This window comes from Papio anubis, chromosome 10, assembly GCF_008728515.1.
Source record: "Papio anubis isolate 15944 chromosome 10, Panubis1.0, whole genome shotgun sequence".
Taxonomy (NCBI): Eukaryota; Metazoa; Chordata; class Mammalia; order Primates; family Cercopithecidae; genus Papio; species Papio anubis.
This window is the reverse complement of record NC_044985.1, coordinates 7,482,898-7,627,076: the sequence shown is the minus strand read 5'-3', so window position 1 is coordinate 7,627,076 and position 144,179 is coordinate 7,482,898. Positions and strand designations below refer to the sequence as shown.

At 37.7% G+C, this 144,179-nt stretch overlaps 1 protein-coding gene across 1 annotated transcript; it reads right to left on the bottom strand.

Annotated features, from left to right (window-relative positions):
• Window positions 1-42,443: 42,443 nt before the first annotated feature.
• On the bottom strand, window positions 42,444-45,005 carry LOC100997747 (non-POU domain-containing octamer-binding protein). The gene has a single exon (XM_031651164.1). It carries the CDS (start codon window positions 43,890-43,892, stop codon window positions 42,477-42,479), a length of 1,416 nt encoding a protein of 471 aa, XP_031507024.1. The 5' UTR covers window positions 43,893-45,005; the 3' UTR covers window positions 42,444-42,476.
• Between the last annotated feature and the right edge of the window lie 99,174 nt (window positions 45,006-144,179).

Genomic DNA, 144,179 nt, shown 5'->3' with positions numbered 1-144,179 from the left:
GAGCATAACCTGGGTTCCCTCAGAGGCTCCTTTACTGGGCTAGGTGGCCCTGGGTTCTCACATAGCCCAGCTTCCTGGGCCTTGCACTGTGATGGCTGCTCATGACCACGCTGTTGGTTAGCCATGGTGCTCCCAAGGCAGGGCACGGTACTACTGGTTTAACTAGCCACAAACAGAAGACAGGGGATTTGCCATTTCAGAGATTATAATCCTATCATAATCATGTAAGTGCTTTGACTTCATTTCAGCGAATGTGGGCATTGCCGTGTTATGCAGATCTTCTGCCTCTTTGTTACCATTTCTTGATGTCCATTTATATTCTGAGCGTGTGTTCTCCAGCACTGCAAGCTTGTACTTGACTTCATAGGTAAGAATTCCATGGTTTTTTTTTTTTCACCCATTTTCTTCACCCAAGTTATGCTTTATAAATGTTAACTGATTATAAAACTTGAAAGTTAATTTCCTCTCTCTACTAATTTCCCCCACCCCAGCACTCCGGAATCACGTGTGGCGTCGGAACGGAGCTGGCATGGTTTCTATGGCACAGAAAACACGGTGGGAAAAGGGTCCATGCAGGACCCTGGGATGGACACTGCAGAAGTTAGGGAACCAAAAGACCAGATTTTAAAACTTGCTCATAAAATATCATCCCCTGGCAGTCAGAGAGAAGGACCAATGCCCGTTTGAGGCACCGACTTGAGGTATAGCTTTATGTTAGCACAAAGTTAATGTTTATTAATTTCATATTATAATTCTTCGGTACCTTATCTACTCTAATCTTCTCAACCAGTGTGTAAGAAAATTTTGTTTATTTTCCCCATTTTACATTTCAGGGAAATAAGTATTGGAAAACCATGTACTTGCCCAAAGGATACTCTCAAGTTTGGGCAAAAAAGACGTCTTTCGTCTTTGCCCCATATTCCTATCTCCATCCTTAGGGAAAGAAACATGAAGAAGCGCTCTCTGGTCTTTTAACTGTTCTGGCAGTCACAGCTCCCAAAAAGAGTAAGGAGTCCTAATCTGTGTGGACAGAGCCTAAGATTCTGGGTGATGTTTCACTAGGCTGCAGACAAAGCAGGTGCCCGACCTCCATGTTCACTTCCTGTGTGTGTCTCTCCCCAGGCTTCCTGCGCTGCTGGGTTTCACGAGAAAAGCCAGAATGGGGGCCGCATCCGTGTAGAGTGCAGCCAAATGGGCACTCTCTGCTCCAGATTCCAGACCTGCTGGGACAAGGTCCCTGACCAACATGTCCACTGGCCGTTTGTCTAGGAAACAGTTTGTATAGCTACCAGGTCGGTGCAAAAGTAATTGCGGTTTTTGACATTTAAATTAATGGCAAAACCATGATGTAGTAATGGCATTACTTTACATGGCAAAAACCGCAATGACTTTCACACAAACTTATCGCTCTTCTAGCTTCAAGGGAGTGACAAGTAGAAAGTTTTACATTGATTCCTGAACCTCAGCCTTGAGCACTGTTGGGAAGACATCTACTCCAGATGGCCAGGGTGTTGTAATCAAGGTCTGGCCCAAGTACTAAGAGAAAGTAGGGTTTCATTTTTGTTTTTGTTTTTGTTTCTATTTTCCAGTTTCTCTTTAGCTGTTATGCTCGTGTCCAGGCATAGGTAACGTCTGTGCGAGTACAATCTCCTCTCTATAAAACTGGACAGGAGTGAGTAGTAGGTTTCTTGTCCAAAGCCACTGCCTTATATTCTTTTTTTTTTTTTTTTTTTGAGGCAGAGTCTCACTCTCTTGCCCAGGCTGGAGTGCAGTGGCCAGATCTCAGCTCACTGCAAGCTCCGCCTCCCGGGTTTACGCCATTCTCTTGCCTCAGCCTCCCGAGTAGCTGGGACTACAGGCGCCCGCCACCTCGCCCGGCTGGTTTTTTTGTATTTTTTTTTTAGTAGAGACGGGGTTTCACCGTGTTAGCCAGGATGGTCTCGATCTCCTGACCTCGTGATCCGCCCGTCTCGGCCTCCCAAAGTGCTGGGATTACAGGCTTGAGCCACCACGCCCGGCTCATATTCTTAACATTAACCTTTTATTCCAGGTGCCAACTGTCCCAGGTATAGAGGCATGGGGCTTGGTTGATTTATGTAGGAAGAAATCCTAGGTAGTTTCTCGGAAACCTTCTTAGCTTTAATTAATCCAGGGAAAATCTCCGTGGCTATTAAGGACCTTCCTTATCCTCTGTCTTAGGACACACATGTGTGACTTAAGTTCTGTCTAGTTTCCCCTACTGTGGAGTTTTTTTCAAGCATCATAGGCGTTAAGTCGGAAAGGACCTCTGTTACACATACTGATTAGTAAGAAAATAACAGACATTCATTAGCATATTATTTCATATATTATTCATTAGCATATTATTTCATATATTCCCATTCTCTGGGAAGACACCCAGAGAATGAAAAGTTCTCAAACAGGTGGCTTTGAATGTCAGCTTATAGAGCATCTTCAACAAGGTGTTCTTTGTTGATGAGGAGTAGATTTATAGAGAAGTGACAAGAAAAAGGAAAAGGACTTTGAGTTTCTAGCCAGGGCAACTTGTGGGAAGGGAAATAACTGGCAGATAAAGTCTGGTTAGCAAAGGTTGTTAACAAAGATTCCTCTCCAGATGGTAAGAATCTAAAGCTGTCTTCAGTAGTTAACCTTTGTTCTTCTCAACGGAAGTCAAGACACCCTTTACCTTTATAAATCTATGTCTTGTTTCCAGGCAAATACAGGGAGGACAGAGAGCTTTCCTGTATCTGCTTCAACTTGCCTTCAGCTCAACAACCCTTCATATTTCGGGGAGGTTTATTCTGCAGCCCCTCTGCCATACTCCAGCATTCCTCCGCTTTCCTCTCCAATGTACTGCGCCTTTCTTTTCCATCCTATCCCCACATTTTGCTGTAGTGTGTGTTGCCCCAGGCCAGGTAGCAGAAACATCCCCTGTGCAATCTCTCCTTACTCTCCTCAAGCTACACAAGCTTCCCTCTGTGAAGTGACCCTCTGCTCCCGCATTTTGTTTCACGTTGTACTCTCTGTTGCAGCAGAAACCAATATTGAGCCTGCTCCTGAGAGCTGGGGTTGAGCAGCTTGCCTGGGTGAGATGAGAGTGAAGACACGGAGAGTGAAGCCCTCCCTAACACTGTGGGTGCATCCCAGTGCCATGGGTGCCCATGAGCTCGTGATACTGTATTCTGTTTATTGGTTTGCCTCTGTCTCTACAGCATTTACACTAGGAGTTTCTTAATTATTCTACCCTTTATTCATTCAAGATATATATTGTTGAGCATGCCCCATGTGCTAAGAGTCATGGCAAGGTCCCAGAGTAAAAAAGATCAAAACAAACAAAAGAATAAAACATGGTCACTGCCCTCAAGTGACTCTCAATGTAATGGAAAACCCAGGTGAGTGAACACTCACACTGCTGCAATGGTTCAAGAGTCAGCTAATGCCTGTGAATCCCTGGAAGAGATTCTGTTTATCTGCATGAGAAGTGAGGAGACTCAGACTCTAGCAGATCACTTTACCTGGTGCCCTGAAAGGTTTGCAGTTACTCTGTAGAGGGAGCAGGCCAGGGATAGAAAGGGGTGGGGGTCAGAAGCAATAACCACGTACGCACTGAGGAATGAGGCTGCAACAGCAGTGCAACGTCTTTGTGGCTGGTGAAAGCACAGGAAATTGGAAGCATTCGTTGTGGTGGGAGAAGAGAGTATGGGGGGAGGGGGTGGGAGTTGAGGGGGTGTGGATTGGAGAGAGAGGCTCAATTCTGTTATTCATCTTTGCATCTACTCTATCACTTCACAAGGCATACACAAGGCATAGGCTCTAGGCTCTCTTTTCTCAGTCTCTCTCTCTCCCCCCTTATTTTCTAATGAGCAAATGAATGAAGAATGAAGTAGACATTCCAAGGCTGCCTCCAAATGCCTCTTAGTAACATCAATATGTATGGTTGATGGCTGTTGAAATCACCAGGAAAAAATATGAACATTACTGTTTAAGTCTCGTTATTCCTTAAGTGTCTGTGTGTGTTGGCTTAATTACTTCGAATGGAAGCATATTTTAACATTGCTATGACATCTCCTACAGAATAAATGAGCTAAGAAAGAGACTTAAGCTGTAGACCACAAATGGCCCTTATATCATGTGAAGTTATTAATACCTGCCCTTGTTCATTGATTATTTAGGTAATTTATTTCCATTTGGGACATTTTACTGCAGGTATTCTAGTCTGTGCTAAAAGCTGCAGGAAGGTGTACCTGTCCGGCCTGCTTGGTGTGATGCCCTGTTCTTGCACATATCTGTCCCAAGCTCTGGGGTCACTGGCACCCATTAGGTTCTAGAAAAACTACAGGAAGGAGCACAGTGAACCTGGGAATAGGCCAGTGGGGAAGTACGAAGAATGAGAAGCACAGTGGAGAATTAGGGAAGCACTGGAGAGTTTTTGCCACTGAATCGGACAAAATATTTGAGTTGTATCGGAAAATCAAAATTGAACAAAAAATTTTGAGAGGCACTTACTCTGTTTTTAACCCTGGGCTAAACGAAGACATGTTTAGATGTAAGAATTTATTATAGGTAGATAGACAGTCCTTGGCATTGTGGAACTTAGAGTTTACTTAAAAGATAATTACTTCATAGTGGTCAATGAAAATAGTAGATATTTACTATGTGTTTTAACAAACTGCTCTTATTCATTCATTTCATGACATCATAATAACTCTCAGGGAAAAAAAAATAGTGGAAATGAAATTGTTAGATAGTTAGACAGACATGAGCAGGGCAGGAGAGCTGCCTTCCAGCCCAGGAATGTCAAGTGACCATCAGGTGATGTTCAGGCAGTTGTCAAACTGTCTCTCTAAAATAAAAATTGGTCACAGTCAGTGCTAAAGAAAGTCCGTCTCCCAATAGATAGAAAGCACTTGAAACGGGTGATCAGCTGCTTCCTGATAAGATCGCAGGAGTTGGGCAAGTGTGCTCAGGCACGTGCACTAAGAGGCAAAATGGCGGAGTTTAACTGGTATAGGACCTTCCTCTGGGAACACTTGGCTGGTAAAGGAAGAATGCCTCAAGTGAGCATGCACACAAAGTCAGTAAACCACTGCGCCACTGAACATGCCGACAGCCCCTCCCAGGGAAAAATCAAGGGAGGAGAAATGCAAACGCTGGAACCTAGCCAATGTATAAAACCCCAAGTCAAGGGCCAAACAGCACACTTGGATCTCCTCATCGCCCACCTGGCCCCCTTCCAAGTATACTTCCTTTAGTTCCTGTCTAAAACTTGCCTCAGTCTTTCCCTCTGCCCTATGCCCTTCAGCTGAATTCTTCCCGATGAAGCAAGAATCAAGTTGCTGCAGATCCGCCAGATTCGCTGCTACTAACAAAATGAACTTTGTGAAGATGAAGGAGGAAAGAGAATTAAGGACTACGCTCTGATTTTTTTTAATCTTGCCCAAATTCCTATTTAAGGGGTCTGGGGAGTCATGCCCTACAAATCGTAAGTTCTCATCCTATGGGTTTTATTTAACTCTATATATTGTGACTTACTTTTCAACCTGGCATAAATTACAAGACAAGGAAGAAAAATCAAAATATTTTACCACAAAACTTATTTCTTTGCCATATTTTGAAATGGCCCTGCAAACCTGTTCTTTGTGGAGGAAAATTTTTCATCTGTAAAGAATCTCTATTAATATAGCTAGATCTTTTTCTTCTAGATGCTTCCAATCCTAAAGAAACCTCTTTAGGATTAACTAGGATTTGAATAGGAAGCAATTTGTCATCTATTGTCTCTAAAGGCAGCTACTATAAGACTTCAAAAAAACTTTTGCCTCTGCAGTCTTTTATCTTAACCTGAACATTCCCTTCCTATGGATCCCAAGTCTTTAGACAAACTCAACCAATTGTCAACCAGAAAATGTTTGAATTCACTTATAGCTGGGAAGCCTCCCCCGACTCTCCTACCCTGCTTTGAGTTGTCCTGCCTTTCTAGAAAAAACAAATGTATTTTTAAAATGTATTTGATTTATATCTCATGCCTCTCTAAAATGTATGAAACCAAGCTGTACCCTGACCACCTTGGACGTGTTCTCAGAACCTCCTGAGGGCTGCTGTGTCATGGCCCATGGTCACTCATATTTGACTCAGAGTAAATCTCTTCAAATATTTTACAGTTCGACTCTTTTTGCTGACAGAATAACCTGAAGAATTGGACTACACTTAATGGGCAGCCGAATGTTTGGAAAGATTATGGATTTGTAGTTAGCATTTGTTTAATTCTAGGGCAGTATTCCTCATAAAATAGAGAGAAGGAGAATTTTCGTGGTTATCATTAAGATTAATAAGATAACACATGCAAAGTGATAGGAAAATTGTTGTTGTTATTTCAATCAATGTAGCTATTGTAATTATGTCACTGAATAGAGAGAAACTGCATACTTATGAAAGATCATATAGTAGCTCATGAGAAGAACTTGAATTCATTCAAGTGACTGAGCCCTTAGGAATCCTTCTCGCCTTCGGGAACACTCCGACATTTGGATAGGCTCACATTAAAGTAAGTAAATAAACCAGACACCATTTCACACTAGGTCCCAGTGAGAAAAAGAAAGATTCCTATCAAAGGGACAAAATGGAAATGACCTCTCCCAACTTTTCACATGTGTAGATTCAGCCGGGGTAATCAAAACAATGGTTTTATCATCATATTCCTTCCTTCCAGTTCAGGCCTGATCGGAATATCTAAAGACCTCTGTGGAATCATAGTAAAATGGGCAGATGTTGGAGCATGGTAGTAAGGATTGATTGAGAAAATATCAATGGCAAATATTACTTGAATAACTAGGTTAGTGAGTCAATCTTAGGGTTGAGACCATAAACCCAAATTCATCTTTGTTTAAATTATAGTACAGCATATTTGTATCACGTCAGAAAAGTCATTTACTGTGGTATAAGACACAGATATATTTGGTCTTTGTTCTGAATTCCTGGCACACAGTTCCTAGAACCTTTGGAATTTCCTAAGTGATAGAAATATCTTTTGTTATTCATAATGAAGCTGTTTCCATCACACCTGAGTTTATGCTGACACGTGACTTCAGGTGGAGCCTTTAGATAACCTCTGGATGGGAGTGGGTATCAGAAAGACTAAGTATTTAGGAGATTGGAACTTCCAGCCCTGTGTGACCACTGACCTCCAGAAAATAGGGTGAGACAGCTGGAGATTATGCTCTATAAAAAGTCTTGAGCAATGAGATTTGGAGACATTTTGGGGTTCGTGAGCAGGTCAATTTGTTCAGAGGTGGCACATTTAGAGATGTCCTACCTAGAGAGGGCATGGGAGCTCTGTGTCACCCACTGTGCTATGGCTTGCCTTATGAATCTATTCCATTTGGCTGTTTGTGAGTTGTATGCTTTACAATAAGCCAGTACATGGAACTAAATAAACAGGAGAGAATCATAGGAACCCCAGATTTATAGTCAGTATTATATTTATAAAATATATAAAGATATAAATATATTTATAGAAGTATTAGGTGGCCCAGGACTGCAACTGGTGTTGGAAGTGGGGAGAGTCCTATGGGACAGTGCCCTTTAATTTGTGGCATCCGATGCTCAGTCCAGGTAGACAGCATCAGAATTAAATTGAATTTTTGGGTACTCAGTTGGTGTCAGAGCCCTGGGGAATTTGTTGTTGGTGTGAGAAAACGCCTGACACTTACTTCTCAGGGTTTCTCAGTTTATCTGTAAAACAGAAATACTAAAGTCCATCTGTTAGGTTGCTATGTGGATTTATTTAGATATCATAAATGAAGTGCCTTCTATTTTGTCTTTCATAGAGTAGTTTTTTTTTTTTTTTTAGAAAAAGCTAACTATTCTTAAAAGATTTTATATAAAACAGTTTTAGTTCCACATCTTATGAGAAATTTTGTGTTGCCTAATTAGAGAAGCTTATAGCTGTGCCCCCATAGTTAGGATGTCTCAACCCTTGTCACTGACCTAAGATTCTCCAAGAATTCCAAAGATCCAGCTGTGCCAGGGAATACAGACCAACAGCAATCTTGTGTTTGCACAACTTTTTTTGTAATTGAAATTGTTTAAAAATGACTGTATAGTAATGAGATTCACATCAAAAGCTTTGATGATGTGCGTCTTCTGAAAAACCAAAAGGTGCGGCCGAGTAGGCTTCACAGTCACAGTCACGATGCGCTGTGTTGAGGCTGCTGCTTAGAAAGGTGGGGCTTCTTCTCCCTGCTCACTCACTTGTCTGGCTGATCTCTCAGCTCAGCTGCAGGAGCTTGTTGGTCCTGAAGAGTGGTCTGTCTTTATTTGCTGATGCTTAAACTTTCCTTCTTGAAAACTGAATCATTGCTATTTGGTGCACATTTTCACCCAGTCTGAGTGCCACCTTACATCTTTCATTCTGCATCTTGAGAATTATGTTTTTACATTCAGAGGTGACGACTAGATCAGAGCATTGACTGCTCCCAATTTCACTTTTCACAAAAGAGAGCAAAGGAGGTGGTGATGTGAGGTTTGGGGGTGATGATAAAGTCAGAGAGGGGAACTTCCACTGAAGCCCACATTATGAGAAGAGCTGAACGAACTTGTACTCTTGATCTCCCCTTAGAAGCTGGTTTTGTACCTGAACAGAGAGAAGTGCAGATATTAGAGACCTGGCTGATGTCTGGTGCTTTATTGCCCTGAATAGACAGAAAAATGCAGACCCTTGGGATGCAAAGTGCTTGCCATAGCTGAAAGTGAACAACAGAGGCTGGGAAGAAGCAGGGCCAAGCAAATCCAGCAATTCTCCAGGGCCGTAGCCCTAGGCCCAGCTGGTGGTGGTCAGGACAAATTAGGGGCATGTACAGTGTTGAGATCAGAGTCCTGGGAAAGCACCTGTATTACAGGTCAGAGTGAAGGATGATCCCAGAAACAAGTCAGACAAGAGGCAGGTAAGTGAACAAAGTGATCACAAGTCAAGGGAAATGGTGAGTCCATAGTCTGTCAGTAGAAATTTACTTTAACTGCTTCATCTTAGGCCATATTGTGTACATACATATATTGCACATCAAGGAGATCTGCTCCATTTTTCTTTTTCTTTTTTTTTGTATATGTGTTGCTGAAGTGAGCACAGATCTGCTAGCTTTTAATCAGAAAATCCACACTCCAGGGCTGGCTACTACAAGTTGTTTCACTTCCTTTCTTACTAAATACTATCAGAAGTTATACTAATTAAGCGTAAAGGTTGACAGATATTAGAAAGGTTGTTGATTAACAATAATGAACATTAGAAATGTGCTTACATTTTTGTGCATTTTTGATATGCAATGTGTGTGGATTAGGTAAAATATTTTGAAAACACTTTCTGCTTTTAAAGGAACAGACATTAAAATGTAGTGTCTATTTCACCATATACCCTTAGATTCGATACATAAATAATCTTGTGCTGTGATGTTGCTTTAGAAGATTATTGGTCCCAGTATTCCAAGAGATGATTTGCTGAAATACATAAGGAGAATATTGTAACAATTGTTTTCAAAGAACTTTCCATGCAACGCGTTTTCAGAACCTCAAAACAGAATAGTGCGATTTTATTAAGGCTGCATGCTTACTCGTAAATTGTGTACATGTGTAGCATAATTCAGTCTTGGGCTTAATTGTATAATTTCCTGGAAGCTAAATAATGAAAGAGTGTTAATTCTCACCTGTCTTCAATTACTGGGCAGCACTGGTGAGATTCTCAAAAGAAATCTAGTAGCTGCGTGTGACTACAGTACTCAGGAACTGTATGGATAGAGAAGAACAAGAATGACCTACGGACGAAAAAGACAGAGCAGTGGTCCAAAGGGAGTGAGTGAGACGCCAGCAACAGGGAAGCCTTCTGGCTCAGTAAAAGCACTTGATCTGTGGTGGGGAATGCTTCAGGCTGCACTAGCTATGCCTTCTCTGGGGAATAGGCAACCTTGGGCACGGAAAATCACTGAGACAAGATTCCAGAGGCCCAGTTCAGTGCCAGCCCTAATTGGTCATGTGAACTTGGGTAAGGCCCTTATCCCCTCTAGGTCTTGGCTTCCTGATGGGTTAGATGAAGAGTTAAACATAATATTCTTGGCTGGTGTAGCACAGTGTGGTGAAGGCAGTAAGATTTCGGGGTCTTTGGTCTCTATTATAATCTTAGGCTCACTCTGCGTATCTAGGGCTTCTTGTGCAAGTTATTTGATTATTTAAGTTTTAATATTTTTAATCTATTAAATTCGGGCAATAATACCTATATCAAAAAGGCTATTTTTATTATTAAGTAAAAGGCGGCATGAAAAGTGTTTAAAAGACTGCTTAATAGTGTTAGCCCATTCCTCTCACCTTTCCCTTTACACTCACACAATCTACTATTCTATGAGTTAAGGGGAAATTATTGATGGAAATTTGTGGCACAGGCACAGATTCAATTGTGATGTTATTGCCTCAGTATTGGACTTGAGTGATACTAAACAATGAAGATAAAATTTACTTTTGAAGTGGAATGGTTACAGTACCATTGAGGGAATACATGTTTAACCTAATAAACTGGAGACCCATTTTGTAGTTGTATCCTACCCCATGGGAAGTACAAGAGACACAGCACACCAAACACTAGGAAAGCTTTACGATTACCAGTCAGGACTCTGGATCCAACTGGAAGCATCACTGTGGGATGGATCAGAATTTGAAGCATGAGGAGAATCTGGGCTAAATGAGCACAGAAACCATGACTTCAGCACCACTGGGAAGAGGAACCTCTCTCTGTATCTATAAATGTTTGTGTGTGTGTGTATATGCATATACACACACACACATATATGTATATATAACACATATTTAGTATATTTAAAATTATGAAATTATGATAAAATTGTGGCTTCAGTCATCAACAATTTTTTGTTAAGTCATTAATGAATGACTTTTTTTTTTTTTTTTTTTTTTTTTTTCTCTGTTTTTTTGAGACAGCCCAGGCTAGAGGGCAATGGCATGATCTCAGCTCATTGGAATCTCGGTCTCCTGGTTCAAGCGATTTTCCTGTCTCAGCCTCCCGAGTAGCTTTGACTATGGGAGTCTGCTACCATGCTCAGCTAATTTTTGTGTTTTTAGTAGAGATGGGGTTTCACCATGTTAGCCAGGCTGGCCTCGAACTCCTGACCTCAGGTGATGCACCCGCCTCAGCCTCCCAAAATGTTGGGATTACAGGCAAGAGCCATTGCAGCTGGCCTACACGAATTTTCTTTTATAAAAACTTGGTTTGCTTCATTCCTTATTTGACATTTTATTTTATAAAGTGATTTATTTGTACTTATAAATTTAAGCAATATAGAGGATGCAAGGAAAGAAAAACTTAGAAAGCAAAAATGAATCCCAGTCTAATGAAGGGGAATTAGTCACGGTTAGTATTTGATACACATGTAGATGGACCTGTGGATGCAGAGATAGACCTGGAGGCAGATTGGCAGAAAGATAGACAACTAACTAGAGGTGTCTGAAGACTGGGGTTGGAAGGGGTATCACGTACGCCTGGAACAAGTCTTTTTAGATGGCCACCCAGGGGATCCGTGTGTTTCACAATAATGTTCTTTAAGTCACTAGTTCTCTCTGTTAGGATCTTAGGACATCTACTTTCTCATTTTTCCTCTTCCCAACTTCATTTCCAACAGTTTCTCAGCCAGAAGGTTGGCTGGTAATAAGACAAGGACAAGTGAGAGTGCTTCCTCCTTCATCTCCATCTGTTTTGAAAAGGAGTCTTGTATGTGGACATTCCCCACTTTTCCTTGGTACCCCTCACCCCTCCTTGCAGCGTTACATGGCTATTTGAGCACCATGAGCTTCACTTTCAGGGAGATCTAAATCCTACCTAAGGTCTGAGTTAAGACTACCTATCTTTCAGCCTCCTACCTCATTTGTCCTCAATATAACTGTATTTGGCAAATATTCTTCCAAGTGTGAAATTTGGAGTTGGGGCATATTCTTGTTAGTGATGAAGGTGGAGCTTTCTTCTTGATATTTTCTTGTTGCTTTTATAGATTTTAGCAAGTTTTATGGAATGAGAAGTCAAAAAAAATGGCTTTATTCAATGTGCTTGAGCCAGAAGTCTTCTACCTGTGAAGATTCTGGTACACAGATTTGATACAATCAAGTGTCTCTTGAAATTTTCTGTCTTGTTTTAATTTTTGGGTGTGCTATACCTTGCTTCAGCACTACTAATATAAAAAAAAAAACTATATAGACAAGAATAATCAAGAAAAATACCTCAAGGGACGATGTGAAAAGATTTTTAGTATTTTATAATCTACCATTAAGTAGTAAAATATATTTAAAATCTGTGTATTTTTAAGAGGAAGCTCCAAATGAAAGAAATATGAAACAAAGTTAGACATGGGAAGGAAAATGATCACCCCATTGCTATGTTCATCATGTCTTATTCTCACTATTTTAGGAATGTCAAGGTGGCGTTTAGCCACCGTGTGACTCCTTTACTGTGAATCACCCTCCACAACCCCCAGGTGCAGGCTGCTGATTATTCTCTTCAGATTTTCTCCAGGAGTTCCCTGTTTCTCTGTCTTGGATATATATTTGGCTCCGCATGGTAGACCAGGAGCACCAGAACTGAGACATTAAAATCTTTTGAGTTAAATAGTGTTAGGAGATTATTTTCACAGGCGCCTTTAAAAATAGATGTATCCAATTACTGTAATTCTAATTTTTCAAATGCTAGTACTTTTGACAAGTTGCAGCTCTGTTTACCAGCTCTTATAGGAGTCTTATGATTTCCCCCAAAAGAGCAGCATGAAGCTGAAATTGTAAGTTTATCAAAGCAAATTGCATGCATTTTCCAAAGGCAAATTGCAGACCAAAGCCATTTGTAGATGAATAGAAAACTATATGAAAGAGAACACTCTGCTGTGTTTGCCTACTCATAACTTCAACCCAAATTACCTTTTAAAACACTATTTGGAAATCTCTAGAACTTCAAAAGGGCCCATTAATGGATGTGTTGAAAATAGAACCCAACTTCTTAAACTCCAAACACAGAGTTTCACTATTCAACAAAGAAGTTTCCCAGAGTAAGGTTTAAACTTAAGTTCCTGAAGTTCATAGGCCAAAAATATACAAAGTTTACATTGTAGTTTCTTATTACTGTAAGACTCACCACATATTCAAAAGACCATTAGGAAGTCCTGAATGCACACTGTGTCCTACCCTGAAGAAGGCACAGTTTATTGAAACTATTATCATGTATATCTAAACAAACTGTTTTACATAGAAAAAGGTAAGTAAAAATATTATTGTGGATTAAGGGATAGAGGATTGAAAGGACTATTTCAACGGCTTTTAACAAACTCAGCAGATTCAAAACTTGAATTCAGGTCTCAACTTATCTTTCAGGAGGAAAATGCTGAAAGTGTACAGCGAATGTAACTTCGGTTTTCTGTACAATATTTAATGAGATAAACGCCTCCCTTCCTGTGGTGTTGGTAACTCAGCGTTTGCCTTGTATTTTTATTCTCCAGCTTATTCTCTTCTCTGTCCAGAAGGCTGATTTCCATGGGCGGCATCAACTGCATTCCCTCCCCGCTTTCAATTTTGCTGGTATAAAGCATCAGAGGGAGATCAGAGGATGAGAAATAGAAAGATCAGGGCATTTATTCCTCCCACCCTACCCCGGCTTGAGTTCAGGTCTGACAGTGTCTACAGCACTGGCACTACAGCCCTGAGGGCCACCTTATTCCATGCCCAGCTCTTAACTAAGCTCCGGTAACACCATTGCGTCCATTTGTTCCATCAGGCCTAGGAGTGGAAAAGGCTCTTCACGCTTGCTGGTCGCTAGGTGTCTACATATCCCTTGTAGGTTGCTACCTCTTCCCACACCTTGGTAAACACTCCCCTCATTAAGAGGCTTCTTTGAAAAATCCCTTGCCCATATCCTGGCTAACATGATGGAGCCCTGTCTCTACTAAAAATACAAAAAAAAAAAATTGTCCAGGCATAGTGACACATGCCTGAAGTCCCAGCTACTCAGGAGGCTGAGACAGGAGAATCACTTGAACCCGGAAGGCGGAGGTTGCAGTGAGCCGAGATTGCGTCACTCCACTCCAGCCTGGGTGACAGAGTGAGACTCTGTCTCAAAGAAAATAAAATAAGTGTCAAGGTCATGAAAGTTAAAGGGAGATTGAGGGACTTACAAATAGGAAGAGACTGAGGAGACATGACTACTGAATGCAGTGTGGGATCCTGATTTGGATCCTGAAACAGAAATAGATTCATGGTGAAAATTTGGTTTAAAACCTGGTAAGATTTGAATAAAGTCTGTAATTTAGTTAATGGTATTCTAAGAATGCTTATTTCCTGGTATCAACAAATGTACATTGTCAGGTGTTAACATAAGGGGAAGGTGAGTGAAGTATGGACACTACATAACATTTTTGCAACTTTTCTGTAGGTCTAAATTTAATTCACAATAAAATTTTAAATTAAAAAAAAAAAAAAAAAGAAAAATCCCAACTAACTGAGCATGCCATGTGTTTTAGACTGGGGTCCTGACCGATACACATTTGTGTATCTAATTTTAAAAGCCTATTTCACCTCGTGTTCTTGCATACAATTATAGTGCATAAGCTTGTGGTTAGAGATAAGCAAACACGCTGAAACTAAAATGCAAATGTGCACTGGAATACTGTAACTTAAAAGCTGCCACCAAAATAATTTCTGCAGCACACAAGTCCTTCCTGTGCTTAAGAGATGAGTCTACGTATGCACACAGGTGCTTTTCTTAGCAAGAGCTGCTTCTTATGTGGGTAACTCTAGGCCCTCTCTCTGGTGTGGAGTCTCTGTCTTGTTTGGGAGTCCTGATCTTCTCACTTATCCTCTGCTGAGCCTTTCCAGGCAAGCCAGTGATTCAGGAAAGACCACTGACAGTGTAGAAAGTACACAGTTTTGTTTCTACAGTCCAGCTAGCAGGGAGTCCTGGTATTCAGAAGGGGAATTAATTCTTTATTTTGGATTGAAGGATATATTTGGCATTTATTAATTAACAAGTGTGTGAGAGATCCTGAGAATTTCAAACATTTAATTTTTAAAGGAGTCTAAGTTTAAACTTAATTTCATTATATAAAACTTCCTTCTGCTTCCTCAACTTCACTTGTTGGAATTATTTTATTTTAGAAATGGCAAGCTTTCTCAAAGATTAATGCAAAGCTCATGTCAAAGTAGAGCTCTCCTCTCTCTCAATTTTATTTCTACTATTTTAACTATTTCATCTTATTTATTTATTTATTTATATTTAGTTTTTCTGGCCCATTAGTTCCGTGATTTAATTTATTATTTTACTTTAAAAGATTTTCCCTTGCCAGTCAAGTAGCATTCCATAGAATACATGAGAGAATACATTTTTGAAGAAAACTAGTAAACAACCAATTAAAACTCTTTATGGGTTTTCTTCCACATATAAATTACTATTCTGAACATGAAATAATAAAAATAAACTTTGGAATGAAAGTATATAAAAATGCCAATAGAAATTCTAAGCGTGGGATAATCAGCCTTGAGGTAATTGATAGCTGCCTATACTTACATACTTTGTCATCTGTCAATCATTTATTCAACAAATATTTTCCACAGCTCCTATAGACAAAGCATTTTAAGGGTACTATTAAAAACAAAATATTTTCCCTGCCCTAAAAGTCTTTATAATTTATTTCAGAAGAAGAGAAAGGTACTCTTTTTGGTGGATGGGGACAGAGTCTCTCTCTTTCACCCAGGCTGGAGTGCAGTGGTGCAACCTCAGCTCACTGCAACCTCTGCCTGCCAGGTTCAAGCAATTCTCCTGCCTCAGCCTCTTGAAGTAGCTTGGACTATGGGTGCCCACCACCATGCCTGTCTAATTTTTGTATTTTTAGTAGAGACAGGGTTTCACCATATTTTCCAGGTTGGTCTCGAACTCCTGACCTCAGATGATCTGCCTGACTTGGCTTCCCAAAATGCTGGGATTACAGGCGTGAGCCACTGCGCCCGGCCTCCAAGAAAGGTACTTTTTAAGGAAGTGCAATGATAGTGGCAAATAAGAGTTCCAAGCAGAATGAAGCCTCTTCCTGGTAGTGGGAACTGGGGTTTCTGGTCTCAGCTACAGATCGGTTATCTCTGACAGGAACCATGAGACCTGTGCAAATGAATGACTGTGTACAGTTCTAGTCATTGATCTGATCCTCAAAAAAAGATGTGATAAATGTGGATTAATTGAATAAGGGATTGTGTGTGTGTATGAGTATGTGTGTGTGGAAGGGAGTGTAAAGTATGCTACTACTTTGTTCTTTGAAGATAGATTAAAAACGCCTCCATCTCTTCCTTCAGCATGCAAAGACGAAACGTGGGAGAAGTGTGAATGCAAGTCTATTCCCCAATTTCTAGGATTTGCTCTCCGGGTTTGGTGGGTTGGGATGGGGTTCAAAGTTTCAAAGAAATATTGCACAGCCAAGAAAATAAAATTCTAGTATACCTATTCAGTTGCTAGGCAGTTACTAATAGGTTGTTGATAATTCAACTACTGGTATGCTTAGGTTGGCTGAAATACAATTAATTTGAAGAACTATCTAGGAAAAATCCTGGATAAGAGACCTAGAAGGGATTAAGGAAGTAAGAGTGGCTCAGGCACTTCTCTAACCATTCAACTGTATAATGGAGCGCAAGCAATGCTTTTCCTCAATCTTTAACAGAGTGTACTGGTGGGAAGATGCATCATGACACAGATCCAGGAAAACATCATCTCTGAGTCTTTCTGCCTCTTTGTGTTGGTTGGGAGAGGCTAAAAGAGACTTCTGAAGAGGAACGACAAGTGTTAGAAGAAGCGTAGCATATGTGCTACCATTTCAGGGCATTACAGCAGAGAACTCAGAAAGGCCAGAATCCTGTACCAAACGGTAACCACCTCTTTTCCGGGTGAGACAGCTACCAAAGAAAGACACGTGAAGCAAATGGAGCCAAACGAGATGATCATACTGATCTCTGCTACATTGAGCTACAGCACACGGGAGTCCCAAAACTTGCTGGGCCGCCTTTCACCTTCATGTTCACTCTTATTAACTTATGATGAGTCCTCTGCCAAACTGTCATATTTGAAAGAGCTTTTACCAGAGAGGAGGAGGGGGAGGAAGAGAGAAAGAAAAAAAGATAAGCAAAAGGGCTGGACTTGCCGTGTGATCACCAGATGAAAATACTAAAACCTCAGTTAGATAATGCTGGAGGGTGACCTCTTACATGACCCAATCAGAGATTTGACATTTATCTCCTGAGTGTGACATCCCATCTCATCAAGGATTTGGGACAGTGGGGATGAGGAGACACATTCTCTCTCCCTTTCCTTGCTCAGCCTTATTCTCTCTGTTCACTCTTTGGGCCTCAATGCACTTTGGTGGCCAGTCCAGTTTGTGGCCTGCCCCTTGCATGGCCATCTCTGCAGTATCAGTGAAAACTCACCAGACCCTCTGTGTGGCCACTCTTTTTTTCTTTTCTGAAAACAGTTAGATAGTTATATCCACCCCATGCAAATTCCTTCGGGATATTGCTCTTGAGTTACCCTTGAGAAATTTCCATCTTGAAACATGTCTATCTCCATATGGGGAAATTTAATTAGTACTCCTATTGTAGGGATTAGGGAAAGCACAACTACACTTTTCAGCAGCTTCAATGACTTCACCAAAGGGCATTTATTTACTTAGTTATACCAACTGTTTGTTCACCGGATACCATCTCCTTTGACCCTTTCTATGTGCACACAAACACATACGCACAGTGGGTGTTGACTGTGAGAACTGATAATATCACACCCATTTTAGATACATCATTGGGGCAAAAGGGAACATTTCTGGGAGATATTTTTCTTTTTGTTGTGGAAATTCTAACAATCTCATTTTATTTTCTCATTATTCAAATTATTAAATTATTGTCTTTCTCTCTGTGCTTACATAGGGATCATCTTTTGTTATTTTAATCCATTTCAAGAGCATGTCTCCTCTTGCCCTATTCAGGGATGATTGCCCCTACCTGAACTCCATCTTGCTCCAACAAACAAGCCATATAATTAGAGATCACACTCTTAGTCAAAAGTCTGAGCAGTTAAAGAATTAATTCCCTGTGGCTGGGAGTATGGGAAGCAAAAAAGAAACTCTGTTATGATTTCTATAGATGAAAGGAGAAATGCGCTATTTGAATGATAGCGTTTAGTTGTCATTATCTAGAAGAGATACTTCATTTAAACTTCTCTTTTACTTAAACACCTCAGTGCTCACATTCCTGCCTGGAACATTTTTAGCAATAACTGCTGGTTGTCAATGACAACAATCATATTTAATTGTTCATCTTGACATGCTCCAGCACTCTATTAAGCAAAGATTACAATAGATTGAATAAATGAAAAGCAAAGATGCTGGCTAAGAGTTCTGAACATATCAGTGGAAATAATGAATTACATCATCCTTCCATGAAAATGCAGGAAGGGCCAACACAGGTCAAGAGCTTGTTAGAGTTTCGGGTTGTCCATTTTTGACTGAATTAAAAAGAAAGCAAGTTTATTATGGATTATACATGTTAGCAGGCAGAGGATGAAGGTCAAATTTCTTGATTAGGTGTTATTTAGCTATTTTACCATATCTCAAAGTTATAATTCAGAAAGGGAATGAAATATATCTTGTTTCTTATATGAATTTTTAAAAGGTACACAATAGATAGTCTTACTGAATTTTAGTTTAATTGCACTTTCATCTCAATATTATTATTTTATCAAGCCAGATAAGTAAATAATATCCTTTCATCAGTTATCAGAGCACAGTTGTAATATAAATGGGATTAGTACAATGAATGCCTTTGGAGAAAATTATAAAATGTCCTTTCATGCAAATACAGTTTTATAAACACGACTTTCCTTTGTTTTAATTCAATCTCTGATGAAAATGTAAAAATTTTAAAATTCTGGGAAGAAGAAACGTATCTGATCATTTTTAAGTAATTGATAGATCACAGTAGAATTATGTTTTTCTTTTAAATGATGAGGATAGAAAATTTGGATCGTTTAATTAGACATGTCACTGAACCCAGATGTAAGGGGATCACTTTGATGCCCTAGAAAGAACTTTATACTGAATGAAGAAGTCCAGATATCATATTCTGATGTTGGCTAAATACTAATTATAAAACCATCATACAAAATTATTATTATTATTTTGCAGCAAGTGACTGTTAACATTGAATGTGTGTTATCAACTTAAAAAGTCTATTCTTTCTTGAAAATATGTGTCATAAATATTTTCTCCTCAAATAATAAACACACCTTTTATAAATGAGTTAATTTATTACAGAATTGTCTATGTATGACAGCATCCTGCTGCCATTTATCCAATAATTATTTTGTTAACTATTACATTTCATAGGCTTAATGTCTTGTAATTGTTTTGGTAAACCTCCTTAATATCTCTGTGTGTACAGAAAGCAGGGAATGGGCATTTTAAGGGGCTGAGATTTGCAAATTGTCTTTTAGAAAGTTTGTAACAATGTACCCAGCCCAATAATAAACAAGAACGTCTTTCTATTGATTATACTAAATTTCTACTTTCCTTTAAAGTTTGGCAAAATTATAAGAAATATTTAATTATTATTATTTATTTATGATTTGTTATATTCATAAATAATCCATCCATCCAATAACAAATAATTTATCTATCCAAATTATAAGAAATATTATTAATTATCATTTACTAATAAATAATTTATCCAATAATAAATAACTCTTCCATGTTGTCTATCATGTGTTATTTTAATATTTAATATTTATTATTTGATTTAATTTTTAAATAAATGAGGTTGCATTTTTTAATGTATTTATTGACCATTTGTCAAGTCTCTTGTTAATTTCCTTGACTTCTTATTCCTAATTAGACTTGCATGCTATTCATGTTGCAAATATTTCTCAGTTGGTCAATTTTTCTTTCTTTTTATTATAGGCAATGTAAACTTACTACAGAAAGTCGTAATTTTAAGGCGTCTCTGGCACCAGAATAAATGCATGCTAACAAATAATACATGGTACAGTAATAATAAATGGTACAGGAATAATAAATGGTACAGTACAAGTTTAAAGTCCACAGGTTGGGTGGGAGCCAAATGGAACACTGTCTTCACAATATGGGGCATGGTCTTTGTGAGGACAACTCCTCTAAGCCCAGCTTTAATTATGTAGATTTTTGAGAGTGTCAGAGTTTGAAGTAGGATCAGTGAATAGGATTCTATGGTCCTAAATATTATTTTAATTATCTGGTATTCCAAAAAGTGTTTCCTGAAAGTTAAACAATGAGAGTTGGTTTCCTTTCACTTTGCTAAGTGGTGTTTTATTTTTTCCTTCTTAGACTATATGCATGGTCTGTAATTATGCATGAGGTCAAATTGATGAGGGTTAGCCAAATATGCTGAAATGTCAGTCTGAGAATTTTAAGTGTAACTCTTGCAGAAAATAAGAGCAAACTTGTCCTACTAATACTGACTACCCTGGAGGATGCCTGTACTTTAGTAAGTCTAATGAGTTGTTTTTCATTGAGTCAATTTTTTTACATCAATGTTCATTGAATATTTATTCTGCATCAAACCCTGTATTCAGCAGTATTTGGTTAAAGATTGTCCATTTACTTATCTTCTATTTGTCTATCTATTATCTATCTATGTATCTATCATCTATCTATCCATTTATCTATCTATAACCATCTATCCAACTATTTATCTCTATCTATCTATCTATCTATCTATCTATCTATCTATCTATCATCCATCATCTCTATTCATTATTCATCTGTCTATGTTGTCTATCTATTAGCTACCTATTTAGCTAGCTGGCATCTATCTATCTGTCTCTATCATCTATCTTGATAGAGATATACAGATAGAGATACAGTTTTTTCCTCAGGAAAGTCAATGTTAAATAAGGCTATCAACTGAGCATAAGGATGAGGACAGGTGAACGATAGAGGAATCTAATTCAAATGGGTAGTTCAGGAAAGGCTTCTTTGGGAAGGGGATCATTAACACTAACACTTGAAGGGCACGTGCATTTATGCATTATGTGGATAAATAACCAGAGGAAGTACTGGAGAGAACTAGAGAGAAAGAAGCAAGATTCAACATGGTTTTTAAAAAAAGTGTGCTTAAAAAAAGTTACAGGAAATTACCCTGTCAGTCAGTGTTTCTTAAGGCTGAGCATCAAGAGAAATAATTCCCAGGGATGTTAAAAGCTCAGATGTGTGGGAACTATCCTAGGCCTGTTGAAAAGAAGCTTAATGAGTCCACAATAGGTCTAAAGCAGTGGCAATCTTGAAGAAAACACAGAAAAAGACAGAGACTGAAGACCAATGCAAGCAATTCTAATTCCAGACCCAAGGAAATGAGATAATAATTATAATTTCTAAGTATTAAAGTCAACCTTCTACAAATGTACAGAAACAGAAACCCAGGGCAATATTTAAAAATGAAGAAATGAAAAAAAAGATAATGTATTTATAAAACTGTGCATCTACAGCTTAATTTTTTAAGAATAAATACTGCTTTTATTAGTAACTTAAAGAAAAAGGTTATGATTTAGGCAAATAATAAGGAAGAAGTAAATTGAATTCAGTTAATGACTGATTCAAGTCATTGATTGAAGAAACAAATAACAAGTTTCTTGACTTAAACACCCTATTTATTTTTCTAAGTTAGAGTAAGGCTCAGGAAACAGCAAGTTTTGTCTGAAAAAATTATTAGCAAAACTCAGAAGTTCTCCCTCAAATCAAGGAATTCCTCTCTCTCTCTTTCTTACTCACATGCATGCACACACACCAGCAGATTCTAATCACAGTGAAAAATACCAAGATCAATAAATATGCTATTCAGATATAAGAAACTTTAATATTTTATAATACGTGCTCTATATTTTTAAAGGAATAATAGGGCTATAGTTAAAGTCTGTTTTGCGTTACCATCTCAGTCTTACTTCTTTCACTTCTTCCCTTTGCAAAAAAATGTCATTTTACTGAACATTAAATATTTAGATCTAGGTCATTTCCTTTAAATGCTGTCTGAACATTTATGTATGAATGTATTACAATTTCCATACCCATTCCTCTAATAATGGAAATTTAATATTATTCCCAGTTTTCTATATTACAAAATGTTGCAATAAACATCAATATTTTTATCTCTTTGTGGAGGCTATGGAAGTTCCCATTTAGAGTTCTTATTTAGAAATGGGAATTCTCAGTTGCAACAGACATCAATATTACTAAATCTCATCCTTTTCCTCTATTTTTTAGTTCACATTTTTGCCCCCATTTGTACCTAATCACACTCACCAAAAGGGCGGTAGGTGTGGTTGCGTTTCTTGCCTGTCACTGTGTGATGGTTTGAAGCAGCTAATCCTTTCAAAAGCTAAATGGAATGTAAAGACTTAGCCCTATTTTAGAGATAAAGAAGGCTAAGTTAGAGCACGCTAAGTATGTTTTTTAGATATCATCGAGAAAATGGAATATCCATTATTGTAACTGAAAAGTCTGGGCTGTTTCAATTGAGTTCAAAAGCCACAGTAAAACATGAATTTAGAAGCAAGCTGTTAGAGAAAATATGCATGTGAATGTGTATGTCTCTGTGTGTTTATGTATAAATATATACCATGTAAACTATAACACAGATAAGTCAGCCTCCTACCCACTATACATGTGTGCACGTGTACACACAGACACACAGAAAAACATGCATTGTATCAGGGTTATTTCCAGACCACCTATAATATTGGATTATAAATTACTGCCTTTAATAACATAGTTTTGCCGGCAGCTTGGTAGGAAGTCCCCAGTAAGAATTAATTTGAAGGATATAGTTGCAAGTTGCAATGTCTTTCTACTTTCCAAATATTTCCCTTGTATACTTCAACAGTGCCTGGTGTTTCAACGTTGGTGATTTATTCACTTGTTTTCAGGCATTGCAATCTCCAAAGGTCCTACTTTCAAAATAAAATTTTAGAATTTATAGAAAACGTGTATTATGCCACTAAGATTAGAATGATTGAATAGATCTAAAGCATTTATAACCATTTCCCTTTTGGGGTGTCCAAGGGAGAGAATAGAGTCATAGATTCTGAGTTCTGTTTCTGGTTGGGCTAGTGAAATACCTTCCTCATCGCTTGTCTGCTTTTCTCTAGAGACAGAAACTAAAATCCAAGGCTCAGGCTGCCAAAAGCTTAAAACAAAACAACAATAACAAAATAATAAGGCAGGTTGGACAAGTCTGTGGGATGGTGAGGGTGTAACAAGTCCTGGAGAGGGGATGTTCCAATAGATAGAAGACAAGAGTAGATGGGAGAGGGCTTCCCACAGCGGCTCACCTATAACACATCTCTAAATGTCTTCTTTAAACACCATTTCCCTTCCCCAACATAGCCGATACACTCTCTTTATATTCTCACCCATCCAGGCCTCTTATTATCACACTTCTCTTCCTTCCTTATCTAACTCTCCCTGCCCTCAGGTTCTGAGCTACTCCCTGCCATGGACAGCCCCTCCACACCCTCAACCTCAACAAGGCTCATGTGATTCTCTCTTCATTCCAGCGTAATATTTCTCAATCTTGGCATGATTACCAGTTTGAGCTGAATAATTCTTTGTTGTAGGGGAAATCTTGTGCATTGTAGGATGTGTACCAGCATCTTTGGCCTCTAGCAGTTAGATGTCAGTAGGATCTCCCCAACTGTGACAACCAAAAATGTCCCTAGACTTTGTCAAATGTGCCCTGGGGGACAAATAGTTAAGAACCACTTTTCTGGATATAATCTCTATCTCATTACACTGGTAATTGCAATACAGAGTAGTCTCAAACATAAATAATGAGATTCAGAAACTATGTGAAGTATAGTGTTTATCTGAGTGCAAAGCTGGAGGATGACCACCTGGAAAACACATACTCTAAAAGAATGAGTCGTCGTTCCTAGGTGGATAAGTTGAGGTTGCATTTATATAGGGGGAGTTGCAACATTTTCCATACAAGATCAGTGCATAGGTTATAGCAATTTGATAAGCTACAGATTGCCACAATAAAAGGAAGATTGCCTTGACATTCCATGAGGAGGGGTGATGATCCGAGGCGGGTCTTACCTCTGTTGCCACAAGGCCTTTCCTAATCATTTATAGGAAAGAACAGAAGTTCTAGCTGCATACCGTGTGACTCAGGCCACATAGCCAGAATCCTCTCTGAGCTCAAAATGCCTTAAAGTTCCAACAGTTTCAAGTTTGAATTATTTAATTTTACAGTAGAAAAAGATATCAGGAAGAGTACTGAGAAAGTATCCAACCCAGAATAAAGAGTTCAGAGAGGGCCCCCTAAAGGATGTCAGAAATGTCAACGCATATGGTTGAGAAAGAGTTTTCTAGGTTGAGATACATCACATATGGAAGCCTGCTGATAAATGATAATGAAACATCTGGGGAAATATTAAGTAATTCAGAGTACCAGCAGGGAAGTGGTGAGATACTGCTGGAAGAGGTGGGTGAAAGGAACGGGATGAAGAACGTTGTGTACTATGATGAAGAGTTTGACCTGCTCCTGAGGTCAAGAGAGGACCACTGAAGCATTTTAAACACAGAAATAGTTTCATTTTAGAAAAGTTCTTCTGGTAGCCTGTGGAAATTAAAGTCAGCAAAGATAGAGAATATTAGGAGACTATTATACATCTTAGAAAACATTCGTGTAATGTTTAGGGCCATGTAGTCATTGACTAGGTCAACTAGGTAAATCCTAGTGTCATCCTCTTTCTACATCATAATTTCAACAAAGTCATGGTTGTCGGAAATTCAAAAAGGGACTTTTTTCTTTTTGAATGATATTTCTATCATTGTTACATAGTGAGACCAGAAAGAAGGTAAAACACGCTTATGAGCTCTTACTCTTATTTCTCATTGTATTTTTTTAGAATTTAATTTTTACTTATTATTTTCTCAATCTATAGAATTTGAAACTCTCACAAGCCTTAGCATGTAAGCTCTGTTACTGTCTTCACACCTTTGGGAGTTCTCATCCAGTCTCGGGGCCATAAATATATCCTATATTTTATTAACTTTAATTTACATCTCTAGCTTGAATTCTCCCACTTAATTCTCAAAAACTACTCAACATATCAACTTAGATGCCTAATAGGGACCCCCACACAATCTATCAGTAAATTCTGAAAGCACTATCATTAATAGACATATACCTATACCTAACTCTCTCTCTCACACACACACACACACACACACGGTTTGGTTTCGACATTATTTCTTCTTACTTTTTCTCTGAAATTGGTTACAGTGTGAGTTTCCTTTTTATAATCAATCTTTACTCAGCTAACACTAGCTATTGTGCTTTACAGTTAAAGATCAGACCGGCCGTTATGGCTTACTATTATGAGAATCAATGTTTTATTTGACACTTTGTGCCTCAAAGCTGCCTATTATTAAATTGTGGCAGCACTATTACTTCCCAAATGTGTTGGCCTTAACCTAATCCCCAAATCCTTGTAGGCACATGTACATGGGCATGTTATTAACTGAAAGTACTTACTCACACAGCCTTACCAACTTAAAAAAAAAAAAAAGCAAATGTGGTGGAAAAAAAAGTCATGTAACATTAATAGCACATATTCTATTATAAATTATTCTGCAACAAATAAGCAAATGTAAAAATGATGCTGTATTCACCCCCCAAGTTAATCTTGTGTAGTGGCATACTGTGACATAGTGTATCTCATTTCCCAGTCTAATGAATTATTGTAAACACTATTTGGTCAAAATTACATGTGTATAAAAACTTTAGGTCCCATGTTTCTTCATATTTCTGTGTTTGAAGTGAAAACCACACCACACAGTCTCTATAATTTGTGCATGACTATTTAATTCCAAATAATGCAATACAACCTGAACTGGCAAAGATAAAAAAAAGAGACAGAGAGAGAGAGAGAACTTACAATGGGATACAGAATCAGAACCATCTCGGATAGCCACAGGAAGGCATATAGCCTAGCCTCAAAAATGAACCTGAAGCAAGAACTATGTACCAAGTAATTTTCTTTGAATTGACTCATCTTTGCTTTATCCCACAAATCTGCTTCATTCTTCTCTTATGTCTCCTTCTGTCTTTCTGTGATTCACTGGTTTGTGAGGTAGAGCCTGACCTATAATGATTCTTTCTTTTTTTCTCTTTCTTTTTTTTTTTTTTTTTTTGAGGTGGAGTCTCACTTTGTTGACCAGACTGCAGTACAGTGGTGCTATCTCAGCTCACTGCAACCTCTGGCTCCTGGGTTCAAGTGATTTTCATGACTCAACCTCCCGAGTAGCTGGGACTACAGGTGTGCACCACCAGACTTGGCAAATTTTCGTATTTTTAGTGGAGGCTGGGTTTCCTCATGTTGGCCAGGCTGTTCTTGAACTCCTGACTTCAAGTTGTCCACCCACCTTGCCATTCCTGCATGCTAGGATTACAGGCATGAGCTACCACACCTGGCCCTATAATAATTCTTGAACTTATATGTTACTATTCCCATCATCAGGCAAGATAACCTTCTCTCATTCACAATGTCTGATTTCTGGGAAAGACACTTGCTATTGACTGAATGTTTGCATCACCATCCCCCCAACCCCGGCATCAAATTTGTATGTTGAAACTATAATCACCAACGTGATGCTATTTGGAAATCAGACTTTTGGGAGGTAATTAAATCATGATGGTAGACTGTTTATGGTAGAATTAGTGCTCTTGTAAGCAAAGAAACAAGAGAGGATGCTTCTTCTTTCTCTGTACTCTCTGCCATGTGAGTAGACAGCATAAACATAGCCATCTGCAAACCAGGAAGGGCGCCCTCACTGGGAACCTGGCCATATTGGCAACCAAATCTTGGACTTTCAGCATCTAGAACTGTGACAGATACATTTCTGTTGTTTAAGCTACCCAGTCTATGGTAACTTGTCACAGCAGCCTGAACTGACTAAGAGAGTACCCATTCTTATGCTGTCAAATGTTATCAAATAATTGAGATCCTGCTCCACTGAAGACTTCTTTGTCCTCAATTGTAGATTGAGAGAGTGGGCAGTTAATAGAAATGATTGTAAGCAAGTCCAAAGTGGTTTGATATGGTACATTTAATAATTTAAATCTGATTATGTTATTTTTTCCTTTTGGTTTAACATGTATCAAACAAACAAAAAGTCATATCCTAGTCATATGGTGCCTTAGATTTAGGGAAAAAAATAAAAATAGAAAATAAAAGAAAGGAAAAGAGATACCTCAATCCTTTCATCCTGCTGTGCTTAACTGAAAGAACTGTATTTGATAAACTTTATTTTGCTATCATTTAGGAGACTCTCCTTAATTTGATTCTGTTCAACTTATCCAGATCCTATTTCACAGGTCTTCTGTAGAAGCTGTCTTACTTCCCACACTCCCTCCCACTTTTATACATTCGTCAAACCATTACCTAATCCCTGAAATGACCTCTCTCCCTGATTGCCTAAGTTTACCTACTCCTCAAGATCTCCTCCTATTTTATTTATATTATGCTTTTACTTTTTAATACATCATATTCAGAGTGCAAAAGTTGTAAGATTAAAAACATTAATTTCCATTTTAAGGAATTTATAGTATTCTAATGGGTAAAACACTTTCAATACAAACTAATATATTATACAAACAATAATATAGCCTTATACATGTATGCAATTAGTATTCTAATTGGCTAAGCACACTTTCAATATAACTAATGTATTAACATAGCCTATACCTGTAATATACATATAAAATGTATAAGCCTATGTCATAATTATTAATACTATATTAAATGTATTAAGCAAACATAAAATAGCCTTATATGTGTAAAAAGTAGAAGTGTCTGGAGAGAATAGGTGAAATTCAGAGAGGAAGAATTAACAATTTTGTAGAATGGGAAATCAGGAGATTGGGAGGAGAAGTTCAGGAAGAATTCACATAACTGCAAAGATCTTCCCTTCTGATAATCTTATCTGCCCTAGCATTAGTGACGTCTTATACATTGGACCCACCATTTTCTCTGTGTACTTTATCTTTGTAATGAGATTGTGAATTCATGTGAAGAGCAAACATGAGTGACCTATTTTCTCTATTTGACAGAATGTGCTGCAGAGTTCCTAACATTTTTCTTTTTTTTTTTTTTTTTTTTTTTTGAGATGAAGTCTTGCTCTATCACCCAGGCTGTAGTGCAGTTCTGCGATCTCGGCTCACTGCAACTTCCACCTCCCGGGCTCAAGTGATTCTCCTGCCTCAGCCTCCCAAGTCGCTGGGATTACAGACATGTAGCACCACACCAGGATAATTTTCATACTTGGAGTAGGATGGGGTTTCACCATATTGGCCAGGCTGGTCTCGAATTCCTGACCTCAAGTGATCTTGACCTTTCAAAGTGCCCAATTATAGGCGTGCGCCACCACGCCTGGTCCCATTTTTTTTTTTTTTTTTTTTTTTTTTTTAAGTTTTGACATTTTTTGAAATCTGGGAACTTGACAGTAATCCGTTTTCAGCAATTGAAAGAAAAAAATTACTTGATGACTGGGAAGGAAATAAATATTCTTAACCAAAGTGTTCTTCTAATGCACTAGAAAATGACGGGAAGGGCAGAGAATAGTCTCAAAAACTTTTATAAACTGGAACTGTGTGGTTCAAATGATCAGCTTGTATTTGCCTCAAATGAAGCTGAGCCCTTCTCTGCTTTCCCATGTAGGGAACTGGACTCAGACTGCCTATAGCCTTTGGTTGACTGATGGCTGCTTAATCACAAACAAAGAGATTCTAGGACAAGTAACGATAGCTTTTGTTTAAAAAGGACTCCATATGTTACAAAATCCATTATCATCAGTGCATTGGTCAGTTCAGGCTTCCGTAACAAAACACTTCAGACTGTGTGGATTAAACAACAGAATTTATTTTCTCACAGTTCTGGAGGCTGTATGTCCAAGATTAGCGTGCCAGAGTGGTAAGGGTCTGGTAAAGGCCCTCTTCTTGGCTTGCAGATGGTCACCTTCTCACTGTGTCCTCTGATGTCCTTTTCTCTGTGCGCACACAGAAAAGAGAGAGAGAGAGGGTGAGAGAGACAGAGAGTTAGTTCTCTGGTTTCTATTCTGATTAGAACACTTAATTACTCTCTTGTGGTCTCCATTTCCAAATACAGCCACACTGGTGGTTAGGGCTTCCACATATGACTTTTGGGGAGACGCAGACATTCAATCTATAACAACATGTTACTACCTGGAATCCTCAGATTAGTAAAGAAGGAAGGACAAGAATTAATATAACCATTTGCCAATGAAGCACTAAATATCAGGGAGCTTACAGATTGTTCCAAATCATAGAAGTAGCAAATCTTAGAATTGAAATCAGAACTTGCGTCCAAGTGTTTCTTCTCCATGTTTCTGTCCATTACTGATGCTGGTGCCAACTTGGAGTTCAATGGGGAAGTCTTGTGGAATATAAGGGTAGGAAAGCTGGGTTATGTATATTTTCAAATGAAAATGTGAACCATCTACCGCTTTATCTTGGCTTTTTTTTAAAAAAAGAATTTTCCAGATTCACTCAATGCTGTAGGAGGTAGGCAGAGGGTTAGAAAAGAAGAATAAGACAAAGTTGCATGATAATGAGGTTTCAGGGCATCAGAATAAGACCTCTGGATCTGAATATTTGTTATTCAGGATATCCAAAAAGGATACTTTTTAGAAAAAAAAGTGTTATTTTAAACCATATTGTTATCATAGTGGTAGAAGTATTTATATTCATTTGTTGTTAATATTGGTCCTTTAACATTCTTGTAGCTTCCTGTAAGCATTCATGAACAACAAAAATGTTTTCTTTTAAGAGAGTAAGAAACCAAAAGGACATGTCTATAATTCTTATTTTGAAATAAGATAAAATTACTTAGCTACAAGGAGATATTTTGGGAGAAGATGTCTTTTACTACTTAATAAAAGTTACTTTTTTCCTCAAAGATAAGAAAACAACAATAATAGCAACCAGAACAAATCAACCTTCTTTATTTCTAAGAAATTAATTTTCCCTTCAATAATAATCTTTTTCACCCCCTTCTTTTTTCTTTCCTTTTAACAAGACCTATCACCAGCTTTGGTAGAGCAACTGACTGAGGAGGTACACACCTTTCTTTGAAGTTAGGAGCCTTTGGCTTTCCCCACATCACGAAGACATCTCCTTTTGCCCAGCACCTACTTCACCTGGCTCAGAAGGAAGCCAGTGCACACACTCGGAGTGCTTATCTCACTCTCCCTCCATTCTGCACATTCAGGCACTGTTCTTAGCAACACAGGCTTTTCCGTAAGGAGAGTTGCAACACATTTTGCTCAGGAGGAGGGAAAGGGAAGTTGACTTTCCTACTACTTGCTTAAAATACTCAATTGCTCCCCAGTGCTCATGGGATCAGATATGCACTTTGTAAACTTCTCCAGAAGGTTCTGTGGGGGCCTGCCTTCCCTCCCTCCCCAACCTCCATTTCATCGCTTCCCTAGGCAAAAGCCAGGCTGTTTCTTGAGTTTTTGCTGCTTGTTTTGTGTTTTTGTTTTGGTTTTGGTAAAAATACATAATGTCAAATTTACCATCTTAGCCATTTGTAAGTGCACAGTACAGTATTATTAACTATATGCACATTGTTGTACAACAAATCTATAAAGCATTCCATCTTGCAACACTGATATGATCTGGCTGGGTCCCCACCCAAATCTTATCTTGAATTCCCATGTGTTGTGGGGGGAAACTGGTGCGAGATAATTGAATCATGGGGGCAGGTCTTCCCCATGCTGTTCTCATGAGAGTGAATACGTCTCATGAGACCTGATGGTTTTAAAAATAGGAGTCTCTCTGCACAAGCCCTCTTTTCTTGCCTGCTGCCAATGTGAGACGTGCCTTTCACTTTCCACCATCATTATGAGGCCTCCCCAGCCATGTGGAACTGTAAGTCCAATAAACCTCTTTCTTTTGTAAATTGCCCAGTCTTGGGTAGGTCTTTATCAGCAGCATGAAAACAGACTAATACAAACACTAAAATTCTATGCCCACTGAGCATCAAATTTCCTTTTCACCCTTTGCTATCCTCTGGAAACCATCATTCTATTTTCTGCTTCTTAGAGCTTGACTACTTTAGATATTTAGATATCTCATATAAGTAGGATTCTGCAGTATTTGTCTTTTAGTGAATGGCTTATTTCACTTAGCCTGATGTCTTCAATATTCATCCACATTATAGCATATGACAGGATTTCCTTCTTTTTCAAATGTAAAAAAATATTTAATTACTTGTTTATAACATATACCACAGTTTGCTTACCTATTCATCCATCTATGAACATTTAGGTTGCATCCACCTCTTGGCTAGTGTGAATAATGTTTCCATGAGGATGGTATGTAAATATCTCTTTGAGACTTTGTTTTCAACTATCTTGGATAAAGATCCACAGAAATGGGATTGCTGGATCATTTGGTAGTTCTATTTTCAAATTTTGGAAAACCACCGTACGATTTTTTTATAGCAGCTGTACCATTTTGCATTCCTACAACAGCATACAAATGTTCCAGTTTCTCCACATCCTTGCTAACACATCCTTGCTAACATACTCTTTGTCTTTTATTTCTGAAAATAGTCATCCAGACAAGTGTGAAGTGGTATCTCATAGTTTTAGTAGCATTTCCCTCGTGATTAATAACATTGACCACCTTTTTACATATTTCTTCACCATTTGCATGTCTTTATGGAGAAACGTCTATTCAAATATTTTGCCCATTTTAAAATGTTTTTGAGAAACTATTCAGTTAGAAGATTTGTGTATATTTTGAAGATTAACCCTGTATCAGATACATGGTTTGTAAATGTTGTATCACATTCCATAGGTTGCCTTTTTACATTGTTGCTTGGTTTTTTTGGCTCTGAAGATGCTTTTTAGTTTGATGTAGCCACACTTGTTTATTTGTTTTTGTCACCTGTACTTTTGGTATTGTACCCACTAAATAATTGCCAAAACTAATATTATGAACCTTTCCTCCTACATTTTTTACTAGAAGTGTTACAGTTGTGAGTACTACGTTTACATGTTTAATCCATTTTTAACTATTTTTTTTACTCTGATGTAAAATAAACATTCAATTTTATTCTTTCATATATTAATATTCAATTTTCCCAACACTGTCTATTGAAGTGACTATCTTTTCCAATTGTATATCCTTTGCACTCCTCAAAAGTCAATTGTGTGGGGTCTATTTCTGGGTTTTCTATTTTGTTCCATTGATTTGTATGTCTATCACTGTAGCAGTAACGTATTGTTTTGATCACTGCGGCTTTGTAATATATTTTGAAATCAGGAAGTATGATGCCTTCAATTTAGTTCCTGTTCCTCAAGGTTGATTTGCTAATTGTAGTTTTTTGTGGCTCCATATGAATTTTAAAATTGTTCTCTCTACTTCTGTAAAAGTAATGGGATTTTTATAGTGATTGAATTTAATCTGTAGGTCATATTGGATAGCATGAATATCTTAGCAATATTAGGTTTTCCAGTCCATGAACATGGGGTAGTCTTTCCATTTGTTTGTGTCTTGTTTAATTTCTTTCATCATTGTTTTATAGTTTTCAGTGTACAAGACGTTCACTTCATAGTGAAGTTTATTCCTAGGCATTTTATTGATTTTGGAGCTATTGTAAATGGGATTGTTTTCCTAATTTCTTTCTTTTCATTTTTGAATAGTTTATTTTTAGTCTATAGAAATGCAGTTGATTTTTATGTTTATTTCATATCTTGCAACTTTACTAAATTTGCTTATTAGTTGTGACTTTTTAAATTGAGTCTTCAGAATTTTCTATACATAAATTTTTAAATTGAGTCTTTAGAGTTTTCTATACATAAGATCATGCCATATGCAAACAGAAACAATTTTAATTATTCTCCTATTTCAATATATTTTATTTCCTTTTCTTCCCTAATTGCTTTGGCTAGAGCTCTGGTACTATGTTGAATAGAAGTAGAAAGATTGAACACTCTTGCCTTCTTTCTGATCTTAGAGGAAAAGCATTCAGTGTTTCACCAATGAGTATGTTACCTGTACACTTTTTATATATAGTCCTTATTATATTGAGGTATCTTCATTTTATTTTTACTTGTTGAGAGATTTTACTAAGAAAGTGTATTACATTTTGTAAAATTCTTTTTATGTATCTATTGAAAGAAACATTTAATTTTTACCCTTTGTTTTAGTTTATATGATATACCACATTCGTTGATTTTTTATATATTGAACCATCCTTATAGCCCAGTGATGAATCTCACTTGGTCATGGTATAGGAGGATCTGTTTAGTGTGCTATACCATTGAATTTAGTTCACTAGTATTTTTTAAAGTAATTTTACACCTTTATTCTTCAGGAATATTGACCTGTAGTTTTCTTTTCTTTGTCTGGCTTTGGTATCAGGGTAATGCTGTCCTCATAAAATGTATTTGGAAGTGTTCCCTCTTCTTTAATTCCTTTGCAAAAGTTTGAGAAGGATTAACATTAATAGTTCTTTATGTATTTATCAGAATTAACCAGTTAAGCCATCTGGTCCTAGGGTTTTGTTGTTGTTGTTGACAGGTTTTTGATTACTGATTCAGTATGAATATTCAGACCTTCTATTTCTTCATAATTTACTCTTGGTCAGTTGAATGTTTCTAGAAAAATTTCAATTTCTTCTAGGTTACCCAATTTTTTTGAAATATAATATAGTAGTATCTTATGATTCTTTTTCATTGCTGTGACAACAATTATAAAATCTCTTTTTGTTTCTGATTTTATTAATCTGTCTGCTTTTCTTGGGCAATCAAAGGTCTTGTAAATTTTGTTAATCTTTTCAAAAAACCAATTCAGCATTATTAAATTTTTTTTTCTATTTCATGTGTTTCTGTTTTAATCTTTGTTATTTTCATCTTCTGCTAATTTGGGGCTTAGTTTATTCTTCTTTATCTAGTTCCTTGAGGTGTAAATTTAGGTTGTTTATTTGAGATCATTCTTCTTTTTTTAAAGTAGGTGTTTATTGCTATGGCCTCCCTTTCTTAGTACTGCTTTTACTGCATCCCACAAGTTTTAGTATATTATATTTTTCATTTGTCCCAATCAAGTTTTTAATTTTTTTGATTACTCCTTTTACCCAATGGTTGCTCAATAGTGTAATATTTAATTTCCACATATTTGTGAATTTTTCAGTTGTCCTTCTGCTATTGATTTCTAGTTTCATTCCATTGTGGTAAAAAAAGATACTTGGTATAATTTTAATCTTAAATTTGTTAAGATTTGTTATTTTGTGTCCTAGAAAGTAATCTTTTTTGGAGAAAGTTCCTGGTACACTTGAGAAAAATGTTTATTCTGCTGTTTTGAGGTGGAATGTTCTGTATATGTTTGTTAGGTCAATATGGTTTATGATTTTATTCAAGTCCTCTGTTTTCTTATTGATATTCTGTGTTGATTTTCTGTTCATAATTTCTTCCTTTAGTTTTGTCAATGTTTGTTTTATATGTTTAGGTGCTCTGATATTGAATACATATACATTTATATTTGTATTCTTTCCAGCATGATTGACCCTTTTATCATTATAAAATGCTCTTCTTTGTCTTTTTTTCACAGGTTTTCATTAAAGTATATTTTGTCTGATGTAAATACAGCCATATCTGTCTTCCTTCTCCTCCTTCTCTCTTCTTCTCTCCTCCTTCTCTTCTTCCCCTCCTCCTCTTCCTTCTTCTTCCTCTTCTTTTTTCTTTCTTCTTTTTTTCTTCTTCCATCATCATCATCATTATCATCATCATCATCCTTTTTCTTCTTTCTTCTTTTTCTTCCCTCTTCTTCTTTTTTGAGATAAGGTTTTATGCTTTTGCCCAGGATGGAGTACAGTGGTGTAATTGTAGCTCACTGTGGCCTTAAACTCCCGGGCTTAAGTGATTGTCCAGCCTCAGCCTCCTGAGTAGCTATGACTACAGGCACATGCCACCACATTTGGCTATTTTTTAAAATTATCTCTAGAGAGAGGGTCTTGCTGTATTTTCCCAGGCTGGTAAGAAATTCCTTACTTCAAGCAGTCCTCCCATCTTAGGCCTGGCAAAGCACTGGAATTACAGGCATGAACCACGATGCCTGGCTACATCTGCTCTTTTTTGGTTATGATTTGCATGGAATAACTTTCCCTTTCTCTTCACTTTCAGCCTGTGTCTATTGTTAAAGTTAGTTTCTTGCATACAGCATATGGTTGTGTCTTGTATGTCTTTTAATCAGCCACTCTATAGCTTTTGATTAGAGAGTTTAATCTATTACATTTGAAATAATTATTGATAGGGAAGAATTTATCACTACCGTATTTTGTTAATTGCTTTCACTTAAGTCTGGTAGTTCTTTTACCTGTATTTCTCTTCTTGCCATCTTCCTTCATTTTTTGTTTATTTTCAAAGATATTTACAGATTAAATAGAGTGGCTCACACCTGTAATCCCAGCACTCTGGAGACTGAGGTAGGAGGATTGCCAGAGCCTATGAGTTCAAGACCAGACTGAGCAACATAGTAAGACTCATCTCTACAAAAAACAAACAAGAAAACAAAAAAACCCACTAAATTAATTAAGTAATTAATTAATGTAAAAATTAACGAGGTATGCTTGCATGTACCTTGGGAGGCATGCTGATGTATACCTAATCTTCTCAGGAGGCTTAGGTAGAAAAATCCCTTGAGCCTAGGACTTTGATACTCCAGTAAGCTGTGATCATGCCACTGCACTCCAGTTGTGGGTGACAGTGTGACAAAAGTTCCTGTCACAAAAAGAAAAACAAAACTTTTAAGAAACTTATATACTTTGTTATTTTTAATTTTAAAATAATTCTATAGCTTTTTTTGTGTATGTGGTTACCTTGGAGCTTACACAAATATCTTATAGTATTACAGTCTATTTAAAGCCGATAGAAACTTATATTCAATCATGCACTAAGACTACACTTCAATTTTCTCCCATACACTTTATGCTATTTTTATCATGATTTATATGTATTCATATTATATACCTTTCAACATATTTTTAGCTATATTTATTTTAGTACATTTTTGTTTTAACTTTTATACAAGTATTACAGCAATTTACAATGATTACAGTAACAATATTATGTACTTGTCTACATATTTACCTTTGCCAATGAGTTTTATATTTTCTTATACTATTGTCTTGCTATTTTGTATCCTTTCATTTCAACCTTAAGGATTCTCTTTTGCATTTCTTTTAAAGCAGGTTTAGTGATGATGAACTCCTTCAGCTTTTGTTTTTGTGTGAAAGTCTTTATCTTCCCTTTTTGTTTTAAAGAAGAGTTTTTCCAGATACCGTATTCTTGATTATCAGTTTTATTTTTTTCTTTCAGCACTTTGAATATATTATCTTACTCCTTCCAACCCGAAAAGTCTCTGTTGAAATATCTATTTATAATTTCATGGAATTTCCCTTGTATATGACAAGTCACGTTTTTTCTCTTGCCGCTTTCAGAATTCTTTGTCTTTTACATTTGACAGTTTGATTATAATGTGTTTCAATGTGCATGTATTCATCTTATTTGGTGTCTCTGGGCTTCTGGGACCTGGAACTTACTTCTACAGATTTGATAAATTTTAATCATTACTACATTAAGTGATTTTCATGGTTCTTTGTTTCTTCTTTTTCTGGGACTTCAGAATATGTGTGTTGGTCAACTTGATGGTGTCCCATAATTCCTATAAGCTTTCTTCACTCTTTTGTAGTCTTTTTGTCTTTATGCTCCTCTAAATTTTTTCCAGTGATCTGTCATTGGATTTGCTAATCCTTTCTTTTGCTTGATCTAGTCTGCTGTTGAGCCTTTCTAGTAAATTTTTCAGTATATGTTTTTCAGCCCATGATTTCTGTTTGGTACTTTTTAAGATTTCCCAATTCGTTGTTGAAATTCTCACTATGTTTTTATGTCCTTGATGAGCATCTTATAATTATTGTTAATTATCTACTGGATAAATCATGTAAGGTTGGTTTCTGTATGTTTATCTTGTTCCCTTGTTTGGAACATCTTTACCTGATTCTTCATTTTTTCTTGACCCTCTATGTTGGTTTCTGTATATTAATAAAGCAAGCACCTCTTCCAGTCTTCATGGATTGGTTTTATAAAAGAGAACACTTTCACCAACAAATTCAGCCAAAAATAATGGTGGCCTGCAACAATTCTTTCCCTCCTGAGAAGGAATTAGGCAGTTGTATTTTTGTCCATGTATTCTGTGGTGACCCAGAGAGAGGGTAGCTATGGTCTACAAGCCCAAAACACCATTTTCATATTCTCTGAGCAGCTTGACTGTGCTGGGCTTGTTTAAGTCAAAACTGGTTAGAAATGTTAGTTATTTTGGCATCCATGGAGAAAAGTTAGGGTGCTGGACACATGGACAAATTCTTTCCCTTCCTGTGGGGAAGCTTTCAGCTTGGTTTTTAAAACCTACTTGCTATGTGCAAAGCAGAGAGTGTAATCACTGGCATCTACCAGGCTAAACTGTTGCCAACATTCTCCCCTGAGTGAATGTTGGACTGTGCCAGACCCATCACAGTCCCAATATTGGTATTCAGAAACCACTTTGCTGAAAGCCCCTTTGGAAAAGTGGAGAGCTGAACACACAAACCAATCTCTTCTCTCTCCTGGGTGAAGCAGCTCATTAAGATTCTTTAAGATATTTTGAATTATTTTTTCAGAAAATTCACAGAGCTCTCATTCTTTAAAGATCAATTTCTAGAGATGTTTTTTTCTTTTGATTGAGCCTTATTTCCCTGTTTCTTCATATGCTTTTTTTTTTTTTTTTTTTTGGCCAGGATTTACTTATTTGGAAAAAAAGATCTCAAATTCTCAGGCCATAAGGACTGGCTTCATGTGGGGGAAGATCTTTACTAATTATTCCAGTCAGAGATTCTGTGGGCCTCTCAAATCTTTTCTAAAAATGGGTCTTCTCTGTGCTTGTTTATGTAATTTCCTAATTACAATGGTACACAGGATTTTAAGAAAATCTCATAATTTCTTGTGCCTTCTACTGTCTGTCTGTGCTGCTGCTGGTTTTCTGGTGTTGCAACAAGCTACTTTGTTCTCAGTGGCTCTCAGGCATCCAATGTATTGCAGCATATCATCAATGCCCTTCACCAGGTGAAACAGAAACTAGTTCCATAGACAGCTTCACTGAAAAGCCAGAAAATTTTATGTACACTCCACTCTTCCATTTCCTTCTCAAGGAAAAATTTGTGAGTTGGCCATGTTCTCCTGATTGCACTAATTGTACTGGTTTGGTGGGAGGGCTATTAGTGAAATGCAACAGGCTTCCCTACTCATTTCAATACAGCTATTGTTTGCTTTGGGGTATTGCGACTTCTTAATTATTTCCAGAGTTCTCATAAAGGCTTTTGGAATATATATTATTGCTAAATTTGGATCTCTGTTGGATAATGAGTCTGGGGTTCTTAATCTACTATCTTGCTGATGTAACCCTTTTCAAAACTTCAGACTTTTAAAACACTTTTTATTGTCATAAATTGAAGACATTGTATCATTTGTAGTGCATAAAAATTTAGACAGAACAACCCATAATTATTCTCTGTTTTAATATCTTCCCTTTCAATATTTTCACATGCTTTTTGTAATGTTGCTATTATCCTGCATGAACAAGATTTATTTAACATTATATTCTAAGCATTCACCATAAAATTATAAACTACTCATAGAATTACTTCAGAAGTTTTATGAATTCAACTATGTGAATATTTTGTAATTTACTTGAACATTTACCTATATATATACTTTTTTGCTATTATCAATAATAGCTAATATTATTGCTAATGATATGATTCTATACCTAAAAAACCCTAAAGACTTCACCAAAATGCTCCTAGACTTGATGAACTATCTCAGTGAAGTTTAAGGCTACAAAATTAATGTACAAAAATTAGTCGCATTTGCATACACTAGTAAGGTTCAAGCTGAAAGTCAAATCAATAATGCAATCACATTTACAATAGCCAGAAAAAAATAAAATATCTAGGAGCCTATCTAGCCAAGGAGGTGAGACATCTCAAAGAGAGCCACAAAACACTGCTGAAGGAAATCACAGATGACAGTATCATTAAAATGTCTACACTGCCCAATCTATACATCCAGTGCTGTATGTACCAAATTACCAATCTTACCAATCTTTTTTTTTTTTTTTTTTGAGATGGAGTCTTGCTCAGTCGCCCAGGCTGGAGTGCAGTGGCGCGATCTCGGCTCACTGCAAGCTCCACCTCCCGGGTTCACGCCATTCTCCTGCCTCAGCCTCCCAAGTAGCTGGGACTACAGGCGCCCGCCACCACGCCCAGCTAATTTTTTGCATTTTTAGTAGAGGCGGGGTTTCACCATGTTAGCCAGGATGGTCTCAATCTCCTGACCTTGTGATCCACCCACCTCAGCCTCCCAAAGTGCTGGGTACCAATCGTTTCTTTAAAAATAGGAATTAGAAGAAAGTATTCTAAAATGTATATGGATTCCCAAAAGAGCCTGAATAGGCAAAGCAGTCCTTAGCAAGAAAAACAAAGCTGAAGGCATCACATTGCCCAACATCAAACTGTACTATAAGATTATAGTAATCAAAACGGCATGGTACTGATAATAAACTAGACACCTAGACCCATGAAACAGAATAGAGAATTCAGAAATAAAGCTGCACACCTAGAACCAACTGACCTGTGACAAAATGGACAAAGATAAGCAATGAGGAAATGACTCCCTATTCAATAAATGGTGCTGGGAAAACCGACTAACCATTTGTGGAAGAATGAAACTAGACCGCTCCCTCTCACTATATACAAAAAATAACTCAAGATATATTAAAGACTTAAATATAAGACCTCAAACTATAACAATTCTTGAAGAACACGTACAAAATACTCTTTCAAGTATCAGCATAGGCAAAGAGTTTATGACTAAGTCCTCGAAAGCAATAGCAACCAAAGGAAAAACTGATAATTGGGACTTAATTAAACTAAAGAGCTTCTGAATAGCAAAAGAAACTATCAACAGAGTAAAAAGGTACCCTACAGAATGGGACAACATGTTTGCAAACTGTGAATTTATAAAGGTCTAATATGCAGAATCTATAAAGAACTTAAACAAACCAGCAAGAGAAAAAGAAATTATGTCATTAAAAAGTGGGCAAAAAGTATAAAGACTATTCTCAAAAGAAGACATAAAAGTGGCCAACAGACATATAAAAAATGCTCAACATCACTAATCAGAGAAATGCAAATCAAAACCACAATTAGAATAACACCTCACACCAAGTGAGATCCAAGTGTCATGTGAATATCAAGTTTTCCCAGCACCATTTATTGAGGAGACTGCTTTTTCTTCAGTAGATATTCTTTATGCTTTTGTTGACAGTTGGTGGTAAATGTCTGGATTTATTTCTGGGCTCTTTATTTTGCTCCACTGGTCTATGTATTTGTTTTTTGCCAGTATTATGCTGTTTTGGTTACTATAGCTTTGTACTATGTTTTTAAGTCAGATAGTGTGATTCCTTCAGATTTGTTCTTTTTGCTCAAGGTTGTTGTGGCTATGTGGGTTTTTTTCAAACTAAAAACTTCTGCACAGCAAATAAAACAATCAACAGAGTGAAGAGACAACCTATAGAATGGGAGAAAATATAAGCAAATAATATGTTTGATAAGAGATCTATATCTGGAATATATAAGGAACTTCCATAATGCAACAACAAAAAATAAACAACCCAGTTCAGAAAATAAAAATAAAATAAAGAACTTGAATAGACATCTATTTTAAAAAGCATACAAAAAATATACAAATAGACAATAAGCCCGTGAAAAGACGTTCAACACCATTAATCATTAGGAGAATGCATATCAAAACCACAGTGAGATACCACTTCACTACCATTAGAATGATGGTGTGGGTTGGCTCTGTGTCCCCACCTAAATCTCATGTTGAATGTAATTTCCAGTGTTGGAGGAGGGGCCTGGTGAGAAGTGATTGAATCACGGGAGTGAACTTCCCCCCTGCTGTTCTCATGATAGAGTTCTCACAAGATGTGCTTTTTTTAGAATGTGTCACACCTCCTGCCACCCCTGCCCTGCTGGCCATATAAAGATATGCTGGGTGTCTCTTTACCTTCTGCCATGATTGTAAGTTTCCTGAGGCCTCCCCAGAAGCAGAAACCTGTTCAGCCCACATTGAACCTCTTTCCTCTATAAATTACCCAGTCTAGGTAGTTCTTTCTAGCAATGTAAGACTGAACTAATACAGATGACTATTACAAAAACAAAAAACAAAAGCAAAACAGAAGTAACAAGTGTTAGCAAGGATGTGGAGAAATTGAAATTCTTGTACATTGCTGGTGGGAATGTAAAATGGCATAGCCACTGTGAAAAACAGTATGGCAATTAAAAAAATAAAAAACTATTGCAACCATATGATCCAGAAATTCACTTCCGGGTGGCAGGCTCTAGTTTCAATCACCTCTTACCTAAGGGCAAGGGCACTATGCATTCCAGACACCATATCTGAACACCCTTTTCCCTGTCCAGCAGCACATTCTCTTGGTTATTTCTTTCCTAGATCTGAGTCTGATCCTAATTCTCTCCAATAAGTCACTTCATAGAGGAGAGAAATAGCAAGTATTCCATAGGCCAACTCAATTATTACAGGACAGAATTTTTCATTCTGGACCTCACTAGGCCTGCCTGTCTTCAGCACAGTGCTCAGCCTAAAATGAAGACCTCAACAGATATTCATATATCTATATTCATTGTTTACAATAGCCAAAAGTTGGAAGTAGCCCATATGTCTACTAATAGATTAGTGGGTAAACATATTGTGCTACAGAAATATAGATGGACTAATATCCAGCTTTAAAAGGAAAGAAATTCAGACACATGCTACAATGTCGATAAACATTATGCTAAATGAAACAAACCAGTCACAAAAGGACAAATGCTCTGTGATTCCAACCCGTATGTGATACTCAATGTAGTCAAATTTATATAAAGAAAAGTAGAATGGTATTTGCCAGGAGCTGGGTGATAGGGAGAAACAGAGAGTTAATGTGAGTAGTTTAAGTTTTGCAAGACTAAAATGTTCTATGGATTTATGATGGTAATGGTTGCACAGCAATGTGAATGTACTTAATGCTGGTGAAATGGCAAAAATAGTAAATTTTATATTATGTACATTTTACCACAAGTTGTACAAAATACATATTTTTTTAAAACCAAAATTGTCCATTTTTTTTCATGTCTCATTGGGGGAAAAAGATACAAATAGTACCTTTATTATATAAGAAACAAGATATAAGGGTTTTGCGAAACAAGACACTGCAACTTATTAGTATCGGCGACGTTTGTTTGGAGCAAATTCAGCTCCAGGAGCTGCACGGTTGAATGCAGGAGGAGTTCCACCAATTGCCCCAATTCCTTCCATTGTAGCAGCCTGACCAAAGCGTTCAGTTGTTGGTGGGGTCAATCCCAAAGTTCCATCCGGCATCATAGTGGCAGGTCCTGGAGGAGCTGGGGTACCAGCTGGCACAGGAGCAGGGGGCATGGCACCTCTGTTGTTTATGCCCATAGCACCTCCCATAGCCATCTGACCCATCCGAATCTCCTGTTCTCTCGCATCAGGGAAGGTTCCCTTGAATCCTTCCTGCTGTCGCCGCATCATTTCTTCTTGCTGCCGCCGCATCTCTTCTTCACGGCGCCTGCGCTCTTCCTCCTGCCTGAGCTCCAGTTGCTTTCGTTTTTGCACCTCTTGGTTGTGCAGCTCTTCCATCCTCCGAAGTTCTTCTTGGCGCCTCATCAAATCCTGTCTCATTAGCATGACCTGGTGCTCATGGCGTGCAGCCTCCATCTCCATCTCCAGCTTCTCACGAGCCTCCTTGATGTTGCGGTCCACTTGGTCCTGCTGCTGCTTCTCCATCTCAATGAGTGCCTTCCAGCGCATGGCATACTCATACTCAAAGGAGCCAGGCTGTGCAAATCTGGGTGGCTGCTCTCGTTCCTTGTGAAACTGCTGGTTTTTTATAACCAGCTTCTCTGGAAGTCCCTCTTCATCATCTAACTGGTCCATGGGCTCCACAGTCACAGGACGAGGAAATGTGGTTAGCAGGAAGGAGCCTTCACTGCATCTGTCCAGAGCTTTCCGAGCAGCTGGCTTCCCTGAGAACTCAACAATGCCTTTTCCTGAGGGCCTTCCTCGATCATCCACAATGACTACAGCCCTCTCTACCTGGCCAAACACAGAAAAGGCTTCTTCCAGCAGTTCGTTTGACACATACTGAGGAAGGTTTCGAACTGTAAGGGATGCACTATGGCAGGCAAAGCGCACACGCAGCTGCTTTCCACGGAGTGGCATATTGTCCAGCTCCACTTTGGCAATCTCCGCTAGGGTTCGTGTTTCCAAGCGGTTAAAGCCAAATCCTTTATCCTTATGAATGAAGACTTCGCCTGCCTTTCCATATTTCTCAAATAGTTTCCTCATTTCTTCCTCGGTGATGTCGGGAGGAAGATTTCCCACAAAAAGACGGCTTCGTTGGGTGAAGGTCTTCTCTCCTGGTTTTCTAAAATTCTTCAGGTCAATAGTCAAGCCTTCATTTTGGCTGCTGGCCTGTTGCCCATTTGCAGGTATTGGTGGTGGTGGCGGCTGCTGCTGTTGCTGCTGGTGGTGCTGCTGCTGGTGGTGGTGTTGATGATGCTTTCTTGGAGTATGGTTTTGCTTCTCCAAGTTAAAAGTTTTATTACTCTGCATTTTTGCACCCCTCTACCGACTGGTCTCTCCTCGGAGTAACGGCGACGCTACACGGCCTCTCCGGACTAGCCAGAATTCTACCCTGGAAAAGTATTAGGGATTCCTTCCAGTAGTTAGATCTGCCCTGCCTGTACTACTCTAGGGAGTATGCTGGAGGCAGAGGGCAAGGGAGGGGTGGTATTAAACAAGTCAATTCTGTGTGATATATTGTTTAATCAATTCTGTGTGGTGCATTCCTGAAGTCTCAAATGTGATTGTTGAGGGCCTGGGGAAACCATGGCAAAGTGGATCCAGTTAGAGCCCATTAATCTTGATCATTCCGTTTTTTTTGTCCATCTTGTTTCATTTCCTTGCCCCGCCCCCAAGACGGAGTCTCACTCTGTCACCCAGGCTGGACTGTACTGGCACGATCTCGGCTCACTGCAGCCTGCCTCCCGGGTTCAAGCTTGTCCAGGCTGATCTTGAACTCCTGACCTCATGATCCATCCACCTCGGCCTCCCAAAATGCTGGGATTACGGGGTGAGCCACAGTGCCCATCCTCACTTGCTTTCTTATCCTTACACTCCCCCAGTCCCAGAGTAACTGCCACATACACCACAAAAACCAAATACCCCCAATGATCTTAGCCCCATTGCTCCATTCACTCCCAGGTGAGAATTCAGGCAAACGTCCACAAAGGTCACAGGCAACGTGTGTACGGTTCTGTTATATCCCATATATTACCCCTTCATGTCCTAAAGAAGACATTTTCTCTTAGAGATTTTCATTTTAGTATATCTTTAAAAAGAAAAATCTTGTGTTAACTTGCCTCCATCTTTTTCTTGGGTGAGGACACCCAGGAATGACCCTTTTGTGTCTATGATGTTGCTGTTCACAGCTTTTCTTGATAGGCCTAGTACAATCTTGGGAACAGGGTTGCTGTATACTGAAGGTCTGACAGTAGCTCTTAGACTCGCCTATCTTAGGTAGTCACGCTGTGCATTTTTTTTTTCATTGGTGTACTGTGTTTGATTTGTCTCTGATATATTTGGAGTTTTTCTGAGAAATGGAGCAGTAATGCAGCATCAACCTATTAAAATACATTTTAAGCCTTTAAAAAAAAAAAAAAAAAGAAACAAGATATAAATTTAAATACAGTGGAATTTTTAAAACATGGAAGATTATCATACAAAATGACTTATTACCACATTTGAAAATAGAGATGAAATAGATTTTAAAAAATGATTAAAATTCACTTAAGAATGTATGAAAGTTCTGAGTAGGCTAGTATGCTTAAGAGAATTGAATATGTAGTAAATACCACTAAGTAAAGAAAAAACCTGCATAGGTTTGTGAGTAAATTAAAAATTTAAAGCAATGAAAGCAAATATATTGACAAAAATCCTTTCAGCACACAAATAAGTTCTTATTATAAAACATTTTACAAACCTAAAAATACTTTTTCATTAAACGTATTTTCTAGCTCAGTTTACAGGTCTCACATTTTTATTAAAAAATGAACAAAAGTAGCACACAAAATGTAACTGTGAGGTTAATTTATTTTAAAGGACTATAATAAAGAAATTATATGATAATATCAAGACACACCCAAGCTATTATTAATTAATTCTCATTAAAATATAAAAACCAAAAAGAGACTGCTGGCAAGATGGCAGAAAAGGAACAGTTCTTGTAGCTCCAGCCAGACCAATGCAGATGGCAGGTGATTTCTGCATTTCCAACTGAGGTAACCTGTTCATCTCATTGGAACTTGTCAGGCAGTGGGTGCAGCCCACTGAAGGCAAGCAGAAGCAGGATGGGGCATTGCCTCATCTAGGAAGCGCAAAGAGAGGAAATCTTCCCTCCTCCTGTGTCCGGAATTGGTGGGTTCTTGGTCTCACTGATTTCAAGAATGAAGCCACGGACCCTCGTGGTGAGTGTTACAGTTCTTAGAGATAGTGTGTCCGGAGTTTGTTTCTTCAGACATTCAGCTGTGTCTGGAGCTTCTTCCTTCTGGTGGGTTCGTGGTCTCGCTGCCAGGAGTGAAGCAGCGCGTCTGGAGTTGTTCATTCTTCCTGGTGGGTTGTTGGTCTTGCTGGCTGCAGGAGTGAAGCTGCAGACCTCCGCAGTGAGTGTTACAGCTCATAAGGGCAGCATAGACCCAAAGAGTGAGCAGCAGCAATATTCATTGCAAAGAGCAAAACAACAAAGCTTCCACAGTGTGAAAGGGAGCCCCAGGGGGTTGCAGCTGGTTAGCTGGGCAGTTTGCTTTTATTTCCTTATCTGGCCCCACCCACATCCTGTTGATTGGTCCATTTTACAGAGAGCTGATTGGTCCGTTTTGACAGAGTGCTGATTGGTGTGTTAACAATCCTTGAGCTAGACACAGAATCACAGAGTGCTTAGTTAGCTAGATACAGAGTTAGCTAGATACAGAGTACCAATTGGTGTATTTGCAAACCCTGAGCTAGATACAGAGTGCTGATTGGTGAGTTTAAAATCTTTGAGCTAGACACAGAGTCACACAATGCTAGTCCTCCAAGTCCCCCCTAGGTTAGCTAGATACAGAGTGTATTCACAAATCTTGAACTAGACACAGAGTACTGATTTGTGTATTTACAAACCCTGAGCTAGACAGAGTGCTGATTAGTGCGCAGAGGATCCTCAGGCTAGATATAAAAATTCTCCAAGCCCCTATCCGGATCAGGAGCCCAGCTGGCTTCACTCACTGGATCCTGCACCAGAGCTGCAGGCAGAGCTGCCAGCCAGTCCCCAGCCGTGCCTGCACTCCTCAGCCCCTTGGGCTGTGGATGGGACCCGACACCAGGGAGCAGGTGCGGTTCCCGTTGGGGAGGCTCAGGCCACACGGGAGGCCACCACAGGGGGAGGAGCTCAGACATGGTGGGCTGCCAGAGCCCTGCCCTGCAGGGAGGCAGCAAGAATTTGAGTGCTGCCCCTGCGGACCAGCACTGCCAGGGGACCTGGCACAATCCCCGCAGCTGCTGGCCAAGGTGCTAAGCCCCTCACTGCCCTGGGCCCATGGTGCCGGTGGGCCACTCCATGTGTGGGGCCCACGGAGCCCATGCCAGCGCCTCTCCCTCCACACCTCTCCAGCAAGCAGAAGGAGGTGTCTCCAGCCTCAGCCAGCCCAGAGAGGGGCTCCCATGGTGCTGTGGCGGGCTGAAGGGCTCCTCAAGCACCACCAGAGTGGAAGCCGAGGCCAGAAGCCAAAGAGGCGCTGAGAGTGAGGACTGCTAGCACATTGTCACCTCTCACTCCAGCCAAGGGAAGCTGTGAGGGACTGTGCTATTCAGCCCAGATATTATGCTCTTCCTACAGTGTTTGCATTCCACAGACCAGTAGATTCCCTCACATGCCTACACCACCGGGGCCCTGGGTTTCAAGCACAGAACTGGACAACTATTTGGGCTGACACTGAGCTAGCTGCAGGAGTTATTATTTTTATTTTTATTTTTTTCATAACCCAGTGGTACCTGGAACCTCAGCATGACAGAACAGTTTATTCCCCTGGAAAGGGGGCTGAAGCCAGGGAACCAAGTGGTCTCACTCACTGGGTCCCATTCCCAAAAAGCCCAGCAAGCTAAGAACCACTAGCTTGAAATTCTCACTGCAAGCACAGCAGTCTGAAGTTGACCTGGGACGATTAAGCTTGGTGGGGTGGCGGAGAGAGATGGGCGTCTGTCTTTATGGAGGCTTGAGTAGGTGGTTTTTCCCTGACAGCACTAAAAAGGCCCAGAAGCTCAGACTGGGCAGAATTCAACATGGTGGAGCAGAGTGGCTATGGCCAGACTGCTTGCCTAGATTCCTCTTCATTTGGCAAGGCATTTCTGAAAGAAAGGTAACAGCTTCAATCAGGGACCTATAGATATTACTCCCATCTCCCTGGGGCAGAGCACCTGGGGGAGGGCGCGGCTGTGGGCACAACTTCAGTGGACTTAAATGTTCCTGCCTGCTGGCTCTGAAGAGAGCAGCAGATCCTGACAAGGAGAGTTTTCTCAGTACAGCAGTTGAGCTCTACTAAGGGACAGACTGCCTCTTCAAGTGGGTCCCTGACCACCTCCTGACTGGAAGAGACCTCCCAACAAGGGTTGTCAGAGACTTCATACAGGAGAGCTCTGGCTGGCATCAGCCTTTGGGACTAAGCTTCCAGAGGAAGGAGCAGGCAGCAGTCTTTGCTGTTCTGCAGCCTCCACTGGTGATATCCAGGCAAATAGGATATGGAGCCGACCTCCAGCAAACTGCAGTGGACTCCAGCAAACTGCAGCAGACCTGCAGAAGAAGGGCCTGACTGTTAGAAGAAAAACAAACAAACAGAAAGCAATAACATCAATATCAACAAAAAGAACCCCCCAAAAGAAATCCCATCCAATGGTCTTCAGCCTCAAAGATCAAAAATAGATAAATCCATGAAGATGAGGAAAAAACAGTGGAAAAATACTGAAAATTTAAAAAACCAGAATGCCTGTTTTCCTCCAAATGATTGCAAATCCTCTCCAGCAAGGGCACAAAACTGAAAAAGAATGAGTTTGATTAATTGACAGAACTAGGCTTCAGAATGTGGGTAAAAACAAACTCCTCTGAGTTAAAGGAGCATGTTCTAACCCAACGCAAGGAAACTAAGAACCTTGACGAAAGGCCCATATAGCCAAGAAAATCCTAAGCAAAAATAACAAGCTGGAGGCATCACACTACCTGATTTTAAACTATACTACAAGGTTACAGTAACCAAAACAGCATGATACTGGTACCAACACAGCTATATAGACCAATGGAACAGAACAGAGGCCTCAGAAATAACACCAGACATCTACAATCATCTGCTCTTTGACAAACCTGACAAAAACAAGCAATAGGGAAAGGATTCTCTATTTAATAAATGGTTCTAGGAAAACTGGCTAGCCATATGCAGAAAAGAGAAACTGAACCCTTTCCTTATACCTTATACAAAAATTAACTCAAGATGGATTAAACACTTAAATGTAAAACCTAAAACTATAAAAACCCTAGAAGAAAACTTAGGCAATACCATTCAGGGCATAGGTATGGGCAAAGACTTCATGAACAAAACACCAAAAGCAATTGCAACAAAAGCCAAAATTGACAAATGTAACTTAATTAAATTAAAGAGCTTTGCTCAGCAAAAGAAACTATGATCAGAGTGAACAGGCAACCTACAGAATGGGAGACAATTTTTGCAATCTATCCGACTGATAAAGGTCTAATATCCAGAATCTACAAGGAGCTGAAACAAATTTACAAGAAAAAAAACAAACAACCCCATCAAAAAGTGAGCAAAGTATATGAACAGACACTTCTCAAAGGAAGACATTTATATGGCCAAGCAAACATGAAAAATACCTCATCATCACTGGTCATTAGAGAAATGCAAATCAAATCCACAGAGAGATACCATCTCACATCAGTTAAAATGACAATCATTAAAAATAAGTCTGGAAACAACAGATACTGGTGAGGATGAGGAGAAATAGGAATGCTTTTACGCTGTTGGTGGGAGTGTAAATTAGTTCAACCACTGTGAGAGACAGTGTTGCAATTCTGCAAGGATCTAGAAGCAGAAATACCATTTGACCCAGCAATCCCATTACGGGGTATATACCAAAGGATTATAAACCATTCTACTATAAAGACACACACATTCATATGTTTACTGCAGCACTATTTACACTAGCAAAGACTTGAAACTAACAAAATGCCCATCAATGATAGACTGGATAAAGAAAATGTGGCACATATACACCATGGAATACTATGCAGCCATAAAAAACTGAGTTCATGTCCTTTGCAGGAACATGGATGAAGTGGGAAACCATCATCCTCAGCAAACTAACACAGGAACAGAAAATCAAACACCACATGTTCTCACTCATAAGTGGGAGTTGATTAATGAGAACACACGGACACAGGGAGGGGAACATCACACACTGGAGTCTCTCAGGGGGTGAGGAGCAAAGGAATGGAGAGCATTAGGACAAATACCTAATGTATGAGGGGCTTAAAACCTAGATGATGGGTTGATAGATGCAGCAAACCACCATGACACATGTATATATATGTAACAAACCTGCACATTCAGCACACGTATCCCACAACTTAAAGTAAAATAAAAAAATTAAAAATAAGAGAACAAAAAGCAAAAAAATACTCACTGTTGTATTTTTAAGTATGAATGAAAAATATCATTCTCTAATTGCAATGGTTGTTTACCATGTATCATTTTTATTGACTTAACAAGAGTAGCATCCTATTTAGAATTAAGAATATGAAATAATATTGAAGAAGATAGGAAAAATTATTTGTAGATTATATGAATGCCTATTCAAACAAATCTAGGAGAATCTTCATGTTATTAAAATTAATAATCAGTTTCAGCAACATGGCCAAAATATAAGAATAAAAATGTAAAAAGCAGTATATGTTTTAAAGCCTGATCAGAAGCCAATTTGAATTTATTTCTTAAGAAGGTACATTTGCAGTAGAAACAGAACTATTAAATATCTAGGAGTTATTTATAGAAGACATAGCTGTACATATAGATATATACATACACAGAATAAAAGCATTTCTCTTTAAGACTTCAATGTCCTTTAAAAGAACAAAAATATGTCTAGTTTCAGACTTTCCTGAAGCACAAAATGTTATAAGACAGAAAAGCAATTTGTAAAAGTGTTTACAAGACAAGATTTTTACTGAAAATTTTAATATAACACTTATTTATTACTAAAATAATTTAATGACCTCTTCAAAAATATACCTGGCTATTGCCTAAGCCATACATTCTTCTACCTTTTAAAAAATGACTTAAAAACATACTCCAACCAGTTGAAAGTTGAATCCAGTCTCAAAGACTCCTTAGTTAATTTATATAATTATTTCCCTTTGAAATTTTCTTAATATCTTATAACGTTTATGTTAACACTTACAATCCACACTGAAGTAGTAGTACACTTAAAACACCTGAAGCAAGTTCAATGATGCAATTATGCATGAAAATGCTTAGAAAATTCCATTCAAAATCCTGAGTGCAAGTTAATCCTCCTGAATTTGTACAAAGATAAAATTAGCACTATCACACTAATGATGTACCAAAAAAAATTTCCTTTCTTTGGAGTCATATGACTAACTACATTTTACTTGCATTTACTATTAATAAATGAAGGGTCCTTCTGTTCAACATAGTTAATTGACTGGATGTACAGTACTCATCCCCTGTTATCAATACAGAAGTGAGGATAAACAAAAAGGAAGGAAGGGAGGGAATTAGCCAAAGTGGTGAATGACACATGGATCCAAGGGGAATTAGAACCTGATGATGGCTTTGATACCTACCTAGAGGTAGAGGACACTTGACTATAGGTTCCATGCCTTTGGGTAGCTATAACTGAGTTACATTCATAAGGTTAGAAGTCACAAAGTTCTACCTCATCTGTGAAACAAGTTCTCAGAAAAATAGTCTACCAAACAGGACTAGGAAGTCCCAGGAATACTGTCCAACTCCCAGGAACCATTGCTGGAAAATGTATCACACACAAAATACCAGGAGCCCAGGCCTACAGCTTCCATACTTATAAGGTAAATTTATACTATTGTCATGGTAAATGAATATCAAGATAATTAATATCCACATCTGTTTGCTCACATTGCTTCTTAATCTTCCTCTGTCCTCCTAAAATTAAATTAAAATTATTCTGCAACTGGAAAATCAGAATTCTGAATCATTTTTGGAACAACAGCAAGCATGCCCACTACAGGCCAGGCACATCAAGGAACCTCATTGGGGGAACTCACAGGAATAAAATCGTAAATCAAAGGAAAACACAAAACATTATAACACCTTCTAAAAATATTCAATAAAAATTGTACCTTATAACTACTGAAGATAAAATCACTTAGGCAATTTTAAATAAGTGTGTTTAAAATGCTCAATGATACAGTGGATGGATGTGAAATTATGAAGCAAGAAAAGAACAGTGTGAAAAAAGTCAACCAGAAAAAGAAATTTCTTTTTCAAATAAATGTAAATAAAATTATAGACATTAAAAATATAATCACTCAAATTAAAAAAATCTCAGTGGATGTATTAATATCTAAGAAAGAATTAGTAGATTTGAAGAGAGATCTGAGGCAATCACCCAGAATTAACACAGAGGAATATTTAGAGATGAAAGATACTAATAAGAATTTAAGAGATGGGAAAGATACATAGAAAATAACCATCATGCATAAAGTAGGTCTTCCAGGAACATACTATTATCAATAATGAGGAAACAACATTTGAAAACAAAATGCTTTCAAGTTTTCTAAAATTGCAGACTCATATAGAAGGAAGTCTCTGTGTCCTGAGAGGCTAATTCCACACCTTGGCTATCAAATGATGGTACAGAACTTGAAAAGCAATGACAGACCTCTTAAAAGCTTCTCAAAAGAAAACACCATACATAAAAGGAAGAAGAAAATGTGACTCACATTTTTTCAGCGACAGTGCGTAAGAGACGACATTGAAACATCAGCCTCAAAGTTCTGAAGGGAAAAAAAGATACTCAACCCATGACTCTCTATCTAATTTAAACTATATTAAACGCTATGTCTATAATAAGAATATTTTCAGAAATAAGAATGAAAGTTGACTAATCAGACCCTTTACAAAACTTAAATAGATTTGACTCACATGTCTTAAACATCTCCCAATTTGAATAAAAATTAATTAATTAAATATAAATTCTTAATTAAGTTTTCATAATTTATTGTGTACTAGATGGCTGGTTAATTTAAGTTTAAGAAATATTTATTTATCAGCTATCAAATATCAAGGAGTGTACTGCATACAAAGAAGGGATTTAAAAACCATATGAGTTTAATGCGCTGAAATAAGACTACTACAAATAATAGCTAACTTTTTTTTGTTGGCTTAATTATGTATGCCAGGCGCTTAGAGTTACATTTACTTTAGAGTCATGCATAAAACTTTCTTGAGATAGCTATTATTTTACAGATTATGAAACTGAAACTGAAAGTGGTTAAAAAACTTGTATAAAGCTCTTAAGAATGGAGACAGAATTCTAAAATTCTAAGTAATTTTTCCCTCATGCTGTTTTCCATTATAATTCATTGCTTTTTCATCATGCGTTGAATTTATAAGTTATTTATGAAAGTTTAAGCCTTCATTCGTATGATGATCCTGAGAACATAAAAAAATAGAAGAGTTCGCTAATTCATTGATGTGGAAAATACAAGGAAAAGCAATAAGGAGTTTTACCAAAGTCACAGTGGGCCTCCTATAAAGTTGGAATAAAAATTTATATTTCAAGAAATTCTCATATGGGAGCTTATTTTTACAGTAGACCAGAGTGGTACCTTAGAATTAAGAGCACCCCTTGCTCACCTGTGTGCACTGCACAACTCTTAGCATCATTGTGCCTTGACTTAGCCACTTGTAGAGACTCAGTTTAAAAGAATACATGAATGCACAAGTCAACCAGTCACCAACGTTTCTTAAGCATTGGTGTTTTTACTCTTTTTAGTTAAATTTTATCAATCTCATTAATTAAATAAAAAGTTATTGAAAAATTAATAAAAACCACTACAAATACAAACAATAAATAAATGATGAAAGCATGTAAAGGAAGAACTTCTACAGAGTGAAATGGGGACAGTAAACCTGTTTACATGGACAGGAAGGGGAGCGCAGATCAACTCATCTGAAATCATTCAGTAAGGCATGGCTTTCTAATGCATTTCATTGGTCTATTTATCTGTTTTTTTGTCTGTTTGTTTGTTTTGTTTTTTTTTGTCAGTACCACTCTTTTGATTAGTATTAACCTTTAAAATGAAGAAGATTGTGTCTTCCAGCTTTGATCTTCTATTTCAAGATTGTTTCCGCTATTTGGTGTCCCTAGAGATTCTGTATGAATTGTAGAATGGTCTTTTCTATTTCTGTAATAAAATGTCATTGGTATTTTGTGAATTTAATGATTTACAGTGAATTTATAGATTACATTGTATAGTGTTAACGTTTTAAGATTAAATCTTCCAATTCAAAAACATATGATGTCTTTCCATTTATTCATGTCTTTAATTTTTTTCGATCAATTGTTTACACATCTTCAACCTTCTTGGTTAAATTTATTCTGAAGTATTTTATTCTCTGTAATGCTATTATACATTATATTTTTATTAATTCTCTTGGGATTGTTCATTGTTCATTTGTAGAAACACAGCAGATTTTTGCATGTTGGTGTCACATCCTGCTACTTTGCTGTATTTATGTGCTCTGTGTGTGTGTGTGTGTATGTGTGCATGTTTGCGTGTGACTTTTAGGGTTTTCTATACATAAGATGATGTAATCTGTGATAAGAGATCATTTTAATTCTTTATTTCTAATTTGAATGATTTTTTTTCTTGTCTAGTTACCCCAGCTAGAATCTCTTATATCTTGAAAGGAAGTGGTAAAAGTGGTATACTTGTTTTCTTCCTGATTTTAGAGGAAAAGCTTTCAGGGTTTTACCAGTTAGTATAAGGTTAACTGTGGATTTTTCATATATAGGTTTTATTATATTGAGGTAGTTTCATTTTCTCACTAGTTTTTAAAATTGTTTGTGTTATTAAAAGGTGTTAAATTTTGTTCAATGCTTTTTATGATTGATTGAGATGGTCATATTGTTTCCCTTGATTCTGTTAATGCAGTTTATTACACTGATGTATTTACATCTGGTAGACTACCTTTGCATTTCAAGAATAAATTTCACCTACTTATGGTATATGATTCTTTTAATATGCTACTGAACTTAGTTTGGTAGTATTTTGTTGAGGATTTTTGCATGAAGGGATACTGATTTATATTTTTCTTCTCATGTGGTGTTTTTGGTGGCAGAGTAATTCTGGCCTTGTAAAATGAATTTGGAAGTGTTTTCTCCTCTTCAAATTTTTGAAAGAGTTTAAGAAGGCTTGCTATTAGTTTTTTGTTTGTTTGTTTTAGTGATTGGTAGAAATCACCAGTGAATCCATTGGGTCCACAGCTTTTCTTTTTGGGTGAGATTTTAGTTACTGATTAAATATCTTTGCTAATTATGGGTCTATCCAAAATACATTTCTTTGTGATTGAGTCTTGGTAGATTTTGTGTATTTGGGTGTTTGTCTATTTCATCTAGGTAATTCATTTTGTGTGTATGTACAATTGTGCATAATGCTCCCTTATAAGCCTTTTTATTTCTGTAGAATCAATAGTGATACCTTCCCTTTTATTTCTAATTTTAATAATTTGAATCTCTTATCTTTTTTCTTGATCAATTTAGCTATAAGCTTGTTAATTTTTATACCTTTCTAACAACAAAATTTTTGTTTAATTGCTTTTCTTTATGATTTTTCATTATCTATTTTGTTTATCTCTGTTGTAATCCTTATTATTTCATTCCTTCTGATAGCTTTGTATTTAGCTTGTTCTTTTTCTAGTTTTTAAAGTTATATTATTCTTTTTCTAGCTTCATAAATTGTAAAGTTGTTGATTTGAGTTTTTTTATTTTGATGTATAATTTTTTAAAAAAATGTTAAACATCTATTATTTTTATACTGTTTAATTTGATATGCTGTTGTTTTTCTAGACTCTTAAGGAAATGGTTAGATAATCCAATTTTCATTTTTCTTATTTGAATTACTAAATTATAACTGGTACTAAAAATTATAAATTAGGTTGGGAACAGTGGCTCATGCCGGTAATCCCAGCCTTTTGGGAGGCTGAGGCAGGAGGACAGCTTGAGTGCAGGAATTCAAGATCAGCCTGGGCAACACAGGAAGACCCTGTCACTACCAAAAAAAAAAAACGGGTGAGCCGGGCATGGTAACTCACACCTATGGCTCCAGCTACTTGGAAGGCTGAGGCAGGCAGATCACTTGGGCCTCAGATTTAAGGCTTCAGTGAGCTATGATTGTGGAATTTTACTACAGCTTGGGTGACAGAACAAACCCTGTCTCAAAATAAAATAAAATAATAAATAATACCATGTCTACTATTCATATAGCTATTTTCAATCTTCTTGAAAAAGCAAGTTTTAGGTGTGTTTCTTCTAAATAATATGTTCCTGATTCTGTTTTCTACTATAAAATCTGACCGTTTCTGTATTGTACAGAGGAAGACAATGGTTTATTCCAATCACTTTTATTATGCTTATAGTATATTTGGATTTACTCTAGCTACCTTATCTTATTATACATATACAATAGGCTTTACTTTATTTGATCAAAATAATTTTATTAAAAAATACTAAAAGAAAAGTTATCACTCTGTGATGTTTTCTCTTAATGTCAAAATAAAAAGTAACACATATTCTATCAATAAATGAGTAGAGATTGATAATTTTGAGTTCCTAAGAGTTGGGTATTTACTTAAGTTTGATTTTTGTAAAATTATTATTTCAATTGTTTTGGGGGAGCAGGTTATGTTTGGTTACATGGATAAGTTCTTCAGTGGTGATTTCTGAGATTTTGGTACACCCATCATCTGAGCAATACACTGTACCAAATGTGTAGTCTTTTATTCCTCATTCCCCTCCCACCCTAACCACTGACTCCCCAGAGTCCATTATATCATTCTTATGCCTTTGTATCCTTATAGCTTAGCTCCCAGTTTTAAGTGAGAATATACAATGTTTGGTTTTCCATTCCTGAGTTACCTCACTTTGAATAATGGTCTCCAACTCCATCCAGGTTGCTGCAAATGCCATTATTTTGCTCCTTTTTATGCCTGAGTAGTATTTCATTGTATATATATTTATACAAAATTTTATTTATCCACTTGATGATTGACTGGAAGTTAGGCTGGTTTCACATTTTTGCAATAGTAAATTTTGCTGCTATAAACATGTGTGTGCAAGTATCCTTTTCATATAATGACTTTTTTTCCTCTGGGTAGATAACCAGTAGTGGGATTGCTGGATCAAATGGTAGTTCTATTTTTAGTTCTTTAAAGAGTCTCCATAGTGATTTCCATAGTGGTTGCACTAATTTACATTCCCCACCAACAGTGTAAAAGTGATCCTTTTCAACACAGCCATGCCAACATCTATTATTTTTTGTTTTTTGCTTTTGTTTTTGTTTTTGTTTTTGCTAATGGCCATTCTTGGAGGAGAAAGGTGGTATCACATTGTGGTTTTGATCTGCATTTCTCTTATATTTAGTGATGCTGAGCATTTTTTCATATATTTGTTGGCCATTTGTATATTTTCTTTTGTGAATTGTCTATTCATGACCTTGGCCCATTTTTTGATGGGATTATTTGTTTTTTTCTTGCTTTCTGTTTGAGTTCCTTGTAGATTCTGGATATTAGTACTTTATTAGATGCATAGTTTACAAAGATTTTCTCCCATTCTGTGGGTTTTCTGTTTACTCTGCTGTTTATTTCTTTTGCTGTGCAGAAGATTTTTGGTTTAATTAAGTGCTACCTATTTATCTTTGTTCATGTTTCATTTTCTTTCTTTAGAGCTCTTGGTCAGGAATTCTTTGTCTAAGCCAGTGTCTAGAAGAGTTTTCTCATGTTGTCTTCTAGAATATTTGTAATTTCAGATCTTAGATTTGAGACCTTGATCCATCTTAAGTAGATTTTTGTAAAGGGTGAGAGATGAAGACCCAGTTTCAATCTTCTACATGTGGCTTGACAATTGTGCTAGCACCATTTGTTGAAAAGGCTCTCCCTTGTCCACTTTATGTTTTTGTTTGCTTTGTCAAAGATCGGTTGGCTGTAAGTATTTGGGTTTATTTCTGGGTTCTCAACTCTGTTCCATTGGTGTTCATGACTATTTTTCCATGCTGTTTTGGTAATTATAGCCTCACAGTATAGTTTGAAGTCAAGTAATGTCACACTTCTAGATTTGTTCTTTTAGCTTAGTCTTGCTTTGGCTATGCGGGCTCCTTTTTGATTTCATATGAATTTTAGGATTTTTCTTTCTAGTTCTGTGAAGAATGATTATGCTATTTTTTATGGGAATTGTATTGAATATGTAGATTGCTTTTGGCAGTATGGTCATTTTCACAACATTGATTCTACCCATCCATGAGCATTAAATGTGTTTCCATTTGTTTGTGTCATCTATGATTTCTTTCAGCAGTGTTCTGAAATTTTCCCTGTAGAGATCTTTCACCTCCTTGATTAGGGGTATGTCTAAGTATTTTAAATATTTTTACTGCTATTGTAAAAGGGGTTGAGTTATTGATTTGATTCTCAGCTTGGTTGCTATAGTGATATTGATCTGTGTACATTGATTTTGTACCCTGAAACTTTACTGAATTCATTTATCAGATCTAGAAGCTTTTAGGATGAATCTAGGGTTTTCTAGATATAATATAATATCATCAGTGAACAGTGACGGTTTGACTTCCTCTTTACTGATTTGGATGCCCTTTATTTCTTTCTCTTGTCTGAATGTTCTGGCTAGGACTTCAAGTTCTATGTTGAAGAGAAGTGGTGAAAGTGGGCGTCCTTGTCTTGTTCCAGTTCTCAGGGGCAATGCTTTCAACTTTTCCCCATTCAGTATAATATTGTCTGTGGGTTTGTCATAGATGGCGTTTAATACCTTAAGGTATGTTCATTTTATGCTGATTTTGCTGAAGGTTTTAATCATAAGGGGATGCTTGATTTTGTCAAATGACTTTTCTGCATCTACTGAGAAAATGATATGATTTTTGTTTTTAATTCTGTTCATGTGGTGAATCACATTTATTGACTTGCAGATATTAAACCATTCCTGCATCCTTGCCATGAAACGCACTTGATCATGGTGGATTATCTTTTTGATACGCTGTTGGATTCAGTTAGCATTTTGTGGAGGATTTTTGCATCTATGTTCATAAAGGATATTAGTCCGTATTTTTTTTTTCTTGTGTTCTTTCCTGGTTTTGGTTTTAGGGTAATACTGGCCTCATAGAATGATTTAGAGAGGATTCTTTCTTTCTCTATCTTTTGGTATAGTTTCAGTAGGATTGATACCAATTTTTCTCTGAATGTCTGATAGAATTCAGCTCTGAATCCAGCTGTGGTCCTGGACTTTTGTTGTTGGCCGTATTTTTATTACCATTTCAATCTTGCTACTTGTTATTGATGTCCTCAGAGTTTCTATTTCTTCCTGGTTTAATCTAGGAGGGTTGTCTATTTCCAGGAATTTATCTATCATCTCTAGGTTTTCTAGTTTGTGTGCATAAAGGAGTTCATAGTAGCCTTTAATGATATTTTGTATTTCTGTGATATCAGCTGCAATATCTCCTGTTTCATTTCTAATTGAGCTTATTTGGATCTTCTCTCTTCTTTTCTTGGTTAAACTCGCTAATGGTCTATCAATTTTATCTCTTCAAAGAACCAGCTTTTTATTTCATTTGTCCTTTGTATTGTTCTCTTTTTGTTTCAATTTCATTAGGTTCTGCTCTGATCTTTGTTATTTCTTTTCCTATGCTGGGTTTGGGTTTGCTTTGTTCCTGTTTCCTTTGGTTTGTTCTTGTTTGGTTTGTTCTTGTTCTTGAGGTGTGACATTAGATTGTCTACTTGTGCTCTTTCAGACTTTTTGACGTAGGCATTTAATGTTATGAGCTTTCCTTCTAGCACTGCTTTTGCTCTATCCCAGAGGTATTGATAGGTTGAGCCCCTATTTATCATTCAGTTTAAAGAATTGTTTTTATTTCCATCTTGATTTCATTATTGACTCAAAGATCATTCAGGAGCAGATTATTTAATTTCCATTCATATGTATTTGTATAGTTTTGAGGATTTCTTTTTTGGTGTGTGTGTGTGTGTGTGTGTGTGTGTGTGTGTGTTTTAGATGGAGTCTCACCCTGTAGCCCAGGGTAGAGTGCAGGGGTGCAATCTTGGCTTACTGCAACCTACACCTCTTCTCCCAGGTTCAAGTGATTCTCCTGCTTCAGTCTCCTGAGTAGCTGGAATTACAGGCACCCACCATGAATGCCAAGCTAACATTTTGCATTTCTAGTAGAGATGGGGTTTCACCATCTTGGCCAGGCTGGTCTAGAACTCCTGACCTCAAGTAATCCACCCACCTTAGCTTCCCAAAGTGCTGGGATTATGGGTGTGAGCCAGCACACCTGGCTGGGATTCCTTTGTAGTTAACTTCCAGTATTATTCCACTGTGGTCTGAGGGAGTACTTGATATCATTTTGATTTTCTTAATTTTACTGAGACTTTTTTTGTGGCCTATCATATAGTCTATCTTGGTGAATGTTCCATGTGCTGATAAAAGTAATGTATATTCTGCAATTGTTGGGTAGAATGTTCTGTAAATATCTGTTAAGTCCATTTGTTCTAGGGTATACTTAAAATCCATTGTTTCTTTGTTGACTTTCTGTCTTGATGGCTACTTGCCTTGTTCTGTCAGTGGAGTACTGACACTCCCACTATTATTGTGTTGCCATCTATCTCATTTTTTAGGTCTAGTAGTAATTGTTTTATAAATTTGGAAGCTCCAGTGTTAGGTACATACATATTTAGGATTGTGATATTTTACTGTTGGACTAATCCTTTTATCATTATATAGTGTCCTTCTTTGTCTTTTTTTTTTTTTAACTGTTGTTGCTTTAAAGTCTGTTTTATCCGATATAAGAATAGTTACTCCTGTTTGCTTTTAATGTCTATTTTCATGGAATTTCTTTTTCCACCCCTTAAGCACATGTGAGTCCTTATGAGTTAGGTGAGTCTCTTGAAGACAGCAAATACTTGGTTGGTGGACTTTTTTTAATCCATTCTGCAATTCTGTATCTTTTAAATGGAGCATTTAGACCATTTACATTCATTGTTGGTATTGAGATGTGAGGTACTGTTCTATTAATTGTGCTATTTGTTGCCTGAATAGCTTTTTTTCTTTATTCATTGTGTTATTGTTTTCTACGCCCTGTGAGATTTATACTTTAAGGAAGTTCTATTTTGGTGTATTTTGAGGTTTTATTTTAAGATTTAGAACTTCTTTTAGCAGTTCTTGGAGTGCTGGTTTGGTAGTGATGAATTCTCTCAGTATTTGTCTGAAAAAGATTTTATCTCTTCTTCATTTATATGCTTAGTTTCACTGGTCAAAAATATTGGCTGATAATTATTTTTTTTAAGGAGGCTGAAAATAGGACTTCAGTTCCTTCTGTCTGATAGGGTTACTGCTGAGAAATCTGCTGTTAATCTGATAAGTTTTCCTTTGTAGGTTACCCAGTGCTTTTGCTTCACAGCTCTTAAGATTCTTTTCTTCATCTTGACTTTAGATAACCTGATGACTGTGTGCCTAGTTGATGACCTTTTTGCAATGAATTTCCCAGGTGTTGTTTGAGCTTCTTGAATTTGGATGTCTAGATCTCTAGAAAAGCCAGGGAAATGTTCCTTAATTATTCCCTCAAATAAGTTTTTTAAACTTTTAGATTTCTCTTCTTCCTCAGGCACATCAATTATTCTTATGTTTGCTCATTTAATGTAATTCCAAATTTCTTGGAGTCTTTGTTCATTTTTTAAGTTCTTTTTCTTTTTGTCTTTGTCAGATGGGTAAATTCAAAAGCCTTCTCTTTGAGATCTCAAGTTTCTTCTATTTGTTCTAGTGTATTGTTAAAATTTTCCAGTGTATTTTTTATTTCTCTAAGTGTGCCTTTAATTTCCATAAGTTGTGATTTTTTTGTTTATGATATCTATTTATCTGGAGATTTTTTTCATCTGTACACTGTATATTTTTTAAATTTCTTCAAGTTGGGTTTTACCTTTCGTTGGTACCTCCTTGAGTACCTTAATAATAAACCTTCTGAATTCTTTATCTGGCAATTCAGAGATTCCTTCTTGGTTTGGATCCATTGCTGAAGAGCTAGTGTGATCTTTTGGAGATGTTATGGAAGTTTGATTTGCCATATTACCAGAATGACTTTTCTGGTTCCTTTTCATTTGGGTATGCTATTTCAGGGCAAAGAACTGAAACTCAATGGCTGCTGTTCAGATTATTTTGACTTACAAGATGATCCTTACATGTGGTGATCTCCCCGTTCTCCTAGGGATGGAGCTCCCTGAGAGCCAGACATCAGTGATTGCTATTGTCCACCAAGTGGGGCTACCAGGCTTTGGCCTGGTGCTGGGGAATGTCTGCAAAGAGTCCCATGATGTGGTTTTCTTTGGGTCCTCTAGCTGTGGATATGAGGACCTTAGCCAGTGATCCAGTGGAGGTGGCAGGGGAGTGAAGCAGACTCTGTGAGAGTCCTTGGTTGTAGTTTTGGTTTGTGCACTGGTTTTCTTGAACGCTTGTTATGCTAGGAGTGAAGTTGTCATTTGGACAAACTCAGTACCTCTGGTTAGCCAGTATGTTGCATGCAGTGAAATTAGTTGTTGTTTTCTTTTTCTTTGAAGCAGTGTTGTTCTAAGTTGCTGTAATGGCTTGAGTTAGTTGGCCTCCAGCCAGGAGGTTGCACTTTCAAGAGATCACCAACTTTGTTAGTAGTGGAATATAAGCTTGTCCTAAGTCAGCACGGGTAAGTATTCAGGTTTCTTAGGCTATGGGCAGGGCCTTACAGTTCCCAAGAGTTTATGTCTTTTATCTTCAGCTACCAGGGTGGGTAGAGAAAAACCATCATGTTGGGGTAGGATTAGGCAGCTCCAAGTTCAGACTCTCCATGGGTGGGGCTTGCTGTGGCCACTGCAAGGAATGGGGCATGGTTCTCAGGGCAAGAGAGTTATGTTCCAAGGGGAATAATGGTTGTCTTTGCTGCATCATACAGGTCACCAGGGAAGTGGGGGAAAGCTGGCAGTGACAGGACTCACCCAGCTCCCCTGCAGCTAACAGGGCCAGTCTCACCCCCGCAATGTCCCAACAACAGCACTGAGATTATATCCAGGCAGCAGGTGTGGGGACTGAGATCTTGCCCCAGGCTACATGCCTCCCTGCTGAGAAAGCAAGCAGGGCTTTCAGGCCTCTCCCAACCCCCCTCCCCACACCATCAGCTGCAGCTTCTGTGCTTGTATCTGCACTTGCTATTAGTCCCTCGGATTCTTCTCAGGAAAATTCTTGCTCAGTTGAAATTATTACAAAGTTCAGCTAGAAGCTTCTTTTACCCTGTGACCTCTCTCTAATTCTACTGACTGCCTTTCCCAAGGAACCCTGTGAGATAAAGTCAGGGATAGCCTCCTGGGACTTGAGCTGGGGACTGGGAATCACTACAGGGATCTTCCCACTGCCTCTTCTACTTCTATATTTTGCTTGGCTCCCTAAATCCATTTTAGCTCTAGGTAAGGTTAAATCCTTCTCCTGTGTTCTGGATTTTCAGATTCCCCAGTGGAGATGTGTGCTCGAAGACAGACTTTTCCTCCTCACGCTTTAGGAACTCAGTTTTTCAGATGTTTCACCAAGTTTGCGGCAGCAAGTTGCTTCTTTTGAAGCGTCTGTGAATTCTTTTGATTATCCTGGTATGTTCCTGTGGTGGTTCTTGGAGCAAAATTTCACGATGTGAGTCTCCACATGCTGTTCTGTCTGTCCTAGTAGGAGCTGTACATTCGTCCTGTCTCTTGTCTTCCATTTTCTCCAACTGTCAATAGAATTTAATTTTCATGTGTTTTTTTTCCTGTTTATTAGAATGATAATATTATGTTTCATTTTGGTTTAGAATTTTTTTTCAATTATTTAAAAATTATACATCATATTTATGATCTTCTGTGATCACAACTAAGTTACTAATTTATATTTTTAAACATTTTCTTCTCTTTAAAGAAAATCTTAATACTATCTTCAGCAAAACAACCCATTAGAATCTTTCCTATTACCCCTTTCACAGAATCTGTAAGGTAAAGAATAGCTGTGATTTTTAATTTCAAATTCCTATTATTTTTATCTTTTGTATCATTTATCAACAATTATTTTGACTTAGTACTACTAATTAATGATAATTGTTTTTCATTATTCTTTATTATATAACTTCCTCTTAAATATACTTAACTTTAATATATTTTTTAGAAAAACTTCTGCAGTGGCAACATTTCTGAATTTGTATATGCCTGCAAATATTATTTTGTTCTTTTTTGCTGCTTAAAATTTCAAAAACAATCATTAATTGCTCTAAGTAAATGCTCAAAAGTTAGTGTTATTAATCAACAATTAGGTGCAATTATTTTTCTTATTTGTTTTAAATAACCTTTGCTTGCTCCCAATTTTTCTTTCTGCAATTTTTGATAACTTTACTCTTTCAGTTTTATAGTTTCCTCATATTATGCCTTGCTGTGGTATTTTCTTTTCATTGATTCTACCTTGAATTTTAATATTATTCTGGTCTGGGGAATTTTTTTTCATTATTTCTCTGGTTTCCTTCTCCTCTTTTTTCTCTCTTTTCTCTTGGTTTGAAGTGTGATGTATTACAGAAATGTTGCGCCACCTATGCTTCTACTTTTCATGACCCTTGATGCCCAGGATCTATTTTACAGAAAGAGGGAATTGTTTAGCACACTAACCGAGTCATGTTAAATCTGTTACCTAGTCTCTGGGTTTCTTTAAAGATTATTTAATTTCACATTTTAAATTTCTGAATTCTTTCATTTCTTATGGTATAAAATCCTGTTTTGTTGCTGTTGTTTTTGTCTGTTTTGGTTAACATGTTCTCTCTATTCTGAGATCATTTAATATAATTATTTTAGGAAACTCTCTTCTTTTCTCTTTGAACTACATTTTACTATATTTTTCTTTTCTTTTTTTCATTGTATTTGTTCTCCTTGGGTAGTTTTTGAAGAAATCAAAATTCTGTGCTTGGATCTATATATATTCTTTCTTTTTAAAAATAAAGCTCTGATCACAGAAGATACTAGTTCAGGTTAGGCAACCGATTTGAATGCATCTCCTCAATCCTCCTGGATTCTTTTCATAGTCCAACCGTTCTAAGCCTCTTGGCCTTGTTTACCCCCAAATGTCTTCTCATTCTGTAGCTGGTGTTCTGAGTTTGGTTTTTTCCACCAACTAATTACCTTTTCTGAATTCCAAAACTTTTTAAATTATTTGTGTGTGTATGTGCCCGTGCTAAGATTGTCATGATTAAATATTTTGAGTCTCATAATGGCTTTTATATTTATTTAGAGGCTTTGGATAGGAGCTAATACACACACATCAATTTTCTTATGTTATTATTTCTATCTTTTGTTATTGAATATAAGGAATATTTAGATAAAAATAATATAAACATGATCTATCATACATCTGAGGAGACAATATTTGAACAGGGTCTTGAAAGATGAGTAGAATTTTATCAAGTAAAATGTTGGCTGTCACAATATGAAATCCTGTGAATATCCAGATTATCTGAATACTGACAAATATAGATTGCTTCAGTTAATGTCCAGAAATTCCTCCAGATGTTTAAGAAAAAAAAAATTAATACAGAAGATACTTCAACACAAATTATAAGAAGGGTGGTTGATGCTATTACTCAGAAATCAGTAATTGCACAAAGCTGCTAACATCTTTAGGGCTAGAGGAGCTGTAAGAAAAAGGGAGTTACAAAGAGCTCATGCGAGGTGTGAAGACCATGAGTACAAAGAGCTCATGCGAGGTGTGAAGACCATGAGTACAAAGAGCTCATGCGAGGTGTGAAGACCATGAGTACAAAGAGCTCATGCGAGGTGTGAAGACCATGAGTACAAAGAGCTCATGCGAGGTGTGAAGACCATGAGTACAAAGAGCTCATGCGAGGTGTAATGACCATGAGTTCAGAGTCAGAAGAGACACTTGAAGCCCTCACCAACTTGAGCGTTAGACTGTGTTTCACTCCGAATTTAAGAAACCAGAAAAAGAAATTCTACAAAGATAGTTATTGGCACTATGCTACAGCTATTATGTTTCTATCTTACATTTTGATTATAACAGTTTTCATTACATTAGTTTATGGGTTAGATTTCCATTTCTTATTTATTAACATATTTCAAAGAAATTTTAAAATTTCAAACATACAAAAAAGCCAGATAAATTGTGTTCCATTGACTGTACAATAAAACCCAGTAGGTAACAGTATCACAAAAGAAGGAGTTGATGGTGTTTATTTGAAGGTCTACATGGAAGAAAACAATGAGAGACCCTCATTGCAAACAGCTCAGGATATATGTAAAGGATATTTAGATGATTAAATGAAAGTATTAATATTTCTGGAAAGCAAATTGGACTCCTAGGTCTAGACCCTACACATAAATTAAAGTAGAAGTAACTAAAAAGGAATTGGTTGGAGCTAACATTTGTAACTTCTGTAAATTTTGTAACTATTCACTTATTATTGATATTTCCAGATGTTTGAGAAACACATAATAACTTTCAAATTTAGCTTTCATTGCATAAAGACAAGTACACAAAGAATCAGAATAGAAAACATATTTTATTCCTTATTATATAAACTTGTCACACACAAAGAGAAAAGGAATAAGGAGAAGTGTTTTACCTGAAAAAAAAAAATCAAGCACAGCTGTGTCCTAGCATGTGTGGGCAGCTTAGAGACAAAAATTCTCTGAAGGAATAGGACTCTACAGAACTTTCTAAATTTGCTTTTTGTTTATCTCTTTAAGCAGATCTGCAGTGACCTTCTTAACTATTTGCTTAGAGAAACTCCTATATAGCCACTTTTAACAGAGACAGGGGATAATATCAGGGCAGAATCCAGTTTTAAAGGCCATCGGAATGACTCCCAGTTCGTGCAGTCTACCATGTGTCTCGGAGCAATGTCTCATCTTGCCACCCTAGAAGCTGAATAATTACAAACAAGGGAAGTAGCTCTTGAAAAAGTGCAGCCTGTCTCTAGGCACTGGAAGGTATCCTTAGGGCTATGAATAACAGTTAGCATAACGATATTAAGTGAACCAAATAAATGTCCTTAGCAAATAAGCAAGGATATTATTCGCTTTAAACATGAACATACAACCCTAATAAATAACCATTCGGGCACACTGTGTGGACTATTCAACTTGTTGGGAACAAGCCCCCAAAAATCTGGCCATAAACTGGCTCCAAAACTGGCCATAAACAAAATCTCTGCAGCACTGTGACATGTGCATGATGGCCATAACGCCCACGCTGGAAGGTTGTGGGTTTACTGGAATGAGGGCAAGGAACACCTGGCCCGCCCAGGATGGAAAACCACTTAAGGGCATTCTTAAGCCACAAACAATAGCATGAGCAATCTGTGCCTTAAGAATATGCTCCTGCTGCAGTTAACTATCCCAACCTATTCCTTTAATTCGGCCCATCCCTTTGTTTCCCATAAGGGATACTTTTAGTTAATTTAATATCTATAGAAACAATGCTAATGACTGGCTTGTTGTTAATAAATATGTGGGTAAATCTCTGTTTGAGTCTCTCCTCTCTGAAGGCTGTGAGACCCCTGATTTCCCACTTCACACCTCCATATTTCTGTGTGTGTGCCTTTAATTCCTCTAGCGCTGCTGGGTTAGGGTCTCCCTGACAGAGCTGTCTCGGCACAACTATCACCTATAATGCTGTTGTTACAAACAGCTTCCTAACTCAGTGGATTTTTAAAACAACTTTTAATTTTTATTGCTTATCTATCTGTGTTTTAACTGGAATTTCTTCCCAGTCTTGGGTGCCTTTAGGTTTTCTTTGCATCTCTCTAGGTCCTCTTTGGAGCTGCAGCTCCCGTGAGCACTATGTTGAACCAACCAAAGGGTTGGAACCAAGAAACCTTATTTTAAAGGAAGAAGTAACAAATCGAGGAAACTGTTTTAATTTACTATATCTGTCCACAAATAAATCCCAAATTATTTATGTTATTTTTACATGCAACCTACCCTCATTCCTTCCATAAACCACATCAATGTCTTATCCAACTGTGGCATCAGGCTTGAAGTCAAGGAATTTGAGATCTACATTGTGTTCAGATCGTCTAGATTTGGAGACCCAGGAACTCAAAAGCTTAGCCACCTTCTTTAACCAGTCACCTTCCCCCTCACTAAAAGAACAGCTCGTAATGATGACATAGAAACTAAATAATTGTACCACTAGATTTGGAAACTTGGTGGTTGAGATAATGAACTCATTGTTGGGTGGAAGACCATATGAACAAATCCAAGGAGTGAGTAGTAAGCCTGAATAGTATATGACAGAAATCCCCTGAAGACATCAAGAAAGGGTAAAGAGATGGAAAGAAAGACAGAAATATTGAGATGAGTATGGAATTAAAAATATCAACATCTGTAAGATAGACTTTTCTGAAAGTTATATACAGGGGAGGAATTACTTCAAACACATAATCACTGAGAATTTCAGAATATTTTTTAAAAATAGGACCTCATTTGACAGAGATTAAAGAACTAAACAAGTAAGAATGAATTAATAGTCACATGCAACCCATTATATTTAAATTTTAAAAGATCGAATACTAACAAACAATTCTAATATGTCCTGTGCATGGACGCAGATTATCTATAAGGAATAATATTTAGATGAACTTAATAGAGTACTCAAAAACATTACTGTATGCAAAAAAAAAAAAAAACAAATGAACAAACCAAAACCCCAACAGATTAATACTTTCAAAAAGAGTCAGGACAAGAACTTCACATTGACAATTTTAATTCATGCCAAATTATTATTTAAAGGTGCAGATAAATTAAACCATAGATATTTCAGAAAATTTACCACAAAAAAATTTACTTTGAAAGCTCTCACAAAGGAAGTAGAACTAGAAGAAAAATAATAAAACCTCCATGTATTTGTATAGTTCTGAATGTTCATCTTATTGATTTCTAGTGTTATTCCATTGTGGTCAAAAAAGACACTTAATATAATTTTGATTTTTAAAATATTTTTGAGACTGGTGTGGCCTAACCTGTGATCAGTCCTGGAGAACGTTCTGTGTGCTGATGAAAAGACTGTGTGTTCTACAGCTGTTGGGTGCAATGTTCTATAAATGTCTGATGGGTCAATTTGGTCTATGGTACACTTTAAATCCAATGTTTCTTTATTGATTTTTTGTTTCGATAGATTATCTTCCCAATGCTAAAAGTAAGCTATTTAAGTCCCAAGCTATTATTGTATTGGAACCTATCTCTGCTTTTATATCTAGTAATGTTTGCCTTATATATCTGAGTGTCTTGTTATTGGGTGCATATAAAGTAATATTGTTACACTCTCTTACTGAATAGATCTCTTTATCATTATATAATGTTCTTTTTTGTCTCTTTTTATAGTTTTGAACTTAAAGTCTATTTTATCTCATGTAAGTATAGCTATGTGGGCTCACCTTTGAATTACATTCGTGTGGATTGTCTTTTTCCATTCCTTCAATTTTAGTCTCTGTGTGTCTTCACAGATGAAATGAGCTTCTTGTAGAGAGCATTTAGTTGGGAAATCCAAGACAATGAGATATCATCTCGCTTGAGTTAAAAATGGCTATTTTCAAAAAGAAAAAAATAGCAAATATGGGCAAATATGTGGAAAAAGGGACCTCCAATATGCTGTTGGTGGGAGCGTAAATGAGTACAGCTATTATGGAGAACAGTATAGGAGTTCCTCAAAAAACTACAGATAGACACACTATGTGATCCAGCAATCCCACTACAGGGTACATATCTAAAGGAAAAGAAAACAGTAGATCAAAGGGTTACTTGCACCCTCATGTGTACTGCAGCACTATTCACAAGAGCAAAAATATGGAATCATCACAAGTGTTCATCAAAAGATGAATGATGTAAAATGTGGTGTGTGTGTGTGTGTGTATATATATATATATACACACACACACACACACACACACATAATTGAATATTATTCAGTCATAAAAAGAATGAAATCCTGAAATCTGCAACGATGTAAATGAGCATGGAAGACATTGTATTAAGTAAAGTAAGACAAACAGAAAGACAAATACCACATTTTCCCACTCATATGTAGGAACTAAAAAATTAATATTATAATAGAGTGTAGAATAGTGGTTACCAGAGGGTAAGATGGACAGGAGAGATGGGGGAAATAAGGAGAGGTTGGGTAATGTGTAAAATATTACTGTTAGACAGGAGAAATAAGTTCTAGTGTTCTACAGCACAGTAGGATGACTATAGTTAACAGTAATTTACTATATATTTTCAAATAGCTAGAAGAAAGAATTTTGAATGTTTGCATCATAAAGAAAGGTTAAGTATTTGAGGTCATAGGTATGATAATAGCCTTGATTTAATTATTAAATATTATATGTATTAAAATATCACAGTGTACCCATAAATATGTACAATTATTATGCATCAATTAAGAAAAGAAGGAAAAATCTAAAGGAAAACAAAACTGAGGTGATAAATAATTTATTAAAATTTTAGTATATATAATTTTAAAGGAAAATGATTTCAGGGTGTGTATACATAAAATGTCATTTGGTATACTTTAAATGTGTGCAATTTATGTATGTCAATGACACCTCAATAAATCTGTCAAAAATGTGTGGCCACAAAAATGTAAGCCAAAATTGAGGATGAAGACCATGCAGCAGTAGAATTGGGTGGAGAAGTCTAGAGGGAGAACAAATTATTGGGAAAGAGAAGACATAAATAACATAGACATCAATATAAGTATGAAAGAATAATAAAGCATGGATTTAATTAATATAATCCATAGTTAAATGAAAATGAAAGATTCTTTTCAAAGCAGTAGAAGAAAATTTGATATTCGCATTGGAATATAAGAAAGGAGGGGAAAGAAAAACTAAAAGTACAAAAGAATAAACAATGATAAAAATGGTAAATTAAAATAATATTATTAGTTATAATAAATATAAATGACAGAAAGAAAAAGAAAACAGGACCAGGCAGAAGGGTTCCAGAGGAGGACTAATCTCCCATAGAATTCCAGAAACACCTGCTGTCCGCAATGGGTCTTGGTAGGGAGCTCAGATAGCCAATCAGTTCTTTCTTTCATATAATTGCACCACGTGGCTGGCACGCCACCTCTGATCACACCTGGGGAGGTGCATACTGAGCTGACAGTACAGACTGAGGCCAGAGAACTGGTGCACCATACTGCCAAAATCCCAGTCCATTTCCCAGCCCCATCCTCTGGAGCTTGTTGTTGTCTTCTGCTGGTCTCTATGCTGTGCCACATGCAGGTCATTAGGGCAATTACATGCCTGTTGCTGTTTCTGTCTCTGAGATTCCAAGAACTGTGGATCAAGACCCTGGTTATTACACTTTGTTTACTCCATGACACCTCTAACAGAACTATGTAAAGTGAAAAGTTAGTAAACAGAGATTAATATTTCAGGAATAGGATGAACTAGCAATTCTAAATGATTCTCTGCCAGTAGAAAAACTATACGTACTGGATCAATAATTACAACCATGACTTTAAATGCATCATTGGCTTCACAAGAAGGTATGATAAATCTCTAAGATTTAGAGGTGAAAAGGAAGAATAAACTAAAGGAAGAGTGAACATAAATTCAGAAGAGAATATTGCCCTGGGAATCTACTGCAGGGATTGGACCAGATTGTTAGAGTAGCTCTAACCACATTGGACAGATATAGTCATACTTCCTCATACATCTACTATCTCCGTGAGGGGAATGGGCCCTCACTAGCCTGCTATTCCAAAGAGGATGAGAGATGCGTGGGACACACTTGGATATCATCCAGAGCTTGGCGTCAAGCCGAGCAGACCAGCCTAGATCAGCTTCTCACTTGGTCTATTTTTGTCTTCTCAGGTTTATCCCAATCAATTTTTTGCATGTAATTGTCTGAGAGTCTCAATAAGTCTAGATCAGCCAACCCCAAGACACATGCTTTTTGATTCAAGCCACTGAGTTTTGGAGTGGCTTGTTATATATCTTTATTGTGGCAATTGCTAACCAATATGTTACTGTTAAAACTGTAGTTGGAGTCCCTTGGTAGCAACTGTGTTTACAGGATTTGATTTAGAAGTAATCTTCCTCGCTTCTCAAGAACCAGAATATGAGTTGTGGAGACATGAAGTGCCTCTCAGCTTGGGAGATAGAAAGAAAGAACTATGACCTGGTGGAAGCAAAGCAGAAAGGGCAGCAGAGAGGGAGCCTTCAGGAGGGTGTTAAGCCTGTCAGTGTGTGATGGATAATACTGGTGCTATGGACTGTGTGTTTGTGTCCCTGTAATTCTTATGTGGAAGCCTAAACCCCCAGCAGCTGTATTTTGAGATGGGGCTTCTAAGGAAGTAATTAAGGTTCAATGAGGCCATATGAGAGGGGACTCTGATTTAATAGGATAAAAAGGGACATCAGAGAGTTCATTCTTTCTCTCTTCATGAACATGCACTGAGGCAAGGCCATGAGAGGACACAACAAGAAGGGGGCCATCTACGAACCAGGAAAAGCGCCTCAGCAGAAAATGAATGGTCCAGAGCCTGGTTCTTCAGCTTCTAGCATCCAGAACTCTGAATGGATCTGTTTCTCTTGTTTAAGCCACCTCGTCTGGGTATTTTGTTATGGCAGCCTGAGCTGACTGATACAATGGGAATCTACTCAGGTCTCTGCTTCAGCTCCAACCTACTCATAGCTACAGAGAATAGTGCTGCTGCTTTAGGCTCACAGCCTCTCACAGGATATTACCTTCTGTCATTGATATGATTTGGCTGTGTCCCCACCCAAATCTCATCTTGAATTGTAACTCCCACATGTCCTGGGAGAAACCCAGTGGGAGGTGATTGAATTATGAGGGCAGGTCTTTCCTGCACATGTTCTGATGGTTTTAAAGATGGGAATTTTCCTGTACAAGCTCTCTTTTTGCCTGCTACCATCCGTGTAAGACATGACTTGCTCCTCCTTGCCTTCCACCATGATTGTGAGGCTTCCCCAGCCATGTGGAACTGTAAGTCCATTAAACCTGGTTCTTTTGTAAATTGCCCAGTCTTGGGTATGTCTTTATCAGCAGGGTGAAAATGCACTAATACAGTATATTGGTACCAGTAGAGTGGGGCACTGCTAAAAGATACTCTAAAATGTGGAAGTGACTTTAGAACTGGGTAACAGGCAGAGGTAGGAACAGTTTGGAGGGCTCAGTAGAAGACAGGAAACTGCAGGAAAGTTTGGAACTTCCTAGAGACTTGTTAAATGGCTTTGACAAAAATGCTGATAGCCATATGAACAACAAGGTCCAGGTGGAGGTGATCTCAGATGGAGAAGAGAAACTTGTTGGGAATTGGAGTAAAGGTGACTCTGGCTATGTTTTAGCAAAGAGACTGGCAGTATTTTGCACCTTCCCTAGAGATTTGTGAAACTTTGAACTTGATAGAGATGATTTAGGGTATCTGGAGGAAGAAATTTCTAAGCAGCAAAGCATTCAAGAGGTGACTTGAGTGCTGTTAAAAGCATTCCATTTTAAAAGGAAAACAGAGCATCAAAGTTTGGAAAATGTGCAGCCTGATGATGTAGTAAAAAAGAAAAACCCATTTTCTGAGGAGAAATTTAAGCTGGCTGCAGACATTTTCATAAGTAACAAGGAGTGGAATGTTAATCTCCAAGACCATGGGGAAAATGTCCACAGGGCACATCAGAGACCTTTGCTGCAGCCCCTCCCATTACAGGCCCAAAAGCTTAGGAGGAAAAAACAGAGCAGGCCAGGGTCCCTATGCTGTGTGTAGGCTAGGAACTTGGTACCCTGCATCCCAGCCACTCCAGCTGTTGCTCAAAGATGCCAAGGTACATCTCAGCCCATGCTTTCAGAGGGTGCAAGTCCTGAAACTTGGCAGCTTCCGTGTGGTGTTGAGCCTGAAGATGCACAGAAGTTAAGAATTGAGGTTTGGGAACCTCTGCCTAGATTTCAGATGACGTATGGAAATGCCTGGCTGTCCAGGAAGAAATTTGCTGCATGGGTGGGGCTCTCATGGAGAACCTCTGATAGGACAGTGCAGAAGGGAAATGTGAGATCAGGACCCCCACACAGAGTCCCTACTGGGCATCCCCTAATGGAGCTGTGAGAAGAGAGCCACTGTCCACCAGTCCCGAGAATGGCAGATCAACTGACACCTTGCACTGTGCACCTGGAAAAGTCATAGACCCTCAATGCCAGCCTGTGAAAGCAGCCAGAAGGCAGGTTGTACCATGCTAAGCTGCAGGGGTGGAGCTGCCCAAGACCATGGGAACCCACTTCTTGCATGAGCATGACCTGGATGTGAGACTTGGAATCAAAGGAGATTATTTTGGAGCTTTAAGGTTTGACTGCCCTGCTAGATTTTGGACTTGCATCAGGTCTGTAGCCCCTTTGTTTTGGCCAATTTCTCCCATTTGAAATGGGTGTATTTACTCAATACGTTTACCCCCATTGTATCTAGGAAGTAACGACTTGCTTTTGATTTTACAGGCTCATAGGCAGAACGGCCTTGCTTTGTCTCAGATGAGAGGTTGAACTGTGGACTTTTGACTTAATGCTGAAATGAGTTAAGACTTTGGGGGACTGTTGGGAAGGCATGATTAGTTTTGAAATGTGAGGGCATGAGATTTCAGAGGGGGCTGGGGTGGAATACTATGGTTTGGCTGTGTCCTCACCCAAATCTCCTCTTGAAGTGTAACTTCTACATTTTCCCATGTGTCATAGAAGGAACCCAGTGGAAGGTGATTGAATTATGGGGGCAGGATTTTCCTACACTGTTCTTGTGATAAGGAATGAGTCTCACAATATCCGATGGTTTTGAAAATGGGAGTTTTCCTGCACAAGCTGTCTCTCTTTGTCTGCTGCCATCCATGTAAGATGTGACTTGCTCCTCTTTACCTTCTGCCATTATTGTGAGGCTCCCCCAGACACGTGGAACTGTAAGTTCATTAAACCTCTTTTTTTCCCTCATAAATTACCCAGTCTCAGGTATGTCTTTGTCGGCAGTGTGAAAAAGGACTAATACAGCCACAGAAAATTATCTTTTACAACAATGTGTCTTTTCTAAGGGCGTGGCTTACAGCCAAGAATATCAAAGATCCCGGCCTTTGCTGCAAATTGGAACAATGCTAAACAGTATCCCAGGTGTAGAACTCCCTGTAAAATCAGCAGAGCTTGCATTTGCAAGTGTATTAATAGATCAACTTCTCCTTCTGCCCAATCTTGCCTTCCTCACTTTTTATTTCAGAAGAACACTTACTAGTACATTTTCTGCATCTAATTCTCAGTTGTTTCCAGAGAACCCAATCAAAGGCAGAGTTTTTGAGTCATTTTCTGCATTGCACTTTCATTCCAATAGTTCTGTCGTACCCTCTCATTAAATAATGGAAGCGGCTGACTACTGTACTATTCAAGGGTGAAGGATCATCCCATGTTTTGCTTGAAGCTGTACAAAGAAAAGCAGAAAACACTTGAGCTTTGCAAAACTTCTGCCTCATAAAGAAGTAGGTAGACAAGTGTAATCTGGGATAAATTTAAGACATGGAACCATTTACTAGGCAACCTGGGGGTGACTGAAGAAATTAACATGGTCAAAAACAAGGATTTTTTCAGTAACAGTTGATGAACACTTGGGCAATTGTAATTTGGCATAAAGAAAATCAAGACTTCCAAGGCCAGTAAATGATGACATCCACAGGATATCTTTATTTATATAGATACATTTGCAAAATTGAGATTACTCTGCATATAAAACCTTATGCATTGTTTTATTTAACTTTTAAAAATGTTTTAGGTTATAAAATCATTTTCAGAGTATAGCTTTTGATGATTGCATAATTTTCCATACTGGAGATATACTGTAAATTATTTATCCTACTTCTCTATTTTTTTATATTTATATTGTTTTATTTTTTCTATTATAAATAACACTGAGTTGACTATCATTACACGTAAATCTTAATGTATATTTCTGATTATTTGCTTGGGATAAACCTATCAAAGTGGGTTTAATGACTATTTTCAGTAATAAAAAGAAAGATTATTTTGAAAGCTTGTAATATATATTTTGCAGAACCTTGATCTGTAAGTGTAAAATACGAACTCCTTCCAGACTTTCAATCAGTGTATGTTTCTTGACTTGTACAATGTAAGCAGAGCTCTTTTTAGATGTTAGAGAAAATAAACAGGTAGAGTCTTGTTCTCAGGGTTTTCATGTTCAATACAACACAACACAAAGTTTTGTGTATGTGTATACATAATGTGCAATTGCCAGTGTGAGTCCTCATTATATTATCAACTGTAGCAGGCATGATTTAAAGTATATTTTTTATCTTCTGGTATGCTAACAACAAAAAGTTTATAAAGGAAACATATCATTTTCTTGCAAAGTAAGGACAGTATATTTGATATGAGGTTTTTTACCCTGCTCTGATAAGAACATAGAAGATATGTTGCTATTGAACTTTCTTTCCCATATATATTTTTGGTTACTTTTTATTTCATATTCTGCAGTTACACTTCTAATACTTCAGCATCAGTTTATATTCATCCACATCTCAAACTTCAAATCCTTACGCTTCCTTCAGAATCTTCTTACAAATCCCTTTCCTGTCTTTGTAAGTTATGTGTACCCTCCAGGTTTTCACCTCATAAAAGGGTTAAAAAAAAAAAAAAAAAGAAAGAAAGAAAGTAACATCCTTTGTTTTTACAGCATAAGGAGTTCAGTTCCTGGCAGTTCTGCCAGCATAACAGTTGATGAATACTGGGCAGCCTGTTTCAAATGAGACGTAAAAGAATCAAGACTGTATTTTAATTGTAGTATCTGATTCTTTTAATAATTTTCATCCAAGTAAAGGGCATATTTGCAGCAGTTATTTGCATGAGCCGCATCATCAGCATCCCAAACATTAGCATCCTGGCCATCACTGAAGACTCTTGGTCCTTTTCCTGATGAACGATGTTGCATGGCATGATCTACTTTTTCTATAAAGCCTGGAATGACATACCTGGGACAAACACTCTAGGAGGAAAATATAAATGTCCTTCTTTTCTGATATTCTCATTTTCATCAAGTAATAAGGAAGTGGAAAGGTGGAAGATACATGCAAAATCATAAAAGTGATTCTCATTCACAAGATAACCTATCATTTCCAAGCAAGTGGAATATAAATACTGTAGGTTTTAGAGATATTTAGCCCCAAATAAAACCACAGATCTACACATGAGTCACTGTGGCACTTTAACCTGTCTGGGCTCTATTTCCTCCTCTTTAAAATGCACAGAGGGTTTTTGTGAAATCAGTTTACATCATGCATAGGCCATTTCTAAAATAGTGCCTTCTGTACTGTAGTTGCTCAATAAAAAAAGTAACAATATTAGAGAAACAATTTTAGATTTTTCTTTCAGTAAATAAGCTTACAAATAAAATATCTACTTTGGCTTTTGTGATAAACTTTGGTTTGAAATTATCTGAAAAGAAATCCTTAGTGTTCTCATGCATTCCTCTTGCTCCTGTCCATGACCCTTTTGAACAGTGAAAGAGGTCAACATTTTCTAAAGAGTCTATGTGTTGACAACTGTATAGTTGCTTGACAATGTTTTATGAAATAAGTAATTAGTAATGGTTTTAGCTATATTTTAGGTACTCACTACAATACTTTTGTTTTGTTCTACATTTTTCTAAATACCAAGAAAAGAATTAGAAAATTATTCAATTCTAGGACGTGACCTTATATTACTGATTACACCAAATCCAAAGTCAATTTTAGCTTCCCTTTCAGAGGTTGTAAATAGAAGCCCAAATTGGATAACGCATTTCCCATCAAGACAAACAGGTGAAGCCCATCACTGAAAGTAAATTATCAGGTGAGAACTCAAGGGACCTGGGCCAGTTCAGATTCTGTCCAGTCGTTAAACTTTTTAGATGTCACTGTCTTCATTTGTCAAAGGCAGAAAACGACCCTGACTTCCCTGATACACAGAGTTATCATGAATGCTGCCTGGTACGATGGGCAGAAATATGCCCTAACAAAGAGATGTAAATACAGTATGTACAGCGTTGAGACTTCCTAGAAGGGAACTTGCTGTCACCAATGCTCTGCCATGAGTTGCCTCAGGTTGTACAGTTCCTGGTGAAGGCCTAGAATTTAAGCCATTAAATAGGAGGATTATTTGGGAACTATAAAAAAATTGGAGATAGGTTAATCTAGGGTCAAATATATATGAGAAGCAAAAAATAATATTGTGGTAAGAAAATAGGTTAAGCAGAGAAAGATTCTATGGTTCTGATTGAAATAAGCATTGCTAACTATAACTAGTTTTTGTGCTCCTCGGAGCATGAGGTTTTGAAGAGCTCATTGTGTTTCTCTTTGGAGAAACCATCGATGGACCTTCAATCTCATCAATGGAAATTTTACCCAAAAACACAACCTTGATACTTCAGAAGATGGGAGGAGAGAAGGATCATGTGCCCATGAGTTTTACCCCTTTGATACACAGTATTGTTTGGCTTACAAGGTATTTGGGGGAAGATATGAGCAAGTAAGAATATAAGTGTGTCATCTCTCAGGTAGATATGATTTGAGGCATTAGTTGACATCCTACAGAAGAAATACTGTTTTAAAAGTCCAGCTGCAACTAATGGATCCATCATTTACCAGCTATTTGACTTTGGGAAAGTGACTTATTTTTCTAAACTTTATCTCGGAAATGAAATTAAGGATACTGTATTTGTTATGGTTCTCCACATAAACAGCAGATAGATAGATAGATAGATAGATAGATAGATAATAGATAGATAGATAGATGATAGATAGATAGATGACAGATGATAGATAGATGGATGGATAGATAGATGATAGATAGATAGATAGATAGATAGATAGATAGATAGATAGATAGATAGATAGATAGATAGATGAGCAAGAGAGATTTTAAGGAATTGGTTGAAAAGATTACAGAGGCTGACAAGTCTGAAATTTATAGATCAAACTGGCAGCCTGAAAATTCAGGTAAGAGTTGATATTGATGCCCGAGTTTTTAGTGTGAAATTTGTAGGAGAGGCCAGCAGGTTGGAAACTCAAGCGAGATTTCTATGTTACAGTCTTGAAGCAGAATTTCTTATTTTTCATGAAACCTCAGTTTTAAGGCCTTCAATTGATTGGATAAGGCCCACCCTGCAGCAGATGTTGCAGGGTAATCTGGTCTATTAAAACTCAGCTGACCGTAGTATTAATCACATCGAACAATACCTGTACAGCAACATATACACCAGTGTTTGATCATACAACTTAGTATGACAGTCTAGGCAAGTTGACACATAAAGTTAACCATCATGGAGCCTTACCTGTGGATCAATGGGATAATGGTCTGAAAACTTAGCAAGGAGGTTGAGATGATTTCCTTTGTCAGCATTTTATTTAAGTGGCTGAGGATGTGGGAGTGGCAGGGGATATATTTCAAATATATCAAATCAAGCCTAAAATATCTTCTTGTTGACTAGATAGGAATTTGTGTTACTTTAATACATACAACATTACTTTATCTTAAAGAAATTGATATGATTCAGGTCAAGGACCCAACAAAAACAATGTTTTGTAGAAAAAACAGCACAAAATTTGAGTGTGTCAGAACTGGATTTGCATCTAGGTGATATCGTCTCTATCACTTCGGGAAAGCTACTCTTGCCTTCAATTTCCTTATCTGTGGAATGAATTTAATAACATCACTTCTTTGAGTTTGGGGGATGTGTGAAACACATGAAACATAGAGTTTCTCAGAAAATGTAGTCTAATATTTGTAATGATTTTTTTTCTTCATTTTCTTTTCTTTCAACGTGCTGAGTAGAAACTCATTTTTCCATCTGATGAATACGTTTTCAAATTCCACAACTTTCTGGTAATTTATAGTTACTAAAACCAGTCCAAGTAGTTTATAAATTCAATCCCATATCGATTTTAAAATTTTTGTCTCCTTCTTTATTTTCTGAAACTGAGGGTGCAGAGACTTGGAACAGAGTTTGTGCATGGCTTATTCTTTCACTTCTTTTTCTTCCCACTTTTGTATCTTGCTGCTTCAAGTTTGGGACAAGTGAAGAGCTATCATGAGATGGTAATGTTCATATGCCTCTCGGGCTGCTTCTGTGATGCAGAAGTGCTTCTGGCCTGTTCCTGATGTTCCCTGATGTGTGAGGCAATCTACAGATATGTTGGTTTCTGTGTGGCGTGTATGCTTTTCTTGGAGAGGTGTCCAGATTTCCAGAGCATGCCTCTTACTGATGACCCACTTTTAGAGGGAAATGTGTTTCTTCATTGGTTGTCCCCACCAAAAATCCATACCTCCAACCTCTTTTTAGTTGCTGACACTGAGGCTACTGAGGTATTCTTCCCTCCATGCCTTCTGGGGGCTTTAGGGATGTGGAGTGGGGAGATGCATTTTTGCCTACTGGTTAGGGCTACTCTTGGAATTCTGCCATATTCAGATAACATGTGGCAGAAACAGGCAGACCTCTTTAATTATATTCCATGGGGCACAGGCACCAAGTTCCCCAGGAACTCTCTCACCATGCAGTGCTCCTGTGGAAGCAATAAGAGTGTAGCCCAGCAGTTTTGTAATGCAATGAATATGACCTGGTAAGCCAAAATCCAAGCTCTGTTTCTTGCAGGAATATCTACCTGACTTGCTTAAAGCTCTCATTCCCACCATTCCTTATCTTCAGGGATGTGATGGTGATGGAGAGGAATCATAGGGCAAGATCATAGGGAAAGTATTTTGCACTATGAGTATTCTATTCCCTAAAAGACAGAAGATGTTTGAAAAATTACCTATTTCCCCTCTTTCGTTCCTCAGCCATCCATCCTATATTCCAGGATGACAAGTTATCCAGCGCCCTGGGACCTGTATCTGACCCCATTTGTTGATGACTCTCTTCTGAATACAGGCCTTAATTGACAATTACAAGGCAGCTAAAAAAAGTTTCATTCCACATCCTAATACAATAGCTATTATTATTATCAGCAGGAACAGTAGCTCCTTTATTCACACTGAGCTGGTAGTACTCTGTTTTTCTCCTTTATGATCATTGTATAATGGATGCTTTCTGGATGGTGGCATATTGGGCTGTAAATACTGTAACTTCCTCCTACATAGATTTCCAATTGGAGCTCCTTTACAATCATTTTATGGTTTTACATATAGCTCCATACCTTCTTCAAGATCTTGCTTCCTGTTTCACAAAGAGCTGTTGGTCTTCCTCGTGCTGAGAAAAATAACGTTCAAAGTGCAGAATACAGCCTGTTTCCCAGGGCTTGTTTTCCACCAGGTTCCTGTGGGGCAGTCAAGCAGGTATTTCAGCAGGGCAGTGTCATGTTGCTGCATATCCTGGCCGCATCTCCCTTTAGACGCCACATCACAATATCCACTGTTCAATTCCCTCGGTAATTAATTACCCTACAGGGAAACCCAGAGTCAACAGAATCCTGTATAAACTGATGGGATTCCATTTTATGAGGTGAAATGCAGCACTGCCTTGGGTGGTGCTCTTTTAATTAGGCCCATGCTATTCTGTCTTAGTTGAACACAATGTATAGGTGTCTCTTAATTAGTATCCCAAAAGCACTGACAGTGACATCCTTTGGATAGACCTGCAGTAAGTAAACTAAGTTGTGTCCACCTGAGGCCCAACAGACCATTAGGACGCCCTTGCCAGGGCCATAATCTTCCCTCCCCTTCAAGGCAAACTTCTACAAACTAGAAAACAAAGAAACCAGATCTTCAATGAATCTGAAATGAATCCCTGTTCGTATATTTATTACTCATATATAGGAGGTTTTCTTTTATACTTTTTTAAGATTCCCCGAAACAAAACTGCACTTGTATAGCTAGGAGCACTAGAGAACAATGCAGATGCGGGAGAAAGGATGAGTTCTCATGATCCAGCACTGAGCTTTGAAACAGCAGCCTCCCTTCAATCAAGCATCCTCTCAGCATTGCAGGCGCCAAGTTCCCATTCTCTCTCTTTCCTTCCATGTGCTCAGGTTTCCCGGCTCTCGACTACTTTTTTCTGACACCTCTTTTAATTTCTTCCTCTCCACAGGTGTCCCAATTTTTCTGATAAAGATATTTCACTCTACCCCAGCTTCTTTATTTTGCATTCCACATCTATTCCTTAAAACTGTTTTCTGAAGTGGCAAATGTTTTTTTTTTTGAGGATGAAGATTTTGGTTTTTTTTTGTGCTCACTAAAGGAAACGTGATCTTGTTGCCAGGATTCTCCCTCCTCTGAAGACAGTGGGTTATAACAAGTGACAAATATTTTCTTCCTGTCTCATGCTAATATTCAAAATAAGAGATTTATTATGTCTACTCAGCGTGAGGCAAGACAGTTTATAATTTGCCATTTGTTTGAGTTGTGTGCAGAAACCTACATTAGCTCACACCATATTTCTTATTTATTTGATTGATATTTCAGCACGCCTTGCAGATTGATGCCTCCAGCAGACACTCAGAAGGTCAGCTCATTACTATGTGTCTGGCCCACTCTGACCCTGAGCTCTACTTAGCCTGCTCATCTCTACAGATACTTCTCAGAGCAAATAAACATGGATTTGACCATTACAGAAGTTTTAGATCAATGCAAAGACACAGTTGTTACTCAGAGCTTGGCTCTCTTCTACATTTATTTGGTTTTTAGCCTTGATTTTGTTTTTTGTTGGTCCTGAAGTTGCTCCTCAGATTTCACGGAATAGTTTAACTTCCTAGTTTGGACCTTAAGATCCCCCTAAGGCACTCACTACGGTAGTCAAGTCCATGAGGGTAGAAATCATAGACTGGTCAGCTACTTGCTAGCTTTGTTATCTTTGTCATCTTGGGAGATTCACCTGGCATCTCAGAGTCAGGCTTCTCCTCAGTAAAATTGGGGCAGTTTAGAGACATTTGTTACAAGAATTAAATTAGAAAAGCAGTTAAATTGCTTTAGCACAATATGAGTAACATGAAAATCTTCAATACGTATTATTTGCAATTATAATTGTATCTGTTTATTAGTGAAATTTTATCTTATTATTGCCATTTCTAGCAATCGCCCAATCTTTCTCATCACTGGGCTCTCACCCAGACATTTGCAGCCCTAGAATCCATGGAAAAGCTCACCCTCATCCCTGGTGACATGCACGTTGGACAGCTACTTTCCAGCATATTATCACTGGAAAGCTATCACTTAAGAGTCCCCTGCTCAGAAAGAGCTCTTCAAATGCCATTTTGCATTAACTGTCAGAGGCTTTATAATCCTTAAGCCAGTCTTGCTACATGCTATGATGTATATTTTAGATATATTTTCTCATTTGATACAGGCAAACTGTTTGATGTAAGATTTTGTTTTCATATTATAAAGAAACTGAACTTCGATAGGATTAAATAACATATCTATAGATTATGGAACTAGTATTAAAATCTGTTTGTGATGACTCCCTAGACACGGTGCTACCATTATGACATGAGCTGTAATGAGTGAAGATTGAGGCTGGAGAGTGGTGGGGCAGAGGCTGCAATGTGCTTTACTGAAGGGGCCTCAGAACGAGTCAGAGCCAAGTAAACAACTTGGCTGAAGCTCAGGCTTTCAAGTAGAAGATGGAGAATTTTTTAAAGGAGAAGTGCATTTCATAAATTTTCAGGCAGAAGCAGTATATGCAGGCAGCACAAAGCAATTCTTAAGGACCCAAAGCAAGTGGATGTGAATTGGAGACTGATCCCTCATATACTAGCTGGTTTGATCTCAGAGCATTGCTTAGACTCTCAACGACTCGATACCATGTATAAAATTAGGAAAATAGTAGTACTTATAGGAATATTTTGAGAATTAAATGAGTTAATGAATATAAATCATTTAGTACATTATCTGGTGCATAGTAAGCACCCAAGCTATTATCATTTAGCTCTTACTAATTCAAGACACAAATATGAAGCTTAAGCATATAATAATGTCTTGAGATATATGACATTTGACTGTAACTATCATTTTGAAGTTGTCATGTCAAGGGTGAATACAGTAGACACTGGAATAACATAGATTTCAATGGTGCAGGTCAACTTACACTAAGATTTTCTTCCACCTCTGCCACCTTGAGACAGCAGTACCAACCCCTCCTCTTTCTCCTTCCCCTCACCTTACTCAGTGTGAAGAGGATGACGACCTTTATGATGGTGCACTTCCACTTAATAAATAGTAAATATGTTTTCTCTTCCTTATGATTTTCTTAATAACATTTTATTTATACTATTCTAAGAAAACAGTGTGTAATATACACAACATAAAACTTATGTGTTAATTTACTGTTGAAATTATTGGTATTTAATGGTGTGGCAAGTTAATGTCCAACTCCAGTGTTGTTCCAGGGACAACTGTGTTTGATGTAATATAATGTTTTTGTCTTAAGACCTCATTAGAAATGATCGCTTTTCACTTTCCAATTGGAAAGTTTTTTTTTTTTAATTTCATGACAATATGTGAATTTGTCAATTTGAGTCCTGTTTCCAGAAAATGAGCATCATTGATTATTTGGTATTTGAAATTATTGCTTTATGTGTGCACATATATACATGTAATCTATGAATAAGTGACCTTCGTTTGCTTTCATTTGTGTGTATTCCTTTGCTAGGGCTGCTGTAACAAAGTACCACACACTGGGTGGATTAAACAAGAGGAACATACTGTTTCACAGCTCTGGGGGCTGGAAGTCTGAGATCAAGATGTTGGCAGGGCCATGATTCCTGTGAAGGACCTAGGGCAGGATCTGTTCCAGGCCTCTCTCCTAGCTTCTTCTGATGGTTTCCTGGCAATCTTTAATATTCCTTGGCTTGTAGATGCATCACCCCAATCTCTGCTTTCATGTTTTTGTGGGATTCTTCCTTTGTGCACGTTTGTGTCCACATTTCCTCTTCTTCTCAAAGCACCAGTCATATTAGGGTAAGGCCCGCCATACTCCAGGATGACCTCATTTTAACTAAATTCATTCCAACAACCCTATTGTCAAATAAATTCACTTTCTGTGGCACTTGGGATTAGAACTTCAACGTAAGAATTTTCGGGGTGTGGGGACACCATTCAACCCATGCAAATGATCTTCATTTATTTCACATCTATACATTATATATAATTATTTATTTTATGTATGTTATATTCATATATATATATCACATGCGTACATGCATTTCCTTACCATCACATTACAGTTTACTAGATTATGTCCTTAAGTGTCATGCTTTTGCCTTTATTCATTAATAATTATATCCCCAGTTTGTCAGTACTCAGTGCTGTATCTGTCACACTGTACGGATAACAATGTTGTGAATGCAGCAAATGTTGTTGTGAATACGCAAAAATCTAGAGAAAATAGAAAGGGTGACAAATAGTTATGAATAGGTATGGGCACGAATGGGTATAAGGATTGTGTAGAAAGATGTGGGGAATAGATACTCACACCTGCCTAGGTTGGGCAATTGTACCTAAAGGTAACAATTCTGCTGGTTTCTCTGTGACTGGTAGGGTAAGCCCTAAGCACATGTTCCTGTAGTGTCAGGGAAATATTGGGGAAGACCTCTGGTTCCATATTCCCTTTTTTTTCTTCTCTGCAAGTTATCACACATTGGTTCACTAGTTTGAATGAAGTTCCAAGTAGCCTTCTGACAGCTTCCCAGTTCGGGTCAGTCGCTTTTGGATCCCATCAATGATGGCTACTCCATGGCACCTGGAGAGGGCTTGCCCTGAACTACTCATTCAAAAACCATGTGTCACACTACCCTCATTGACAAATCCACTGTCATTCCATATTTGGAAGTATACAAGTTTAGGAATTGTTTTTCCTCTCTTTGTAAAGTCAAAGATTTATTTATAAATCATCTGCAAAGCATTCTCAGCAAGCATGTCCTTTTTGCAGTGCTGTAGCGCAGCCTACTTGGTCAAGTTCAATTTAACGTTTTGTGCCACCATTTTCTCAGCATGAAAATGTCAGGCATTTTCTACACAAACTTGACATTCTTCTGGTTCAACACTTCTGTGAGCTTAAGGCAATTACTGCAGCTGTGTTACTTTATTCAAATACAGCATGACTCTCAAGCCAAAGACGGCCCTGGTGGACAAGATCTCCTATGACACTTTACCTATACATTATCACATTCTTCGCTTACAAACCTTGCACTTACATTACTATTTTAAAGTCCTAAATATTTTCGAAACCCATTTTTTAAATAAACTCAAAGACAGGACTATAAGATGCTATGGAAAGGAAGAAAAGAACACTTAATAACAACCAGGTGTCCTCACTGTTTCCTATTCTCTTGGTATTTCCTTTCACATGTGTCATCTTATTTATTCATTAAAACAATGATGCAGGCTGGGCACTGTGATTCATGCCTGTAATCCAAGCACTTTGGGAGGCCGAGGTGGGTGGATCACAAGGTCAGTAGTTTGAGATCAGCCTGGCCAACATGGTGAAACCCCATCTCTACTAAAAATACAAAAATTAGCCAGGCCTGGTGGCATATGCCTGTAATCCCAGCTGCTTGGAAGACTGAGGCAGGAGAATCTCTTAAACCTGGGAGGTGGAGGTTGCGGTGAGCTGAGATTGCGCCACTGCACTCCACCCTGGGCGACAGAGTGAGACTGTCAAAAAAAAAAAAAAGCAAATTAAGTGTTACAGAGCAAGAAACTGAGTATCAGATAGGACAAAATTAATGTCCCATGGCTTCACAACTACAGGGCAGAGATGGGATTAAAATCCACAAGCAAAAGCCATCTAAGCTTCTTTGCATTACACCACATTTAGGAGTATTTCATTCTGAGTTTGAATGGAATGTGGTAGATGTTGTAAACCCAGGTAATACGTAAATGATCTGCAATTTTAGAGGACGTTTTAGTAAACGACCTAAGGACCGACAGCTAGGCTGTTGTAGACTCAAGGCCAATATTTGCCTACCAATTAAAATAAAATGAATTCAATGCATATTGTTAACACCTCAAAGTTTCCATTTAACACAGCTTTTACTATTCATATATAAAGGTGAAATGGGGTTTGATAAAATTGTCTTGATATCTCTAAATAGGAAAATGATTTGTTTTTCCTGTTATAGCCAGTGCCGAAATCAGGCCTATTTTAAAAAATGAGCTGCAGCCACAGTTTTAGTAAATAATATCTCTCTTGAATGTACTTTGAGAGGAGATTATTTGGAAAACAGTCTTGATCATTTCTGACACGATGTAAACATGTCACCACTCTCAACTTGTGCGCTTGGTTCCAATTTCTAAGAGCATTTCATTCTTTTTTTTTAAAAAAAAATGGTTACATAAAACTACCTTGATTTATGCTTGGTTTAATGAGAGAGAAAATGAAAAGGGCAGATTGACAAGGAAAGAAAGTTATTGGAATAGCTGGACCAGGAGGGGCAGATGCAACATTTGCTTGAGGCCTCTGGGGAGACTGAACCCCCAGCTCAGGTCTAAGCAGTACTTTTTCCACTTGTAGGAAAAAAACAAATGAGAAAACCAAAAGATAACAAGTTGTGACAGACTCTCTGGGCTCTGAGCACTGGAGGTAGGTTGGCCCTAGTCTCTGAAAGCATTTAGGACACACATCTCCCTTCTTGGTTAGAACATTGCTATCTCAGCTGACTCTTCTGTCTGCGTTTCCTTTAGTTCTAACCTTTGTGTTTCTGACTTTTGTATGTAGTTGTTAAAATAATGAGGACGAAGCCAGTGTTCTGCTGCAAATCTTGACTATCCTACTTCCAAGCTTTATAAGCTTCAGTAAGTCACTTCGCACCACTAAGCATTAGTTTCTTCATCGGTAAAATGGGTGTAATAATGGCTACCTACTCATGACTTAGTACATTAAGATACTGACAAGCTTCATTTGTAGCAAATGTTAAAGATATTTCTAATGACAACATAATGCCTGCCGCAGTGAAAATTCAGGATGAATCCCTCAGCTGGGTGCTGTGGTACTGAGGAAGATCACAGAGCCATCCTGAGTAGCTTCCTAGAAAAGTGTAATATAAGCCGAAACTGACACTCAGTATCATCAGGATATCTTCTGTGTTTTTCTAGAAAAATCAGCTTTTATTCTCAAAATAAATACTGTATAACGACTGTCTTCAGAAAACTGCTGTCCTCCTCCTCCTGGTTCTACTCTCAGGTATGACATGGTTCAAATAATGTTGAGAGAATAGAAATCAAGACACACCATCTTCCTCATTTTCCTATTACCAACTGGTAAGTCTTCGTGCAGTAAATTAGCCTTAAGATAATTATGCTGCTTCAGTGTCACACATGTACTGGTATATTTCTCATTGCACTGAAGTCTGCTTCTCTTTTTTCTTTATCTCCAAATGTCCTCTGATTGTGATTGTTTCCATAGCCGAGTCACACCTGAGACATCTCATTGACTTTCCCTCCTAACTACTTGATAGTCTAATGAAAGGAAAGAGAGGGAGGTGAAGTAATAGAATAAGATACATTAGTAAGTTCTGGACAATTCTGGAAAACTGAAACTATAGGATGAATGTTCAGAGCAAAGTACGATAAATGGACCAGGAGTCAAATATTTCATGATAATTCTGTAGAAAATGACATTTGAAAACTCAAATTGTACAAAACCAAATCTTTCTTTCATGATGGGAAAGGGGTGGGTCACACCGTAAATTTCTTTCCTGTCTCCCTGCTATAGCCACACTCTAGGGGGAAAAATAATCAAAGGGGTCATTCTATTACTTGAAATGAAAGACATCATTCTAAAGAAATTTCAAACTTATTTACATTATTAACCCTATACATGTTTAGCAATACCTTTCTCAAAGATAGTAAAATGAATGCACCATTATTTTGTGAGTGAGGCTGTGGAAAACAGTTCTTGCTTATTGGACATATCTGATAGGGAGAGGTCAGAGGTGTTAATGTAACCAGAGCATGTGCTTCTCTTATACAGTGGGATCCACAAGGAGGATAGATGACTGGTTGTCTGGTGAATGCAGTGTTACTTTTATTAGGCCATAAAAATAAAAGTTTCAAGGCCAACTAATTGTATTGTTTGTCATAGCAGTGCCCCTGTAAAAGGAGCATATGTTTCAGCCTCGGCCTGGGAAGATGCCACATGAACTGTCACTAAAATTAAGGAAACACCTCTAAATCAAACTAATTTAGACTAAATTTAGACTATATTTAGTCACAGGTAGTTTGTGGTGACCCATTCTCTGCATGTGCTGAAAAACTATGGCCGTCCATGTCCCATAGCCTGGGCAGATTTGCACAAAATGTATTCATGCTAGAAATCCAGAAAAACAAACTGCCACACACACCAGCATAAAAACTGAAGCTCAGAAAAGTGAATTGAAGTCCTCAGAGCATGAGTTTTCTTACCAATTGTATCTGTTCTCTGGACTTGCCATAAAAAGTTGCTGCAAACTTGGCGGCTTAAAATAAAAGGAATGCATTGTCTTATGGTTTTTGAGGCTAGAGGTCCAAAAATCAAGGTGTCATCAGAGTCACACTCCCTCCGAAGGCTCTAGGGGAAAATGTTTGCTTACTCTTCTCAACTTTGGGTGGCTCCTGACATTCCTCAGCTGTGACAGCCTCACTCCAGTCTCAGTCTTCATTTTCAATGTGTTCCTCTTTCCTGTGCCTGTGTGTCCACTCCTCTTCTTATAAGGACTCCATTTATTAAATTTAGGGGCCACCCTAAATCTAGAGTGATTTCATTTCAAGATATTTAGCTAATTAAATTTGCAAAGACTCTATTTCCAAATAAGTTCACATTCTCAGGTTCTGTTTGAACATGTATTTTGGGGGACCACTATTCAATCCATTACACTCTTAGATTGAGCTGGCAGTTCTTAACTTATAGACTTATTGTGACTGAATAACTTTTCTGTAAAATGTTTGGTAGCTAATAGGTGATCAACCAATTCTTTGTTTTTAGGAATACCACTATAATTATTTTTATTCCTGACCGTGACTGGTCTGAATATTCTCATTTTCTTAAATATATTAATATGTTCAATTCTTACTCTGTTCTAGGCATTCGTTATGGAAGCAACCTGCTATATGTAAAAAATAATGATTTTTATCCTATCTAGTAGGCTGTGTGTTATCAATGATCCCTAGAACCATAGACGTTCTGTTGTGGGAGCACGGAAAAGGGAATGACGATTTCCGAGAAGATATGACTGGCAACTTTCCAATAAGACTTTTCTAGGAGGGTCTTGTGTTAAACTAAATAAATGTCAGACTAAACTAAGAGACAGCACTATAATGTACTAATTGGCTCCCAGATTAGGGCTCTTAACCATCATGCTATTCCGCCTCCCAAATTAAAATTGGTAGCGGGACATGAATTTATTCTTTGAAATGAGCACAGGTTAAGTAAAATAAGAATTATGGAAAAACAATGACAGGAAGAATGGGAGAATTATACTTTGTTAACAGTATTAGTAAATAGTGAATATTTATTCGAAATAAGTTTAACAATATGCATTTAAGACAAATTTAAGATCTTTTTTTTTTTTTTTGACCAGTAATTCCTTATTTAAGAATCTAACTTTGGAAATCATACAGGATTTGTAGAACCCTTTTACAGAAAGATACTCATTCGGGAAATATTTTTAACACTGAGATTTGGAAACAACATAATGCCCAACCTCAAAGGATTAATAAATTAAATTGTGATATTATCCTCAATTGAATGCTATGTAGTCATTACAATTCATGTTTCAAAAGAATATAATAAAATAGGAGAGTCCTGGGCTTTTACTCTGAGTGACATTGGAAGCCATTGAAGGTGGAGGAGAAAGAGATGAGAACGTTTCCACACAATGAAGAAGATGTCCAGCCAGTCATTGACAAAAATGCTCTGTTGATCAAGTGGATGGGAAGTAGGACTAGATTACAGCTCTGCACAGAGCAGTGTGCTGAGGCTCACATTGTGAATTTTAGCTCCAGGTTGACCGCAAGAACAAGCCAGCATTCCTGAGAGGACCCACAGACTCTCTGAAGGAAGCGAACTATTCCTGCAGGACCCAAGAGACACCACCAATACTGTCAGTGCCCCGTCGCTGGAAGTGGTAAAGGGAGACCCTCCTCTCTGGAACACACACCTCCACTGGAGAAACTGAAAGTCTGTTTGTGGGAGAAGTTTCCAACCTTATCTGGAGCTGAGTCCATTTAGAGAGCTGAGCAAAATACAAGATTAGAGGAAGCAGCAGAAAGGTCCTGGGAGCTCACTGGGTGCCCAAACAGGTCATTCCTGCCTGGCACTACAGGGATTGATTGGGAGGGTGGCCAGAGGAGCAGGTGTTGAAACTCCACAGGAGGAAAGAAATCTCTAAGTGAACTTTGTAACTATTTCAACAGGGCGAGAAGCCTCCTGGCCAGAACTCATGGGAGAGCACAAATCTGTTGTGCAGACTCCACAGGCAGGGGCAAAACCAAGCCCTTTTTTTTCCCACAGCTGGGAGGTAGGAAGCCTGAGGCAAGTTTTCAAGCCCATCTCGCTCACTGCCTAGAAACAGGCTCCGTGAGAACTGCTCTTCGGTTTGCATGGGAGCTGGGTGAGGCCTGTGACTGCCAGTTTTCCCTGACTTCCCTACAACCCGCATGCCTCAGCAGAGGCAGCCATAATCCTCCTATGTACACAACTCTGTTAACCTGGGCATCTCACCCCTATCCCCCACAACAGCCACAGAAAGACCCACACAAGGGGAGTCAGAGCTCAGACACGCCTAGCCCCACCCCCAACTAATGGCCCCTCCCTATCCACCCTGGTAGCGGAAGACAAAGGGCATATAACCTTGGGAGTTCTAGGACTCCCCCGCCCCACCACCTGACCATGGGTCCCTATACGTAATACTGCAGCTGATGCTCTCTGGAAAGCACCACCTCCTGGCAGGAGGCCAACCATCACAAAAATAGAGCGTTAAAACGAAGAATCCTCATGGAGTCCATTGCACTCCCCACCACCTCCACTGGAACAGGAACTGGTATCCATGGCTGAGAGACCAATAGATCGTTCACATCACAGTACTCTGTGCAGACAACCCTCAGTGCCAGCCCAGACCTGGGTAGACTCACTAGGTGGCTAGACCCAGAAAAGAGACAACAAACACTGCAATTTAGCTCACAGGAAGTGACATTTATGGGAAAAGGGGGAGAGTACTATATCAAGTAAACACCCCATGGGACAAAAGAAACTGAGCAACAGCCTTGAGCCCTAGACCTTCCCTCTGATAGAGTTTACCCAAATGAGAAGGATCTAGAAAACCAACCCTGATAATATGAGAAAATATACCTCTTTAACACCCCCCAAAATCACCCTAATTCACCAGCAATGGATCCAAACCAGGAAGAAATCCCTGATTAACCTGAAAAAGAATTTAGGAGGTTAGTTATTAAGCTAATCAGGGAGGCATCAGAGAAGGGCAAAGCTCAATGCAAGAAAATCCAAAAAATAATATAAAAGTGAAGGGAGAAATATTCAAGGAAATAGACAGCTTAAAGAAAAAACAATAAAAAATTCAGGATGCTTTGGACACACTTTCAGAAATGCAAAATCTTCTGGAAAATCTCAGAAATAGAACTGAACAAGTAGAAGAAAGAAATTCATAGCTCAAAAAGAAGGTCTTCAAATTAACCCAATCCAAGAAAGACAAAGAAAAAATAAGAAGAAAATATGAACAAAGCCTCCAAGAAGTCTGGGATTATGTCAAATGACCAAACCTAAGAATAAGTGATGTTCCTGAGAAAGAAGGAAATTCTAAAAGTTTGGAAAACCTATTTGGGGGAAAATTGAGGAAAACTTCCCCAGCCTTGCTAGATACCTAGACATCCAAATACAAGAAGCACAAAGACCACCTTGGAAATTCGTCACAAAAAGATCATTGCCTAGGTACATTGTCATCATGTTATCCAAAGTTAAGACTAAGGAAAGAATCTTAAGAGCTGTGAGGCAGGAGCATCAGGTAACCTTTAAATGAAAACCTATCAGATTAACAGCAGATTTTTCAGCAGAAACCCTGCAAGCTAGAAGGGATTGGAGCTGTATCTTCAGCCTCCTCAAACAAAACACTATTCAGCCAAGAATTTTGTATCCAGTGAAACTATACATCACATATGAAGGAAAGATACAGTCTTTTTCAGACAAATACTGAGATAATTCACCATTACCAAGCCACCACTGCAATAACTGCTAAAAGGAATGCTAAATCTTGAAACAAATCCTGGAAATACATCAAAACAGAACACTTTTAAGGAATAAATCACAAAGGATCTATTACAAAAATACTAGCTAAAAAGCAAAAACAAAAACAAAAACAAAATACACAGGCAACAAAGAGCATGATGAATGCAATAGTACCTCGCATTTCAATACTAACATTGAATGTATATGGCATAAATGTTCCAGTTAGATATATAACGGCAGAGTGGAAAATAACTTACCAACCAATCATCTGCTGCCTTTGAGAGACTCATCTAACACACAAGGACTCACATAAACCTAAGCAAAGGGGTGGAAAAAGGCATTTCCTGCAAATGAACACCAAAAGCCAACAGGGGTAGCTATTCTTATATCAGACAAATCAGACTTTAAAGCAAGAGCAGTTAAAAGAGACAAAGAGGGACATTATATAATGGTAAAAGGCCAAGTCCAACAGGAAAATATCACAAACTTAAACATATATGCACCCAACACTGGAGCTTTCAAATTTATAAAACAATTACTAATAGACCTAAGAAGCGAGATAGACAGCAACATAGACACCAATAGTGGAGGATTTCAATACTCCAATGACAACACTAGACAAATCATCAAGACACAAAGTCAAAAAAGAAACAATGGATTTAAACTATGCTTTGGAACAAATGGACTTAACAGACATGTACAGAACATTTCATCCAACAACCACAGAATACACATTCTAGTCAATAGCACATGGAACATTATCTAAGATACACTATATGAGAGGCCATAAAACAAATCCCAATAAATGTAAGAAAATTGAAATTATATCAAGCACTCTCTTGGACTACAGTGGAATAAAATTGGGAATCAACTCAAAAAGGAACCTTCAAAACCATGCAAATACATGGAAATTAAACAACCTTCTCCTGATTGAGCACTGAGTCAAAAACAAAATCAAGTTGGAAATTTAAAAAGTCTTCAAACTAAATGGCAATGATGACACAACCTATCAAAACCTCTGGGATACAGAAACGGCAGTGCTAAGAGGAAAATTTTTATAACCCTAAATTCCTAAATCAAAAGGTCTATAAGAGGGCCAGGCACGGTGGCTCATTCCTGTAATTGCAGCACTTTGGGAGGCCGAGGTGGGTGGATCACCTGAGGTTGGGAGTTCAAGACCAGCCTGACCAACATCGAGAAACCCCATCTCTACTAAATATCAAAAAAATTAGCCAGGCCTGGTGGCACATGCCTGTAGTCCAACTACTCGGGAGGCTGAGGCAGGAGAATCTCTTGAACCCAGGAGGCGGAGATTGCGGTGAGCTGAGATTGTGCCATTGTACTCCAGCCTAGGCAACAAGATAAAAAAAAAAAGTCTGAAAGAGGACAAACAGACAATCTAAGGTCACACCTCAAGGAATTAGAGAAATAATAATGAATTAAACCCAAACCCAGTAGAAGAAAGGAAATAACCAAGATCAAAGCAGAATTTAATGAAATTGACACACACACACACACACACACACACACACACACACACAATACAGAAGTTAAATGAAACAAAAAGCTGGTTCTTTGAAAAGATAAACAAAATTGATAGATCATTAGCAAGATTAACCAAGAAATGAAGGTAGGAAGTCCAAAGAACCTCAAAAAGAAACCAAACAGGAGACATTACAACTAACACCACTGAAATACAGAATATCATTCAAGGCTACTATGAACCCCTTTATGCACATAAGCTAGAAAACCTAGAAGGGATGGATAAATTTCTGGAAAAACACAACCTTCCTATCTTAAATCAGGAAGAACTAGATATCCTTAACAGACCAATAACAATCAGCAAGATAGAAATAGTCATTTAAAAAATACTAACAACAACAACAAAAATCCAGGACCAGATGGATTCACAGCAGAACTCTACCAGATATTCAAAGAAGAATTGGTACCAATCATTTTGACACTACTTTAAAAAATACAGAAAGAAGGAACCCTCCCTAATTCATTCTATGAAGCCAGGATCACCCTAATACTGAAACCAGGAAAGGACATAATCAAAACAGAATACTACAGACCAATATATGAACATATATGAATATATATGAACATATATGAATATATATGAACATATATGCTAAAATCCTTAACAAAATGCTAGCTAACTGAATGCAACAACATATCAAAAAGATAATTCACCATGATCAAGTGGGTTTTATACCAGGGACGTAGGGATGGTTTAACATATGCAGATCAATAAATGTGATGCACTACATAAACAGAATTAAATACAAAAATCATGTGATCATCTCAATAGATGCAGAAAAAGCATTCAACAAAATCCAGCATCCTTTTAATATTAAAACTCTCTCCCAGCTACTCGGGAGGCTGAGACAGGATAATCATTTGAACTCAGGAGGTGGAGGTTGCAGTGAGCTGAGATTGCACCATTGCACTCCAGCCTGGGTGACAGAAGCTAGACTTTGTCAAAAAACAAAACAAAAAAAGAAAAACAGCTCTCAGCAAAATTGGCATACCAGGGACATATCTTAATGCAATAAAAGCCATCTATGACAAACCCACAGCCAACATAATACTGAATGTGGAAAAGTTGAAAGCATTCCCTCTGAGAACCAGAGCAAGACAAGGATACCCACTGTCACCACTCCTCTTCAACATAGTGCTGGAATTGCTGGCCAGAGCAATCAGACAAGAGAAAGAAATAAAGGGCATAAAAATTGGTAAACAAGAAGTCAAACTATCACTGTTTTCTGATGATATGATTGTTTACCTTGAAAACCCTAAAGACTCCTCCAGAACACTCCTAGAACTGATAAAAGAATTCAGCAAAGTTTCTGGATACAAGATTAATATACATAAATCAGTAGCTCTTCTATACACCAAGAGCAACCAAGCAGAGAATCAAATCAATAACTCAACCCCATTTATAATACCTGCAAAAACAAAAATAAAATACTTAAGAGTATACCTGACCAAAGAGTCTAAAGACCTCTACACAGAAAGCTGCAAAACACTGCTGAAAGAAATCATAGACGACATAAACAAATAGAAACACGTCCCGTGCTCATAGATTGGTAGAAGCAGTATTTTGAAAATGACCATACTGCCAAAAGCAATCTACAAATTCAATGCAATGCCCATCAAAATACCACCACCATTCTTCACAGAATTAGAACAAACAATTCTAAAATTCATATGAAACCAAAAAAGAGCCCAAATAGTCAAAGCAAGACTAAGCAAAAAGCACAAATCTGGAGGCATCACACTACCTGATTTCAAACGATACTACAAGGCCATCATCACCAAAACAGCATGGTACTGGTATAAAAATAGGCACATAGACCAATGGAACAGAATAGAGAACCCAGAAATAAACCCAAATACTTACAGCCAACTGAATTTTGACAAAGCAAACAAAAACGTAAAGAAGAGAAAGGACACCCTTTTCAACAAATGGTGCTGGGATAATTGGCAAGCCACAGGTAGGAGAATCAATCTGGATTCTCATCTCTCACCTTATGCAAAAAGCAACTCAAGATGGATTAAGGACTTAAATCTAAGACCTGAAGCTATAAAAATTAAAAACCAAACCCTTTAGACATTGGCTTAGGCAAGGATTTAATGACCAAGAACCCAAAAGCAAATGCAATAAAAACAAAGATAAATAGCTGGGACCTAATTACACTAAACAGCTTTTGCACAGCAAAAGGAACAGTCAGCAAAGTAAACAGACAACCCACAGAGTGGGAGAAAATCTTCATAATCTATACATCTGACAAAGGACTAATATCCAAAATCTACAATGAACTCAGTAAGAAATCAGTAAGAAACAAATCAGTAAGAAATCAGTAAGTAACAAATCCGTAAGAAAAAAACAATCCCATCAAAAAGTGGGCTGAGGACATGAATAGACAATTCTCAAAAGAACATATGCAAATGGCCAACAGATATATGAAAAAATGTTCAACGTCACCAATGATCAGGGAAATGAAAATGAAAACCACAATGCGATACCACCTTACTCCTGCAAGAATGGCCATAATCAAAAATCAAAAAACAGTAGATGTTGACAAAGATGCAGTGATCAGGAAATGCTTCTACACTGCTGGTGGGAATGTAAACTAGTGCAGACACTATGGAAAACAGTGTGGAGATTTCTTAAAGAATTAAAAGTAGAACTACCATTTGATCCAGCAATCCCACTACTAGGTATCTACCCAGAGGAAAATAAGTCTTTATGCGAAAAAGATATTGCACGTGCATGCACAATTCATAGTTGCAAAATTGTGAAACCAACCCAAATGCACACCAATAAAGTGGATAAAGAAACTGTGATATACATATATCATATATATACTTATGTATATATTTATATATATGATATACATAAACTGTGATATATATAAAGAAACTGTGATATATATACACACACACACATATATACACACACACACACACACACATATATATGTATATATATATATGATGGAATACTACTCACTCAGAAAAAGGAATGAATTAGCAGCATTGCAGTTGTAGTGACCTGGATGAGATTGGAGACTATTATTCTAAGTGAAGTAACTCAGGAAAGGAAAAGCAAACATTGTATGTTCTCACTGATATATGGGAGCTATGCTATGAGGACGCAAAGGCATAAGAATGATACAACAGACTTTGGGGATTTGGGCGCAAGAGTGGGAGGGGGGCAAGGGATAAAAGACTACAAATATGGTGCAGTGTATACGGATTGTGTGATGGGTGCACCAAAATCTCACAAATCACCACTAAAGAACTTACTCATGTAACCAAATACCACCCATACCCCAATAATTTATGGAAAAAATAAAAAATAGGAAAAATTACGTTCACTCTCAACTATGTGTATCTTACATTGAGTGTCCCTAGAAGACCCTGAGACAAGAATTGGTGCAAGTTGTTTATTTGAGAAGCAATAGTAACAAGCACAGGAAGAGAGGCAAAGAAGTGAGACGAACAAGGGAAAGATGCCACTAAACAATGGTTTTAAAAAAAAAAAAACAAAAAATGAAGCAAAACCCCCATAAGGCTCTCTTTTTTTTCTCAAAAATATGTTGTATTTATTGACGTATAACACACAGGGTAAAATTAAGGCTTTTAGCATACAGTTCCATACACACAGTCACATAACCACAATCAAGATGCAGGATATTTTCATTACTTCTCCAAATGTCCCCCGTTCTTGCTCCTGATAGTCAATCCGCCACTCCCTGGAGACCACTAATCTGTTCTTTGTCCCTCTATTCTTGCCTTTTCCAGAAAGACATATAAATGGAATTATACAGTAGCCTTTTGAGTCTGACTGCTTCACTTAACAAAATGCATTTAATATTGAACAATGTTGTCGCATGAATCACGTTTTCTTTTTTAATTTTTAAATTGTTGAGCAGTATTCCCTTGTATGAATGCACAACCACATCAGTTGCCATTCATCAAATGAAGGACAGTTAGGTTGTTTCCAATTCTTGGTGATTATGAACACAGCTGCTATAAACATTCATATGGACATAAGTTTTCTTTTCTCTTGAGTAAATGACTAGGAATAGTATTGCCAGGACATATGGTGGACATATGCCTAAACTTATCAGAAACTGTTCAATGGACAACTGGGATTCACTCCTCCTGGAGACGTCTTGTAGACTGCACACAACTATGCTTTACAGTTTTTCCATTCAAGGGACCGGGAAGCTGGGGGATTCATTTGTCCTCCAACTCTGCCATTGGTTGAAGGTTGCTCTCAAGAGTATTAACCCTAGAGCATTTATGGTCCATCTGGTACAGAATATGCATGTTCTGAAGTCCGTAGTAAAACCTAGGTTAGAAGTTGAAGTTGTTTTCAGTAGGAAGTCTTGGGGTTGGTATGCACAGAATGTTGAGGTCTGCCAGCACCTTCTACGTCATGTGGGGGAACATGTTGCCATTCAAATTCTAGTAATAATTATTTTTTGGGGGGGGGGATGTAAGGCTTTAACAGGAACCTGACTTTTCCTTATCTCAGAATCCTCAAATATATGTTAGTGTATTTTGTAAATAATCACAGTAATACTGATTATTACTGTGAGAGAGTTTATGAAGCACTTACTAACAGGGAATTATCATTATCTCTGTTTGCCCAGGATGATATTGCTAGGAGATAGCGAAGCCACTATTCAGTTAAGCATCCTGGTTTCAGAAAAGGTACTTCTAACCACTATGTTATACTATATAATCCTGTTATAACATAGGTTATGAGAATTTCTACAAATAAAAAATTAAAGAGAATAAACAAGAGTTTGTATATAGGTCACTGAACTGTGCATATATAATAAAATAGTAAACAAAATGTAGTGTACTATAAAATAGCATGCTTGTATGGTGGGTTGTAAGGATTTTGCTTCTGTTTCCCTTTTTTGGATAAATTTAATTTAAAGATCATGTGTTTGTACATGGAAAAATATTGGAATTTTACTTCTTTAATGTAAATAATGTGTTTGTTAATTTAAAAAAATTAAATTGGCTATTAATAAATTATAATTGTATATATTTATGAGGTACACATATATACAATTATAATTGATTGTATATGTTATGTACACTTATACCTATGATGCTAAGACGTATGTATACAAAGTGGAATGATCGTCTCAAGCTAATTAACATATCCATCACTTCAGAGACTATTAAATGATGGTGGGAAGAGGTCAAAATAACACGGGGAAAACTGAAACCTGAATCCTGATTCTGCGGTTGGGAAGCAGTTGTAATGGTGAGATGTCAATTGCCAGGAGACAAAGGCAGAGAAGAGAAGTATTAAACTCGCTGGGTGCTGTGTTCTTTAAGAGCATCTGTCTTTGCTGGAAAGATTGATTCTGGCTTGCGGGCAGTCATTACCACAGTGTCCTACATCAAAAAGCCTCCTTGCTCTGCCCCCATCAGTTCATCGATTCTGGACAACCCTGGGTGGTCTTGGACTCTCACCAGCATCTGCTCAGCCTCGAAGCCCCTCCAAACCTCACTTTGCCTCCACAGGCCACATTAAGTTCAAATTAAGGAATTCCTCTAGGCAGAACTTTTTCAAAGAGTTGAAGCCAAAATAAAAGTTAATGAATTCCGGCAAAGGCAAAAGACCTCTGGATAGATGCTTTACCCTTTTTATTCATTGAATTCATGCAGGTTTTATTTTCTCAGTTTTCTCTTTGTAAAACTCTCTGTTCCACCAATGTTTCCAAAATTAATTTTGACCTTCTGGCAACATTTTAATTTCACATGCCCCAGTAGATTTTCTTTGTTCAACAACTTATTTCATGTATTCATTATTCCTTTTAGAAAATAGCACTATCGTGCTCAACATAAGTATTCATTATATGCCTAATTACACTGAGAACTGTGCACAGAGGCAAGAGCCCAGTGCAGAGGAGGAGCACTTGTCTGAGGGGAGCAGACCCAGCCTCATGCAGGGCGGTGAGACTGAAATGTAACCCTGAGGACAGGGGGTGAGGCAGGAGCTGAGGACAGAGAGCTGGCTTGGGATGAGGTTGCTCAATGCCTTGGGTAACATGTGAAGGAGTTTATATTTTATTCCTGAGGGTGGAAGAAAACCATCTCCTCCTCTAATTGTAAACCTTCTTGATGGCAGGGCATGTGTAAGTCGGAATATCTCTCAGTATCTCCTAGTAACTGTTGAGGACAAGTTCTCATGAATAGCAACTACTCATATATTGTGGCTCAGCACCTTCCAAATACCCTAACAAGACCATCCCCTAATCTTCACAAAACCCTAAAATTTGCTATCATTTAATTGAATGTATGGATACTCAAAAATAAGACTCAGAGTAGATGAGTTGCAACTGCTTTGTTGAGTATCTAACATGAAAGATGTAGAGAGAAGCAAGACCATTTAATGAAATTGTCACTGTCCCATAATAAAATAGAGTAGGTTCTAACTCCAGCTTTTCCCTTCCCCAGGTTTGTGACTTTTGACAAATCAGTTTTTTACATATCAATAAGCATTTGTTAAAAGTATCCTAGGATTGTTGCATGATGCTTTGTTCTACATGAAGAGGCAACAAAAACAGTCTTTACTCTCGAGGAGCTCATGGTCTTGTAGGAGAATTAAAATTTACAAACAAGTAATAGTAAATCAATGTGAAAACTACATTAATAAATGTATACAATTTATTAAGGGGTAAATGAACTCTGCAGAGTTTTATAATAAACTGACCATGAAAATGACTAATGATTTGCCAGGCAGAGGAGAATGAGACAGACATTCCAAAAAAGAAATAATATTCACAAATCCATGGATGCTCAAGTGTGAGAAGACTGGTCCGCCCAGACCATGTGGACACTTGTAGGCTTCAATCACTGTCTTCACCTCCAGTCTACAGATGTGTGGCTGTTAAAATGGGTTCCTGGGAACTCCAGAGGTTCTGCCAGTGTTGCAAACATAACCCTGTGAGGCCCAGCACTTGCAAGACCAGCAAAGAGAGGTGATGAGCAGACAAAATCCAGGCCTCTCATCATATTAACTGTGTGACATTGGGTAAGGGTCCAAATCTCTCTGTGCCTCAGTTTCCACATCTGTGCCATTGGGAAAATACTAGTAACTATATCACTAGGTTGTTGTGGAGAGAAATTATTTAAATATATATAATGTTTTTGGAACAAGTCCTGGTGTAGAGTACATTCTATGTAAGTGCTAGCTAATTTTATGGTGCTAATCGCTCTTTAAACAGAAGCACTCTTCTTTACCTGTTTTATACCTTCAGCTTTCATATAAGATATATTTTGAAAACGTGTTTGCACAAAATCTTTCTAAAAATTTGAACATAACCCCTGTAGATCCATTCTTTTAACAAATATGTAATGAGTATCTTTTTGTTCCAGGCAATGTGCTTGGGATAGAGCAGCAACACAATTAACAAATACTTCTGCCCTCATGGGCTTCCTTTTGAATGGGGCAAATTAAAAAAAAATATATATATCTTTTTACACAAATATATATATATATATATGAGAGAGAGAGAGATTATTTTATGTTAAAATCTCTGAGAAAAATAATAAAAATGTTGGAAAAAGAATGCTGCGAGTGAGGTGTTCATTACCAAGCAGGGCTGATAGAAAAGGCCTTGGTGATATCTGGAGGAAGTCACGAAGCAGGTGAGGGAGGGAGTCAGTAGATTCCCAGGCTTGGTGGGAGCAGGCCCTATGTGTTGAGGAGCTGCCAGAAGGCCAAGGAAAGCAGGAATGAATATCATGAAGAAGCATCAGGAAAGGAGGGACTGGTAGCCGAAGGTGAGGGCCTATACAGATTGAGGTAACATTGGTAATTTGGAAGACTCAGGGTTTTATTACTTGAAGATGGGAAATTCTGGGAGGGTTTGGAGCAGAAGCATGACATGATGTGATTAAGGTTTTAGGCAAATGCTAGGCTGGGAGTGGTTGGTGGGAGCATAGGGGTATCCCAAATGGAAGGAAATAAGTTACTCAGCAATCCATAGAAGAGATCATGGTGGTTTTGATGGGAGTGGTAGCATAGGAGTAGTGAGAGGTGGTGAAATTCTTGGTAAAATTTCCAAAGGTTATATAAGGTAGAGTGACTGTGGCAGAGTGTATCCATTAAAATCTTTTTTGCTGTTGTTGGGACGGAATCTCGCTCTATCACCCAGCCTGGAGTACAGTTGTGCAATCCCGGCTCACTGCAATCTCTGCCTCCCACGTTCAAGCGATTCTACTGCGTCAGCTTCCTGAGTAGCTGGGATTACAGGTGCGTGCCACCACGCCCGGCTAATTTTTGTATTTTTAGTAGAGACAGAGTTTCACCATGTTGGCCAGGTTGGTCTCGAACTCCTGACCTCAGGTGATCTGCCCACCTCAGCCTCCCAAAGTGCTGGGATCACAGGTGTAAGCCGACATGCCCAGCCTAAAATCATTTTTAACTGATGCCTTTGGCACTTGTATTTCTGGGAAATTGTTCAGTAGGTTCCTGATTACCTAGTCAAGAAAGGGTTATGGGAGCAGAGCAGGGTCTGGCTCTAATTCCAAGCACAGGTGCAGCCCAGTGGTTTCCTGTCTTTAGACAAGAATGCTTAGTAATTCCCTTGCTTAAATTGTTCCCTCCTCTCTATCATTGAATAGAATCTGACCCTGAGTAATGTGACTTAATGAGGGCAGTTTAACTGTGCATTCAAAGAACCACTAAATATATATTTATTTTACATTTAGTCTCAGCCATTTTGCATAATTACATTTAAAATGGCACTGAATAGATAAGTTACAAGCCACAACAGGTGTGACTGGAGAAACACAGAGAAGGCACATAAAATCTGGGAGAGAGAGCAGATTACATAAATTTCCCATTAGGGCAGAGAAATATAAGGTATATTTGAACTTTGAAGCCAATCGGTGTGCAACCAGGTAATTACAGGCAGCCTACACCAGGATGGGAGATGCTGGAGCGTGAGCTTGGGAATGCCTCCATAACTCATTCATCTTCAGAGTGCCCTTGGGGGCCTGGCCTCAGCAGCAAGGAAATCAGAGAGCGTCAGTTGGAATTATATCAACATCTGAGAGGCCATGGAGGGAATGAGCCTCATTGACCATGATTAAAGCAGATGAGCTGCAGGTTTAGCTCTTCTCCATTAAATTCCTGTTAAACTTGAGACCTTCCACGGGCATTATCTTATTAATAGGCAGGACAGTCATTAACAGGTGATGGAAGGAGGGAAGAAATGACCGTGAAATTTCTGAGAATTTAACAATGCCTGCTTCATGTCCAGTTAAGAAACTAAGATTCAACATTTTTATCAGGAATTTGCATGCATTATTTCACTCCTTTCTCATATCAAATCTGTTCTTTATTGGCATCAATCTAAATAAGGATACAGAGGCAAAATTAATATAAAAATTATTGTAGGCCAAGGTTGAGGATTGAAACCTGGGAAATACTTGGAAATGGCTTCATTCAGCCTTTGCTATGAGCAGGTTTTTAGAAGTTAAAAGGAATAAGGAGTGTGCTGATGCGAAGTTGTCAGGAATTTTCAATGGTTTACAGAAATAGCATTGGTTAGTGATTGGCTATACATTGTAGAGCTATGGGGTATGAGTTATGGTGTCCGGCGTATGGCATTGTTAGGTTAATTTACGGCTACTTGTCATCAAGTAATCCAGAGCCCACCCAGCCAGTGGCTTCACAAGGTGATGACTTAGCTCAAGGTGGGGAATGAGACCTCACTGCTGTCACATCTTAATGCCCCTTTTCACATTGCTCAGATAAAAGTTTCTTCTCTTTCTCATAAGTAAAGGAATAGAGACTAAAGGGGCCTTAGCAATTTTCTAGAGGCGGTATTTTCTAGGTTCAGAATTAACTACAGAAATATTGAGTCCCATGTTATTTCCACACTATCGTTTGTCCTCCAAAAGGTGAATTGCATTGTCTGACATCATATTTTAATTTCAGAGCCTGTCCTTGTACCAAGGTCTCTAGTGTTTTTCTCTATAGTCTCATGCCAGCTGCCTAGCTATGGGCCCACAGAATCAAAGCCTGGAGAGTTCCTATGAAGACCTAGATAACCAGGTTTCAACATAGCTCTGTCTCTGGAGTGAGTGATGAAGGAAGGAGGGGAGCAGACCATGTGGCCAACTTCTCTGTTTGCATTTTTTACTTATTGTTTTATAGTGCAAGCATCAAACACTGGAAGTGGCTGAGTATTTTTCTTTGAGTATGGCAAAAGCTTGTCTTTTTTCAGGTCTTCTTCCTCTCTCCCATTAAATCACTTTGGTCTCACACAACAAAATGTTCTTCAGGGATGGCCTTAGGCAAAGCTGTAAAATCCATCCTCTGTTCCCAGAACTTCTCCTTGTTTGTCCTCTCTCTCATCCTGTGGATCTCTTATCCTCTTCTGATACTTAGGAAATTTCCCTCATACAAGCTCAAAAAAGGATCCAGATCATTATATGCATGAAAACATGGCCTCATTTGCAATTCAAAGGGCAGGCCAACTGTGATTATGCCTCTTATGTGTTGTGAATCCAATGAAGAATTTTAATAAAAGTTCTAAATTGAGGCGTAGCCACATTCTAAAAGCAATGGAGAATGATTTCTGGGACACGAAAATGTGCCACCCTTTCCCATTGCTTTCTTTCATGTTATTCAGTTAAGTCTTAATTCTCAAGTTTCTATATTTGATTTTTCAAATTACCCTCCAACCTGTAGACAAAGTGGACTCTCTGTGGTTGAGATGCTCAAGATAAAGCAGAACCAGGTAGCCACAGCAGGATGAGGGGGTTGTCATGCACTCTGTGCGCTCAGAAAATGTTGCAAAAATGTCACAAGACATCCCTTCCTGCAATCAAGCCAAACTGAAATAGGCTACAGCTGGAAATTCCCAAACGGACCAACAGTTGTCCACCAAGAGTCAGCCAACAAAGAGAGACCTGTGGCTTTATACTTACAGGTCGTCCATTCAAGGCTCTGTGCCTCACTCCCCCAGGTCCCTTCCCCAGCCTTTCGCTTTTTACCTTTATAAACTCTAACTCTCCAACCCTTCCTTGGGAGCGCACCTTCACTTTATCCCAAAGGCTACCTCTCTCCGATCTATAGGTCCCCTTCAGAAAATATAGCCCCTTTCTGCCTCTGTAGATCTCACCGTCTTTTGTTAACAGCTTTAATATTCTAAAAGAAGATTCACAAGCATCTAGACCTGTGGCCAAACTAAGTTTAAAAGACAATTGATTGAGCGTTGTTTTCTGGGTTCAGTTGAAGTGCGTTACTCACCTACTGAACTGGTAAGGATTACTCTAGGAAGAACAGTAAAAACGAGGAAAGAAAGCCTGAGCTCCAGAGTCAATGTAGCTGTGATAGGCTCAATAATAGCCCCTCCACAGTTGTCCATGTTTGAGTACTAAAAACCTGTGAGCATCTTACCTGACATGGCAAAAGAGGTTTTGTAGATGTGATTAAGTTAAAGATCTTGAGGTGGGGAGAAAATTCTAGATTAGGTGGATGAGCCCAATGTAATTACAAGAGTCCTTCTAAGAGGAAAGCAGAAGAGTCAGATCCTGAGAAAGGGAAAGGTGATGACAGAGTCCAAGATCAGAGAATTAGAGAGATAGACGTTTCAGATGTCATGCTGCTGGCTTTGAAATTGGAAGAAGGGTTTGCAAGCTAATACGTGTGGCCTCTTGAAAAGACAAGGGAACAGGTTTTTCCCTAGAGCCTCCGGAAAGAAGGCAACTCCACTGATACCCTGATTTTGGGACTTCTGACCTCTAGAGTTGTAAAATAATAAATTTATGTTGTTTTAAGTGACTACGTTTGGGCTCAGTTGCTACAGGAGCGGTAACAAATGAATACGGTGACCAGTGAAGATGATCTTCCCTAGTAATGGTTAGTGTTTGATACCATTAGACTTTGAAGAGTTGCAGCTGTTGTAGGGGACTATTGTAAGATTGTGTTAGAAAATACTTCAGGAGAATAAGATGAAAATAAATGACCATGGCATGTACCAGCAGACCCCAAAGCCTTTGAAAACAGAAATGGTAGCGGTAAACAAACGGTACTTCTTGGAGTAAATATTAGTGTTCTATTAAGGGCCTTAAGATTGTACATTGTCACATTCCACTAAAACTGCTCTTTTCTCTCCTTCTCCTTTTAAAGGTTTGTCCAATAGAACATAAAACTGTGAGGCTTGAAGCTAAACATGACCTTGACCAGCCCTGAGGTGAGTAGTGATTTCTTTCAGGTGTCAATTCTCAGCAAATGCAAGGGAAGTATTAACCTGCGGCAAAATGAGTGCTGGTGTGAAAGAGAGAATGAGCATTTCCTGAAGAATCTAACTTTCTTCCTCCATGTGTTACGAATTCAATCAGGCTTATGATGAGCAAAAAATAAAATAGTTCCATTCTCTCTGTAGAAGAAGGTGATCATTATTATTATTATTTTTGACCTACAGTGGATGCAACCCAGATTTGAATCCAGGAAGAAAGAAAATTTTGTGTTCTATAAAACATTTTGGAAAGAAAAAAGTGCTACTGTAGGTAACATGCACAGTGGTGTCCTGGGATCCCCAGGTCAAATCCTTTGCACCCATTCCTGTGTGTTGCCATGCCCTCGCTCCATCCAAAGTCTGTTACCACCATCCTCCTAAGTGGTGTGAATGAAAGTAGCACAGGGTGCCAAGACTCCCAAGATACTCTCCTTTACTTGTCCAATCATTTTCCCAATTCTAGCTAAATTCCTTAACGGGCATAACTGCCTAATTCAAATTTAAATGGAAAAAGTTACATACGGCCAGTGACATTTTATTGGACAGCACTGATCTAAACAAATATCTGGGATTGGTTTTCTTACGTTGTTCACTGGGTTGGAGGAGATGGTGAAAAAGAACCTCAAATCTCCCAGGACAGACATTCTTTTCAGAAAGGGGGCAGATGGGGGAGAAGGAACAGTTCATCTATCATTCCTTCTCTCCTACAGTAATTACGCCAAGATACAAAATTATAATTTCTTCGAGTTCAACCGGAGTCCAAAGACTCCTCGTCTTTCTTTGTGTGAGCCTGTTGATTTGCATCTTTTCCAGGCTACATAAACACAGAGGACCACAGGGTAATCCAGATGTTTATATGACCTGAGCCGTGGGGAGGAATGCTGTATGATCACCATTGCCTGTGAGAAACTTGCCTTACTATCTTCTTCCTACTGTTTTTACTGCACTTACCCAATAGTTGCCAATTAGATGGGCCTCACAAGAGTAAAAATCGTCAGATCAACTGTGGTTACAACAAGAATCCTTGCATGGAGACGCCATAATTTTAGACGCACATATCATGGTGGAGAAAAGGTGACCTTTGGGATGATTGTGTCTCACTGCTTTACAGTTGGGAAAGCAGGTCAAAATACAACAAATTACTTGTCCAAGGTCCCATGGTAAGATTGTTCCAGAAGCTCGTACACAAGCTGTCTGTACTACACCATATCCTGGAATTGTGCTCTCTCCTCAAGGCCGTTTTCTGTAGCAATTTTCAAGAACTATAGGAATGTGCTTGCTCAAATATGAAGCGTGGATGTTCTTTTCATTGCCTTCAAAATAAATTTTTTCTTTATGTCTTCTGTTATTACCACTGAACAAATGTTTTCCACCTACTCCAACGCTACTCCCAAAGTAAGGGAAGATAAAAAGAGAAGTTAGAAATTACTGCATTACAACTACCACTATTATGACTACTATCATTTCTGCTACTGCTACATGAGAAATTATTTCTATAAATGATGTTATTTAATTACATTAACAGCACTATGTGATAGGTATTGTTATCCCCAATAGTCCCCCCAAAGAAACAAAGAAACATAAAACTTAAGTAATTTATATAAATTCCCAGAGCAGGTAAGTGGTGATGTTGGGATTTGATCCCTAAGGTAAATATTCCCAATGCTCATTATTTTCCAATAGTGTGTTTGAGTATGTTAAATACCTTCACTTCCATCTTTGAATATATAGGAAAGCAGTTCTTATTAACATTTTACTGAAATGTGTATCAACTGATGCTATGTATTTTCAGTTTCAAGTGAGTTGAACATAATTCCTTTAAGAAGAGTGGCTTGAAAAGAGTATCCGAATGAGTCAAGTGACCTGCACAAGCAACAATAAGTTGTTTTTGTACAATTTCAGAATCACAAGCAACAATATCACAGGCAACAATAAGTTGTTTTTGTACAATTTCAGAATTTGTCAAGATCTGTGGTCTCAGCTGAATGTTTCTGCAAGCCAAATCAGCCACGCAGCACTCAAAATCACCAGGGAATGCTTTTTCAGCATTTTATACCTGCATTCCCCAATCCTCTAACCCCCAAGTAATGACAGAATATCAAGGACAGTATTGGTGTGGAATCTGACATGCACATTTTTAAACCAGTCTCTAGGGAATTCTAACTTACACCCTTAACCCCTGGAAAAGATAATCTTTGAGATTTTTAAAAGTCTATTTTAAGAGACTTGTGAGCATTTCAAGCTGTAAGTCAGAAGATAAAATAATATATGGAATAGGTGAGCCTTTACAAAGCTCATTTTTACCAAATTACTGTTCACGTTACCAAGTTACCCTACTGATATATTTAGATGAGCCATTGCACATTCATGCCTCAGCTCCTCTCTGTCTATTCACCTGCACCAGGTGCACTCAGAGGTTTTATTTGAAGACTAGGAAGTGCTATATGAAATTCTGAAATGATCTCAAAGTGCCTGTAAAATGTTTTCTTTTTCCTGAAAGCAAAGATTCGTAGAAAGGTCACTTAACTGTTTTTTTTTTTTTTTTTACAGAAAATTGATATGCATCGATCCATACCAGTTCCGTATGAAATAAGCATCTTGACTGTCCTATTGAGAAGATATGATATTGGGGTGAAGTCCAAGGCATGTCTTCAATTTTGGCTTTATATTTGAAATTATAAACTGCACTCAAAAGAGAACAAAATATGTGTATGTATTTGAGAAGTTGTAAATGTAGTACAAAGAATAATAATAATGAAAATAAAAAGCATTTCAGGCTCTAATTTAACATTCGTGGCATAGTTTATAACAGTGAACATTGAAAACATATTAAATGCTGAACAGAAGATGAGAAAACTGTGACAAATCTACTAGATGGAATATTACATAGCCTTACACATTATAGTTATTACTTCTGTATAACAATATAAAATATCTTACAACATAATAGTAAGCAATAAAAACATGAGAAAAAAATTTTATTTACCACCTAAATAAAACTAGTTTGAATTACATATATGAGAAAAGATCACTTAATTATGAAAAATAACATAACTTCCATATGTTATGTTCCATAACTTCCATAAGAGGAACATAATCTTAAGGATGAGTGTTTTGAATTGGTTCTGGAGTCTCTGGAATTGACTCTCTAAACTAATTAGATTTAAAGGCACCAATGACTCTATTTCCAGTAGTGAAGAGAGCACTGATAGTCTATAATGTGATACAACAATAGAGGTGGACAAAGCATCACCATTGACTACTCCTAATCAAATAGCTATGAGAGGCAAGGTTCTGGGTGACCATATATATAATACTTTCTAACCTTTTTGTCAAACTGACAAGTGTAATGATATTGACTAGTTGCTCCTAAGTTTGCTAGGGAAAGGAAAAGAAGAGCTCAGGGATTCAAATTCCCAACTCAAGAACTATATAAATGACTTGAAAATTTCTGTGTCTTCCTTACAGGAAATCTTTATATTCTGTAGCTGCAGATCTGAGATTGCTCAAAAATCAAGCCCAGAATCTCATCCTGTGAGAGGCTGAATTACAATACAAGTTGAATTTCCAACCTCACAGGGTGTTTGTTGTTAAACTAGGACATTGACTGGCAAGGAATGGGATCCTGAGAGTTGGAATGAAGACATAAGAGAAGGTCCTGATGAGACTGGGGACATTGATTTCCTCAATTCTGATAAGTTTTCCTTGCCATTGCATCAAAAGCTGTTATTCCACCCCCATCTGAGTAGATCAACCTGACTTTGCCTAAGGAAACTGCAATGGCTTCCCCTGAGGCAGTTGCTTTGCAAATTCTTGACCTATAAATATACTCAAGTCCCAGCAGGCCCCTAAAGGTGAGGTGCAGAATGTGACTCATGAGGAGATGTGCTATACTCCAAAAACAAACAAACAAACAACAAACAACAAACAGACAAACAAACAAAAACCTTGATTTTTTTCAATATATATAGACAGAAATATCAGGAATATATGTGGGAATGAACATTTATGTAATAACGGCACAAGAAACATAAATTTGGATGAAACAAACTTGTATTGACATGGGTCCACTAATTAGAGATTCTCATTTAAATGTCACAGTTTGGAGAATTAGAAGGGGGCTCTAATAGTTCGTCAAACTGGTAAACTAAATTATAGCCCAAAAGGTGGTCCACCATGAATAAACTAGAATGACATTCTAGTTTAAGTGTTGCAGTTTGGAGAATTAGAAGGGGGCTCTAACAGTTAGTTGAACTGGTAAACTAAATTATAGCTCAAAAAGTGGTCCACTGTGAATGAATCATGTTGTATTCCCGATTGTTCATTTCACATGGGAGGAGAAATAGCCAGACATGTATTATATATCGATTCATGACCACGACCGAGGGTTTGCCTGCATGGTTAAGTACTTGGAAGAAACATGATTGGAAATGCTGGACCTGCTTTGGTGTTCTGCAGAGGAAGAGAGTGAAGGCTTAGGGAGATGGGAATGTTACTTTTTTCACTTACAACATACTCACCCACATTGGGAGGGTCCAGTAGACATAGCCTTTATCAATACTGTGAGAAATACATTAGTGAGGGAGCCTTAGCCTCCTTGAACAGCTCTGTGATGGCTCTCCTCTGCTGATTGGAACTAACAGTGGTAACTCATGTCACTGATTTGGGAAGCCTAAATACAGTGAGAGTAATTGCATCTAGGAGTGGCAGGGGTCAAGTGGCAGCACTCAGCCAACAAAAGGTGGGCATCGTTGCTGTAATGGACAGCAGGGATCAACTCTCCAGCTCTATGTCATCGTAGGGTTAGCAGGGATCTTGGTCACCTTCCTCTTTCAGAATACATCACACCGGTTCATTACATTGATGACATTAGGCTGATTGGACCTCATGACCAAGAAGTAGCAGCTACACTAGACATACTGGCATTACTTGGTACTTGGTGACATTGTGGGTTCAGTTCTAGACCAACACAAAAAAGCAAATATTTCTTTCTTTTTTTTTTTTTTTTTTGAGACAGAGTCTCACTCTGTCTCCCTGGCTGGAGTGTGGTGGCGCGATCTCAGCTCACTGCAAGCTCCAGGAGAATGGGTTCATGCCATTCTCCTGCCTTAGCCTCCTGAGTAGCTGGGACTACAGGCGCCTGCCACCTCGCCCGGCTAATTTTTTGTATTTTTAGTAGAGACAGGGTTTCACCGTGGTCTCGATCTCCTGGCCTTGTGATCCGCCCACCTCAGCCTCCCAAAGTGCTGGGATTTCAGGCGTGAGCCACCGTGCCCGGCCGCAAATATTTCAATAAAAGGAGTCACATAAATTTTGGGGTTTCCCAGTGCATATAAAAATTATATTTACCCTTTATTGTCATCTATTAAGTGTGCAAAAGCATTATGTCTAAAAAACATACATACCTAATGAAAAAATATTTCATTTCTAAAACGTGCTGAACCAAAGACACAAAGTGAGCATATGCTTTTGGAGAAATGACATTGATGGACTTGCTTGATGCAGGGTTGCCACAACTCTTATATTTGTAAAAAGCACAATATTTTTCAAAGTGCAATAAAGTACAGCACAATAAGATAAAGTATGCCTGTACTGGTAAGACGTTTGCATGTTAGAGGGTTGTAAATAAATTCAGACGCCTTTCCAAATCAGTGAAATTTCTAGGACTTTAATAGTATGGAGTATGTTAAGAGATCCTTTCTAAGGTGAAGGTTAAGTTGTTGTGTCACTCAGTTAAGACCCTAGAGTATCACACCCAGATGAGTAATATATTGACTTCAAAATTCAAAGAGGCCCATAATAATGCCTAGTGGGGCCTCTTTGAATTTTGGAGGCAATATATTTCTCATCTGGGTGTGATACTCTAGGGTCTTAACTGAGCGACCTGAAAATCTGCTACTTTTAAGTGGGTCCCAGAAGAAGAGAAGTTTATACAATAGATTTAGTTTGCCACACAAGCTGCTTTGCCTTTGGGTCATGTGATGCAGTAGATCCAGTGGTGTTTGAAGTAACAGTAGCATATAGGAATGCCATTTGGTGTCATTTACAGGCCCCTATACGTAAGTTTTATAGCAAAGCTCTGCCATCCTCTGCAGATAACCACTCTCCTATTGAGAAACAGCTTTACCCTGTAATTGGAACTTAGTTGAAACTGGATGCTAACTATGGGCAACCAAGTTCCCATGTGACCTGAGCTTCCCATCATGAAGTGGATGTTTTCTGAGCCACCAAACCTTAAAGCTGGGCATGCACAACTGCACTCCATCATCACATTGAAGTGGTATAGACCAGACAGGACTCAAGCAAGCCCTGAAGGCACACGCAACTTACATGAATAAATGGCCCGAATACCCATGGTTTCTAATCCTGCTATGCTGCCCCTTCTCTCTCCTAGCCAGCACCCATGGCTTCAGGGGGAGCTCCCTAAAGTTAGGTGACAGAGGAAGTGAGAACTCATGCCTTGTTTACAGATGGTTCTGCACAATATGCAGGCACCATCTGGAATTGGACAGCTATAACACTGTAGTCCTCTTCTGAAATATCCCTGAAGGGCAATGGTGAAGGAAAATCCTCTGAGAAGGTAGAACTTTGAGCAATATACCTGGTTGTGAATTTTACTTGGAAGGAGAAGTGGCCAGACATGTGATTATATATTGATGCATGGTCATGGCCAATGGCTTGACTGCATGGTAGAGGATTTGGAGGGAACATGATTGAAAAATAGGTGATAGAGAAATTTAGAAAAGAGGTATATGAATATACCTCTCTGAATGGGCAAAAACATGAAGATATTTGGGTCCAGTGTGAATACTCATCAAAGGGTGACCTCAGGAGAGGAGTATTTTTATTATCAAATGGATAGAATGACTCATTCTGTGGATACCAGTCAGCCTCTTTTCCTTGTCATTAAACCAATTCACCCCCGTCATTACCCAAAAAGCTCATGAAAAAGTGGCCATGGTGGCAGAAATGGAGGTTACACATGAGTTCGGCTACAGGCACTTCTACTTACCAAGGCCAACCTGACTCCAGATGTTGCCAAGTGTCCAACCTGCCAGCGGCAGAGACCTACACTAAGTCCCTGGTATGGCACCATTCTCCACAGTGATATGTTAGCTACTTCGTGGCAGGTTACTCACATTGGACTACTTACATTACTGAAAGGGCAGCATTTTGTCCTTTCTGGAATAAAAGCTTTCTCTGCATACAGATTTCTTTTATTTGCTTCCAATGCTTATTCACAGTGCCCTGGAGGTTGCTATTATTAACTTTATTCTCTAAACAAAGAAAATAAGATACAGAGGGTATAAGTGAGCTGCCCTTTGCTACCTGGATATGGATAGCAATTTTTTCTTGTCAGCATCTCTCATTAATCTGTCTCTTCATGCAAGAACAGCACTCTTTTCAATTTTGAAAGCTTATATTGTGTTTAATATCACCTAGGATTAATCTTCCCTCTTTACCCTTATTTTTCAGAATTTTTCAAGCCATTCTTGTAGGGTTTCAGTAAGGATTCTGTAAGCATTTTGAAAACAAATTTTACTTCAGAAACATATTGGAAATGTATGAAGAAGCATAAAATTTGTATGTTAACAGAGATCGTTTAAATACTTTTCTTCTTTAAATACAATAAGACTTCGCATTTGATGATGTCTTTGTTTTTGTGCATCTATGATCATCAATATCAGTTTCAATACCAACCCTATTTCAATACAGACCTCGTAGATAATTTATGTTTCCCACTACTTTCTTCTCATTGATACTCACGATGTGAATGTTGCCTTTTCTCCATTATTTCTTCTAACCATTTAATAAGAAAGTTATTAATTTCTATATGTTTCATATATAGCAACTGTCCTGAGTTTTTTGATCATTTGAATAAATTTGCTCAATTGAATCTAGCAGGTGTTTCATGTTTAAGATTATATCTCTGCAAATGATGATTATTTTGCCATTGTTTTCTAATTTTTGTACTTCTGTCTTGTGTGATAGCATTTACTTGCAACTGCAGAAGCAGGTGAAATAATAGTGGTGATAATGAAAACTCTTGTCTTCTTCCTGCTTCTAATGAGAATAATTTTAATTCCTCCTTGTAAAGCCTGAGGGGAGCATTCGAGTTTGACATATTAAATGTGTTTATTCACACACGTGCATGTGTGGATAAAGAAGGGACAGTAATATCTACCTCATGGGGTGTTGGGAAGATTAAGAGACATAATGTATAGAAAGCACTTAGAACAGTGCCTACCTCATAGGAAACTCTTTACAATGATGAATTTCTATGTTCATATGCAAGAGGTATCCCCGTTTACTCTGTAAAACCGCAGCCATAAACGGGTGAGTTAATACACAGAAGACATTTGGAATGGTTCCTGGAATATAGTAAGGGCTCAATAAATGTAAGCCATTAATATACTGCATTATGAAAGCATTTTGTCAAGAACTGATGCTGATTTTTATCAAAAGGTTCTGCTGAGGTTTTTTCACTTTTGATCTATCAGTCAAATGAATTGGTCTGGCATATTTTCTAGTGTTAATTCGTTTGCTTTCATGGAATTAGCTCGTCTTGTACTCACATTAAATCAGCTGCCAGAGTTTGCAACTATTTCGTTTACAAAATTTTAAAATCAATATTGAAATAAAAAATTGATCTTAGGTTTTTTTTCAGTTGAGTTTCAGTAGGAACATTTCACTAACTTCACAGAAATTATTAGAATCTTTTCCTAAATAGAAAAAGAATGCCATGCAAGAGTATAAAAAATTGGATATATATATATGTACACACACACACACACACACACATACATAAAATATTTGACTCCCTAAGTATTTGGAAAATCAATATCTTCCTTAAAGAGTTAGTGAAAATCCCCTGTGAAACAGTCTGGCCTGCTTATTGTTTTTTGTCTTATTTTATTCTTTGGTTAAGCTTTTGACACTCTTAATGGTTTTAATTATTTTACTAGCTTTAATTGACAGTTTAGGTTTCTACCTCTTTAGGTTCCCTGCCTCATCTGGAGTTAGTTTTAATCGTTTATATATTGCATATTATATATGAGCATATATTGTATTCTTTTCAGTTTATTTCTATGGAGCTGAACAAAGTGATGTCTTGTGATCCAGTATTTTCATCTGTATCTTCATTACCTTCCTCCCATAAATTTGTATTGTTTTATTTCACTTTGCTTTTTATTTTTCATTAACTTTGGTTAAATTAAGTAATGGTTTATTTTCTTAGAGTTTAATGTATTTTTTTTATTTTTAATTTATCAGTATTATCTCCTTCATTATAGTTTATACATTTTGTTTTTCCTTTTCCTGATTTTTTTGGGTGGGATGGTATGGAAACCAGTTGTTTGCATTCTTTTCTATTTACTAAGTATAAGACTAGTCATGTTTCTCTGAATTTTTTTCACTGAACCACTGAATTTGGTTACATACTATTTTATACTAATTGATTTTTGCATTTTCTGTAATTTTAGTTTTAATTTTCTCTTTGATCAAAAGTTGTTTATGAAAGAGTTTTCATTTATTGATTGGTTTGTTTAATATTCAAATTATAAATAATTTTTCATTAATTTATGTCTCACAGCAGACAGATAATGCTTTTTATATTATTTCTGCTTTTAATTTTATTTTTTTGCTTACAGAGGTTTTACTTTTGCAAATGTCTCAGACGTGCATGAAAAGAATATATATTCTATGATTTCAGTCTTAGTGGTTGCTATGTACATAGTTAAATGTGCCTTAATAATTAGTTTAATTGTAACTATCTTAAGCGTTTTATTAATTCTTTTTTTGGTTTTATTCTATACTAAATCACTCACAAACTGTGAAGGATGAATTGAAGTCCTCCTCTACTAAAATAGTTCTATCTCTACTTGGTTTTCTTGCCATGTTACTCATTCCTTTCTTAGGTTATGTTAGTGTCGTTACCGATTTTTTTTTAATATTCTACTTGGATTATCCTTGTTTGCTTTATATATTGCCTTTCTTTGTCTCATTTAATGTTTTATGTCCTAAAATATTTTCAAAACACCTTTATTGAGATATAATTAATATACAAAGAACTGTACATATTTAAAGTATACAATTTACAAAAAAATAATAAAAGGAATCCAAATAGAAAATAAAGAAATAAAATTATACCTGTTTGCAGATGTCATGATTCTATCATCAGAAAACTAAAAACAGCACACATGGACAAAAATACTGTTTGAGAGAATACATAAATTCAGTTAAGTTTTGGGATACACAGCAAACATTTAAGAATTAGTGACATTACTATACACTAACAACAAGCCATCTGAAAAATAAATTGGGAAAACAATCCCACTTACAGAAGCATAAAATAGAGTCAAATTCTTAAAAGTAAAGCAAAGATGTAAAAGACTTCTATACTGAAAAATAGAGAACACTGATGAAAGAGATTAGAGGAAACACAAACAAATGGAGAAACAATTTTCTATTAATGGATTGGAAGACTTAACATTGTTAAAATGCCCATACTACTGTAAATAATCTAGATATTCAATTCTATCTCCACCAATCTCAAATGTTTTTGCTATAGCAAAAGGAAACATAATTTTAAAATTTATAAGGAACCACAAAAGTCCCAGAATAGCCAAAACAATCTTTGGGAAAACGAATAATGCTGGAGACATTACACTTCCTGATTTCAGAATATATTACAAAGCTACAGTGATTAAAATAATATAATACTGGCATTAGGACAGACATTTAGATCAATGGAAGAGAACAGAAAGTTACAGAAATAAACCCATATATTTATGGCCAACTGATCTTTGACAAGGCTGCCATTAATATACAGTGTTGGGGAAACTGGATATCAACATGCAAATTAAAAAAATCTGACTTTTTAATACTGAAATTCCTTTTCTTTCTTTTTTTGTTTCCCTTTAGAAACAAAAAGATTTTCTATCATGTTCCTTTCAATCTTAAGCATTTTGCTTATATTTTTTAAAGTAATATTTGAGTTTTGATTTTGTGACCCAACCTTTTTATTTAAACTATTAATTGTCACTGATTAGCACTTTTTCGTCTCTGGTTTGCAGATAGTTTTGAGTGTGATACCATTATATTAATTAAAGCTATTCTTTCTGATTTTGGAGCATTTATTTTGTTTTATCTTCTACTGTGCTCTCTGTGATGGTTTTGCCAGGGGAGTTTGCATATACTGAGCTAATTATTACCTTTATGACAATGAGTTTGTATGTATCACATTTGTTTCTCTTTCTTTACACATTCTCTAATATATACTTGCCAGAGATAATAGAAAAACACATGTTGCCACTTTGCCTGCTTCTACCTTTGAAACTCTTCATCTCTGAACTTTAGATGATTGTATTTTTTCTGTATGTTTCGGCTTATGCCCTTACGTACTCAATTACTTTATCTCTTTAAAGTAAATTTTTTGACCCCTGGCTGTAAAATATGGGGAAATCTCATAAAAGCTTACACCTTCTCTTTCCCATCATACTCCCATTAGTTATAAAATTTTTAACATGTCAGAGTTTATAATTTTCACATTTATATTGAAGACATAATGCTGCATTTGTTTTAGCTTTTATTCTTGAGTTAAATGGCATCAACCCTCAGCACTAGCCCTTCATGATACTTTCTCCAACCATCTCTCTCTCTTTTTTTTGTTCAAGTTTATTCCATCATTGTTTCCTTAAGAAGGCATAATTAAAAATATTTTCTCTGTTCCTGGAAATTGTAAACAATATGTGTCTGTCATTTTCATTCTTAAACTACTATATGCCTTATATAAAATTCTTGGGACACTTCTGCTCACTAAGGAATTTAGGCATTGCCCTAGTGTTTTCTAGCAGTGCTGCAAAAGTTAGATTAAAATATTCTTTATTTAATTTAATGTTCAGTAACTTTATTAGGATATGTTTCAGGGTTAATCATTATGTGTTATTTTTTCCAGGTCTCAATATGCTTAGTGATATCTTAAAACAAGTTAGTTATTTTTTTTTAAATATCTGAGAAAAACATTGAATTACACCTTAATTTCCTTTGTTTCTTTTCTCCTCTTCAAAAATAACTATTTTCCTTCAAAAACAAGTATTATAAGAATCTGTCTTCTATAGCTATTATTGTAATTTCAAGTCAGATCATATTATCTCTTCAGTTCTTTATAAACGTATTTTTCATTTTGCTTATTTTCTTTTATTAATTAATTAATTAATGTTTGTTTTTCTTTGGCAGAGTCTTGCTCTGGAGTGCAGTGTCTCAATTTTGGCTCACTACAACATCTGCCTCCACAGTTCAAGTGATTCTCACGCCTCAGCCTCCTGAACAACTGGGATTACAGGTGTGTGCCACCACACCCGGCTAATATTTTGTGTTTTTAGTTGAAATGGGATTTTGTTATGTTGGCCAGGCTGGTCTTGAACTCCTGGCCTCAAGTGATCCACCCATCTCCGCCTCCCAAAGTGCTGGGATGACAGGCATGAGCCACTGCAGCAGGCCACTTATTTTCTTCTTCTTTTATTTTTAGAAACAAGGTCTCATTTTATCACCTAGGCTGGAGTTCAGGGGCGTGATCATAGTCCACTGCAGCACCAACTTCCTGGGATGAAGTGATCCTCTCACCTTGGCCTTTGAAAGTACTAAGACCACAGGCATGAGCCATCTTTGCTTACTTTTCTTAATCCTGTGCTCCATATGGCATCCTCTGTTTTTCCGTAATGTTTATTCTCCCTCATATTGTTTCCAAGGTTACCTTTATTCTTGCATTTTGTATTGATCTTATTTTTATTTCACTTTTTTTTGGTTCTGCCACTCATATTTCAAGTCCTTCTTCTGCTTCACCATTTCCCTCCTTAAATGTTGTTTGTCGGCTTTGACTCATTGTTTTTTTAGGAGATTATTCCATTAATGTTTTTCTTTTTCCTTTTATTTTATGGTAATGGCAACAGTTTTATGTATTCAATGGGATCATTTTGGGGGGGAAGTGTGTGTGTAAATTACAATATATTTTTGTAGATCCAGCGATAATTTTTTTTTTCATTTTGAATCAGATGATGCTACAGGCTAACAGATTTTTATTGTCTCTATGCAAGGGAGTCCTTAGTTAACTGAGTAATATGGCTGTAGGCTCATCACATATACTGTGTTCTCACTCCCCCCACACCTTACCCAATGGCAGTTTGCTGTTAAGTCCAAGTTGAGTGTACGCTGCCTCCTATGCCCCCACCTCCTGTGCTTATTGTTGGTACCAAACAGGTTCCCTGGAAGCTTTCACTTTTATTCTCATTCTTTCAAAATGAGCTTTTTAAGTGTGGCTCCTGAACATGGTCCATTGACTTTGTCTTCTAAAAAGATGTGCTTTCTACAGACTCTGGACCACCTGGGTGGCCGTGACAGCACTTTCATCTTGCTCTTCACTGAATTACACACCTAGTGTTTTCTAGTTTTATGAAAAAGTGGCTTTCCACTGTTGCTTTCATTTTTCCTGTTGTTTCTATATCATATCTGTGAGAGAGTTAGGGAAAACTAACTTTAGAGTTTTAAAATCAGGTGGCCTGTTATTCTTGTAACTATGTTACCATAATCGTATTTCAAAAAATTGGTATTTCCAAAATGATAATTGTTACTGCATAGCAGACATATGAACTTGTTGATCCTATAGCTAATTATGGCAAACCTAGTCAGGAGCAGTTTGTGGGCATTTGCCTAAGGCTCAGTGTTCTCTCATTATTGGGATGGACCCAGGGACAAGTCCAAATGGCCACTTAGCTCCAGTGAACTAAAGACTGTCTCTGCTGCCTTGCCTATCAATGGGGCAGTGCCAACCTTTGGCACATAAGTCACTTGTGCATAGAAACAGTTTCTGGTTTTGAAAAACATTGTTGGTAAGTTTTATTTGTGCAACTGGCACCCCCTTTATCTTCTCCCTATTTCCTGGCCTCCTTGGATGTCTCGTGTCCTCTCCTGAGGTCTTGTGAATTCCTCGAATGTCTTGGGTCTCTTCTGATGTCTTGTGGCCTCCTTGGAGGTCTTGTGGATTCTCCTGGGGTTTTGACGACCCTCTTTAGTAATAGGAAGGACCTTGTTTGATGGAATTTCTCTTAAATTAAAAGGATTAAAAAGGTCACTGCTTAGGAGAAATACTCTTGATTTCTGAAATTTGGAACTTGAGTTTGAAAGTCCTTTTATTTGTCTTTGTCTTGTTATGTATGTTTGTTTGTGAAAGGCATCCCTGAAAGAATTGGTAGTGAAAGCTCAGCAGGCCTAACTCAGGGTTACCATCCACTTTTCCACCTTGCCACAAGACCACCTGCTGAACTCCTGGTTTGAGGTCCCCCTTACCTTGAGTAGGTCAAAGGTGCCAAGAGCTAGCCGAGGCAAATGTGAGCCTTGCTAGGTCACCCTTGGGTACTAAGTAGAGTGACTAGTGTGTACATTGTGTTGTGCATGCATTATTTAGACCAGAATAAAAAATGTTGATTTGGTTTCTCCAAGCAGCCCACTGGGCTCTATCTTGCAAAACTGGGAAGACAAGAGAGATCGTTATTAGGTAGTGCAATGGGTAACTTACCCACTAAGGGCAAGAACTCTTGTGAAAAAACCATGGGAAAGTACAAAGGCATGCCAGGTTTTCTAGGATTCCAGTTGGTTATATACCGTGGCTCAGTTTTGTGCACATTTGAAACTGATGGACAAATTACAGTAAAGTAAAATTCAGAGCTCAAATGAGTTTATCTGAAAACATAGAATTAAGAGTTCTCTGTCTCTTTATTTTCTTTTGTGCCTGCTTTGTATCTTTGATAAACCACTGAGTTTGTATTGCTATCTTATGACCAGAATTTCAAAGAAAAACCTATAGCATCTTTGTATGTGTCTGTATGTACATTTAGATAAATGTATATGTATGCACATGTATTGTGTTATATATCATGTCCATATGGTACTAAATTGGCTTATAATTAAAAGAACACTCATAAATAACTCATAAATAAAGTTCAAATATTTTCAAGTTCATGTGACTTAAATCTTTAATTAAAAAGCTGGCTTTAAAACTATTGATAAAATAAAAGTAGAAATGTCTACAGAATTGTCAGCATATATTTTTGTCTGGGCTTACCGATTATTGTATATGTGCCTCTTCTAGATATTTTAAGGTATCAGATTTTGGCACAAAGGTTATAAGACTATAAACCCATCCAAAAACTGAATGATGTTGGTTGGTGTAATTTTTTGACAAATAGGAGTAATTTAATGTTTTTTGTTCAATGAAAACAGCTAAATGATCTAAGTTATCGGCAAAAATACTCATCAGTTTAAGTTTCTTACTTAGGTGAACTAACACAGGCTATAAAAATGTCAAACGGAAATAACTTTAAATGATGACTAGCTTTGTCAAATATCTCAGTTTTCATAACTAGTCTAGATAAACTGTTAAAAATAAATGAGTAAACATGAATGGGCTAAGTACTTAAAGGTAAACTTTTTGTTAGTTTAAAATCTTAAAATTATTTTTAATGCTTGTTAGATATCTGGGTAATTTTCAGTTAAGAAATGGTTATGATATAGGGAAACAAGTTTCTAAACATTGTGAAATCATTTCAACTATAAAATGCTAACATCTAACAAACAGTTCAGGATTTCTTGCTTCCTAGGTTTTCACTAAAACTTAAGGTTACCTGAAATAAGATTTCTAGTAAATATATAGTTCTGCATGTAAAACGTGTCAAAAAAAGATGTGTTTCTCATGAGAAAAAAATTAAAAAGATATAAAGTTGGGTTTTTATTAAGAAAAAGATAATTTTGTCTAATTCAGAAGTTATCTGAAGAATGATTCAAATTATGAACTTGAAAAGATTATGAAACAAGGTAAAAAGGCCAGTAAGCAGGGGGGAAAGATGTAAAAACAATTTTAAATATAAAAATACATTTTTCATAAGGAGGGTTATAAAAAGAAAGATAATGCTTTTATATGAAAAAATATCTTGTGTGATACATTTTTGTTCTAAAATAAAATGACTAGTTATTTAGAAAAAGGGAAAATTTAAGACAAAAATGAAAGTCAAGACATGTCATAGATGGCCTGTGTAAGGTGTAATAAGATTCATGAAAGGGAACTTATGAAAGAAATTTAGTAATTAATTAAGTTGACTATAATTGAAAATATTATTAATAATAGTCTTTCTAAAGATTGGTTCTCCTCTGATAAAACAAGATTTCCTTAAGGTATGAATTTACTCTTAATAAAATTACAAGAGGTTTACTTTTTAATTGTGTCACCTGTTTCATTTTGAAAACTCAGATTTATATCTTGGAAGTTCAACGTTTGCTGTTTCTCATTGCTTTCACCTTTTTTCTCCCTTTGAGAAGGTCAGAGATGAAAACTCTCTTCTTCACCTTTATTTTATTGCCAGCTCCTGTAACATCCTGTCTCTGTTTTTAACTTTACTGCTATGGCCTGACAATAAAATATTTATCTTAAAGCTCTAGAAAACCTATGTTTTCCTTTGGAATAATTTGATTCTGTATACTTGGCTTTTCTTGATATGTCTGGATTTTTCCAAGTAACAAGAAAACTTCTCAAGGTGTCACTAGGAGTCATGCATTACTAGTTTTGTAGTTTTGTGTTTCCTCTATAATATAGTTTATAACCGTAATCCTGGACACAGTTTTTCTGCTATATTGGATTAATTCAAGTGCCCTTTTCATCAGGGTTGACTTTAAGGTTCTCTAAATGGGCTTCCCATAAGAAGAAGCAATCACACTTCACTCTGCAGGTGGTTTTCCTTGGTCTTTTTGATAACAGGCCTAAGAAGCAAGATTTTATGTTTTATCAAGATAATTCCTATCTCGTTAGTTTTTTGATTACTTAGGAACATTCAGCTTTAAGCAGGATAAGTTTTTACGTCTGTATAACTTTCTGTAAAGCTTTTAAAGTCTTTTGATTATCACTTTGGTTAAATAAATAACTATTATTTTACAATGACCTGTGGTTCTGTTTTGATCAAATGTTTTTGACCTTTTAACATCTTTGATATACATCCTCAAAATCAAATTCTAAATTAAGTATCTGACTTAGGCTTATTGCTGAGGCTTATCAAAGCTATAAAAACTGATCCCTGCAAGATTTTAGCATCTCTTTACAGCTTCCAGTCAAACCATGAACTCCAGCATCACCAACTCCAGTCTGGTAATTACACGTACTGGAAGAGATATCCATTGAAAGCCTCCCTCTGGCCCCCCCTTGAAAGGGCCTTTCATCAGGTGCTATTCACTAATCCTTATACTGTTAAGTTAAAGGACTTTTGATTCCTGGGTGCACATATCTCATCTGTAAAAGGCACTGAGTCCTACTAATTCCTAAAACATTCATACTATTATCCGACACCAAACTCAAGTTAACCAAAGCCTTGTCTTCAGACCCAGAAGAAAGGAAGAATCAAAATGATCTGCTTTTGTGAGACATAAGACTAGAAATTGAAACTATTCAATCCCTCCAGGCCCAGTGACTACCGCAGGAGAAGTGGGCGTGTGAGATTGTAAGGGCCAGTTTTGAGGGATGCAATTAGTTCAGATGCTCCAAATCAAGAATGGCAGAGAGTTGCCTAAACAGCCAACAAGTTGAGGAATTTTGCCACTCTGAATTCCTTAACTCAAAAAGGTTTAACCAAATGCTTATGTTTCGTATTGCTAATTGCTACAAGTCAGTGTCTAAGACCAGAATTCACTTCTATAACCTTACTTTTTTGGCTCTTACATTGCTGGAAAGGTTTTTTAAGCATTAATGAGTGTCTGCCCACCTCCCTTCCCTTCTGGCCTAGAATGTTTAATTGACTACCTGTCTTTTGACTGAAAGTCATTTAGCCATGGGGTCTCACCAAGGGACAAGATGGACCCGAAGCAGGTGACCACACCAGCCTGGCGATGATACGGAACAAAATAAAAAATTTTGCAATTCATTCTGCCTCTGGCGTATCTTGACCAAAATTACTGAACCCAGAACTTTTTGGGGAAATAGATTTGAGGGTCTCCTCCCATCTCCTCACTTGGCACCCTATGATCACGGAACTCTTTCTCTGCTGCAGATCCTGCTAACTCAGTGTAATTGATCAGTGGGCTACAAATCTGTTGGTCCTGTAACAGACACAAGTCCTGTGATGCAAATAAACCTTAGTGGGGGGGACAGGGTTAGTTTGTGTTTGGTGGTTTAACAGGTTGTCTTCAAAGAGCGAGTAATTAAGATGGGCATTAAATGCTAAGAGAGAGGCAGTTATGTGCAGTTGTTGGGGAGGAACATTCTAAAAATAAGGCCCAGCAAATACAAAGTCCCAACCTTGGAAAGATAAAAGGTACTTGTTTTGCAGGATAGGATGATGAAAAAATACACAAGATGAGAGAGATCTGCAGGAACCAGGTAGAGTCAGTCACATAGGCCTGAGTCAAGGACTTGGGCTTCATTAAAGATTTTTGAGAAAAGAAAAACACTTCTTACAATGAAATCAGACAACTTCAACTGATATTCATAATGATATCCTGTGTATAAAAATATCGACATTCTTGATTGGTCAGGTACTCATAAAAGGTTTTCCATACATACAGTTTTGTTAATTTGAGTTACAACTGAAAACCTATGGATTCCCCTGACCTCACGTGCTTTTCCATCTAGAGAGTTTGAATTGTAAAGGAGAGGTCCAAAACCAGCATTGATGAAGACCTAAATGACCTATCACTCATGAAGGCTTAGGGCCATTGTCACAGGCAGACACGCTAGCCTGATGAAGTGCTTCCCTGAAAAAGTTCTTCCAAACATTGTCTGATTTAATTTTCACAACAATCCATTGGAAATAGGTTTAAATTGCTTCTATTTTACAGTTGAAGAAACACACTTTAAAAGGTTTAAGGAATTTTCCTGAGGTTACTCAGCTAGTAAGTGGTAGAGACCAAAAAAAGAACTCGGGTCTATTCATCGCCCAGCCTGGGCTCTCCCCCAAAGCCTGCCACCCACAAGGCTTGACGTGGAGAGAATTTGGGGTAGGAAATACCTTTCTGTTTTTTTCCAAACCACTCCCTGTTGGCAGAACCCTCCTCAAGGTATGCAAGAGGGCTGTCCGGTTAAGCCATTTATCTTTCTCTATCAGAGAACAGGCTCTCTTTTCTCATAGCTGTGTAGTCTCAGCAGTCAGAATTGATAACAGCTGCTGGACACCTGAGCTGTATTATTTTGCCAGGAGATAACAGAGTGAATGACTTGTAGCAGATTCAGAACACTGATGAGTTCAAGGCCCACAGCAGAGATTGTGAAAGGTAATTCCCAGATAATTCAAGGGGAAGAGAAGCTAAACAAATCTTGGTTTCACTCTTTGAACTTGTACTATGAGCACAAATGGAGAAATCTGAGAAGAAAAGTCATCTTATGTGAAGTGCTTCAAAGAAATTTTTATCTTCTTTTTCCTTTACTCTTTGGGGCTTGAACTCCAACACTACTCAGTTTTGAAATTAGAATTTCTCTTCCATTGGGAATGAGATTTAACTTAAGATAAAATTTGAAGCTTCCTTCAGAGAGAGCAAGTGTCTTAGATACAGGTTAGGGAAGCTTTTGCTACCTACTCATGTACATAGATGTCATTCTTCGGCTTTGCCTTTTCAGTAAATGGGTGGCGGGAATGTAAAGGTTTTTCGATAATTGAAATGTGGTGTTTCCTTTCTTGCAAAGTGTTAAACACATAAAGTACTTTTGCAAAGGAGATAGTACGTGCCTCAATTTAGGCAGACATTTTACTTTAAAGAAGTTTAATTCACGATGAAATGAGGGTCTATCATGTGCCATGTGTTGAAACGCAGAGATGAGTCAGATGCTGGTTCTGCACTCACCAGGTTCACCTTCACCTTGGGAGACAGATGCGTAGCCAAGTAACTCCAGTGTGCAATGAGTGAGGCTCCATACACTTTCTTGCATTTTTAGGAGTCCCCTCCTATCTTTCTTCATTACTCCATCTTGTTAGAAAGGAGGCACAGCTGAATATCATTTTGGAAGAGAGACTTGTAAGTGGATGTATGATGATTTATATAGAGTTACTAAGGGATTCTTGGTGGGCTTTTGAGACAGATCTGAAGGTAAATTTAATGCTTCTGCTTCCTGTTCCTGGCACCTTGTATGTAGTTAACATTTGACTCCTCAGGGAGATGAGAAGGGACTAAAGGGAAGAACGCAGACTTTGTGACTGGTTTCATCATGGTAGCCACCGGTATTCTTAGTTATGTGGCTGTCTAGAACTGACTTTACTTATTACATCAGGCACTTCTGTGACTTTCTCAGGGACCCCACACTAGGAAATTCCAGTGGCAGGTCCTGTGATATGGGTGATGTTTTCTCCTAGAAGGCCACACAATGATTCTGTACCCCAACCCCTGCCATAACCCATTCTGAGGTGGCCCCATTCTAAAAGCCTCACCAGGTGTCTCTTACTGGTGAAGTTCATTTAGACTTGCATCAAAGCTGGATCTTGCCCACATGCCTGACATCAGGTTCATCCTTTTCACAACTGTTAGTAGAAGTCAATTTTAGTCTTAATCCAGCCCTTTATCTCTCTGTCATGTCATGGGCAGTCAATAGTTACAGTTGAAATTTTGCAGTTTTTAGCTCATTGGTTAATAAAGGCATCACATTAGGCTGGGCGCAATGGTTCATGCCCGTAATCCCAGCACTTTGGGAGGCTGAGGCAGGCGGATCACCTGAGGACGGGAGTTTGAGATCAGACTGACCAATATAGAGAAACCCCATCCCTACTAAAAACACACACCCACAAAAATTAGCAAGGTGTGGTGACTCATGCCCGTAATGCCAGCTACTTAGGAGGCTGAGGCAGGAGAATGGCTTGAACCTGAGAAGTGGAGGTTGCAGTGAGCCGAGATCGTGCCATTGCACTCCAGCCTGGGCAACAAGCACGAAACGCCATCTCAAAAAAAAAAAAAAAAAAAAAAAGGACATCACATCAGATGTAAAAGACTCAAGACATATTCAATGTGTGTAGGGTCACGAAAGAAACACAACAACAATAACGACAACAGCAAAATACAGAGTCTATGGAAGATAAAACAGCAGAAACAAAGTGAAAAATACATCCATATGCAGTACGGAAAAGATCAATGAGGAACCCAGAGAGTAACAAATATTATTTTCAAGGCAGTTTTGGCTCCACAGGACACGTATCAATGTCTGAAGATGTTTCTGGTTGTCACAACTGAAAGGGAATTTGCTCCTGGTATCTAATAGGTAAAAGCGAGAGATGCTGCTAAACATCTTATAATGCACAGGACGCAACTCCCATCCACCTATTCACCCAGCCACAACAAATGATTACCCTGACCCAAATGTCAGTCATGCTTAGGGAAAAAACCATAGTGTAGAGGAATTTAATAAGAACACGGGTGAATAAAACAATGCAATAATGAAGTGATAAAACAAGAGAATGAAGAAGCGGTAATAGGGAGATAAGGAGGCACATTAAGAATCCCTACAATAACATTGCTAGAATAAAATAGACCCGGTTGAAAAAGAGATGCCAACTTTCATTATTTTATTTTATTTGAGACAGAGTCTCTGTTTGTCAGGCTGGAATGCAGTGGTGCTTTAAAAGTGAGCATCCTCCTGATGCTCATCCTCCTGATGCTCATCCTCCTGATGCTCATCCTCCTGATGCTCACTTTTAAAGCAAGCAAAATCAGTGAGATGAGAACAAATAACGATACTATAAATGACATGGAGAACAAAATACGAATGATTTGTGTCCCTGAACTAAAAATCTCAATAAATGAAACAAAACATAACATGAAAACTTTTTCCTGTAATGAAGAAAGAGCTGAATCTGATAATCTAAGAGTAGATATTGTGCAAATCTAACTCCTCAGGAAGATGAGAAAGGACTGAGAAAAACCAATTCCAACCATACAAGTGCAGCTATCTTCCATGTCTGCAAGGGATAGGTTATGTTATTAATAGCAAACCTCCTGCTCAGAACTATCATAAGCAACTGGATAAAAGACTCTTTAAAAACTTGAAAGTATAGAACAAACGTTGGGTAAGAGCATTAACCATAGGGATGAATAGTGGTATCTGAAAGGGATGTGGTATAGAAAGAAGAGTCTTTAGTTTTTTCTTTAATTTTTAAGGTTGGATGTGATTGGACATGATCGCACATTGATTTTCCCACCTGCATCACCACCACTAACCTGGAAACATGAGTCTTGTCCTTTTCCTCAAGGACTCAGTTCTATAGATTTCTGAATGAGGCCTTGGGGACCAGTCTAGTCCCTCAGGACACTATGTCTGGAACCCCCAAACCTTCCTTGACTCTCTAACAAGTCAAGGGAAGAAAATAACATAATATTAAGGGTTAAATTATTTTTCATTCCCCATAAGTAACTTTATTTTTCTCATCTTGTGGCTACTGGAGTTTTGAGCACCAGCAAGGGACACTTAATAAGTTGTAGATGTGAAGGGGCAGTAACAATGATTTCATCTGAAGTCAACCAGAGTGGGCATATGTTTACTCATAGATGGAAAAGTATGCATTTTGCACTTGTGGAACAGTTGACAACTCTGACTAGAAAACATTCTTTTTTGACTATGGCACGCATCCTTCTTACTTGGAGGAAAAACTTATGCAAAAGACCTGGCAAAGTTCCTGGAACATATAGTGTGTCTGATCAATGAACATATTACTTTCTCGCCTTAAACCAGTTTACTATATTTCATTATTTAAGAAAAAGCAGGCCGGGTGCGGTGATTCTCGCCTGTAATCCCAGCACCTTGGGAGGCCGAGGTGGGTGGATCACTTAAGGTCAGGAGTTCAAGACCAGCCTGGTCAACATGGTGAAACTCCACCTCTACTAAAAATACAAAAATTGGGTGGGTGTGGTGGTGCACATCTGTAACTTGGGAGACTGAGGCATGAGAGTCACTTGAACCTGGGAGGTGGAGGTCGCAGTGAGCCGAGATCACGTCACTGCACTCCAGCCTGGGTTACAGAGTGAGACTCTGTCTCAAAATTAAAAAAAAAAAAGAGAGAGAGAGAGAGAGAGAAAGAAAAGACTCATTCTGTATTCAAATCTTGTCTTACTTAATATACTTTTCCTAAATGTCCACTCCACTCCTAACTCTTTAATAAGACTAGGTCTCTTTAAAGAAGATAAACAGCAAAGCAACATGTGTGCAGTTAATCCTCAGCAAAGGATAAGATAGGAAGTAAATGGAAATGATATCGTGAAGCAAATCCTTCTTAGACTCCTTCCCTGCCTCTCAGAAGAATGCTAAAATGTGACATTTTTCTTAATTTATATTGCCTCACTATTGGTGTAGCGATTCTTCAATTGAATTTGTTTAATCTCTTCTTCTTGCACTTTGATAGGTGAAAAAAAATACAATGGGGACCAAACTGCAGTTGTTTATTCAAGGCACTTAAGGGGGAAATAAGTAGATAATTATAGTATTGTTTGATAATGATAAATTATGCTTAATGAAAAATGCAAATTAAGCATAATGATAAACTACGCTTAAGTATAGATGAGCACATAGGGAGAGTTCCCACAAATTATTGGGCCCCAGAAACTAAAACTTTCCAGAAAAATATACATCATGTGGAGGTCTGAAGGGCGAATAGGAGCGGTCAGGAGGCAAAAGAGGAAAAACCCATGGAGAGGAAGGGTTAACATGTTCATAGCCTAGCAGTAAGTAAGAGCATAGTACAGCTTTCCAGCGTTTCTTTATGCAAATGTAGACAGATATGTGTATACCCTTCTTGCCCTCTCAAAAGACAGCAAACTATGCACACACCTCTTAGTCTTGCTTTATTCAAATAACGATATATTTTGCAGACCTTCCCATAGAGGTACTTTACTTTCCAACTACTTATGATTTTACTATGAGTACAGCAGAATTAAACCAGACCCAATTGATGGTCACTTGGATGATTTGTTGCAATAATCTTGCAAAAATGTTGCTATGAATAAAATTGAAATAGTTTCCTAGCTTGTCATTGTCTTTATACATGTTTTGGGGCCTAGGCATAAAGGTGTTTGTTTATATACAGTAAAAAACTACTTTGTTTTATGGCTTGAAATGCCTCATTTGTTAGATATAAAATTCTTATAATATCTGAGTCTATTGCTGAACTTTCTCATTTCCTTTGTTTGACTTTCTATTCATTTGCCAGCACTACATGGTGAAATTATTGAGTGTTTATAGTGTATTTAATATCTCTTAAGGCTATATCTCCTTATTGCCTTTTTACTTTTAGTGTTATTATGGTCACATTGTTCTTCTTTTTAACATAAGATTTAGAATCAGCTTATCTAATCCTGAAGTAAATCTCGATTCTTTTCAATGGCTTGATGTTAATTTATGAATAACAGAGAGAGAATTGACATCTTTATGAGACTGAGTCATTCTATTAAAAACATGGGATATATTTCTACTTGTCATGTCTATTTTCGGGTTCCTTGAGGACTTCTAAAAAAGTTTCTGCATAAAGTTGTTCTTTGCACATATCTTGTTATGTTTATTCCTAGGCTTGTTTTTGTCTCTTATTAAAAGTGAAGTCTTCTTTTTCATTATGTCTCCTTTTAGATTTTTGTTTTAATATGAAGGCCATTGATTCTTCTTTATTAGTTCTATATCCTGCTATCTCATTATTTTTTGTAGTTGTTCAATTTTTTACAAACTCTCTAAGGTCTGGTAAGACAATTACATCATTTACAAACTATGTGCGTGTGTGTTTTAACCTCCTTCCTACCACTTTTAATCTAATGTTCTTTACTTGTCTGATACATTGGCTAATGCCTTTAGTAGAAAAGTTTAATAATAACTGTGGAGTTCTTGACTTTAATAATTGACAATGTCACAAAGGTAGTCCCTGAATTAATCTAGATTTGTGTGTGTGTGTGTGTCTGTATACACAAGCAGCCACATGTAAGTATGTATGTAATCACTCATTTCTATCATGTTGCATTTGTTGTTGTTGTATGAAGAATGTAGCTGAAAGTTGTCAAATCTCTTTCAGTTTCTATAGAGATGCTCATATAATTTCTATAATTAAGTAAAAATAATATAATTAATTTTATTAATAGATTTGTTAATAGTGAATCATTTTTGAATTCTTAGCATGAGGTTACATAAAAGAGAGAGATGAGTCTTGTAGCTTTTGTTTTCCTTCAATCATTATTTTTTGAATCAATATTTCCTCATTATAATAATTTAGAAATGGCCCTTTTGTCCCTTACTGCCTGGAACCGTTTAAATAGTATGGGAATTATGGGTTGTTCAGCAGGATTCTCCGGTGAAACCGTGTGTTCTTGATATTACCTTAGCAGTACACCATTGTCAGTTTTCTCCATTTTTTTTGTGGAAATTAATCTATTTCATTTCTATTCCTATGAAGACAGTTTTGGTAAATACTACTTTGTTAAAATATCTTACATTTCATCAAGTTTTCTAGTTATTTGCCTTGAGTTTACCAAAACGAAAACTCCTAACTTTAAAAAAAAAGTTATTTTTGTATCAGTGACTGTTTTCCTCTTCCTGTAGCCGTGTTTGTTCCTTTTGTGCTTTTTCTCTTTTTGTCTCAGGTAAATTACTGTTTTATCAATGTTGGAGTTCTTCAGAGAAGTAATTTGTTCATTTATTGGCGAGTTTTAGCTTCAAGAATTCTTTCTTTTCTTTTCCATTAATTGGTTATTTTTCAACCTTTTGTTCTAATTTTTAGTTTGATGCTTAATTTGTGAACTTTTATTATTTTTTGTACATTTTTATGAAGATTTAAAGCAATATTTTACTTGAGTATTTGTTTTGCTGCATCCTGATTCTGAACTACAGTGTTTTCGCTATTACTGTTTTTCAGAAATTTCGCAATTTTGATTTATATTTCTCTATTTACCTAAAAGTTGCTGGTAACAGACTAAGTTTTTCATGATGATGAAATATTAGGTTTACATGTATAATATAAATATCAGGATTTTAAACATCTGAGAAAACTTACTCTCCACAGAGCAGAGAATAAATCAGAGGGGATCGGGCTGTAGAACCCGCTTTGTATTTGAAATATGCTTATGTTCAAAGTTTAGTTTGCCTGAGATGGAGCAGTAGTTTGGGCAGCAACAATAAAACAAGCAGATGGATTTGAGATATATAAAGGGAGTATGATAAACTTTTCATGGCGATTCATTAAAATCGCCTGAAAACCTGAAGCTGAGGAAAGAGTTAAGGCCAACAAAGGTCAGGCACGGGCAACTCCCGGGGTGGTAGATCTACTTACTGAGGTAGGAACTGATGGACCAAGAACAGGTTTGGAAAGAAAGACACGAAGAGGGGCGAGAGTTTGGATTTTAGATCCCTGAGAAACATATAAGCAACAGTGTTATCGAAGCAGTTGGATATATAAAAGACTGTATGGGGAGAGACAAATCGTGAAGTCATTAGTATTGAGTTGATAATTTCATATAGGGAAGCAGCCGACGGAAGAAGTTTAAAGTAACAAGAAAAAAAAGGGTTGAAAAGGGAATCCTGAGTGCTCCAGGCATTTATGGGACAAGGACAAGAAGTGCAATCTTTGATAGATGCTGAGAAGGAGCCAGTCTCTCATCCCACTGAATTGTGGTTGCCTTGAGGAAAACACAGACTCTGAATTATGGAAGATTGCTGAAAAAGTATTCATTGCACATAAATGAATGCATGGGCAAAGCAATTTTCCAAAACTGATACAGATTATTAGAACTATTATACTCGTTTAATTCTAGAAAACTGCATCATGAAATAAGTGGTGGTTGAGCTGGCACTTCTAAGAATGGACTAGCCTCTGTGTAGAACCCATGGGTCCATCACTGGAGTCCGTATTCAGCAGTAAAACACAACCTCTCTCAGTCATGCTTGCTGTGAGTTGCACCCAGCCAGCAGGATCATCTTGACAGCTAGCTATTTAACTAAGTTATCAGCAAGCAGGTAATAGCCCCTCAGTTCAGTCAAAACAGTCAAATTAGTGGTACATATAGACAGAGCCTTTCTTTGCCAAGATTTATGACATGGAAAGGAATGAATTAGGAAATAGAATAATAGCTCCCTGTATGTGAAAGATGTGCCGTCTGTCTAAAGAGAAAACACATTGTGTTTATTGAGTGGGAATTGTCACGGAAGCTTTGCATAGCTTTAAAAAATACACACAATATGCTAACTTCATTCCAGTGATTGAAGCATACAATTTTGGAAGCTTTTATGGAAAGAAAGAGGAAAAATGACTAGAGAAGCTGAAGTCCGAAATAAATGTGTGAGTCAGCCCTCATCCAAAGACAAATTATTACCTTTACAGCCTTGCCCTGTTTGGTTTGATCTAGGAAAATATCTTCAAGGATTTCAAAGAAAAATCAAATAATCTTTTTTTCAAACAATGAGACAAAAACCCATCTGGCCAAAATTCTACCTAATTGCATTCTCAATGCAACCCAAATACATATTTTTTAAAAATCGGCCCGGCACTGTGGCTCATGCCTGTAATCCGAGCATTTTGGGAGGTCAAGGTGGGCAGATCACGAAGTCAAGAGATCAAGACCATCCTGGTTCAACATGTTGAAACCCCTTCTCTATTAAATATACAAAAATTAGCTGGGGATGGTGGCATGCACCTGTAGTCCCAGCTACTTGGGAGACTGAGGCAGGAGGATCGTTTGGCCCGGGAGGCAGAGGCTGCAGTGAACTGACATTGTGCCACTGCCCTCCAGCCTGACCACAGAGTGAGACTCTGTCCCAAAAAAAAAAAAAAAAAAAAAAATCGATTATATATGTACAACCCTGTGTTCTTAGGAATCCACTGTCCTATCCTCTGTCGGTGAAAATAAAAACACAAACACAAAAACACTCTACCCATTTAAAGCTGCCTGATTATTTCCCCTCTGACAAACTGCTGCCCCTTTGAAATAACTGTTAAATCTCATGGCCTTTATCTTTTATGTGACATTTTATCATATTTTGCCGGAGGAGATTTATAGTATTGTGCTATGATATTGTGCCATGCTTTAACTATAATGTTGTTGTGCTGTGGTTTGGCTCCAACACTTGATTTCCTCCCGAGTCTCTTCTATGCATGAACTCAGGCTGTTCTGCACATTAAAAGGGCCCAGTTATTTATTGGATGAGTAACTGTTGCTTCCTTCCTCTCCTCCCTGTCTCTCTTCCTTCCCGCCCCACTTTCTGTATGCTTAGCTCTAAATAAATGGTTTATGGATCTCTGCCCACCGCTCTGCATGGGTGACTTCCATGGGGAGGGACTGTTCAGTACTTTGGTCTTCCTACCACGTTTCCCAATTAAATCTGTGACTTTTTCTTTCCTTTGTGCCATCCAGGGCTGCAGTCAGTTAACTAAAATTCAGGACCAGCGTGTGTTGGACTGCTTCGTTTATAGACATGGGGAATTCAATCTCAAAGTACAGTTTCGGTTTTAATTGCTAATATTAAGTGGCTTTTGAATTTCTAATGAGTACCTAATTAGAGCAAATGTTTTCCTTACTAACAAGTAATTATAGCATTCCAAACACGTTTACTTTAATTAAACCAAACTGGTTGACTAATTACGATGGCAAGGCAGGACACAGTGGATTTCTATCTTCAAGCTACTCCTGCAGACATTCTCGTGTGGGTAACTACACGTTAAAGCTTACTTTCGGGTGCTCTCAGGGCGGCTCCTGATGGTACCAGTTACGCAAAGGGAAGCTGTTCAACTGGAGGCTCAAGGCATTCTCCATGTAATAGAGACATCTCCGTGGGGTTCTTCTCAACTCATCAAAATTTCCCCACTGAAGGAAAACAAATTATGCCTGAGTGCATGTGGTGGTTGCCTGAAACAGCTGTCAGAATCTAAAGAGTTTTTGAAGACTCAAGTTTAATTTAAAAATTATATACAATTTGCATTATATGCAATAATAATCTGTTTTAATTCTAGGTTTTAAAGAAATATTTTCCTCAACCCCTTAATCCTCCCAAAGATAACAAAGATTTAACTGGAGCTTACTGACCCCCTAGCATGAGGCAGTAGACCGCTATAGTTGTGGTTTGAGAGCAGGAATTATGGCGACTGATTGCAAAATCAATTCTTTTAAAGCTGTGGTATATGCCTGTGGGGTATACTCAAAAGTACAGATTCTGTTTGGTGATCAGTATTGTGGATGGCTATACCTCAGTTTCCTCTTATTGATGTTACATATTGAACTACCGCTGAAATTTGAAATTAGACTCTGAAATGTTATTATTGGCCTTTATCTATGCAGTATCTAGCAACTGTGAAAGCAGATAATTAGGTATTTGTTCACACTTATCTCTTTGAATGAAGTCATTGTAGTCTGAGTAGGGAGTCACTTAAAGGAGATTTACTCCTAAACCTTTGAAGAGGCCAATGGTGGTACACAAACCACATGAGTCAGCAAAGCTGATATGCAAACATCCATCTGCATGTGCTTGGGTAAAAAATTCATCCTGGAGAGATGTGACTGAGGGAAGATGATCATGAAATGCAGTTGTGAGAGAATGCTTCTGGGGAAAATGGATTTCTCAAGTTCTGAGGCCAGGTTCACAACTTAGTAAGAAAAAGAGAATATTCACACACAGGAATTGACTTGGATGACAGCATTGAGTGGAACCGGTGATGTTGTCGGTGAATAAGCAGGAGGAACAAAATAGTGCAGAAGATGAAAATCCAAGATGAAAATGGAAGAGAAGTAGGACATAGAGCTTAGTAGAGCCCAGGCCTAAAATTTGAGGTTGTATAAAACCATGCCTGTGTGTTTCATTGTGTTATTTAACACACACCCTTCCATGCATTCTATGAGTATTTCACCATCCTTTTTCAGGTGCTGATGGTGTAGGGATAATAATATGTTCCTAAACTGGTGTAATATGAGGTAAGAAATGACCTGCCTTCTAAAAGAGAAGCAGACAAATGTAGCAGGTGTTCAGAGACCCCAGCACTGGCCTTGCTTCTCAGCTTCTTTGCCTGCTCAATTCTGTTCTGTGACGCTGCTCAGACTGTGTTCATGCTGATTGTTTTCACTAGTCCTGCTTCCCCTTTTCCCTTAAAATCCGCATCACCAACTCAGAGTGTTGGAATCTTTTATTTTTTGAGACGGAGTCTGGCTCTGTCGCCCAGGCTGCAGTGCAGTGGTGAGATCTCGGCTCACTGCAAGCTCCGCCTCCCGGATTCACGCCATTCTCCTGCCTCAGCCTCCTGAGTAGCTGCCACTGCACACCAGCCACCACGCCCGGCTAATTTTTTTTTTTTTTTTTTTTTTTGTTATTTTTTAGTAGAGACGGGGTTTCACCGTGTTAGCCGGGATGGTCTCTATCTCCTGACCTGGTGATCCGCCCGCCTCGGCCTCCCATAGTGCTGGGATTACAGGCGTGAGCCACAGCGTCTGGCCGAGTGTTGGAATCTTACCCCTGTAAAATACAATGGTGGCCCATGGGCCCTGAACACTCGCATGTGCTTAGCACTGTTTTAAGGGCTTTTCAGATATTAATGAATCTAAATTGACCAAGGGTGAATATCGCATGTGCTTAGCACTGTGCTAAGGGCTTTTCAGATATTAATGATTCCAAATTGACCAAGGGTGAACAGCTAGTACACCAAAGAGCTAGTATCTGACCCAAACAGGCTCATTTCCAAGCTGAAATCTAAAAACAAACAAACACACAAAAACTCCGTAGTGCCTATTTTATGCCTCCTTTGTTATCATGAAGTATCTTTGTTTTATCCACATGGAGGGTTCTCTGTCTCCTCTGAACTCACAAAGCATTCCTTATGCTTCTCGTCAAATACCTGTCTCACTATCATTCTATATTTGGGGAGGGAGGTCTTGGAAGTATGACTCATGGAGTTTTCATTGTTTTAAATACATTTTGAACTTTTTAAGATGTTTTAGCAGAAGGTTTTAGAGTAATATCAATAAATATTTATAATGGAATGATTGATCCTATATCTAAAATACAAAGAAAATGCCTAGTCTCAGATTCTCATTTTAATGTTTTTTAAAAAATATTTTTGTTGGTCCTTGGAATGATAAGACTTAGGGATTAAAAACATAGTTTGAATGTTTTGTGATTAATTTGTTTTAGTATAACTTTTTGTTTGTTTGTTTGTTTTTAAATAAACAGAGGCTAAGCAAATCTTTGGAGATTTTCTCTGATTCCTTCTTAGTTCTCTTCTGTGGTCCTCTCCAATGTCCTGGCATTTGCTATTTACTTGGCTAGCGCCTCCAATCTGGTATCTGATCCAGGCCTGCCTTTCCTAAAAGGCCCTACTATACTTGGCTCTTTTAAAAGAGCCAACTTTAAAGCTTTTGTTAGTATTCTAACAGATAAATTTATACTAAAGTATTAATTGCCCACTTCTCATTATTGTTATTATTGTTGCAATTATTATCTCAGATAGGAGCAATGTTTAGAACGGCAATAGTGGTATTCTTTAGTTAGTGATAGCGCTCCTGCTTGATATTTGAAGTGCCTCATAAAATTCAAAGGAAATCAGACATCCAATTTCTTACTTTAATCAATGTAAATAATGTTTACTTAAAACACTCATGAGTTCTTTTCATGAGTCCTAACTCAGAGGAAACTTTCTAGAGCTCATTAAAACTTCAGGCTCTGTTTAGGTGGCCTATAGGCTGTGTCGGCATATAATGATTTTGTCTTTTGAGCTCCAAAGATATACCGTTAATCTAATGTAATCAAGATTTGAAAAACAGACTTATAAAAAGTAAACACAGCTGAGTGCAGTGGCTCATGCCTGTAATCCCAACACTTTGGGAGGCTGAGATGGGCGGATCACAAGGTCAGGAGTTCGAGACCAGCCTGGCCAACATGGTGAAACCCTGTCTCTACTAAAAATACAAAAATTAGCCGGGTGTGATGGTGGCTGCCTATAATCTCAGTTACTTGGGAGGCTGAGGCAGAGAATTGCTTGTATCCAGGAGCAGAGGTTTCAGTGAGATCATGTCTCTGCATTCCAGCCTGTATGACAGAGCGAGACTCTGTCTGATTTAAAAAAAAAAAAGAAAAAAAAAAGAGTAAATACAAGGGTATTATTCTCCTAAGGAATCCTTTACTTTCTGATATGATATCATTTGCTTATCAGAATTAAGTTTCTGGTATGATGGAATAAATTACAAAGTCACTGGACAAATTATAGGGTAAATTTTTTAAAACGTGAATTGCAAGGTGTAGATTTCAAGTAGCACAGAACCCAGATGAATTTCATCCACCACCTGCATTATAATCAGGGACAGGAAAATGGAGTTTACTTTAACACTATGTTACTTGAGTGCAAAATCCCAGCTCCACAAAACTTTGATGTCCTGAAATGTGTTCACATGCCTCAGTTGAGCTAATTACTAGAATGAGTTTGGGCAAGTTACTTTCCCCTCAGCAGGCTTCAATTTTCCTCATTATAAAATGAAAGCGTGGGTCTGTGAACCTCTGAGATACTTCCGATTTTGCACATTAGTCATTCCAAGTGAGATTTCCTTCAGCTATCATGCCATTAAATGCTACATTTTTATTTGCTTTCTGACTTCCCTCTTTTCATTTATGAAAAGAACTCATGAAACCTTTTTCCTATCTATTTGCTCTTGGAAAATTATGGGCTCTTGGAAGTTTTCAATTTAAATTATATTTACTTTTCATTCTTACTCTGTCAGAGGCAGGTGCATATGAAAATGTTTGTCTTCCATCCATACCCTACTGACTCATTAGGAACAATCAGAGTGAGCTGCTCTTTTTCCCCTGCTAATAATAACAAAGGAACCAAACGTTTACGTCGTATTTGATATTTATTTTCACAATTGTATTCTGACGTAGAAAGCATCAACACCAATTTCCCAAATGAGAAAGTCTATTATAGAACTGAAATGGGAGCTACTCTGCAAAACCCCTGGCTGCCATGGGTGCAATCAGCCATGGCTATGTGCCTTCCCCCACAACCATTTACCCTTACCCTGTCAACAGAAAAACTGTTGTTTTCCTATGTAGTCAAAATACTTCTGACACCAAACACGTGGGTTTTCTAACCAAGCAATTTTCCATTTCTCTGCGGACACCAACCGAGTGTTCTACAATTTAACTAAATTCTGAAACTAACTCCTTGGAGTCAGCGTGGACCTAGAGTTTAAGTGCTCATTCCAACAAGGCTGCTCACCACTTCAGATACCAATTGCAAGGCCCAGATTGCTACCTGTAATTCTCATAAACTGGCTATAAATTTGAGGCTCCTCTAACCCATTATTGTTTGATAGTTGGCTATAAACACTCACAAAATCCAAGAAATGGTTTATTTATGTTTATTGGCTTATTATGAAGGATACAGACAAATCACCAAATGAAAGAAATGCACAGATGAAGATGTGGGGCGCAGCACAGAACTTCTATTCCTCTCCCAGTGTGCACTCCCTCAGCACTGACATGTGTTCATCAATCTAGGAGCCCTCTGAACTCCATTGTTTTGTTTGTTTGTTTGTTTGTTTTGGAGGCTTCATTACATAGGCAAGATTGGTTAAATCACTGGCCTTGTGATTGAGCTCACTCTCGAGCCCCTCTTCCCTTCCCGAGGGAGATCAGAGGTGGGGCTGAAAAGTTCCATCTTCTGATTACATGGTTGGTTCCTCTGGCAACCAAGCCCCATCTTCCAAGAGCCACCTCAGTCTCAGGTATGTTTGAAAATGACTTTTTAATGACTTATATAATGACAAGAGATGCTTCCCTCACACTGATCACTCAGGAAATTCCAAGAAGTTTAGGAACTTGTATCGGGTACCAGGGACAAAGACCAAATATGTATATCTTATTATGCCATGTCTTGCACACATACACCCTCAGACACAGACACACAAGTCACACATATTCAGAATGAAAAGGCAAAGAGTAACATCTCTACACCTGTGTAAGTCAATGAGTTTTGGATGATTGCAAAAATTAAAACAGTCCATAGAACAGGAATGTAGTGAAAGTTCAACAAATATAATTATAGTAATTGAGCCTGTCTTATCATCTATAAATTATGATAGACACTACCTTGATATGGTTGTAAGAACTATAAATGTAAGATTATTTAATACTTGATGCCTGGTGGGGTTTCAGGGAATGATAGCCTCTCTTTCTCTCTTTCTTTCTTTCCTTCTTTCAGCAATTCCAAACTTGCAAACTGTAAGGAACTTTGAATAACTTCTCTATCCCAAAAGTAAGCTTGTGATATTCCATAAAGCACTTAGCTTAGATTTAACTGTGCTGTAAACAAACAAATAAATAAACAAACATATCTGAATGACTTCCAACAGCAAATGTTTACCTCTTGCCCTCTGTTCATGTCTTCTGTAAGTTTAGCGGAGGTTTGGTATACTCTGTATCCAAGAGTCTTGTGAAGAAAAGTCCCCATTTGGGACATACTCGTCTCATAAAACAAGAGAAAAACAGATAATGGCACCATGCAGCTGTTTTTAATATTTTTGCTTAGAGGTGGTTAGCAACATTTCTGCTGCACTGTATTGGCCAAAGCAAATCAGATGGCCCTGCCTGCTGCCAAGAGGCTGGAAGAGTATGATTGTCACACAAGAGGAGACGGCCAACATTTGGAAATAGTACCACAAATCATCACGTTTCTAAACGTATTTTAGTTGCTCTTATACACGTGAATGATTGCAAACTTGGGTTGCTCAGTTGCTCATTTGTTTATGCATCACTCACCAGATAGTTCACTGAAAAATTGCTGTGTTCTAGATATTGTGGCTTCTGACGTAGGTGATAGAGAAAAGAAATGCAATCTACGTGTAGTTAGAAATTTTTTTGTCATTATTTCTTTTTTTTTCAGCTCAAATGAATTCTGATAGAACATTTTTTGGTAGAAAGCAAAGGGAAAAAACACAGTATTGGGGGATGTGCGCGTGAATGTGTGTGTGAATGTGTGTGTGCATGAATGTATGTGTGAATGCGTGTGTATGTGTGTGCATGAATGTGTGTGAATGTGTGTGTGTAAATGTGTGTGAGTGTGTGTGTGTGTGAATGTGTGTGAGAGAGTGTGTGTGAATGTGTGAGTGGGTGTGTGAATGTGTGTGCATGAGTATGTGTGTGAGTGTGTGTGTGTGTGAATGTGTGTGTGCGTGAATGTGCGTGTGCACATGAATGTGTGTGTGTGAAAGTGCATGAATGTGTGTGTAAATATGTGTGAATGTGTGTGTGCATGTGAATGTGTGTGTGCATGAATGTGTGTGTGCAAATATGTGTGAGAGTGTGTGTGTGAATGTGTGTGTGCCTGTGTGGATGTGTGTGTGCGCTTGGAAGAAGAGCATGGTGTCAAACACACTCTTCCAAAAGTAGTGGACATTCCTGCTTAGCCTTTTGAAAGCCATATGGGGAAGAGAGAAAAGAACATGAGCCATGCCTCATGTACTCCATGTCCAGGGAATGCAAACTTCATAAAAGCAGAGGTCACATCTGCTTCTGCTCACTTCTGTGTCTAAACTCAATAATTGCTCTTCGGAAAAGAGGAAACCTAAGTGACCCAACACATAGATACACAGAGTGAGGGGACAGCAGTTCACCCCGAAGACCCCCGCAGCAAGACTGCTCCCAAGTAGAGATGGTGATGCCTGCTCAGGGTCACAGGCTGGCAGAGGTTACGTGCCCAGCAAGTACGTAAGGATCTCTGGAAAGTGGGTAGCAGTTGGGGCCATTCTGGAAGGCAACAGGTCCTCTCTTCTGTAAGGACCGACTAGAGGGCCAGAGGGAACTTGGTGTTGAGATGGGGCTGTAGTGGTGGAGGGCTAGGGAGCTCTAATCCAGGAGCAGAAGAGGCAGCACATGCTCATGGGGCTCGTGTGGGACAAATCACATTGGGGAGAGAAGTCAACGGTAATTGAAAGTCCGAGGCTGAGCACGGTGGCTCACGCCTGTGATCCAAGCACTTTGGGAGGCAAAGGCGGGTGGATCACCTGAAGTCAGGAGTTGGAGATAAGCCTGGCCAGAGTGGTGAAACCCCAACTCTATTAAAAACACAAAAATTAGCTGGACGTGGTGGTGCATGCCTGTAATCTCAACTACTTTGGAGGCTGAGGCAGGAGAATCGCTGGAACCCGGGAGGTGGAGGCTGCAGTGAGCGGAGATCGCACCATTGCACTCCAGTCTGGGCAACAGAAGCAAAACTCCATCTCAAAAAAAAAAAAAAAAAAAAAAGAAAAGAAAGAAAAAGAAAAAGGAAAAGAAAAGGAAAAGAAAGTCTGAGGAGGTTTTCTGGGACTTAGCAGTGTTCCTATGCAGGCTACACATTTACATTTAACATTAATTTCTTTGTGGTTGTGTTTTCCCCATTAATTAATCTTCTTGGTATGATTTTGCCCTACAGCACATGTGAGAAATAATGTGCTGGGCACAACAGTGGCTTGGTAGAAGAAACCCAGCACCCCTGCGTGGAATGCATACTTCAAATACAACTTCAAACCTCCTGCTAGGTTTGAAGATCCTTAAGGAAAGGGATATCTGAGTATCCTGCATATATTAGGTGACTGGTGAGTGCTTGGGGAATGGATATGTGAGTAAGTGACAGTGTCATTGTCATGAGAAAGAGAAGTATTCCTAGCATTTTCTTATTCTATCAATCAAGTCTGTAAGATGTCTATTTACTCTTATACTTTAGCATAGTTCTTGTGAGATGAATACATAGGCATTAAAGAGCATTCTAGAACATATTAAAACAAATTACTTGCTTTGCAAGCTCAATTTAATTTTATTTCATTAAAAATCCAACAAAAACGCATTGAATCACCTCTAAGCATTAAGTAATGTGCAAGATTCTAGGGTTTCACTGATGATGAATATGTGATTCATACTTTCAAAGACCACTTTGAACTGAAGAAACAGGTTATCTAATTTTAAAAAGGTAGCGTAATTGGTACTCTAATAAGTGTATTTATATAGAGCCAAGAGAGCAGTGTTGTCCTCTCTGCAAAGTTGTTGGGGATGTGTTGTTGACCCAATTGTTAGCTGTGGGGTAAGATTAGCCCGGTGGTCAAAGCTGTGAATGAACCCTATTTTAAGGCATTAGCAAGAATTCAGTTTCTCTCATCATGAGAAGCAATGATCAAGAAACAGATACATTTATAAAGTTGAAGAAAATACTGAAAAATGTATTGAATCTATGTTTTCCCGGGAAGATTGTCTTTTCTTTAATTTATCCATAAAAAATATCTGATTTTACAATTTTACTCTGTGCCTTTAAGAGATAGAAAGGAATGAATTCTATTACATTGCATTTTTTTGGTGCCAAGCCATAAATTTACATAGTTGCAACATAAACAGTTTCAAATTATAACTCTAAAATATCCAAACAAAATGCTATCAATTCTTTTGTTATTGACTTGTTTTATAGTTGTAATGCAGACT

Excerpts from the sequence above, each read along its gene's own strand:
- LOC100997747 (XM_031651164.1), bottom strand. The coding sequence starts at position 43,892 with ATGCAGAGTAATAAAACTTTTAACTTGGAGAAGCAAAACCATACTCCA.